General features: G+C 31.6%; 8 protein-coding genes across 12 annotated transcripts; 6 read left to right on the top strand and 2 right to left on the bottom strand.

The window, feature by feature from the left end:
- The first annotated feature begins 34,214 nt into the window (after positions 1-34,214).
- LOC126833655 (protein-L-histidine N-pros-methyltransferase) lies at positions 34,215-104,238 on the top strand. Of its 3 annotated transcripts, none has more exons than XM_050565099.1 (6): positions 34,215-34,399; positions 40,310-40,463; positions 57,744-57,934; positions 103,010-103,219; positions 103,624-103,805; positions 103,900-104,238. In XM_050565099.1, exons 2-6 carry the CDS (start codon positions 40,374-40,376, stop codon positions 104,112-104,114), a joined length of 888 nt encoding a protein of 295 aa, XP_050421056.1. In that variant the 5' UTR covers positions 34,215-34,399; positions 40,310-40,373; the 3' UTR covers positions 104,115-104,238. The 3 variants fall into 3 exon arrangements, with proteins under 3 accessions (XP_050421056.1, XP_050421058.1, XP_050421059.1); XM_050565101.1 differs by having other exon boundaries at positions 40,285-40,463; XM_050565102.1 differs by lacking the exon at positions 40,310-40,463.
- A 9-nt stretch (positions 104,239-104,247) lies between these two features.
- LOC126833654 (uncharacterized) lies at positions 104,248-109,567 on the bottom strand. The gene is made up of 7 exons (XM_050565098.1): positions 109,084-109,567; positions 108,360-108,522; positions 108,033-108,198; positions 107,595-107,939; positions 107,399-107,521; positions 107,083-107,179; positions 104,248-107,009 (listed from the first exon to the last, which is right to left on the bottom strand). The coding sequence occupies exons 1-7, from the start codon at positions 109,293-109,295 to the stop codon at positions 106,913-106,915; spliced, it is 1,203 nt and encodes a 400-aa protein (XP_050421055.1). The 5' UTR covers positions 109,296-109,567; the 3' UTR covers positions 104,248-106,912.
- A 94-nt stretch (positions 109,568-109,661) lies between these two features.
- On the top strand, positions 109,662-111,595 carry LOC126833440 (60S ribosomal protein L35). Its single transcript, XM_050564773.1, has 4 exons — positions 109,662-109,774; positions 109,924-110,060; positions 110,804-110,885; positions 111,398-111,595. Exons 1-4 carry the CDS (start codon positions 109,772-109,774, stop codon positions 111,545-111,547), a joined length of 372 nt encoding a protein of 123 aa, XP_050420730.1. The 5' UTR covers positions 109,662-109,771; the 3' UTR covers positions 111,548-111,595.
- A 1,847-nt stretch (positions 111,596-113,442) lies between these two features.
- Positions 113,443-115,321, bottom strand: LOC126833737 (N-terminal Xaa-Pro-Lys N-methyltransferase 1). Its single transcript, XM_050565243.1, has 4 exons — positions 115,049-115,321; positions 114,611-114,957; positions 114,427-114,538; positions 113,443-114,354 (listed from the first exon to the last, which is right to left on the bottom strand). Exons 2-4 carry the CDS (start codon positions 114,936-114,938, stop codon positions 114,117-114,119), a joined length of 678 nt encoding a protein of 225 aa, XP_050421200.1. The 5' UTR covers positions 114,939-114,957; positions 115,049-115,321; the 3' UTR covers positions 113,443-114,116.
- Positions 115,322-115,346: 25 nt separating this feature from the next.
- Positions 115,347-117,150, top strand: LOC126833738 (ER membrane protein complex subunit 8/9 homolog). Its single transcript, XM_050565244.1, has 4 exons — positions 115,347-115,821; positions 116,024-116,093; positions 116,156-116,244; positions 116,312-117,150. The coding sequence occupies exons 1-4, from the start codon at positions 115,547-115,549 to the stop codon at positions 116,508-116,510; spliced, it is 633 nt and encodes a 210-aa protein (XP_050421201.1). The 5' UTR covers positions 115,347-115,546; the 3' UTR covers positions 116,511-117,150.
- A 1,480-nt stretch (positions 117,151-118,630) lies between these two features.
- LOC126833412 (double-strand break repair protein MRE11) lies at positions 118,631-123,787 on the top strand. Its single transcript, XM_050564736.1, has 9 exons — positions 118,631-118,859; positions 119,710-119,872; positions 120,419-120,558; positions 120,628-121,026; positions 121,909-122,151; positions 122,294-122,511; positions 122,603-122,760; positions 122,849-122,975; positions 123,296-123,787. Exons 1-9 carry the CDS (start codon positions 118,760-118,762, stop codon positions 123,503-123,505), a joined length of 1,758 nt encoding a protein of 585 aa, XP_050420693.1. The 5' UTR covers positions 118,631-118,759; the 3' UTR covers positions 123,506-123,787.
- Positions 123,788-124,853: 1,066 nt separating this feature from the next.
- Positions 124,854-128,702, top strand: LOC126833315 (translocation protein SEC62). 2 transcript variants are annotated; one of them, XM_050564574.1, is made up of 9 exons: positions 124,854-125,047; positions 125,205-125,334; positions 125,406-125,499; positions 125,569-125,785; positions 126,819-127,006; positions 127,147-127,333; positions 127,474-127,688; positions 128,373-128,482; positions 128,555-128,702. In XM_050564574.1, exons 1-8 carry the CDS (start codon positions 125,009-125,011, stop codon positions 128,476-128,478), a joined length of 1,176 nt encoding a protein of 391 aa, XP_050420531.1. In that variant the 5' UTR covers positions 124,854-125,008; the 3' UTR covers positions 128,479-128,482; positions 128,555-128,702. The 2 variants fall into 2 exon arrangements, with proteins under 2 accessions (XP_050420531.1, XP_050420530.1); XM_050564573.1 differs by having other exon boundaries at positions 128,373-128,702.
- A 1,233-nt stretch (positions 128,703-129,935) lies between these two features.
- Positions 129,936-131,624, top strand: LOC126833554 (methyl-CpG-binding domain protein 4-like). Of its 2 annotated transcripts, XM_050564971.1 has the most exons (4): positions 129,939-130,083; positions 130,318-130,502; positions 130,581-130,730; positions 130,815-131,624. In XM_050564971.1, the coding sequence occupies exons 2-4, from the start codon at positions 130,391-130,393 to the stop codon at positions 130,991-130,993; spliced, it is 441 nt and encodes a 146-aa protein (XP_050420928.1). In that variant the 5' UTR covers positions 129,939-130,083; positions 130,318-130,390; the 3' UTR covers positions 130,994-131,624. The 2 variants fall into 2 exon arrangements, with proteins under 2 accessions (XP_050420927.1, XP_050420928.1); XM_050564970.1 differs by having other exon boundaries at positions 129,936-130,502.
- The last annotated feature ends 12,555 nt before the right edge of the window (positions 131,625-144,179 follow it).

Genomic DNA, 144,179 nt, shown 5'->3' with positions numbered 1-144,179 from the left:
TTGTGGACCGAGAGAAATCTATACTCGAACACGGAACATTATATAAACGTTTCCTAATAAAAATTAAGAGAAAAACCTGAGTTTTTATATTATTTTTTAGTATTTTCTTAAGTGAGTGGGGAAAAAGAAACGATATTACGCGATGATAGTAATAATAATATCGTCGACCTGGATTATTTCGCTTTTTTTATTTTTATTAGATATAAAGTATTATATTATTGTATCGCATCCACTAAATTCCCGTAACGCATAGGGAATCGTGAAGTATTTCATTCTTTTTTTTTTCATATTATTATTATGTATTTACAACAATAGCCGAATGTGCGTTGTGTGTGATTAGACAGAGAGTAAAGAAAAAAAAACATGGATGTAAGAAACGGCTGAGCTAAATACTTTCGGTACGAATCAAATACTAACGCAATCGGATATAATATAATATAATATATCTTAGTATTATTATTATGATTATTATGATTACTATTTTTTTTTTTTTTACACCAAATCTAATCCGACCGTTGCATGTGTATGTCTATACATTATATACTATAACTACGTACAACGCTTACATTATAGTCTCATCCCAGACAAACACATACATTATTTCACGTTTTCCTATTATCTTGCCGTTTGTCTTCTTCTCTCTCTTTAACCACAGCATCTCACACCGTGTGTGCAGTTACTATCGTATCATTATATATTATTATTATTTCGGTTCACATTTGATTATTAACGCCACTGTGTACAACAATACGCACCGTTGCTATACTTACATTATATTATTATTATTATTATTATTATATATTATACAGGTATACACCGCGTCATCCGTCCGAATGTCATTAAACCCGAACCGTACAACTATATAGATTTATATATGGCTATTGTCGCATACAGTATGTCCTATACGTTGATGATTTTCCGATGGATTTTCCCGACACGCCAATATAGGTATATAAGCCGTTGATGTGTCTCATATAGGCGACCGACGCTGTACGGTAATAATTAAATTTACCGGGGCCAACGCACCTAATAAAATACATTCATAATCTACATTATAAAATATTATGTATTATATGTCAAACGGTCTTTTGAGGACATCATAACGAATGAATATTTCAACTTTCTAACGCTCCAATACAGCTTCTTGCGGTATTAACCCTTAACGCGTGTAGAATATATTTAACTGTGATGTAATTTTGTAAACTCAGTTTTCAGCATACGGGTGTTATTTGAGATTGGTTTGCTTCAAGCTATTCCAACACACATGTTAAGCTATATTTTTTCATCAAAAACACGTCTCAAGATAAGCGCTTTCCTATTTTTTATACTACCAAATAATTAGAAACTAGCTAAAGGAAATTGCATTCTACTAATTAAATTTTCTTTTTCGAAAATCGCCATTTCACAATACATACCTAAATTTTTGATTTGATGGACTCTAACTAAGTCGCTCTTTCATCTTTTAAAAATAATTTAAATTAACAAGATGTGTGTGTGTGTGTGTACAACAGGAATTGGATATTAGGTTTTTTTCTACATGTATATTTTTTTTTTATAATAAAATCGGACCCTGCGTGTTATACACGGTTATTTTTAAATTAGCTATATTTTACTTCGATAACAATAATAAAATCATTCATGTAAAAAATGTAAATAGCCGTTAAGCCGTAAAATAAACGTGTTTTTAACGTCATTTATTTTGTACCGGATTTCTGTAAAACCTGGTAGCCGTCTGATGATTACATTTATTCACATATTTTTTTGTAATTACTCAGGCTGAAATATTAATAAAACGGTCGAGAAAATAGTAATCGAATTGGTATTATTTGATCTTTGATTTAATCAAAAATCATAATTGTTATTATTTGAAAAAATAATAATAGATTTTTTTTTTTTTTTGACAAACACGGAGGGTCCTCCTCTTTCAGCTCCTCTCGACGTTTCTTATTATTCTTGTATCTTTTGTTAAATAAAAACGGCCGTTCATAGATTCCATCAAGAGCTGCCGGATGATACTATTGTGCGGCCGACGACGGTTTAGGGAAGAGGGGTGGGCAGAGAGTGGTTGATGTAAAGTCTAATGGTCTATGAAATGTTACCAGATACAGAGTAGCCGGCCGTGTGTATTATATTGTGTATGCGTGTAAAATAATAGTATGTGACAAAGAGCGTCGTGTTCGTGTAAAGACAATTCCGGATATTGTACACATCAAACATCGATTCGGGGAGGGGTTTTTTCCCCAAAAAGGGAGCATCCACCGCTCGACCATTGTGTTTTATGTAGTTGAGTTTTAACAATTCGATTTACCGACACAATAATAAAATATTACATCTGCCCATAGTTTAATTGCTCGACTGCATAAATGCATTTTAACGGAGATCTGTTCAAACGATCTTATCGTGCAAATATTACAATAGTACCTCAGGCTTGCAAATTAAAATATAATTATTTCATTGGTACCTAAGTTTTTATGAATTCGCCTTTTCTGAATAATCTCTGGCTATGCTACAGCTATGCCATCAAAGAAGTAAACATAATACAGGTATGCTATACTATCTATTAACTCAAAACGCTTAACCTTTATCTCAGCATTGTATCTCATAAGATACAACCCTTTAACTCAATCTTTCATGACTAGTCGAATATGAATAGTTATTTTTAATATCTTTAAGCTTACCTTTACCGAGTTAACACAAGCTTTCTTAGAAATTTAATTAACAAACTTAAATAACACGTAGTATATAATAATATAGCTTTTAAAATGCTGCAATAGCGCCACGTTTAAGATCTATTTATATGTATATTATATGTACGTAATAATAAACGACAACTAAAAAAATATAATTTTCCCCCCTCACATTGTCGCTCTGGCCGATAGTGAAAATATCTACCTACCTATTTCTGTGCAGCAAATGGGCATATTATACTATTATTATGATAAGAAACAAAAACAATAAAGCACAACTGTGGTGACCTAACACTGCGTATAATGTATATACACGTATTTTAATAATTTATAACATTTTATGCCTTTACTACAATTATGTCGAGCCGAGACACTATTGATGTTTATACGCGTATAAGGTACAAGGTCGTCCGTCGGGGAAACACTGGGGGCAGGGAGAGGAGATGGCGATCGTAGGGTTTGTGGACGTGAGAGGGGGGGAATGAGGGGGGGAGCATCGGGTTTAATTATCATTTGTTGGTGCGCGACCGATGTCGACCACAAATATTTTTCCATTATCGTTTTCCCTGCGCCCGTAAATAATAATTGGCCACGTACACATACACACACAGTGTTGGTGGGTACCCGTAGGAGAATATAAATATATATATATATATATATATACATACATATATAGTAATAATAATAACGGCGAAGGGGAAAAAAGGAAAAGAACGGACCAAAAAAAAAAAAACACCGGTCTTTAATAACGACATCCGACCAACGGAGAAGAATTATTATTATTCTAAAACTTTTCGTCAGTATAATACCTAATACGGTGTTTGTGTGTCGATAAATATCTATATATGTATTGCTCACATATTACTCTAGTGATGATCTCCGCTGCATAATATTATAATAATAATTATTGTTATTACCGTTGGCAGCCGACGAACGCGAATGACCGCAACATCACGATTTAGTAATGATTTTACCCCTCCGGATCCAAACGGTGTGTACGTACAATAATATTATTGTGTTAATAATATGCAACATGAACGTTGTAGGAAAAAAAAATTCAACTTGTTCTCACTCACTAGTGTGAACTTCACATGAAGAAAACCCTCATTTGCCGAGCCCCCAGAGCGAGTGGAGGCGTGTATTATTATACAAATAGGTTCGTGCAAATCGTGAAACTGTATATACCTAACTGGAGGTGCTTTGAAATATTATGTTTCGCCACTGGACATCACATCGCTACCTGAACTCTCAACCCATTTATGATATATATATATATATATATATATATGGTAGTGTAAGACCAGTGCCGTTTATAATCCACCTAGGCGCTACTAAAAAAGCTCGCCTTCGTTATAGTACAGTTTTATTGAAATAGTTATAAATCAATCGTAAAACAAAACATGTCTTTTTTAACTGCTAACAGCTGTTGAAATCAGGTCGTTAACAAATTCCCAATAGTAATGAAACTAATGATGTTAATAAATCTCTATTCAAATTTGATATAAAATAATTAAGGAGTCACTTTTTTGAAAAATGCAACCAGTATTGCACATTGGTACGACGTTTCCAAAAACGTATACTCCGGTATTTTCTTCAGTTTCCAAAATTCCATAAATCGAATCAAGGACCTTCTGCTACAGAATCAGCTCTTCATTTAGTAAGTATGAGATCAAAATATCAATCAAATTTTAAAATGTATTAATTATTTAATATTGTTTATGACATTTATACAAATTATTGGGTTGATCATCAAGTCATCATTTGGATTAACTCAATGTGAATCAATTTGTTTTGAATTTATTAATAATTTTTGTTCTAATATTTTATTTATGCGTTTACTTGCAATTGCATACATTTGGGGGGCTGTGTATGTGCGAATCACCTTCATATTTCTTTTACATTATTGTAATGATTAACGAAGGCTGTATGACATTAATTTCTAGTTGCTACACTATACACCATTGTACACAAAACTTATAGTGTTTGCTTCTGGATTCATAGTACCTTTTATTGACTAATTCGACACTGATCATATTTAACGCGTATTTATAGCAGGTAATAAATTGTCTGCCTATTGTTTAATTTGTTATGCACTTTACACACATCAAGCAGAATGAACTTTTAACAGTAAATTTTACGTGAAAGTAGAAAAAGTCGATTCTAAAAGACAACATATTATGACATATGTATGAACCAGTAGAAAATGTGTACAGAGGAAATAATTAAAACTGATTATATTATGCTTTCTCGCAATCAAATAAAGTGGCAAGATGTTTTTTTTATAGTACTGCAGGTCATCGAAGAATTCAATATTATTCAAACGTGTGTGCATCAATCAAAAATGCAAAGTACTTTTTATGAAACAGAGAGGGAAATGGGTAAGTACAAAGAAGCAAAAACGCATACGCTTAATAAATATTTGAATAAAATACCCTGGACGCCACACGTGGGGGCGTCAAGTGTTTAATCTATATTAAAGCTACACTACTTGGAGCTATGAGCAAATTACCATTACATGTGTAGGTATTTACTTATTATTCGGTTATAAATTATTTAAATTTATATTCATAACTTAAATACTTTTAACGATTAAGTCTACATGTGTACCTGATACACTACTGGTTTTTCGATGATTTTTTTTTTAAATCACACAAATGCATGTTACACTGTAATAGTAATAATAATTATTATCATTGTCGTTGTCAACCTCCGGAAAAATTACCATATTCCAATATATCATCATTATGACTCGATTTCTAACACAAGACTTATGCATTAAAAATACAAATATCATTTTGTTAATATTTAAGGATTACAATATTTTTTTTTTACAATTTTATCGCTGCCACTTGGCTTTGATTAATGTTTTATTTTACATTCAATCGAAACACACACAAACGCGTTATTACTTTTTTTCAGTTTTTTAGTCAATACTGATAGTTTGAACCAAATTGGTATTATATTTATTTATGGGTGGATTTTTTATCTTATAAAATGGTAGCACATAGATAATTTTATGCAAACAAAAAAGTCATCAAAACCCACAAAATCCTAGTATACTTGAAAAAATATTTTTGAAATGTTGTTTGCTGTATGGGCGGTTAATGCAAGCAAATAGCCTAGATCTTTTTGGGTTATTAATAGTCGTGATATAATATTATTTGACATGATACAATACAGCTGGACGTTGGTCCATAACAGTTGTAGGTGTGTTGGATAATGTTATTTTATTACGACCATTTAGCGTGGATAAATATGATTTCCGGTCAATTCGTTGCATTCACTTAGTTCAAATAATATAATATAATAACGCTATTATCTGTTTTTTCACCTTTTTTATTATTATTATTATTTTTTTTTTTCATTATTAGTTTTAGCCGAGTCATCAACCGCAGAAGTATTGAAAACGCACACGATTATTACTGGTATGATTATTCCGTATATTACCTTTTCTAGACGTTCTATCGTCTATCGACCGGCTCGTGTAATTATTTGTTATTATTGAAAAAGAAAAACACCTTATACTTCAATTTAAACGTAATTACATAGGTAAATCTTTCCTGACGTTTCCACCGGCCGACTCAATCAACAAATATTGAATCTATGTGATCGTGCAACCTTGGACTGGCGCGTCGGGTCTATACCCTCGGCCAGGTTTTCTCGCACAAGCACACAATGTAAATGCATACAGTAAAGACATTTTTTATATATGTGCATTTATGTTTAACATAAATGTGAAATTCGATGAAGAGTTTCAAAAACTTCTCATAAAAAATATGAAACTTTTCGAAAAAATGTTATTTAAATTATTATTCAATTTGGTTTGTTAGTCATAACTAACAAAATGTATCAAATAAGTATTACATTTTTATTAATTTCCTGTATACACTAAAACTATGCGAAGCAACGATTTTGAAAGCATCTACATAAATACAAATGTATGTGAAACGTAAGTAATTAAACAAATTCTAACTAAGCAAAATTTGTAATAAATTAATGACAGAAAAAAATATCTGTTTGGCAGGAGAATGAACAAATTGTTTAACTAATAATTAAATAAAAAACAAATATATTACAACGATATGATATGTTCTAATATTAGTAATAAAATATTATTTAGTACATAAACTATCTATTTGTTAATTCAAATGTACCTTTTTATCCTTTAATAAATACCACTTTTCGTTAGCCTTCCGTGGTAATCTATTTTCTTGGTGTTGACAAATTTGTTTCAAAAGTATCGGGAAATAATGTAGTTGGCTAGCTACAATTTTAGATAAAGCAACTATATATTATACATTTAGTTGAGCCAACTATTTATTTAGTTATTCCGACTAGAAATTTATTGTGTCCCTTTATATTAACCATCGTTTTAGTTGGACCAACTATGTACAACTGTGTAGTGGAATTTGTTGTTTTTACATGCAACGACCCATTTGAAATTAGTGCCATATTTTTTGAAAACTGACGGATCTCCGTGCAAACTTAATATCTATACTACAAGGAAATTTAACGTTTTCCACGTACGTGCGGCCTGATAAAACCGAGTCTAGGGAACAGCGCGTAGGTATACTATCCCTCTCTTAAGCGCAATCATTTTTTTTTCTCTCGTTTATTTTTTAAATGACGTAATCTCGTATATGCGTTCTCCGGTGGCGTACAGAGGGTGGATGGTGGACGGACAGGCCCGGGGGGAGGGTAATTTAATAAACGGTATGAGGCTAAGCTAAAAAGCTAATGTAAAAATCAATACGTGTGTTCGGGTATTCCCCGTGCCCCGTGTCCGCGCGTTACCCCACCGGTTTCCCATTCACCCCCCTCGACGCTCTGCCGGGCCCGCTTGTATTTTTAACAGGTCCCGAACTCCGGCCGGACCGCATTATTTTCGGTGTGAAAAACTTCCCGGGTTTTTATTTATCAAAAGTTCGCCCTTCGCCTATCTTGCCATTCCGTCAGCGTATCCCTGGCACCCGGCCCTCACCCCCCGCCCTCTATATACATCTCTTATTTATCAAAGTTCCATTATATGTACACCGGCGCGGCGGCGGAGGGAAGCGTGGCGGGGCATGGAAATGACGTGGAGAGAAAACGCAAATTTTTCCTCTCATTTTCGCTGGAGACACGATCTCCATGGTAACGTGCCCGGGCATTAATAATACAGAGTATATAAAAATAAAAAAAAACCTACGTGTATACGCTCTAACAAAGATTGGGACCGAAAAATGTCCTTTCGAATTTAATGGGGCCACCCTTTTTCCGTCCTTTAGTTATAAATAGGTGTACGTTAGATATCCATTGGTATAAATATATATTTTATATATTAGGGACATTGGTATATTATCCTCGGTGGCACGTATGTGAGCATATATATATACACTCACACAGTCGCACATCACAAACCCTAAAATTTAGGTTTTACTCAACACACTTGCGCAAATCGCTTTCAATTATATTGAAAAATAGTCTATAATAATAAACGAGTTTTCAATGTAATATTTGAATATAGATAAGTATATGAATTTAATTTTTATAATAAAATTCGGTACACTTTTAATAACAAAGAAAATATATTTTGTTAAGGAAGTTTTTGAACACAATATTTGTTTTACTCATTTTATTCTAATTCATACACTAACATATACCGCTTCGGAAAAGTATACTCATATTTCTAAAATATATAGTTATAACTAATAATATTTATAGACAAAATCTATTTTTCCAAATCTATTTTAGTAACATATTTGTTTGATAAGCATTTGTGTATATTATAATTGTTAAATTAAATATATTTAGGAAATATTTATTAATAAGTTGGTATTACAAATGGGTACTTAACTTCTTGCCAAAAAACAAGTTGATGAAAAATGAAGAAAATAAATTTAACAATATTAAAAGTATCGTGAAGATTAATATTTATTATTTTGTTTAGTTTGTTCAATTAAATACAATATAAATAAATTATTGCTGTGGTAGATGATTTTTTAAAGATTATATCATTTTACCTGAAAAATAAGAAATTATAATGTTGTTATTGTTTATGAACGACCATTTGGATACATTCTAATATTATTGTTTTAGTAAACAAAAAAAATATTAACTTTTTAAACAAATTGTTATATATTATGCAACACAAATACACTTTTATTGTATGATTATATCAAATAGTTGTTGTTGTTGTTGTTATTTTGTTTTTAAAAACGACAAAATATATAATATACCTAATGTATATTTCATTTTGGAATAATATTATTGCAACTTTTGAGTTGTAAATATTTGTAAGTCAAAAATGATTGTTTTTAAATTAACTTTTTATTTTATTTATTTAGCTCGGGTTGATAAATCATAAATTTAATAATAATCATTGACGTCAATAAGTACTGTACTTTCTTCGCGTTTATTATGGGTGATGACCGGTCGTCACGAGTCTATGTACTTACTCAACTCCAGTTTAAGTGACAATTCAAATTAATAACAATTCATTCAAAACCTAACTAATTGTTGTACTTACGAAATATGACCGAGAAATAACTCAACTGCAGTAATTAAGTATAATTGATTATAGGTATTTGTTTATCTGTTTTGTAATAAACATAATATTTGTTTTAAGCATTTTGCTTATAAAATTCAATTACCTCGTTCACCAATAATTGTAACAGGTCTGAATATTTCTATACTTTGTTGAAATTGTTGTATAGAAAGATGCATTCCGCGTGTACACTAATAATTTGTATTTAAATTATGCAGATAAAAAAAAACACCATATTTTATTTAGACTACTATTATTCTCCCGCATAATCGAGCAATTCTTTTTTACCTAAGTACTACATAATCATTACATATTATCAAAATAAAACTAGTAACGTTGTGGTGGAAAAATAATGCATATTGGTAGTACATTATGTTTTGTTGAATGACACTAATAGACAAAAATGAGCGTTTCCTGAGTTTTCTCGACGCAGCCGCACCCCTGTGTATGTAATTTGTTCTACACCTCGAACGAATAAATGGACGATATAATATAATATGGTAATTTCCGTTATTATAGTACTTTATACACCTAACTCGACGCGTCCAATCTTAATCTTGTAACAACCGAAAGAAAATATTGCAAACATAAATCACTCACATCCGCGTCGATATCTAAATACGAAGTATACATATACTTGCAGGCACATTAGTTTTATTAAGTGATTAAGTATATGAATATGAATGTATAAAGTCAAATAATCTATAATGCTAATATAGCATGGCGGACAATAAAATTAGATGTGTCTTTTTTTTTATCCGGGATTTATTTTTAATGTAATCAAATATTCAAATGGTCGATGAATAATTTATTCTATTATAATATTTAACGACTTAAACTGCGTCGGGACCGGTTGTTTCGCCGAACTCGCCTTTTGCTTAATCACTTATTTTTGAGTCGTTATATTGTATTAGTGATACGCAATACCTATATGTGTCTAAGTATACAAAAAATCATTAATACATCCGGTTACGTCTAAGCTAACCGTTGGAACGGCTATTATAGTTGCGATCGTCGAAATGGCCATCCCAGGTGGCATGTAGCCATTGAAAAATAAATATTAATAATAAATCCTAATACCGCAAAAAAATTCGTGCATATCTATGAGTGTCCATGACCCAAACAAAACTTGATACTGAATGAGCAAGTATTTCTCATGTAAATTTTAAAATTTTTATATGGCTCATTTCAATTTGCAAAATATTATAATATAATAAAAATTAATACCTTGTTAGAAAATGTTCGATCCGAAAAACCGAATATGTTTTTTTATCTTCAAAAATTAAAATACTCATAACTAGTATCCTGTATTTAGAACGTTAGTTACACAAAATTGTTGCATAAATTTAGGTTCGCATAAAAAAAACTACTACCTAAGAAAATAATTTAACTATAATATACATTATTCTACGCAGGTGCGTTCTCTCGTGGCATGTAGTATAGAAGATATCAGTGTTGTTAAAAAAGCATTAGTTTTCTAAATGTTTTTTTTTTACCTTTTTTCTCAAATTAGTGAACTTATATGGCTGTGTTAAATGTATTGTTTAATGTTCATAGTTTGTAATGTAGTTATAGCAAAAACAGCATAGTGTAAACTAACATAAATGTGATTGAATCACGTCGATCCGAGTTTTTCTCAGATCAAATAATATTTCCTTAAAAACAGCTATTTTATACTACTACAAAAATAATAGTCTATCGATTGATCTGAACTCGCTGATTTTACAGATTTTATCACAGGCATTTTTAAAAATTAAATAACTTCAAGATTAATTATGGAAAACTGGTTAGTGGCTAGTAATTTATTAGTTAACCAATCTATTTTGGTAGTTAATTATACAGGTTACAATTGCTATTTTAAAATCTGCCTCTCTTATGATATTAAAATTTATGAAAATAATATGTATAAGGTCATTTTTAATTAGTATACACTTTTGATTATTATTAAAAATGTTTTCATGTGTATATATGTAGCAAATTTGACTTACGTCACGAACAGTCGTACAAATTACAAATTAATTTACCTCTTATTGCAATTCATTTATCATCCATTCATCATCCACATAAAGCAATATATACATCCATAACTTACATTTAGTAGGAACGTATAAAACGTATTTATTTAGGAACGTCCTTGAAATTTGTATGATAATTTAGCAACTGTGTGTTTATTCCAATGAATAAACAAAATAACAATAATAATATTTACACTATTGATTAAAAATACATCAACCCATTTCCTGGACGACCACTGAGAGTGATCATATAAATGTATTTGTTAATTCATTCTGTCCTAATTAAAAAAAACAGCGCCACAGCATCGTCTCACACAGCAAAAATAAATATAAAAATATTATTAAATCATGTTTTTGACAGATTAAATATTATAATTACATAAATGTTTCAATGACATTTATTAATTAAACGTTCAATATTTTTAAAACATCAACGAATATTACTATTTCCTTGTAATATTATGTTCTATCAAACACAACAAAACTTTTAGAAAAAATTAATATTTTTTAAATTGCTCGTAAATTGCCACGTTATTAAATTGAGTTTAATAACGTATAGTATTAACATATTGTCGTTTAAAAAAAATATTTTTTTTACAAATATAAATAGTTTGTGTAGAAATTTTGCGTTTAACAAACTAGTTTATGTATACTTCCAGTATAAAAATTATAAACGCGTTTTATGTGCATGTACAAAATACCGGACGGATTTTTATTTTTTTCGCTTTTGAAAATTTTCTAAACGCGGTGAACACACTCGTACATTATTATAATATATAGTGCGCCTCTCCGGAGATAATAATATAATAATATGAAAGGGAACTACTCATTTCGTTTTTGCGTTGATTAGTTTGAATATTTATACTTTCATTCGGTCGCCAGTTCTTTGTTCGGCGGTTACTTTCTCTGCGATCTCACGCCAAATTTTGCCGCCGTTCCGAATATTGTTTTATATATTTTTATTTATATATTGTATTTTTGATGTGCGTTCGTGTTTTTCCGGGACACATCGGCGGCGGTGGAGTTTATCACACGACCCGGCGTGATCGCGCACGACGGCCAACTGTTACACACCCGGTTCAGTCTTTACAGCACTTTTGTCCTTTGAAACAATATAATTGAAAAAAAAAAGTAAACGTTTCGCGAGCGTATTGGGTACCTACCTACGCGTATCCAAAAAAGGAGTAAAATAAAACGCGGATAAGTATCAAAGTCTTATATATAGTGCACCACCACTGTCAGCCGTTTCTTCAGCGGTAATCGGAGTATCGCCTCGGCAAAGCGTTAAGAAGTCGTGACCCCTCGACGAATTGTACTCTAGCACACACAAACGTCGCCGTACCGCATAAGATGATCATATCGCACCTCGTTTGTCTTTGGACGTACAACAAAACGGTCGACTTTCATTGGTTCCCAACATCGATTGCATCCATATAATAACGGAAAAAGTCTGTGTGTGACCGCAGTCTCAGTCCCATTTCAAAAGGTCGCGGTCAAGTGCACGACCAAAGCCAATCTTCTAATATACCCGACAAAGTACGCATCGATAATGACACTCGTGGTCTGTAAACGAATTATATTAGTTAAATACACGCGGATATTACGAACAAGGTGTAAAACTATAATCCGTTTGTAATAAACATCAACGCCGCATCTGTCTAATAGTTAACCAATTGTACCGATGACCTATTTGTAGCCGAGCATCGAGCATCGGTCCTGGGCACTTGGCCATTGCGGGCCCTTAGTTTACATAAAATTCCCATTATATAAAAACAATAATCTAGCACGTTTAGCACCAAACGTGTAATTCGTGTTAATTACATTTTAATAAAAAAACACCTCTTACGTAAAAAATTACACACTTATTTATTGAAAATGTATTAATTTAATAAAATATGACGGATGAACGTATGTATGCTCAATTTGTCAAAGCAAGGCCCAATATGCCCTGTAACTATAACCCATGATTTACCTCTATAGAGAGTTGTTAACAAATAAATAGACCCCGAAGGCCCTTAAATTGGGTCTTATTTAACCTTTAGTTAGGGTCGAGTAAATGTGCTCGTGTGCTACGACCAAACACAGTAATATGTGTATTTTTTATCATATATAACATGATTTTTCAAAAATGTATTTAATAATGTATGACTACTGACCATTCGCGTTTTCGGGATAAGGAACTATAACTTTCTCTCGAAAAAACAATACTAATAGACCACATTTTCATTAACTTATAATTAACAGACATGTCTAATTTGGGCATATGGAAAAAAATACATAGTTGGTCTAATTATGTATTTTTTCCTGTGATTATTAAATGGTTTAAAGCATACCAAATTAGCGCTATCTCGTTCGCACAGAAATATCAATCTTAATCAGTATTTTGGTTTTCTTGCAAAGTCCTCTTTTACGAAGTCTATATAAAATGTAAAAGGCTAAATTAACTTGCTCATTTAAGTCACCCGAGTATCAAATAACGATAACGATAATTGTGGTACATTAAATTTTCAATTGAAAATTGTTCTATTTAAAAATAGAAAAGTTAAGGACAATTTAGTTAAAGTAAATTAATTTTCAATGTATTTTCAAATCAGTTTTTACCACAAATTTACTCAACTCTTTATAGAATAATGCAAAAATATACTACAACCCGCAGTTTACAATGTGCAAGTTCATATTAAATTATACTTCGAAAGAGGTTATACATAGTATCTCCTTCGACCTCTGAGTTATCAATTTCGTTTGGTTAACGAAAAACTGAAGAATGGAAACATAGTAAAAAAATTCGCGTTGTTATTATTATTATTTTCATATTATAACCGTCGGCTAAAGTGGCAGCTCTCGCCTACCGGGTAAAATCTTTATACGCCCGTCGTTTGTCATAAGCCGGTTATAATAAAAATCGACTGCACTCACACAGTACTTCTTATACGGTCAAAACGTGTACACGACCATATAGTGGCATATAGTATACACGGATACCTATATTATACCTACAGGGGCGTCGTAACAAGGTAATCGACACCTGCCGCCATCCACCCCATTACCTATACCACCACACCCACGCACCGCTGCAGTCTCCTCCGGTCACGTATATGACACATGCACTAACATTATAAATATTATACCTAACTTGTATGTATATTATAAGCGTATACGTCGATTTACACACTCACACATATAATATTGACAGAGGTGAGGATATGAGCGGTTGGTGGTTACCGTGCGCCTGCTGTCGACCGGTGTGTGTTAGTAGATAACGTCCCGAAGACTTACGGATACGTGCGGTGTCACGCCGGAAGTCCGGCGGGGACATGATGTGATTTCACGCGTTAGTTTTGTGAACACACAAAAACGCGGCACCCCAACCCTACGGGTCCTTATCCTGGAAGATAAAAGCATTGATACGTAGTCGTGGTATATCGTATATATGCATATCCATCGGTTACACCGGTTGGTCCACAATCACACCTTCATGCGGTATGCGTGGGTAATTAAAAAATCTAGCGTGGACAGATATAAGGTTCGTCTGAGCCCAAACGTGTGTCCAGGAAATTTTACCGGGGATGGACTTTCGACTATATTGACACAAAGGCAATTACTTCTTTTTTTTCAACTAATACAATACCATTAAGGATACAACTATACAAAAGAAAATAATAAATAACCGCAATGTTCTAATGATGTGTTTATAGTTGACTATTTTATGTAATCATCACTTTTAACCAAAGGAAAAAAAAAGAGCCGTAACAAAAGTGGTTTACACACTAACGACCGCCCCTGAAGGCTCAAAGAGCTGAAGTGTTTCCTCGACGGTCCAAACCGCTGTGCCTATATTGTTTACATGTGCGCTTTCTGCAATTGCATAAATATGGGACTGGGTATGTGTGTGTCATCTTCGTATGTGTTTTACATTATTTCAAATGGTTTATGTAGGCCGTAGCGCGTTAACGCGACTACACTATACCCGTGTACAGATACATCTTACACGATATTATTATTATAAACTCAAAACGTGATCATCTTAGCCGATGGCCTGTACGTTTATGGTCTTTATGCGTGTTATCATTACTATACGGTACCTATGGTCGCGCTTATTGTTTATGTCGTCCAGGTGTCTCGCACTCAGGTACATATACACATACATACACACACACACATATTATTATATACATACAGTGATCCAGCGGCGGTGCATTCCATTACCATTGTTCCATTCCACACGCAGAGCCGGCGATCCAGTCCCCGGCAGACTCTCCGGCGTTACACCTGTTTGACCGGCACACCACCATGGCCAGCATTGGGCATTCGTCGTTCTTCCACATAGATAATTTCCTCAGCTCGCGTTCACCCCCTGCGGTTTAGGTCAAATGTGTATGAATGTGTTGTGTGTGTGTGTGTATGTGTGTTATGGTTATAAGATTGTGGTGCGCGAGTATATACCTGCCTTCGCCCACACATGAAACCAATTGGCATTCCAGTAATACGCATCGACTGTTTGTGTGTGTGTGTGTGTGTGTGGTGGCGAACACGATGATTATGAAAAATGGTCTCCGAAACACTAGTAGCCGTACGTGCCACGGCCCGAGTTCATCAATACACGTTGATTGGATTTATGCCCGTTCGCCTAGTACTAATAGGTATAGGTAATCTGTATTGCTGTTAAAAAATATAAGACAAAAAAAAAAAAAACACTTACACTTCATGTGTCCGCTTTCACAACATTAGAACCATTGGATTTTCAGCTTCGGCGCGGAGCTGACAAGAACTGTTCAATAGTTGGAGACTTCAATTGTAAGCACTTGTATTGAATTACCTTCAATTGAAACACATATTGTACTATAATTTATTTGATACCCTAGTTTATTATTTTACTTTAGTATTTTTATTTACTTTGTTTGCCTATCATTAAATATTAACATTGATGTTTACACTTTCATTCTACGGGAAAAATAACTTTTGGACCATTGTGCTGTTTGCTTTTCATTCTCAACCCCTAAAATATTTTAAAGTGTATTGCCGCCGGGTAGTATTCAAAAATCGACCAAAAACTAGGTTTCTCTTGGCTGCTTTTCTCTGGAACACATCGCAACTGTTACAAACGGCGAACAACCGAGTTGGTTAATACACTTATTTGTTAACCGATATTTTTGTTGTGTATACTTTTGGTTTTATAGGTATTTTTTAGCTCAATCAAGCATGCTGTTAATGATTTTTTTTCTAACTTTTTAAATCGTATATCAATAATATTATCATGTTCTTGCCGAAGGTGCACGGCGCAATAGGGGTGAACTCTTGACATTGATGCATTAAATTAGACATGCATCGACAGAAGTAAAAAATTACCAAAGATACAGTCCAACAATGTAAATTATTATTATTTTTTCTTTCTTCTGGTTTATTAATGATATGCGTTTATACTTACAGTGAAATGCGGTCTTTATCTAACCCATACCCACGGCGATAATTTATGCATTCGGAGGATAGAAGGATTAAAAATTATACGAGAAGAGGTAAACATAATTAAACATATAGATTGGATATTTAAAAAAAAAACAATTATTTTCGTTTACACGAGTTCTTTTCATGTTCAAAATGAATATACATCAGTACAGCTTCGTTAATTTGCATTTCAAAATGACCCATCTTATTAAATGCGGTTCTTCTTACTTTTTATAATTTATATAACAAGGAAAACGTTTGTGTATGCTGCTGGTTTTGATTTATACAACACCACGGGCCTAATTACAAACGTTGAATATAATCAATATTAAAAATCTATAGGTCTTGATGAGTTAAACAATTTACAGTGTGTCCCAACATTTCCATGATACCAGAATGTATTTATTAGCTGGTAGTGTATTTTTGAAAGTTTTATGTTTTTTAATTACTTCACAGCTAGCAATTTTGACAATACAAACTCATTTTATTGTTAAGATAATTTTCATATTTTTAATGAGTCACTAGACTTCTGGACTAAACCGTGCCATTATTTTCAACGTTTTCAAAATATGCTTACATTGTAACTTAGTAGTAAAACAAATATTAATAACATTTTCTAAATAGTATAAGTGTAATAAAAAGTAATCTATTATTTTCAAAACCTTTAACAAAATTATTTTACTTCGACCATAAAGTACTAAATCTGAAATAAATATTTTCTTTTACAGCGACTGACTGCAAAATGATTAGGTACCAGCTATTTTGTTGGTAATTGATAATAATTTATTTAATGCGAAAAAAAATGTGTTTAGATGTAGGATAGGAAGTAATTTAGACTGTCCAAGTGCATCATTAATGAATAGAGCGTCTTAATAATTAGTCATACGCCTTCAATCAATTCAAATAACATAATATGTGTGGCTTAATGGAGAAAAATATTGACAGCTATGAATAATATTCTACGAAAAACCGAATTGAGTTCGTGGAACCTGTAAATGGTCACCGTGACTTGACAATAGTTTTGTTCAAGAAGTTTCCAAACACGTATTATAAGTTATTTTATAACCAGTTTAAGATTTTTTTATTATTATTAAATAGACAATACATATATTTTTACAGGACGACGGGCGTTAAGTTTGTTTTATCCCAATCCTGTGTTACTTTACATAACCGTAGTTCATCACTAATGTACAAAAACTACTTACAGTTAACATTGGTTTATTGCAAAGGCTGAGAAAATTAGTTATTTATATTAATATAAAAGACACAATAGTATTGATCAAGTTCCAAAATAAATATTATTTTAATTTTCAATTAGGTTATTAAAAGGTAATATTGATTTAACGATAATAATCAACTCGATTTGAAAAAAATAATAGTGCCATCTTTGGGAAACACTATTTTAGGAATAGAATATTATGTTTTTATAATAAACAAGCTGTCCGGACCCGGCGTGGCCCGAGATTTAGTCTGCCAGGGCTGAGTAAAATAATTCCCATTCCTCCATTACAACCCCCATCCCCATCCCCACCTTCATCCCCATCCCTCATCTCTAATCTCCTATCTCTTATCAGATAACAGCGTGACAGCGTTTTTTTGACACTTTTTTCGGTTATTATGTCCTCCTCTTATTCAAGAGTCCCAGTCCCGGTCCCAGATCCGTACAACAGTTAAAAGCTTGCCCAGAATCGTGGTACATAGAATCGGCCTGTTCCTTTAATCATCACTTACCATTTACTTGAGTACCGTGGTTACCATGGTTACAAACAAAAATGTCTTTCCGCAGACAGATGGGTAATTTAATAGGAAGAAAGTCAATCACTGAAACAACTACTGTTATGGTTAATAAAGGCCACAATAAATGTATATCTGGAAGCCAATCTGAAAAATCTGGGGCCTATGTTAATGCAATTTTTTAATAAGGTTTTTTTTTATCAATCTTTTAGGCATATCAATACAATAAAATACACAAAACCATTGTTTTTTTTTTTAAATACCTAAATAAACACCTTGTTATTTATATTTTTTCCCCGTTTGCCTTTGCCGTTTAGGTACACCACACTATTGATAATAACATTTTATGGAACTTGTATACCTACGATCCGTGCGGATGGTGCGTGTGTTGTTTATAAACGGCATTGATCGACCATAGGTTTTATTAAATTTTAAATTGATTAAATTGTACGCCTTAATCAACGTAAGCGGTAATTGCGTCGCCGACAAATTTCGTGGATTCCGGCCGTCGTACCGGTAATGTGTATATACGACCACGTTGCTCGGGGTCTTGGAATAAAAACGCGGTGCACGGCAGCATCGCGTCCAAATCAATCAAATCCGTAAGATAAGACATAAAAATAAAAAAATCCAAACGGACCCCCGACTGACGAACAGACGACGGGACGCGGGAGGTATGCGGCGACGACGGCGGTAAACGGCATTCCGGTCGTGTACATCCATTGGGGCCCCTCGGGTCTCCGAAGTCTTCTTGATCGTCCACCAATGCCGGAGTTTAGCATGATAATTAAACAATTATTTTTCCTCTTCGGTATAATTTTATTTTTTTATCGTATCATCATCGAAGAATGCGCGCCGGGGTAGAATATTATATTATTTTATTATAAACTAGCGGCCCCGTGTGTGTACAGTAATAATACTCGTATATCGTTTTATAAAAGGTCAGGAACGGAATGGGAATCAAATAGGAAAACATATATTATGTACAATATAGTAAAATCACGTGTATTACATATGCGTTATGTGTAATCAATGGTAAAATTAAAAACGCTTGATTTCACGACGCCCGTACAGAAGCCGAACGCCCTCGAGTGGAAATCCGAGAACTACACACACACACACAGTGAAATAGTATTACATCGTCGAATAATCCTATAACCGTATAATATTAATACCGGACGGTAACCGTACTCGGATCCGAATACGGATTTAATAACCGTGGTCGTGCCTAAACCGTTTCAATCGATAATCGACGGGTGCCGTTCAGAGTATATACTTATTATAACCGGGAAGAATACAAAACGGCGGCAGTAATTATAATATCCGATATGGCGTATTTTATGTGCAAGGAGATGATGGTGTACGGGAGACCCCGAGGGATTGGAGGAGATCGGCTCGCATTTATATAATAATATTGCCGGGTAAGTTCCCAATGGTTCCAATGCGGCGATTATATAAATGAACGAGCGCGAGCGGTATCCGTTTTATATTTTAATCGTCGTCGGGGAGGAGGAGGAGGTGGACCGAACGGTGGTAATCGTGAGAATTGGCGTCGATTTTCGAATATAAAAGGACAAAAAAAAAAAAAAACAAAGTCTTAGTAGGAATTACCCGAAGCAGCCTGCCCGAGGACGGTACCCGCGGGCCGGGAAAAAATACCGTAAGAGGATATCGCCGGTTTGTATTCTTATATTGTTTTTTTACACGCTGGCGAATATACTAATTGGCCTGTTCGGAGGCAGCGGATAGAACAATAAAAACACTCGGCCGAACTAATCACTTCCTACGAGGCGGATGGTCGGCGGAGGTGGACTGCGCAGGTGAATCGAGCCGGCGACGACGACGACCGAGTCAAGGTGTATAGGTAATATACATCCGCGAGTTTCCATTGCAAACAACGCGATATATTAAAATAATAATCGTGTTTAATGACTGAAGTCGGTGTAAGACAAAAAACCTGAGGTCGTTTGCCGGGTTACAGACGATTAGAGTTTGTCTCTTCCACAGAAATCCGCCGAAAACAGCCGAGCGCACGCTACACCACCTGTTCCCGTTCTGCAAAGGCACCTAGCGAAACAGTTCAACGACCAATACCGTTGGCACGTTATAAGCTTAAAGCCCGTGCCGGTTTCATCCGTATTGATCGATCGACAAGATTTACAAGGCGAACGGTCTATAACAAGCACTATAGCAGTCTGTTAATAACTGCACTATATATTTAACTTCTATGAGTAAAATTGTCGGCAAAAACAAATGTCCAGTCGAGTTTAAAATTTAAATAAAAAAACACTTTTTTAACAAGCCGTCGATGACCTCCGCTGCTTTTTCGCTAACTAACTTTATTATAAACTAATAGTGTAATTAATAATTATTAATATCAGATTATATATTTTTTAGTACTGACGCCGAGTCGTTAAAAAAGAAACGATATTATAGTTGTATGCCACACTTGAATCTTGATAGCGATTCAGTATTAGGTCCAACAAAGTCTGGAAGCTGTTCGGCTATAAAGTTAGATCGTTGGTCGCTTATCAGTCGCAGGTATGTCTAAAATCGTGGTTGAACCAGACAACAAATTAGAATATTATTCCGTATTAGCGTGGCCCAGAATAACGTTTTAAAAGATTCATTATAGCTACCTATATAAGAATAATAATTATAAATAACCTTTTATTCGCATATCAATCTAGTTGGTTGACGCGGTGTATTCGCCGCAATATGTCTTGAACCGAGAGATTTTTTCTTTTAGAAATATGATCAGTCAAGTACTAGGTATTTTTATTAGGACATTTCTGTAATCCTATTAAAATATATTTAGCCGTTTCCGGTTGAATTAATAATTTATGATTTGGCTTTGCTATAAATTAATTATTCGTGGGTTGTGTGTGAGCGCGCACTAACCGACTTAAGATTTTCATGCAAATGTGAAAGAAGAGGCGTTTGCTTGTGGTACATAACATGGATACACACAATAAAATTACAACAGATTTAAAACTAAATACATATTATAGGTACGTTTACGCCGAATGTTTGGGCCAACTGTAATAAATTCGATTTTCGGGTGATAAATAATACTTTATTTAACGACATACATTTTACTTACAAGTCATTAAGGTGCTATATTATAACGCTGGAAATGTGGACAATTAGGTTGCACTTTCAATAATAAGGATTAAGTCATAAGTTTGTAATTGGAAGAAATACGTTTAGTTGTAAAATACAATACTTTTCAGTAAACGGAATTTGTTATGGTAACGGAAATTGTTTCTTCCGAGGATTATAATATATGCATAGCCATTCCATACTTCTTTGATTATTTTAAAACAAGAATTTTAAATTGATTTAATTTAGTCGAAGTAAACATGACTGCTGAATAACATTTTGTTAAACCTTTTCCCCATACAACAATCGAAAAATGATTACAACAAACGAATAAAAATGTTTTTAAAATATGCCAACATAATATCTTTACAACATTTAAAAAACAGATTTTGTCTCTTGATAAAAATGTTATTTTCAACGTTATTAAAAAACACGGTAATAACAAATTCATTATTACTGTTTTTTTTTTGCCGATTCTCATTAGGTCGATGAACTACGATTTCGAGTCAATTGTTTATTTAACAAAACATTTATAAATATAACCGTGGGTTTATTTGTGGCCCTAACGCGCTCATTGGAAAGGGTATTTGTAACATGTGTGTACTACAGTTCGGGAGGTAGTAAGGGACCGCCTTTTGTGGAAAAGGGACCGGACACGCCGGAAGTATATTATTATCTTGCAGTAAACGTGTGCGCGAAAATCCGGAAACAATATATGGTCAACGGCGTTTCGTGCGGGGAAATTACTTGCCCCGTTTAAACACACAAACAAACACAAACACACCAAGCACCGGACACATGAAGATAACCTTGTTGACACGGATTCGCTTCGGTTTGGCCGCGGAAGCGAAAGCGAACCACCGAATGTGCACAATATTCGTGACAACCGTTTGTTTGCGAGCGGTATTTTGCTTGTTTGTATATATATATATATATATATATACTGTATACTGGTTCATCCAAAAGTCAACTGACTTGGACTTTCTTAAAAAAAAAAAAAAAACGATTTCGACGGCAGTGACCGCCGCCGACGAGAATTTGTCGTTTTCTTTTGGAACTGTCCCAACTTTAAGGTTTATTATGTCCGCCCGCAGTGTAAACGACTTAAAAACTTAGTCCGTTAACCCTTTTGCATGCGTCTCCTTATCTTGTCACGACTCGTGTTTAAATAAAAAAAAAACAACGCCGTTATCGCGTGCAAAATTACTAATAATAATAACGGTACAAACGACCGCTAAGTAGTCGATTTTTATTTTATAAAAATATTATATATTATTTTATTCGACAATGACACATGATTTGGTATCAGTAAATAAGCATACGCCAGTGTAAATACAAACAATGTTTTTGTAAAACAAGATACATAAAATAAAATAAAAATTAACAATGATATACCTAATGTACAGTACTTATATCGAAAATAGAACTCGTTGTACAAATATTTTCTGAAAATGGCGTGTATAACAATACTACCAGAGTATAAAAAATATATACATTTATCATAATAGAACGTATAATGACCAATGCTCTACATTAATATATTATGTATTATAACAATATCAGCTAATGACGAGATCACGAGAGATATTATAATAATTATCCTACCGTGAACCTTGGCACAACAATAATAATTATATATAAATGTGATTTCAACATATTTTTTGGTGTGTTCAATGTTTTTATTGAATTTTGGGTATACGTACAATAATATATTTTTAGCAAACTGGGTATCATTTAGACTGTCAAATAGATTAGTGATTAAGGTCGAGTTTGATGGTGATTCGATTTTTGTAAGAATCGCTGTACATAAGATAATACACTTTGGCTTACAAAATTAATTATGTATAGACTGTATACCAAATTTTATACTGTTTAAATATTTAATTTACCTTATTAAAAATGGGCCATTCAAAAAGGCTTAATATAATACTATAATAATATGTATGTTTATTGTTAGTATCTACAATTATTTTTTTTTTTAATTTGCAAGACACGAACACCCCTTAATAAGTCAATATAATGGTACAGGGTACGAGCTATCTTTTAATTATAATTATTAATTTATTTAATCATACAAATAACTTAAATATTTAAACAATAATTTGTTTTTATGGCAACAAAAAATACACTATTATTCTAAAATCAAACACGAATATGAGATTTGAATGAATTTTTCAAACTAGAGTTAATATTTACTTTTGACTAAACGAAGGTGTATAAACTACAGTAAATTGGCAAGCGTTGAATATTCTATTTAACATTTTTACCGCCATTGACAAAGAAAAAGCGCTGAATCGATACTTTGTAATGAAGTCATAGGTATGCAAATCCATTAATACACTCACCACTTACCTACGGTTTTTATTTTAAACGCTTATGTGCTTGTGTGTTTCTGACAAAACTAGACATCTTACATCGAATCCGTTTATCATTTGAATTGCATTCTGAGCAAGTAAAATTAATTTTCTTAACGCCTTACACATTTTTTCTTTGTTTTTTAATAGTAAATAATATATGATAATTTCTATATCTATGCTTATTTAAATATAATTGCTTAAATTTTAAATCGTATTGCTACGTATCTTTTTTTTTTTACATTAGTTATAAAACCAAATTATTCACAAACGGTAAAAGTAATAAATTTAAGTGCAATACCTTACCCAAACCCGTTGTCGATACGTCAGGCTATCGTTTATTGATTTTTAAAATGTCTATCAATGCCATAGTTGTAGTACACGTGTACGGTGTAATACGTGTACTTACTTTTCGGTGTTAAATTGTTATTGCCGGACTTTCATCAGGACTTAATAAGATTATGCATTTGGCTTTGGACGTAGATGGAAACCAACTAGTGTAACCCAAACTAACCGATATAATTACTGGGAAACCCGAAACCGCTATACCCGAATACAATTGTTCATAATCAAACCGTAACCAATATTAACCCAATTAATTATTTCGGTTAACCAAAACCAGAATACCTAAAATCTAAAAAAAAAAACCAAACCTTAACCATTATGATTGCGTATAATCCGAATAGCTCTGACCCAAATAAATAATTCAGATTCAAAGCCCTGTTTCGTACAGATGAGACTCTCTAATTTTAGATTGTGCATATGTTATGGAATTGTATCTGTATAAGAAACATTTATTCGGTACAATAAACTATAGGTACTATATTTTTCATCTCATAGCCATTTCGTCAAGTTGTCACTTTATATAGATCAGAACATAAGACCAAATGTTAAAAAAAAAAGCCCCGAGAATGACACACTAAAAATTGATAAATTTCCTAAAAATAGCTGTATAGTTTTGACCAATAAACCCAAACACAGTATTGAACATTGTATTGAATCGAGGGGTAATTTGTTTTTATCACTTTCAGTCATAACATTTATGCAGATCTGTAACCTCCCCGACGGCCCCGCCCTGTCTCCACTGCACTGGCTTTTCAATAAAAATGTCATGCTATTATAAAAATTGTCAATGAAAAAGCTTTTGTTTTGTTGTATAATATTATAATATTATTTGTACTTTGAAAGACGCATAATAAAAAACCTCGTTGTTGCACGGATGTAATTTATTATTTTCGTTCGGGCTTGTTGTTATTCAACCGATGAGTCCGAAGGTTTAAATTGTACTGTCTGCCCAAGTATTGCCGCTAGCATGTATAATGTCGTGGAACGGTCCACCGATTTTTATCCCATTCTTTTTATTCTAAACCCCGTTTATTTACGGTGTCCTGCCGACGCACAGTCTTATATATTGGCTGGCAACAATCAGTGCGTTTGGCCCGGATTTTATATTGTTAAAAAAAATACATGGAAACAATTAATGTGCAATTATTCATAATTATCCGGAGGGAAATTTATAATTTTTTTTTTTATTTTATACTTCCACCTGTGTAATTGACATCATCAATTAAATATTATGACCGGGTACACTGTCACCGTCATTTTTTATCGTTACACACCGTAAAATAATTATCGTTATTATATCAATTGACCACTGCAGAATACAGTATACCTATTATGTATATTACGCTGTTCTTTAATATGGTTTAAAAAATAAAATACTAACTACGAAAACTAAATTAAATATTACCTATTTTGTCGAGAAATAATTTCAACGGATAAATAATTTTTCAACGTTTTGTTGAGGTTTGGTATTAAGTATTTAAGATAAAAAATATCATATAAAATAAGTTTCCCGCCCAAAAAAATAACTAGGGAAAATTTAGTTTTTTTATAGATTTATTTATAAATTAAACAAAACATTTCTGAAAAAATATACTCGAAAGGTGAAAAACTTTGTTTGCCTACATTGTAGGTTAGCATAGGCGCAATTAAAATTTTTAACTTTGGGGGGGCTGGAATTTTTTTAAAATTTTATATATATAAGTAAATATATTTTGTATTTTAAAATTGTATGCATAACCTAATTTTTTTGGTGGGGCTATGTCTAGCATTGGGGGGCTAAGCCTACCCTAGCCCCCCGTATTTGCGCCTATGTAGGTTAGTAACATTCGTTCTAGATAAACCAGAAAAATATCATAACACATCCAACCACTAAATAAATCTCAGCATTCAGTCAAATTAAATATAAATCAAATAATTTTCTAAAAAATAATCTATAAAAAAGAAAAGGAGTATATAGACATATATTTCTTTAAGTTTTTCTACGAGTCTCTATTTAAATTCGGTTTTTTTTCTAAAAAAAATTACCTACGGTTTGATCCTTAAAAAAATATTTAAGTATTATAAAATTTGTTCGGTGGTATAAAAATAGTTTATGTAAAATTTATGAATTTGTAATATTTAAGGTATACTATGGTTGTCAGTTATCATGAAATATTATACTTTCTAGTCAAAAGATTTTTAATAATATTTAATTATTGTATGGATTATTCTTTTTTAGTCGAACTTTTAAGATTTTTTTATACATCTTGTGTTTTTCCAACAATTAAAAGACTGTTACCTAACTGGTCCATGTAGTTAAATAATTACTAGATATTTGTTCATGTTATTATGAATTTAAAAGTCACACGGGTTCTCGGAATAACCACATTATATTTACATTAATATATTGGCATATTACATTTTTTTGTAACAACATAATATAACATAATTATGGGTCTTATTAAAAATATAATATACGCTGTTGGTTAAATGGCATGTATATAATGATGTGAAAATCAATATTTCCCGTGTATATTGATTAATATGTCTATGTATATTCATATACATAGACAGTACATATATATATATATATATATATATATGTACCTATATTTAAAGATCTAGATCGATTCGTGCGCCTATAGGCTATAACGGATGGAAATAAGACAATTTAACGCGATGATTTATTCTCATGGCAATGCTGCTTTATAATATAGTAACGTTATGCAGGTAAGTAGTAATTTTACTGATTATACATTCCGAGTTGCAGAGCTTGCGAATAATAATAATAATAATAAAATAATTGTTTTTAAATTCCATTTTCCATAATATTCTCAATCTCATAGTACACCAATGCATAGACATGCAATTAAGAGTTTGTTGAGCTTACAAGGAATTGTACGGTATATAAGTATACTTTTGTTAGTATTTTGTACCAGTTATCTGGTAATGTATATTTTGAAGTGTACTTAATGCAGAACGACTGTATTTTATTAGTTTACCTTTAATTTTATACAAATACCTACATTTCTATTATGACCATTTTTTATTTACCGCAAGTATTTTTTTTGTACTCAGCATTTTAAGGTACTGTACATAAATCTTTCACGCAGTTTAATTTTACTTGATAAGACATGCTTTTGTTGCAGCTAATTTAATATTATATTAGTTGTGACCGGCAACAATATTACACGGTAGGCCATTCAAATTAGTTTTCTGTCCAACTATAAATTATGAAAATACATTAGAAACGATTACAAAATTAGATTTAAAAGTATAATTATTAAAACGTTTCGGGGGCACTAGCTGTCACTTAGGAATATATTATACTGCATTATGTGTAGAGCGTCTGACATTTCTCTTACAACTAGTGTAACAGTTAAAATACCAGTTTGTTTTTTAATTAATTACAAATCGTGATTTGTTTTTTTAAAAAGCTATTAATTATGATGAAATCGTTTGGCAATGTATTAAATATATCTATAATGCATTGAATAATATTTAATGTTTAATTAAATAGGTATTTTTGGATTTTAATAAAACCTAATCAAACGTGTAACACATTTACATAATATCTATGAAAAAAAAAATGTTATCTTAATTATTATCCCTAAAAGCTAACGAAAATCCCTAAAAACTGTTATTAAATTTTGAGTTAAACGATCCACAGGCATTTGTTGACCATCATTTTTTAAAGAAAGTAGACGTTGAAAATATTATACAATTTCCGACCATTTAATCACAATATTGTGTAACATTACCAATAGATTCTTTATTAATTATTTGCTATTAAATCAAACCAAGAATTCTTAAATATCATCCTATTGATATGATAAAAATACTTTATCGATATATTCAGGTAAGAAATAATAATATGGTCAACAATTTTACATTTTATTTTATATTCTATTTATCACTAATTTAAGATTGTATTCTCGATATCTGTGTTAGGTAAGCTATAGTACATAGATAAAAATAAAAATATCGATAAAAGCATTAATGACAATTATTTCCTAAAAATTAATTTTTAGTATTAGGGTTGATCCATAGTTACCCATATATCATAATTAAAAATAAATTATAATGTTGTGTACCTACTCGAATTGAATTTTATGTACAATAAGTACAAAATAGAAAAATATATCTTATGAAAAAAGTCTGATGTAAGTGATCTGTACCTAATATTTATACAATTAAATAGTAGGTAAGAGTAAATTTTGAATTAGCATTGAACTAACCAAGTCGGTTTCAATTTTGGTTCTTAGCATTACTGACAAGTCAAGCAAATGGATGGAGGACGACTACTTATATGTAAATTGTTTAGAAATTCCTTTAATTTTTTTGCCGATTTCAGTTTTGTGCTAGATATATACTTCGAGGCGGTTCATGTTTGCTAATGGCTCTGAAACACCGACTTAAAGTATCTATAGATGTTGTACCTTGTATCTGTACGCTGTATGGGCAAATACTATCTATTTACAACATAAAATTAACGGATAAATGAAATTTCAAATCAATTATCATAGCAACTGACGTTAAGCTTTGAACCGGTATTTTATTTGTTGACTAGCTTCTAAATCGCGTTAAAGGTCGTTGCCGGCACTGAAAGCCGGTAGGTATACTGAAAATTCAATACTTTCAATTATTACCAAAAACTAGTAACTGGTATTTACCGTACATGTCGTACTGGTAATTTGTTTAGCTAAGCAACACATTGTACACCAATGTGAACGAACTGACAGTCGGTACTGTTACTAAGAGTTCGTTAGTTTTATGTTAATCGGTAACTTCTACATTGTGCAAGTGGTTTTGAATCGGCGGCAAAAGCCTAACCCCGTTAGTGGGCCCAAAAGGAAAGATACCTAATAAACTTAAACTCGCTACCTAACATCCAAAATGTTCCCATACCGGTACACAACTGCAGTGCTTGTCTGTTCAACGTGGACCCCGCCGATATGCTCGTGCGGATCTTCTGGCGCACGCTTTCCGCTCGTGGGCATTAACCTACGCCTATGACGTTTAAACACACGCCTAAACCGAACGGTATTAACTGCTATTAACATATATTACCTATTATTATTACTATTTTGACGTCGTCGCGTCGGTCGCGTTCTCCTCTAATGATGATTGCGTCGTAGGTGCAAGTATACAGTATCTAACTAGTATATGTACAAATACCTACACCGGGGCAGCAGCCAGGCACAGTGCATATACGCCAAGGTGGATATACACGCGCGGAGAACGACTTAAGACGAGGTGGTGGCGGTAGCTATAAGCATAGGTACGGCGCGAGCATTGTTCCGCAATTAGACATGGAGCCGCGGGCCGTGGTCCGGCTACTGGAATTGATCTTCACAGCCTGCGGACCAATCGATTTTCATTATTATTATTACACACATTTTTTTCCCAACGACTCTTTTTTTTTCTTTCCACGACCATTCTTTTTATACACACATATACGATACGTCGACGTCGTCGTCTCCGTACTTCGCGGTCGTTATTAATCATTATTATTTTATGGTCGCTAGTGTATAATATAGATACATACATAGGTATATGTATACACACATAAGAGGACAAGCGCTGGACGAGATCGAGACCAATGAAAAACCACAATAATATAATAACTATACAAAAAAATAATGAAAGGAACAAAAATAATATCACATTATATACCTATACTCTGACGCGGATGACCATTGTATGTAATATTATTTATACCTATATATGATATTATATTTATAATTTTTTTTTTTTAAGCAGGGTCTTTGTTCTTCACGGTGGTTTTCTCGTGCGTACCTCATTAACGACACATACTCTAATTATTAATTTTCCTTTCACACGTATTAAAACGCGTGCTCGCGAGCCCACCGCCTACTCCTCGCGGTCCATCGCCTTCTATGTACGTATATCCCTACCTGCGCACCTTACGCGTATAATAATAAACAACAATAATAATGAATAATATGTGTAGATGTGTATGTGTGTGTCTAGAGTGTTTATTACTCGACAACCGACCGGCAATAATTAATAAAAATAATAATAACGGTGGCATTCCACAGCCGCGGACGGTTAACCACGACCACCACCGTACGGCGCGATATGCATTAGTGTACCTATATACCTATATAGTCGTACAGGACCTGAAAACCGTGAAAAACGTTTCCATGTATAGCCCGGAGCTGCTGACAACACTGTATTATAATATTATACAGGCACCTAGGTAAGGCGCGTACCGATATTGGGCGGAGGCCCTGGGAAATTTGTACACAGATGAGTTTTGTGAGCGCAAACGCCCGCGGTCGCGTCCTTAGGTATAGCATTGTGTTATTTGTTATTCCGATAAGTATAAGTAATTAGAAAACTCACTTAAGCCGTCGTTCCAAAACGCAAAGGAGTGCGTGCGAGGCGCGATGGTTTTTATGGATTTTTTTCACTAGATAAACCGAACGCCTACGCAAAATTGAAGCTCGAGCATAATAAGGCCGATAAATTATCATAAACTTGAGTTCGAATGGTATTTTCTTTTGGTATTACTGAACGATACAAAGTATCCAGACTACAGATCTAAGTTTTGACAATGATGTTTTGTAATTATCCATAGTTCATTTATGATTCTTACTTTGTGATAAAAATACTTTTTATATTTTATTTAAAAAGTTGTTAAAGGTGTTGTGTAATATGTTTGTAATTTTTTAGATAATACATTATAATGTTATAGACAACTCAATGGAGACTGTTGGTATAGTTAACCAGCATTAAATGCATTTTTATAGACTCGACGTCGGTTGTACATGTTTTTTTTTTAAGCGAACGATAGATCGACAATAAAGTTTTAAGCTGTTATAAACTCAAATACAATAAATCACAGCCGAACAAAATAGCTGAATAACGTTATAACTTAACTTACTTCAAAAAGGATATAATAATGATATGACAAGTAATATGCTTGAGTTGAACCGTGTATACTACATATTTAAACAAAACGTCAAAATTACAATAAAATAATTGTATATAGACAAACAATATGTCAAATATTATGGCGTTCGAACACGATATTATAGAATAATATACTATTGGGTAAATGACAATACAGTGGATGTCGGCCAAATTATAATCAAGTCTTGGATATGATATAAGATATGTATTGTAGTACAATTATTATTAGTACTGTGCGTCGTTGCTACTCGGTAGAGATGAGGAAAGGGGGAACACATTGGTAATACTTAAACTTCACTGACACAAATATATAGTTCGCCTATCATGAATTATGCAAGTATTAGAATGTAATATAATGATATTCCATAAATAAACAACAAGGCGAGCCATTGTAATGCTCGCAACGTTGTTAAGCGAAAAAAAACACACTATATTAAATCGAAACAAATGTTTGTGTTATTACAACTTAACCTAACCAAAAAAACTACAACATTTTTGTACGAGAATTTTTTTTTTTTTTTTACAAAATTAATTTTTTACGAAAATCGCTATGATAATCATTTATTGTATTATATTATACTTACATATTTTTAAACTTTCCTCCGTTCATTGTTGTCGTTTCACAAATTTATGGGTTGGACAATAACGTGCGTGTCTTAAACATTTAACACACGGTTTACATCAAAAACTATTTTAAAACGACTTGTGTATAATTTTCCAAAAAAAGCAATAAAATATGTTATTATTATTATTATTATTATAATACGTGATTATTATTAGTTTTTATTATAGGTGTGACCGTTTAAGTCCGTGTACCGCTCATAATGTATCCGGTATCCCATATGGTTTTCCTACATAGGTATTATTATTATTAAGTAGCTTTTTTTTTTTTTAAATACCATTTTTGTAGTTATCTAATGAATTCATACGGGGATCGGATATAATTTTATATTAACCGAAGGCATTAAAATTATATTTATATGTATATTTATAAATGTATGTATGTACACGTTTTTAAACCTAACCGGCACGGTAATTTATGTTAATTTCACAATGAGAAGCGTATGATTTCACAATAAATATTTTAATCTCGCTATTAACCAAACATTCACCCAAAATGAATTACACGCAGACACTGTGTATACTTTCTAATGAACATCGTGGCCGCATAATGGGTAATAATAATATTATTAGGCGATATTCTTATATTATCATAGCGCGTTCACCGAATATGATTCGTGTAGGTTACATAGATAGTATTATAGGTTCGTATTTTCCTATTTTGTCGCCGACTTACGGTGGTAATAAAATTTTTTTTTTACTTCTCAATATTCAAAAACGATATCAAAACGTCCGAATCCAACTTATCCGTGCGCATGTTATTATATTACAACACGTTCACACAGTGTCTATGTGTTTGTTTTGTTTTATTATCACACCGGAGAAGTGGTATATATGTATATATTTATACTTAAACACATTATAATATATTAACGTGAGAATAATATTATATTGTATACAACGGTGAACGGGTGTGTGTAATTATTTTGTTCTTTGGCGTAATTACACTTATAATGTACGACACATGTTTACAGCGCGAGTACGTGTGCGCACAGTAATAAAACGCATTTGATAATTATTATATTCTCACCTGCGCACAATATACATATATACAAACCGGAGGTATTCTTTCCAAACCAATACACATAGACGTGTAGCATATAATAATAATAATAACAATTATTATAACATCACGTAGATTTCTGACAGATGGAGTTAACAGATAATCTCTAACGTACATTTATAAGACAGGTCGCATACAAATTAAATTAATGTTGTTGAAATAAGCAAATTAGGTACTTAAGTTATAATTCTCGTTATAGGGTTTGAACACCTCAGCACGAGCAGCACTCACGCTTTCTAGTATTAAGTATTTCATTTTTCAAAATACTTAAATTTTGTATTTTGTGCCTTAACAAATTAATGTTCGAATTAAAGGGGAAAGAGGGCGCAAAGGACTGAGTTGCTGCCTTGCTATTTTTAATGTAGAAACGCGGAGGACGCATGCATATTACACAGGCTAAGCCCTTTAAAATTAAGCTATTAACTATAATATGAGAAAAGCGATCTACATTTTACTCTTTAGTAATTATAAAATAATAATTTTAGCGAAAAGAAATTCCAAATAAGATTTGCATTGTGTTAAATTATTTATTTATTGTTACGAACGTTAAAAAATGTGGGTTATATTATTTATCTATTTTCTCTCAAAAGTGGTCTAATTGGATAATAATTATTGTTACACGCAGTTACAGTTAGTAAATAATTGTAATTTGTAGGTAGAACCTTTTTTATTTTAGTTTGACGTTGACAGTAAAATTACAGCGTGGACGGACATAATATCATATTTAAAGCGCAATTAAATTAATCAGAAGACGGAGCAACCGAGACAGAGAAAATTACCCAATGACGTATATTTTTTTTTTACTTTAAGACAAAACAAAAAAGTGTCATGAAAGAACAGTATACGCGTGTCTTTTGTACCTAATTGTGTTTATTTTCATATATATATAAATATATATGTATATAAAATATAATATTTCAGATTTTTGATTACATTTGGTATTTTTTCTTTCTATTAAAAAATTACAACGTACCTACGTACACGGAGACAAGCGTTTATTAATTGATTATTAAATTAGATGACGGTGAAGCGGAATGATGGAGGAGGAGTTGGAGGGAGGAGGCGTGTCGAATATTGAATTTTTAGACAAAACCCGAGTTAATTATTTTCACGCGGGTTTCATTAATATGTCTATTGTGTGTTACGTGACAAGATTTTGAAATAAATAATACACATAATATTATATTACTACATTGAAAAATTTACACGTGCAATAATAATAATTGATTTAATGAAAAAAAAAAGGTGGTTGTACCGACCACGCGCCGTACGACTATTATGGCGTTCGATTAAAAAAAATTATTGTACCAGAATTACCGTACTCTGGCAACACTGTTGAGGCCCAGCGGCCGCCGAGCAAACAGTGGTCGACGGCTTATCAGTTATCACGGCAGTCGATTGTTATCAAACAAAACAAAAACCACAATAAATGTATGAAAAATATTATATTTTTTTATTGAAAATGACTTAACAAGTCGGCGTTACACGTTTAAAGCATCATTTCGACGACATTCCATTAGAATTGTAGTTATGTGTGCTAAAGAAGTTTCACCGAAGTGACAACCAAATACAGAATACTGTGCTATCGGCATGTAAGTACTCACAATGATAACATTGTAATACATTTTAAACATTATAATATAGCAATACTCGTCGAAAATTATAATATAGTGTTGTTAGTAGTATATAAACGAGTCGGTTGCTTTTCGTTAACGTTTACAAACAACTTTCTTCTCGAAAAATTATCGGTTTTACATAATATCATCAAATATACTTATTTACTATAATGTTATTGTGAGACGTTTTATTTTTAATGAACTAACATATTAATACTCGACTAAAATCACTTACTAAAACTCGTAGTTTAACGTTTGGTCGAATTGTAGATTACAATAATTAAACTAATTTTACATTAAAGTCGAATAGTATAAAATATAATATTATTTTCAAAGAGCTATTGGAAGCACTTCGGTTTTGAATCGTTCCATTTGATAGCCCGTCATGCATCAATCAGTGTGACCACATCAATAAGTATTTTATTTCAATGGCTATAATTTTATCATAAAATGTTTTTTAACAATAATTAATAATTTTTCTAATAGGTATTTACTAGTTGTAGTTATGAATCTAAATTAAAACATTTACTAAAAAGTTAAAAGTTAATGAAAAAATCAATTTTATCAATTTTCACGTTCAGAATTATTTTACTATACTTTTATTTAGATTTGTTATTATTGATATTTTGATTTTTCAAGACTTAAAATTCACTTAAAATTGGTAGCAGCTATTGTTTTATTATTTTTGAAATCTGGACATTAAAAGTCTTACTCCTAATTCAGGTATTCCGTATTTTGTATAGACTTATTTTGAAATTGGATTTCCTTTAATGGGGGTCTTTCAAAGTCTTATTGGCGGTCATGGGAGTGTCCGCCATTTCTGTAATATTTATTAAAAAAACGCTCAAATACATTCTCGAGCAGGAATTTTTCTTACATCCATATCTGCCATTCTCACACCGCTGAGTGATAAGATTATTGTTAATGCCAACTTAAAAACAAACCTTACTTAATATGTATTATTCTAGAACGTTAACTGTACATATGAGCGAAAATTAATGTTCACATATTATTTACGACTTGGAAAGAAAATGGATAATTTTTGTTACGTTTAACGTGCACAGTCATGATTTATGCAAGTATACGATATGGTATGTAATTTGACCCGACATTCATCATTTTTTGTTACATTAACGCCGTACACGGTTGTGTGAGATATCGTACCCATTTTATTGCAAAACGCGCTTGTCCAATTACCCCAAGATTATTTTTAAATTCTGACATGCACTACAATGTATACTTGACTACATTCTCAAATGCAAATCACTAAGTCCACTCGTCTCACTAATTTTAGTTTCTCTAAAAGTTTTCCTTAATAATTAACAACTCTATGTCAAAAAGTTACCATCGTAGAACCACTAAATGATTTTTAATCTGTAAGTGAAAAATGTGCTAGACTCATAGAAGATGTATTATACTGAGAAATTCAGTATTTTTTTAGAGTAGAAATTTATCTATACAAAATTAAATATCAATTCAATACTTTACTACATTTTGGTAAAAATTATTTTTAAAAAAGTATAAAATCTTATAATACTTGGTTTCAAATAATTTTTGTCAAACAAGTCAAAATTTTGATATTTCTATAATTTTATGTTTTTGTATAAAAATAGCTGAACAACTATAGTTCAATATTTATAGACGAATATTAAATATCAATATAGATTTCCTTGCTATGTACGAGTATAGCTATCCTATATCTTATATCCTAACGATTATTTAAATTTAAATTTGTTCTTTCATAATTCAGTTTTGTGTCATCGTTTTTAAGTAGTTTTTTACATGCTCCTACACAAAAGTATAACTCGATATATGTAAAATTAATAAAAAGTCACCAATTTAATTCGTCTACTTCGATAGTACAACCAAAATCCGGATTTTTACATAACAACGTTTTTCTTGTTATTTAGTTGTCTTATAAAATGTATACTTAATATGAATACGATTTCAAAAATTGTTTCCTGATTCCGAACTTACTGAATTTTGAAAGTTCCATCTTTAGTTTTGATGTGTTATATTAATAATAAACTAAATAATTGGAATGTATTCTAATTTTTAATAAAAAAATTATTAATATATATTAAGTTAACTAAAATCGTATGCTTTAATAAAATTAAACTGTTAATATACCATAATACAATATGTTCCATACTTATATCTTTATTCTACGCATCACTTAAGTACAAAAAAAACGTATAGTTATAAAATAGCTCCAAACGGCAAACAGTAGTAGGTACATAACTTCCGCCTTGCATTAATTTAAATTTTGTTCGGTTATTTTTTACTCTGGACACTTTTAAAGTATCTAAATAAAATATTATTTCCGTTTACAACGAATATGACCAATGACCAAATCAAAGGAAGTTGTTAGTATATATTTTTTTTCAGGTCCAAGTTATTACAGTCAAAATAATCGTTTTTCCTTTTTAAATACAATCATTTCAGTTGTTTGATTCGGAGTATTTGTACCCACTTTTGGAGTGCTTCCGTTGCAAGTCATTCCGTGTACTTACCAAATAAAGCTAGACCGTAAACGAACAGAATTGTACATGTGTGTGTGTGTGTAAGTATTGACCTGAACAAACAGCCGGCAACAATGATTTAATCTCATCGGGTACTGAATAAACATACAACATTCAAATTAATAAGTATCCATACACTTTAGGCAAGTGAGGGTGGAAAGGGGGGGGGAGGCGGCGGAGAGGGTAAGGCCGAAGAAAGGGCATAAGTAATTTTTCTCTTAACAATCGTTTGGTTAGTTTTTTATATATTATTTTTTTTGTATACCTTGTGTAAACATCTCTCATACCCCCACTAATGATTTATTATTACTGTTGTGTGGACGGTTTGTTATTATTATTGTATTTGCATTTTTTCATTCCATGTAATGCCATTTGGTTAAAGAAATTAATTTATCGATCCGAAAAAAAGACACACACACTCGTGTCCAATAACGAAGAGTGTACTATATAAGTATATCCTTTCACCCTTACCTATATCCTACTCGGATACAATACAAAACGTGCCTATGTATAAATCAAAATATTATGGAAAAAAAAAATATATATAATAATGTATACAATTTCTTTAATAAAGATTATATCCACTTTGGATTTCGAGATATCCGTATTTTGTTATTATAATATATTTTTTTATATAATAATATGAAGCTGAGAAACTTATATTTATTAGTTTTACAATGAATTGTTTTTTGAAAATATTCCCATGATTGTATATATTTTTTTGGGTTAAGCCCTCTGTGGATAAAGAATCGTTTCTATTCGCAGTAAAAAAATATTATTAAAAAGTCTTTTATAACGATAAAAAAACTTTTACTCATACTTCTTTGTATTGCAATTTGAATTAGTTCCATAATTTTGTTTGATTTTGCCTAATCTTCGACCTTGAAATTAGAAGGAATAAAATGTAATATTTATCGTAAATTATATTTGTCCTATTGTATTGTAATATTATAGTGTTTAAATAATTGCAAAAGTTATATTTAAAACATATGTTTGCTATATTTTACTATGATTTGCGGGTAAGTGTGTATGTAATGGTAATAACAACTCCAATATGGTTATAACTATATGTGATAACTGATTCGTACCATGAAAACAATGTTTTATTAGTAATATATACTATTATTTTTAATGTGATGGTGATTGGCTTTGAGTTAAAAATAAGTAAATAGAGTATTCTTTTACCTTTTTGATTATCAATATATTGTATAATATCTATTGTTTAGATCAACTACTCTTGTATTGAATGTTCGGATTAATTATCATTTTGGTAGTTGAGTTCCCATAAATGATCACAGCGTATGTGTTGTTAATAAATTAATTAACAACACAATATGTCTATTTTATAGCTGTGTATACCTAAGTATCAAGACGTCTAACGTAATCTATGTTTAACACTCTTCTACGGTACCCATTGTGTTCAAGCCCCCTAGCATATTAATAAAAACAATAAGTGAAACAATGATCCCACCATCGATTTTTCTCAGTAGCGACGGTAGCAATTTTCACCCAATGTTCTTCTCTATAGAGTTAACTACATATTGGTTGTACGCTATAGATTGTGTTTTTCATTGTGATATTCTGGACAATAATAATTATGGTGTATAATAACAATAGTACAGCGCGAGTATATCGTGTCAAATATAAGTACTCGTTTATGGGCGCGTTCAAAACCAATCGTCATTTCCATAATATAAATCATATAATATTTGTTTTTTTGTAGAAACACGTGTCTTACAGAGGAGACGTGTTGATTTAATTATATACATGTTTAAACTTTAAAAAATTTGATTAATCAAAAAATGTTTGTTAGTCGTTAGTATGTTGAGCGTAATTTAAAACAAACTCGTTTTATTTAAACCGTGTGATTTAGTCGAATAATTTATTCTCCTCACAACAGAAAGATTTATGAAAACGTTTTTCGTACGTTTGTTTCTCAACCAATAGTGGAGGGTATTCCTCGGATCGTTGTTGGTAGTATTTTTAACATGTCCGTCGTGTATTTAGTAACACGAATATCAGCAGTATATATTATTATACCTATCTTTAATGTTATGTATACATTTATGATATAGTTCTGTACTTGCCGGGTTGTTTAGTATTCTCCTTGATTGTCCATTGTTTTTTTTTTCTTCTTTTCTTTTCCATCATATCGAGTAGTCATAGCACCAAAGATATATCGTCCAGACGTTCGTTACGTGACAGGTAAATGCGTCCAGATTATTATTCCTTGCGTTTTTTTAATTGACATATTTATTACACTGAACGCTGCTGTGGGACATCGCTAAGAATATAATGAGATGATTTTAATTTTTAAATTACAATATTAAACCACCACGAGTTGTCTTGGACTGCAATATATAAATCGGTGCATACTAATACATGCGGCATACTAGGTTTACCATCAGAGTGATGGATGAAATATTACAGCTTTACCGATTTTGTTGTTACTCGACGGCGATATTCCAAACAAAGTAAGTATGTACGCCAATGCATTTGAATTGCAAACACGAATACAACTTAAACGTTCTTATTATACTTCAGCGTAGTTATATGAAAATACAATTTAAATAATATTTTGGCTTATAAAATAACAACAGATATGCGTGAAAACATGTATGATTAACATTGATTTCAATTCTGTAGAACAAAGTATCACTGAGTTCCTCGAATAAATATAATACATAAATTATTATGACTATCGTGCAAGAAACTAAAAATCAATAATCACAATTTATACTAATAGCTATGACTTGAAATGAAAGCGGTCCTATATTTAACACGAAAATATATTACCATAATAATATTTTTTTATTATTATTCAGTATTATATTAGATATTATATTTAGTATATTATTAGATAACTGCTATAATTTCTACGTTTTTATTGCAGTTAAAACCTTTAAATTTGGGTAACGACTACTACATAATTTTCGGCTGTAAACATAATGGTTATAATAGTGGGCTCGCAAGTCAATGTAGACGTTCCGGGCCGCACTAGATCCCAAAACAAAGATTATTGAAAATTTACCAACCAATATTTTGTATTATTAAAACAAACTCCTAGCATTGTCGAATTATGTTCTAATTTTTTTGAAAATTATGAATAAATATATCACAAAGATGGTACCTAGTGCATAGTGCAAGCAGATGTCTCATAAGGGCATAGTTTTTTTATTTTACAATAACTTTTTAAAAATTCATAGTACCATACTTGATAACTTTATTTGTTGTCTATTGATACACACAACTCATTTACCAAAAATATGCACTAATATGACAACTATGCACTAGTAGTCCATCGACATTTTAATAATTAGCTTCTGTATCAACATACAGAAGCTAACGTTGACGTCTGTTACAGATATTCGCATTAGCCACTGTGGTTTTTGCAGTCGATTATTTGGGTGTATCGCATCAAAATCATTATGAATTCGTATACAAGGCGCAACTTGACCAAGGTGATGGCCGAAAAGGCGTTACTCAGCGAGTCCTTGAGGAACTTAAACAAAACTACCGTAAGTGTTTATTTAATTCGTTATAATAGCATATATAATGTGTATGATGCCTAGTTAAATTACATAAGCGTGAGAGCGTATATTATTATAAGTATAATAATAATAATATTCAAATCGACAAATAAGATGAAATATGTGAAGTGTAACGTACCGATCGGTCACCAACCTCTGTTGTTGGTGTAAACGGCGGCAGCGGTGCATAATGACCATAAATAAACATAATACGATTATGATTATTATATTGTACGTTTCTTTCAAACCTTTGGCACTTTATTGCCATGTATATATTACATGCATCCGAACAGTGATTATGTTATTTTTTCAAGACTGAGAGAAGAGAGAGAGACACGCTTTCACGGTCTTAATGCAGAAAAAAAATACACACAATTTTTGGTGAATTCCTTTTGGTCGCCGTTGAGTAATAAATATCAACTGGAACGCATTGTTTTGTAAGCCAATGAAAAATGTATTCGCAAAATAATGGATGAATATATTCGCTATTAGCATACAAAATCGATTTGGGTTATAAAAACAACCTGGTGCGAATAAATCTACGCTCAAGTTCCAACATTAATGTCTAAATGACTGGAAAATTAATCATTAAAAACTTTATGGACATTCATATATACATCGGCTGGCCGATCAAAAAAAAAAAAATGTATTATCCATGTACAATATGCTGCTACTAAGTCAAACCCATTAATTTCGTTTTACTGCCTAATTCCTTTAACGGCCAAGTTGGCTGTATACAAATATAAAAAAAAATATGAGACGTCTCCTCCTTATTTATGCGGATTGATACAACATAGAATTGGTCAATATTTGCGATTGCAAATAGTAATAATATAGTAGACTGCTAAACAAAAAAATAAAAATAATGTGTTAGTGTTACACGTATAATATATTAATAGGATAATCCGATGTCCACGCTAATATTAGTTATTCATTGTTAAATCCATTATTATAATATATGACCACAAATGCAACGCAACGATAATATCTTAAGTGATTGAAATATTTTCAACGATGAATTCTTAGGGAACACCATTATTTTGTCAAGTTCGAAGCTATTTGGGCTCTTTAAAAACATAATATCACAATTATTCAATCAATAACATAATATGTGTAATGTGTATATAAGGAACAACTCGACGTAGCCAACAAAAACAACTTTCTGTCCGACCAATAATTTTCTTGGTAATGTTGTTCTTTACGAACCCAGAGTGTGTTTGAAGGAAATTGATGAAAGAAGGGGCAAAACATATAGTTTATAATTTACAAAGAGCAAAAAACAAACATACTGTGGATACTACTACACAAAACGTTTATTGTTTCAAGTAAATTTCTTAAAAATTGAATATTTTCGGCATTTCCAAATAAACAGAGAAATAGAGGAAAAAAGTCCTTTCCCTCGTGCCTATCGTTAAGTATTTAGTTAAAATAATACACATGGTATTATTTTCAATTCATATAATGAATAGTGTTAGGATAAATATTTTGTTAACGCTATTGGTCATTTTTTATATTATCAGTAGGTATAATTATATTTGTTTGAAATTTTAGGAATCCTTCATGTATAACTTTTTATACGTATGATACTCATGAAGTATTTTTGAAACATTTGCAGTATAAATGTTTGATTTCCTGCTAAAACCTGAAAAATATGTTGACATTTTCAAAAATAATGTGAAAATTATAATAATTATTTTTCTGAATGATTGTAACAATATCTTTATATATTACATAAAGTCAAATTTTTATACTTAATATATATTTAACCAAAAAATAAAAAACATTTAAAAAAAAATGATGTTTCTAATTTGTTTGGACTATTATAATATTATTTTAAAATTGGACGATTTACTTAGTTCAAAGTTTGTTTTTTACAATATAAACTGCAAAGTTCTCCGCTTGCACTACTTTTTTTTTTATTGAAGATTTTAACAATTCAAATTATTACATTAATAAACGTCAATCGGCATGTGCTTATTATTTATCTGTTTCAAAATCATGAAACATGTTTTCTTGATCTACAAATGTCGATTCAATTTAACAAAATAAATTGCGTTTACTCGATGGATTCTAATACATAAAAGGTATGGCGACGAATCAAAATCAATATAATATATATATATATATATATTATATCCAGAAAGTCTCTAATACCCTTGTTCTCTGACCACCGGAAACAAACGGTCAGAAGGAAACCCTCTAGGGTGAAGTTTTGGGTCAATTACACGTGTATCTAATCTCTTGTGCGTTTAACCTATTAAGTTACTGCGACCACATACACAAACACACGGTACTTGACCATTTGATTTTATCATTGGATCTTTTTTTTTTTTGCCCCGCGCTCCCTTACAAAGGAGGGCTTAGTCGTTTTAGGTCTATGAGCTATGACCGGCGACCCCATTGCAGCGGCCACCGCTTCTAATACGGTGCAAACGGGCAATTCTGCGGGGGCGTCGGAGGAAGACATTAACTCTCTCTTAAACACATAACAGATAAAGATTATATACATATAGTGACCAGTACAGGGCGGTGGTCTTTTGACGGACATTAGATTGGAAGTTTAACGGTCACAGATGATCGCTATTCGTTTACGGATTAAGTGGTATTATTATCATTACAATAAAGACATTTTCGTTGTGTTCCACACGTTTTTAAACAATGGGATCTTTGCATGTCAACTGTTGGGCGTACATTTAAAGTCTAGTATCTACATAATATATATACCTATTTATAATATAGTGATATTTTTTCTGTCTTCTGTGTACATGCATGCGCATCCCGCGACGTTCACGGTCTGTGCTTCCAAAATCGATGAGTCTTTGAAGAGCCGACGGACGGTGTATGTGTCTTCAATTGTATTTCTAATGTGGTAAAAAACACTTTTTTCAATCGACACTAATCGATCACTTTTTGACACAACATTATCAGTATTCACACTGACCTATTCCGTTTTTCTTATTGCTCGTGCATTCGAGTTTCTGTGACTTATTATGGAACACTTATAAAAAAAAACACACACAATGAGCTGTCAATGGCCAACTCTATAAATAAATTCACACTGTGCAATCAAACATTAAAAAATCCATAATGCCGGGTTGCACACGATTTTTTTTATCATTTTAACGGTTCATTAAAATTTATTAGACCAGTCACGGGCTACCGTAGCATTTGATTTGATGTTTACAGAACACAAATAATGTCTATAATATATTCTAGCGATTCATTGAACTGTTAATGAACGTTTCACTCAACCTGGCGACAAAGTTGAATTTAGAATTGCATTAATGTTAACAATAGTTGAACGCTGAAAGATGCTTATCGTATATATAATGATAAACGCAGAAATATAATTGAATACAACACATTTTATAAGAAAAACATAATATTTTAAAACTATGATACTATTAATTTACCCCCTTCTTAAATACTACAATTTTATCCACCACATTTACAAGCATTCGTTAATTTGCATTAACTTAAATTCCAAAAGTTAATGTTTTGATTTACAACTACGTTTACACGCAGTAGGTAGTGAATAATTTACTTTTTTTTTTTTTTAAATAAAATAAATTATACTCTGGGATTAAATACTACATGTAAGCCCAAATTCCAACTAGTATTTAATTATTTCGCATTAAGTTAATGGCAACAACAAAATACATGTAAACGATATGCCGTTTCTTTTTATTATTTATTTTATTCTATCTCCTATAAAATAAAATACAAAATCATAAAATTGTATTAATTTCCAATCTGAATAATAAAAAAAAAAAACATTTCAGATGATATGTTATATGTATTACCTCAAATTATTTAACTGTTTTTTTTTTATTTACTTGATTTTATTTACAACCAGACAAGTTTGAGTGCATGCATATAATATTATTAACTGTATAACGATGTACCGATTTGTACTATATAATGTTATTTTGTGTACTCAGTAAATTGATTATAATATTATTCCATGTACAAAATGTAAAGTGTTCATGATTAAACGTTTATTATGCACATTTTTTAATAATAAATCATATATCATTTTGTTGAGTATCGCTTTGAAAATCGTCTAGACTTTCGAATTGCTTTCGATTATCTGTTTTGTAAGGATCTATATGTTTAATTTTAGGCAGTAATTTTAATAATTCTGAAGAGTGATGTTACTATCTACTGGCAATATAAGTTTACTAAAAAAAATTTATATTTTTCTTATTGGTTTTGAATAACTTATTTTGTCATCGTATAAGTAAAAAAGTGTTAACAAAATTAACAAGTAGCTACTTTTTAATTCATTTTATAATTATTATTAAAGTATAACATCTAAGAAAAATTAAGCAAATTTTAGAGTGTAAATACTGTAAAGTTCTCAAGTGAAGGGACAAATATGGAAAAATTATGTGTTAAGTTTTAGTTACATTCCAATCTAAATGTAACGTGTAAATATCAAATGTCAAAATTCAGTTGTTTGTGTGACTGAATAAAATTTAAGGTTTGATTTGTTTTATTTGAAGTGCGTGGCGTGTTGAAGCTATGAATGTTTCTCCTCATTCTTATATTTTATTATCGTTGAGCCGTAATCTCTAAACTTTATTTTCTTTTTAAACGTAATCATAGAAATGTTGATGTCTATGCGTTAATCGGAATTTCCTTACGACACTCAACCGTTCTGCTACTGACGCGACTTACTGAATCTCATCCTAGCCAATCTACATACTATTATTACTACCTCCGACTTTTCGTCAGATCGTCGATTTATGTTATGGATTTAGACGTCGCACATAGAGGGAAGAAAACCGTTTAAATAGACGGCAGCCCACTTGCCTAAAATTGATTTCGTCGTCGTCGTCGTCTCGTCTGGTGTATACACTGCAGGAGATGTCGGTTGTAGTGTCGACGATATGAAGTTATGGGACGCGGCCGGGCCGGGTGAAGGTGGTATAAGAATAATTCAACCGTGGTCGGGTGACTGAGGAATTGAAACGAGATCCCCTCTTTTGAACGTTGGCGGCCGCGCTTTAAGATAGGAAATCAGGTGTAGCAGGAGGGTAGACCGGGAATTTGCGATTGTGCATGTGCGAAATGAGATTTGATATGTGTAGTGGAGAGGTAATATTCGCGCCCCGTCCCCTCACCCCCCCCCATATCCGTGTCTATTCGCTCGGCGACGGCGATGGCGTTCATCAGTGCCGTTGGTTCGTTTTTGCCTTATTTTTCTTTTTATACCCCCCGCACTCTGCCAACCCTTTCCACCCTGTTTCGTCCCTCTCCGTCTTGATACGACTCGTATGTGTGCATGACGTCTGAGCCCCGTTAGAAAATTGCTAAAGAAAAACTCATTTTCGCATTTTCCTTCTTTACACACAATCCTCATACAAACACACGCGCACACACACATGGGTACCTTCCCTCCGCTCGTGTGTATATATATATGTATGTACTCAAATATATATATATATACACACCCGAGTTCTCCGTTCTTTTTTATCCGTAATTCCTTTTCGCCGTTAGAGATCCAATCAGCTCTCGGGTTCCTCGTCCGCCCCTTCCGGGCTTTTTTTAACTTTGAATTCTCCCTACACGGCTATCCCCACACGGCCGTCACCGCCGTCGTATGGGTAGGGTATGTATTCGGGCAACGAGATTTTGGATTTTTCCGCTTCGGGGATCCCGCAATTTCCAAGCCGCGTTCTGAGAGGAGACGGAGTGTGGCGCGAGGGTGGGTGGAAGAATATATGCCAGCATTGAGTGCAAGAAGGGTGGGTGGTAGTTCCATACATGCTTGCTGTGTGTGTGTGTGTGTGTGTGTATGTGTCCTCTTATCCTGCCCGTCGGTTTAAGTCGACTGTTGCATACATTATAAACGTTTCACCGTCCTTTCCCCTATACCGCTCCTTTGCTGCCGTCATTTTGTTTGTTTTTACCGCCATCCGCGGGCGAGTCCTTTTCATCCTCTTCCTCTCCACTATTCTTTTACTCGATCCTCGGTTTTTCCACCCAAAGTCTATCCCATAAAGGATCGATGTGCGCCTTTTAATATCCATCCGCCGCCTTCGCCGCCCAACACACACATACACATTGTTCTCAGAGGCCTTTCGGTGTATACTCCTCCCTATACCGTTTCATCGAATTCCACCTCAACGGCCCACATAAGTATGTGCGCAAATGCGTCGTTTTCATTTAACAATAAACTATGTACAGATATTACTTAACGTTTGTACCTAATTACATTTTATACCAATCTTGTCAGTTGTTCGAGTTATTGTATTTAAATACTTCACTAGTAGGTTTTTAAAATCAATTAATATCCTTTTTTTAATTAAGTTTTTGGATAGTATTTAAAATATATTGTTCTGCGTGTATTTTAAATACTCAAAATTAGCCCTGAATAAATATTGAGTATTATTGTAAATTCATAATGACCGCGGTGATATTAAACTTTTAATATTAGATATCAGCTGATGGCGGATTTAGAGGCGTAGGAGAGGGCGGCGTGACGATTGATACGCCCTACTCTTTAGAATTGGATAACAGACAATACAGTATTAATATTTGTTCTTAATTACTTATTTCAACTTCAAGGTTGTATTTTTCGCCTTTTGCAATTTACTATACTGGTTTATAGGAGTGATATATCATAATTTATACTTCTATTAATTTATATTATACCGTTTAATAACAATTATATTAAATTAACCATTTCGGGAAAATATATTGCACAATTTTGATGAATCTTTTAATTTAAAAACGCACACACATTTTATAACACAATGCTAATTTACATAAATGGAATGTTTCATTTCTTCAGTCTCGTTTTGTTTACCAAACGCAATACCTTTTAACATGGTATACATCTATAAATATATATACACCTGTTTAAGTACGCCGGGGAATATTTTATTGACCATATTGGAGTGAAATAAAAAGGCCATAAACCGGAGACCTTTAAAAAAAAAAAATCAAGAAGCTGATTTTGATTTACCAATCACAGCAGGCCGTAAATCGTTCAATATAAATTTACTCGCGGCAAATAAAAATTGTTTAGCTGCAACGTGACGTTTTCTCGACGGTCGAAAAGGAATGACAGTTGGAAAAAGTTGTGTATATAATTTTCTATATATTGTAGACTGTTTAGTGTTTATAGTGTCTAGTGTCTACAATGTATAATGCATAGCCTCCTCGCTTATGCCTATGAAACGCGGTCATTTAGTTTTATTTTATGGGCGCACTTAGGCGAGTAATCGTGCAAAACGATCGGGTAACCAACGTTTTCCGTCATGTACACTATCCAATGATCACGATTGTGCATCACAGACCTCGTTGGGGGCATCAAGAAACGCCGCGCTTTAATGCCTCGGTCGGTCATGACAGAGAACAGCTTCAATTGTTCCAAACTGACCTTTCCGCGCACAAGAAAGTGCTAGATAATTACTTTAATTATTATTGCTCACCACGACGGTCAGCCACCTCGAAAAATTACATTAAGTGTGTGTGTGTGTATACTATATATATACTTGTACAAATCAGTGTTAACAAAGAAAAAATAATAATCTGTTTCCTTTCCCTTCTTGTTGAGATCGACGTAAGAATCGAAGGACATGATATCAAAACAACATCATACTTATTCCTATTAATTGATGTAAATACATTTTACAATATTTGTATCGGACGTGTATATTTATATCCATTACCGCGATTGTCTATTGAACTATGTAATGCAATGACAAATTAATAAATACCAGTTATCACCATATTCTTGTTTCTATTATTTAATATTACATAATAATAGTTAATGTTTATTGTAAATTCAAGATTAATTATTTTATGATTTAGTTAAACTGTCTATACCAGTCGTATATTATATATTTATATATATCATAAAAACATTTAATAACGCACTGATGCGCACATACTTAAAAGCGACCAGAAAACTTTGACACGGTTTCAAATTATGCGTTAGATTTTGCGTACTGTATAAAATATGAAATATAGATATTACACGGACGGTTAAAATAATCGATGGCGCGCAGAGTGAATGAAGTGCGAGATAATATAATATGTCTGTGTACTTTAGCAAGGTTATGACATAGTGACATTTTGTTTGTTGGTTAGATACACTATATATATTTTTTTCCATATAAATATATTGTGTCGAAAGTCCTGCTAGGTTTTAGTTACAACATGTATGCCTCTTATATTATGACGACCATTAAATTATTATACATTGACGATGGACTATTGTCAGTCGGAAAATTGTAGTTGGCGAAATCGTCTAAAACCGATCACAATGGCTGCGAGTGTGAGTGTGCACCACTTAGTAGAGTTTTTATCTATATTTATGTGTTAATGGTATAGCACTTCAGTAAACTTTTCGCTCCATTATAGAATTTAGATAAATACAGTTATTAACAATAACAACCGTGCACTATGGTATAAAGCGCGTTTGAATTTTTAAATTTACCGTTTTATCGAACTGGTTTTGTGTACGTACAGAGGGTTGGCTCTTCAAAGAGCCCAACTAATTTCCATCAAAATCATGATTGACACAATAATTCTATAGCAATAGAAATAAATTATGTATGTATGTATGTATGTACGGAATTATAGAATTCGTCGAAATTATTATTCGCACGAAAAAAAAGGCACTACCAAACGATTAAGATTTTTTTCTTTTATATGATCGACCGAAGTAAAACGATTATAATATTATTATTGACAAATGTGCACAATCAAAAGTGATATTACTCATTGACCAGACGGCGACGTCCTAAATATTTTTCTTTTCCAATGGCCGTTTTGCCAATAATTGACCGGTCTTTACAATATTATGTGTATTGTATATTGTACCGTGTGTTTTATTGGAATAGTCCACTATCGGTCGGGCGTTCTATACAGCAATTAAGTTTCGAGGTGTACTTACGGTGCACATATTTTATACATTATACAAAACGCAAACAAACACATGGTATAGGTACATACATTTTACACGGAAACGCTGGACGAGTTGGGAAACCAACGAAAAGATTAAACAGCCCGACATCTCGAGGCGTTCTGGGTAATTAAACAATAATAATATTGTATATTATTATGTATGTACACCTACATATTAAAAAGAAACGCCGAAATGGGTTTTTTTTTATTTATCTCCTTTTAATCATTTGCCTTTTGATTGAAAACGCGCTCACGATAATATTCCTCCTTTCAGTCATCAAATAAATAATAATAAAAACTATAACAAATAATAATAATGACTCGTTCGTTAACATTGGTTTGTGCTTATACACAACAATCATATTATTATATATGTACACATAATATATTATGTATAATATAAATACACAACTTGTGTGCGTGTGTATATATATATATTTTTTTTTTATTATTTCCATTCTTTTTACTTCTGTAAATTCGCCCAAGTCATCGTTAATGACACCGAAAAAAAAACAAGATTGGACTAATGAACGGGCCTCGCCCCTCCTCACCCCTTCATCCCTGCGTAACATACGATTATTGTTTACAATACCGCCAAGTCATCGGCGGTGGTATGGCCGAAAAGGTAACACGGGCAACCAAAAAAAAATAATAATAATAATAATAACTCGGAAACAATATTAGACCATATATTATATTCGTTTATTCAGAGCACACAATAACCGTTTGATTATTATTATTATGATTGGCGAATGCCGATTGTAAAAAATTTCATAACCTCGACGGTGTCGGCGATTTTTGTATGTAAAAAAAAAAACGAAAAAAAAACAACGAACAATAAAATAATAATTTACCGCTAATCGAATAAATTCTGTCCGTCGGTCGGTAGGTATGCTGGTTAAATATAATCCAGAGAAGTGTCTGGCTGGCAGTTATAGTGGTGTAATTATTTTCGCGTTACCCCCAGCGAAATTAGACAATTCAGAAACTGAAAATATTTATAAGTCGTCTTGGTAATTATTATTTGATTATTATCGCCCTGCCACCGTTGTGTTGTCCATTCTTCGTCACCGCAAAATATGTGTGTGTGTGTGTGTTGTAAGCAATATTGTTGTCGTCAGCACCCGTTACTCTCTCACCGACACTAGGTACTTATAGTTTTTTTTATGACAGCGAATCACGTTAATTATCGTTTGTTATATTTATTTGCACACGTGTCGCCTGACAAGGATAGAGGAGAGACAAACCAAACCCAACGCACGCAACTCTTTCAGCAATGGCGACGTAGTTTGTTTAATGTACAGCAATAATCTCGCGTTGTGCCCTAAAAAATAAAATCAACCCCAAAATCATAAACAAATAGTGTTTGGTTTAAAATTAATAAAACGAAGACAAAATGAATATGTAAACTCTTATTATTATATGGTTATGTTTTGTTGACAATTATTAGTAGACAAATATTATTATACCTAACTGTAATACTTGTTTGATGTTTTTTAAATAATTCATGAATAATTATTATATTCCTAAATATTTAGGATTAATGTATTTTGTTGAACAACTCGTTATTGTTGTATAGCGAAGTATAAAATTAATACTTAAAAAATATCATGAAACACTTATTTAAATGTCGACAGTGTCTAATACAGATAGTGGGTAGAGCTGCAACCGGTACACACAGCAAGCACATCAGCACCGATTTTGCCTACACTGGTGCCGTAGAATGGCCAATGCTTTGTCAAAATAAATCCCCTACTATATTAACGGTCATTAATTATTTAATTTTGTTCTTCGAAAGTATCCATGTCTTTGATTTATTTCAGAGCGATACTTATCGTTCCACTGCCATACTCTTCTATTATTAAGTTAATAATATTTCAATCAGAATGCTTTAACACATACAAATACATTTATTTGTTTGATTATGCTAATTGAAAAAAAAACTGACAAAAGAGGGTTAGAGCTTATGTAAAAATCTAAAATAAAAAGATGGCAAGGCCTTGGGTCTAAAATGACCAATATCACTTCTATTAGCTATTAGCAAATAAGGTTTTTAAGTGTTTATTTTTCATAAGATTCTTTGTACATCTTTTTTACAAAACTTTAAATAACTTTTTTAATTTTTGTTGTAAGTGTGCCTTTTTTAGACTGTGTATAAAGGCTTTTTAATTTAATAGTCTCATTTAGTTTTGCCAAAAAATTACGTTGGCTTGATGCATTGCACAGATATTCTAACTAATTATTGCATTATTATACTGTATTTTTAAAATTTTAAAATTTATTTACAATAAAACGTTCCTAGCTAGTGCTATCTACATCTAAGGATATACTATATACAGACACTTTTTTCTAATTTTATAACATGATAGTAGTAATACGAGAAAAATAAGATAACAATAAATAATACAAGATAATTAATAGTAGTTATAAATAGTATTTAGACGTATAATAATAAGAGTAATTAATTAATAAGGTCATGTGGACGGCCGCGTCTTAAGCGTCGTTGGACTGGTGGATGTATGTGTAGATTGTAGTAAAGAGAACCGGTTGATTTTTGTAGTGAGCTATGAAAATTTTCCGCCAGAGTGCTTATAAAATCGTGAATGTTTTTAATTTGGAAGTCTTTGTGTATATTTTTGTTGCATTCGAACCAGGGAGCGTTAGCTATTATTCTAAATACCTTATTTTGGAAGGTTTGAATTTTTTCAATGTGTGTAGGTGCACAACTACCCCAAATAGGGCAAGCGTAGGTGAGTAGTGGACGTAGGATTTGCTTGTATATTAATAGTGAACATTTTTTATGTATTGTGGATTTTTTATTTAGTATAGGGAATAACATCGAAAGGCGCTGGTATGCTTGTTGTAGTTTGCTTGATATATTATGTGGCCACCACGTTAGCCTTTTATCCAATGTGACTCCAAGATAATTGACTGAAGGTTGCCAAGGTAAGGGCTCATTACCAAATTGTAGTGGTACCGGAGTACAATAACGACGTAGGCTAAAAATAACTTATACTGTATGATACGGTATAATACAAAATGTAGTTTTTTTTGTGACCTGTATAGTAATGTTATCTGATTGCATTTTATATTATGTATTTTTATTCAGAAGATAAGAGGAAAATGATAATAGTAAAATAACTACGATTTTTATTGAAGTAGTTTTTTAAGTTAATATAATAACCGTGCGGTTTTTGCGAAGGTCATTTTTTTAAAAATGTTTTGTTATTAAATATGTTTTTAATCACCTTTTTTTTTTTACTTAATAACTTTTATATATTATCACAACAATCTAAAAAGAGTATTAATTTTAACATGTAAGTTATGTTAGCGATAGCTTTTATTTAATTTTATAATTATATAATCCGCTGTTTATAATAACTGGTGTATAGCCAACCCTCTCGGTTTAATTTATTTGAATTACTATCATCTATTTTTTTTTTTAATTCGTACATTTTTAATGGCGATTTTCATTTCCCATATTAATAGCGGCGTCTAGACTATACAGCTGGGAATACTATCATTTATTAAAAAAACTAATAATAATTCATCGAAGTCGTGTCGTTAGAGTTTTTTCCTTTAATCCTGAATAAATAATAAACCTTAGCCAATGTACGATTCGCGGCCACCGTCGCATACAATTCCAAAGTTCGATATTTATAATTAAAGCGTCCCTGCGTTCCGCCTAATTACATGTTGCCGCTAACGTTGACTGGTATTGTATGTATGTATATATATATATATATTTAGTTTATATACTGTTTTTCCATTTCCAGGTCAGGTCTCCACTCCGCCATTGACACAATATATAGGGTGATCCATTTAACATAAGTAACTAGTTTTTTTTGAAAATAACTGCAGTTATGTAGTCATGTTACTACTTCTTTATTTTTAATAAACCAAAATATCTATCTCAAGATAAGATAAAATAAGTAAGGACAGTATCGAATTCCCTTAAAACTGCTATAAAATCGGCTTCTCATATACCTATAGACTTATGATTAATGAATAAAATATTATTAAAATTCTTAATTTAGGCTTTTGCCGCCATGCAGTGGTTTTTATTTGTATTGTAATTTAACGTTCACTCCCTCCTAGCTATGACGCCGCCCCCAGTATAAAAAAAATACTTGCTCCCCAATTATATTTTTTCAAATTTTGACATTGAGGTCTTACCAACTACACAGTTACCTATTGGTTGATTGGTCGAAAACATTTTTTTATGAATAATTACTCTTAAAGTTATTTGAAGAGTAGGCGGTAGTAGAGCGATGTTTCCCGTCCTACCAACGTTTTCAAATTCTAAATCTCAAAAAGTGCAAAGTGTTAATCCGACAATAATGCAATTGTTTTCCAAGAAAATAACTAGCTTTAGGCTTACATTAACTGAATCACCCTGTGTTCATATGTATAAATCATTATAAATTATAAACTATTTTATTAGGGCGGGTGGCGCAAAACTATATAGTAAATTCTGCGTGTGTTATGACGTATTATTCAATGTTGTCGAAAAGAAAAACGAGTTAGAAAATTAAAAAAAGAAACTTAATTTCCAGTATGGCCTTCGTGCTCGCACACACACACACACATACCCCAACACCTACACTTGATATTATAGAAACCGTTTTTGGTCGCAAACGTCAAATAATTTATTTTATTGTTAAGTATAAGTATTAAAGTATAATATTATTATATAATAATATATATATATTTACGATATCGACAACGGGCATATTAATAGTGGTCGGACCAACGACACTTGATGGTTTATGGGCGTCGTAAAAATTCTTTGACCTTACGTGCCAACACATCATGATTAACCCTACTTGGGCCGTTTTGAAAATGACATTTAGATCGTCTGCGTATAGTAGTATAATAATAATTGCCGTCGTCTCCGTATGGGTAAAACGTGCGTGCATTTTGGCCGATATAATATATATATATATATATATAATGATGTAAAGGTTATATGCGCAATTTCATATGTACATGATTCATCGCGACGCTGCGCTGTGCGCTTCCCCTTTTGGAAAACGTTTTGGCAAGAAAAAAAGTTTTTCGAAAAGTCATCATCGGACATCGTTTGCACGATGCTATCAATATTATTATTATTATTGTATGTATACAATAAATTATACCAACGTAATCCGATTGTCAACGCAATAACCCCGTATCCCCACCTTTTGTACTTTGTCATCGTTTATTTATGATGAGTGCTTCTCTCGGGGAGCACTCATCAAGCTTAACGGTAAAATCGTTGCGCACAAGAAGACGCTGAAGTAAATATTGGTATGGTTTAATGAATAACATGGCCTAGCCTAAAATATTAATGAAATTGCTTTAATGTCAGCTATAGTTATCGCTTTAGTAAATAAACTTGTAATTAAACTGTTTATTGAAATTTAATAGACTAGTCACGGACACTTTAATGATGCTTAAAGAACGACTTTGTGCCTTATTGGGTCTTGTGAAAATTTGGATTTAATCTTAGTTAAAACCTTCAAATTTAATTATGTACAACTATAATATTTGTCTTTATAATGATGATAGTAAAATATTTATAAACTCGATATCAATAATTCTTTCTTCAAATCGCAATATTGTGAATTTTGTCTGTTTTGGTTGTGTTTTTTTAAAGTACTATAACATTCATAATTCACCACACGGATGGTGGTTGATTTTCAGCGTTGAAGACTTCTTATATTATGCTAGCGTGATGTATCTACTTAAAATTTGTATGATTTTTATCTGTCGATTTGTAAATTAAATTAAATAAATTGGTGTATTTTGGTTATACAGAGTGATCATTTTATCGTGAACCATTTAATATCTCATATAGCGTTTAATAAGAAATTACATTTTTTTTTATATAGCTTTTGTACAATGTTATCTCAGGACTCAGTTTTTCACAATTTTTGTTTGTTTTTCCCTCCTCTTAACTTAGTTTTGTTTTAACTTTTGAAACTTAAATGGTAACGCACACATTTTATAATTATTTTTAATTAAGAATACTGTACTAAAAATGTTGACTGGTCGATAACCAGTTTTGAACAACCGTTTTTAAAGTTCTACGAGTTTAAAAGTTAGTATGGGAGGGGAAGTGTATGCAGATAAAAATAATACTACAAATTAAAAAATTAAAATCTGAAAATAAAATTTCCTATTAAACCTTATGAGATATTGAATGGTACACGATAAAATGGTCACTCTGTTTAATAGTGTAACAGTTGAAATAGTGTAGTAGTGGGATAACATTAATGTTGATAGCTTTTAATTAGAGATTGGTATTGCATGCACGCAAGAGACGCAACACAATAATCATACTTTGTTTCTATTAAACGGGTTTCCATTCATTTTAAACGAGTACTCTTAAGTCTTATAGTCGATAATACTTTGCCAATTAACAACACTGCATCGCAGGTGTATGCGTTTTTGTTTAAATTTAACGTCGCAAGCTTCTGTATTGTGTTATTGTTAGCTATTATTCAAAGAAAAAAATAAGCCATGTATAATTATTTTATGGTTTGCACTTTGCAGGCATTGTTAAAACGTGTAATTAAATATATTAATAATAATCAAAGGGGTATTTATTTTTATTTTTATGGATGATGATTGTATAGAAGACAGGGGTCGTTTTACCGCAAAGAGGTCTTTTGTTTGTCGTACTTTTTTTTTATTATTATTTTTTTTTTTTAGAGTCGTCTGCTAAGTGTTAAACAAAAGGACACCATCACAATAATAACGGCGGCGGTGGAAGGGCGTACACACAATTCTTATTCGCCATATGTGTATGGCCCGTGTATAATAATTACACATGTACCTACTGTCTAATTAGTCATTACCGGGCTGCTGGGGATTATAACAATGAGAACACATAAACAGTCGCGTCGTCCCCTCTACATGCACCTGCGGGTACTTAATAAAAATTAACCATGCCACCGAAGACAACCATGCTCGTGCGCTGTGTTTCTTTGCCTTTAGTTTAGATGTAAATACAATAATAATAACAATTCGTACTCGGTAAGTGCAGCGTATTACAATTGACAGAATTATAGTACAAGAACACGCTAGTCACGACCTTTAATTTGAAAAACTTTACTCTGTATTATATAATATTATTTCACATTAACGTTAATAATTTATGAGGGGTCCATTCTAAAATACGTAAATTCGTATAGTTGATTAATACCATATTATAGTTTTTACATTTTATCATGAGTACACTGTCGTTACGAGGACTCTTCTTTTGTGGAGGCATTGATGGGTCTAAAATGGGCCGTTAAGTTCATAAAATAAATTGTTTAGGCATGTCAAATTTAAAATATGCATAAATGTAGAAAAAATAAACATGAAAAAAAACTGTTTAAATAATAAAATAAAGTTTAAATTTATAACACTTCTATTTAAAAATGCATCAATATATTTTTAATAATAAAGATTAATTTTTATTATATACTGTACTGTTGTCTTTCGTTTAGTGTATGTATCCTTAGTTATATTTTTGTAGTTAATTTAAAAATTACTGTGTAATTTATTTCACTTAAGAAAAATCGTGTAAATTACAATTTGTAAAATAAAAAGGTTGCTCAAATTTGGATACCCTAAATGTCATAAGGCCAACATTCAGAAATAAACAAATATTTACTCCAGAGATATATTATCGTTAACATTATATAACACATAACCAAGATCATAATTTTATTATTTTTTTCAAATTATTGGTCATAACATTGTAGTTTATTTACTTGTGAACCTTTTTACAGTTGTAGCTATATTAAACATGTTGTATTAAATATGTCGCTGTTGCAATAATACCAAAGCTCAAATGTACAGCACCTATTTTGTATATTATGTTTGTACGCGTGTACATATGTATAAACTTTAAAGTAATTCAAAAAGCGTATACTGAGCTGGCTTTAAAGTGTGCTGACTCGTTATATTAACTTTCACACTAAGGTCGAAGTCGTTTTACATGGAATTGATGGAATGTTGGTATTTTCGGCTATATTATTGTCATACATTGAAGTTGCCCCAAAAAAAAGCTACAGTCTAAAAAAATTTAATTTAAAAACAAACGTGCCTTTCCTTTGAAATATAGGACATACCTATACGAATAAAGTTTTAACCGAGGGTGTTGATAAAAGGAATAGTTTCAACTGATAAAAGGCTCAATAGCTAAAAACACATAATTTGAAGCAAAAAAACGCAATCAATTTTAATTCGAAGCGTGCGCATAATATTACTTTGTTGGAGTTGTATTGTATTATATTATAAACCTTCTATCAACTGAACCTTTCTTATAATATAAGGTTCATTTAAATGTCACCTATGTCGTTTTCATTGCAGTGGTACAGGGTGGACAAAGAGGACTTGAAACAAGAAGTGTTTGAGAAGTTCATAGAAATGGCGCCGGACACGGACACCGAACGATTTCTGGTCGATTCGACGGAGCAAAGCGACAGGCTTTTTACTCAGATCTGGCAATCAGCAGTGTCGTCCGTGTTAAACGCGTTCATGACGAAGACTTCGATTAACGGGTAAGTCCGCATTTGGTTTACCATTGGCCCAGCCTCCTTCGGGCGGCCGTCGCCGATTGGACGTTTACTGCTTGGGTACATTTTTTCTTTATCTCTTTGTTTTTTATTTTATATCGTTTTAAGTAATTAAACTTCTTGTCCGCCGACCGGTCGGTATAAGACCGTCTTGGACTGTTGACCATCGTCTCGTCTCTCATGCATATTGCATGTCGCGTATGTCAACCGGCGGTGACGGTCACACACACACACACACACACACACACACAAAAACGCGAATCCGTGGGATTTTTTTTTATTTTTTTGCTCAAGTGCGCGAAAATATTCAGTCCGGTTCTGAGGTTGTCCATTCATGTGGTTGTCATTCCACCGTGGCCGATGCTTCAACTCGAATGTTAATCCGATGTACATTAATTGTCGCCAACTCTATACTGAAGAAACAAAACGAATTCGCCGTTTATCATGACATTCCTTTCATTGAGTTTTGTCAGGTACACTTCAGCTAGCACAAACACAAATAGCCTCAAATGTATGGGGATCTCACCCCCTCCCCTCTTACTTCCCGTTTATCCAACATAGCTAAACTTAGAAGAAAAATTAAATGGAATTACAATATAAAGAATGAATATGTAACAGATAGGAAGTTCAGTTATGGTATCTATTTTTGAGAAGATGATAAAGTTGCTCAATCGATTGAGAAGCCGAAAGGTCGGTAAAGAAAGTGAAGGCCAAGAAAGACAGCGAATGTCTTTATGAAGGATGTGACAGTGTCATGTGTGGCACAAATCGTTTTGACCGGTGTTTATAAGGAATAAGGCTAGGGTGGATGCCCGACCTCAGATAGGTGGGAGAAGAGAAGAAGTAAAAGAAATAGAGACTTGAAAGAAGTATGAAAGCGATCCGAACCTCTCTGCAGTTTGTGCCAATGTATAGTAATGAGTCCAACTTTAAACGAAGGGTTGTACGCGACACTTGTGAATTTTTATATTAAGGGCGATATTCACAAACATGGTATCGCCAAAATTTCGAACACTGATAAAATACATTAATTTCATATTTTATCTATGGCTATAATTGTAACTAGTTTGAAACTTGAAATTGAAAACTTTTTCTTTTTAATACTTATGTTATCAAAATCAGCCATGGAATTTCAGCCATTTCACGTTTTAGAATAAGACAATTGTTAGTCTATTAATAAATTTGACTATTTCCATTTTCTAAGATATATATATAATATTATACTTTTTCTTGACCTAACCATGTATAAGAAAAGCATAATGAAAAGTTAGATGTGTTTCCTATGTAAAAACATGTTTTATAGACTATAGACAACGGCGACACAATACGTGCCATTCAAGTACTGAGTAAATATAATTTATGAAAAAATATATTTTTTTAATGTTATTGCAGAGCATTAGGACTAATTTAAGCGTCGGCTAGACCATGTAGTGCTGTATATATATATATATAGTCATAAAATAAAAATCGAAACGACCGGCGTGTTTGTGAAATTCAACCTTCACTACCACCCCTACCCAAGTACTCACTGTCCCTCCCTCACTCGTCCGCCATACCGCCTTATATACCTGTGTATAGTACATAAGATAGACTCGAGTTACTGTTTCGTCTTTAAAAATTCCGGGGTTAATTACCTGCGCGTGTGCAAACACACAATACTCCTCCCCCTTCCACTGTATAATATTATATTCTGTACAGCGAATAGCCGGCGGGGGGATTGGAGGACGGTTCGGAGAGATAGTCGGGGGGTGTGAGCGGGTTGTGTGAAGGCTCTTAATGCACCCCCGAGGAACCGGCGGAGGTTTAATGTGTCGAGATAATATTGTTGGCATCGATTCCCATTAGCGGCCGGGGGTACATGGAGTATAAATAGAAAAATAACTTAGCCTTCCCCTCTGCGTCTTTCCCCCTCCCCCCCCCGCCTAACCACTTAATTCTTCGCGTTCACTCTCTATACGTCTATAACAGGGCTCGGGGGGTAAGCTTCGGTGGTTTTTCTTTTACAATGCACGAGCGGCGTTTATGGCCGCAAACGGTAAATCCGTGTATTAAAAACGCCGGCACCGCAAAGGGTATAAAATATAATCTCGCTAATGATATTTTGATTACGCCCACGGCCTTACTGCCGTTATGCGGTGTGTGTGTGTGTGTGTGGATAAAAATTCACATTTTCATCACAAAAGACCGGTATGAGTATAAATACATGTGTGCGCACGCACTAGAATAAGAGTAAAAAGGAACAGCTCTATAATATGAGAACGCACCCATATCATCATCTTCAACCGGTGAAAAAGATATGAAAAATGTTAAATAAAAGGAAACGCTATTATTTCCCTCGCACGCGCATCTCTATATTTTTATATTTTTTTTTACCCTTCGGGTCATGCCGCGTTTTATATTTTTTAAGTTTCACCCCGGGCGCATAATGTATATTTTAGTAGTATACTAATCGTATGCATTGTATTGCTGTGATATGGGTGTACATGTGGCGAAAGGTGCGATAACCCAGGTCTTGTGTAATATTTATTCATATTGAGTATTATCACGCAACTTTCGGTCGAACGAAACTAGAGAAATAATAATTATTCATATTATAATGTCACTTGTAGTAAATATAATCTATTTTCTACCCTGTAGGCCAAAAATAAAATCCACGAATAAAGTTTATTTACAGAGATCGGATTTTGACGTTGTAAAATGATGTATATTTTGTTTTAAATTTTAAAGAAATCATGTTTTAAATGGAAAAATTACATTGGAAAAAAATGATCAACAAATTGTATGTGTAATATCATGAACATGGGGTACGTTTTAAATTTGTGTATCCTCTATGAAACGATTAGAAAGTTTTGTATCAAAATGTCATATTTTTACATGACTTTTAAGTATTTGAGAGGATCTAGGCTCCCCAAATACTCCACCTCACTTAATTACGATTGTAATTACAACTAGAACTTGAAATGTATGAAATCTGAAACACGTGCACTCGTTCAATTGATAAGATTAACCTCCAATTATTAACAATTTAATTCATTTTTTATTTAAAATTAAAATGTATTCGTACATACAAATTAATTCACATAAACAACATGATTTTATAGTCGAATTGTACCTATTCGTGTGTATGGTCCGCTATATCAAGTCGGGAACTTACTTTACTTGCAGTACATTAAATACGTTTAAATGTATATTTTTCAACTAGGTCGGTGTAATAATACATATGTATCTATGCTTTTTATTGCTTCATTCGCAATAACAAGTAGAATTATGTATGAATATAAGACGCCCGGTTGCATTTTCAACAATGCGGCTACACTGTCGCTACTGGTGGTTTCTCTTGTACGAGTTCATATCGTTCAGCGGTTAAAGTCTAGTGTAATCTGTTATGTACTATGCCTAGTCTGGCATAATTATGAATTTTCAACAACATTATATTCATAAAAAGGAAAAATATTTTATTCATTTAAAAAATAACATTTTTATGTTGTAACGAATTATACGATTACAATAAAAAGAAATGAGCATTATACGTTTTACAAAATATACAATTTTAGGTTTTTACAAAATCGGGGCTTAAAAAAATGTTATAATTGAAACGTTTAAAACAACAAATATCGTTAAAACATAATTAACGAACACCGAATGTGTCAATTAATAAAATACACGTTGTACCAAATTATGCATTGCTTACAGATGAAATGGAAAAATAAAAAAATATTAAAAATTTTATCGGTACATTGTTTCTTTTTATCAGTAATATTTTGTCATAAAAAACATTGACGTGTGGATGTACAATGTTAAATAATTTTGTAACAACGTTAAACAGTAATTTTTCCTGGGTTTTATTTATCCATTGCAGTAAAACTAACAGGTTTTTATATCCAGACCAATAAATATTATATTGGTCGTTTGTATTGATGTAGATTTTGTCAAATCAAACGCAATTTTTATAGGATTTACCGAGAGATACATTATATACTATTATAATATAAAATAGTTCACAGTTTGTAGTATAAAAATTGCATGTCTCATCCATACCCGGTTAAAGTCTTTCTTGGTATGTGTACAGGCCTATATTGAAGGAGGTGTAAAAAATCCCCAAAGATTTTAGGTGCTCATTGAGTTGACAGTCAAAAGTCATGTTGTAGTTAGTTAACCAAAATTTTAACTTGGAAAAACTAGTTTTATTTGTTTGTTTCTATAAAAAAAAAAAGGATTTTTGCATCATGTTTCTCATGCAAAATTGTTTATATATACTAAACAAGTTAGTGGGATTCAGGCTGGAGTTAATTTTAAAATTTAGTTTAATGCGGTGGTACAAAAGTCTTGCAAAGTTAACGCTTTAACTTTTACCCACTACTCGTCAGAGTAAAATTATTTATCAAGTCAATTTTTGTCGGGGTTGACATCTGCTGTGCTGTGTATAATTCGTCTGGCATAGTACGTATTATAAATACCTATACACATGTGTACAGCCGTAGCGATTGTGTGTAGGTATATGGGATATACTTGTCGGACGTTATTATAGTTGATTAAATTAAAAAAAAAAAAAAAAAGCAACCTAAGAGTTTGGTTGATTAATGATGATGACGCGTTCAGAATCGTCGGCTTCCTGGCCGGTAGCAACGATCTTTATTTTAGTGCGTAGACACGGTAGACCCAAGCATCCGATACGTACACACTCCATTGTCTCTACACAGAATACTATGTAGTATGTACCAAGTCTCTCCGCTGTCTGTGCCGTTCGGTCATTAAACAACCGGAGGCCCGATGATTACTATACAATGCCTTAATTATTTCCTACCAGAAGATCCTGTGTGAATCGAGAGATGCCTCTTTCCCTACCGACCACCTCTCCTTCATAATATAATATATATTTATATAGGATATCTTTTCACCGCGCGTTGTGTATCGCATCGTATCGAAACGATATTTCGTTCATTCATTCATTCATTCATTATTTTATTTTTTTTTTTTTTTCATTATTATCTTGTCCGTCGTCATTATATTATATCATATTATTATTATATAAAAATCCGTGGTCCGGTCGGCGTAAAAAAAAATGTTTATCAACGGACACAAGAAACCTTTCACGGTCCGTGATCCGAGTCCTTGAGAAAAAATAAGCCAACGGCCCTGTACGCGCGCAACTTCTTCGTTTCCCATTATGATTTTTATAATATTATTACTATTATTATAATTCACCTATAACGCACTGTACACGGGAGACGGGCGCGAGTCCGGGCGTATCCGTGACATCAGACATGCGATGGACCGGCCATCGCCCATCTCGTTAGCTCGTCACTCTTTTACATTATATTCATACCTACTATGTCTACACACTAACCCGGCAACGGTTAATTATTGTGATTACACGTCACTGTATCGCAGCTACCGGTTATTTGCCGTCCAACGCGACTATATTGATTGTTTACCTGTAGCAATGTTATTCTAAAACATTGTACGCATAGCATGTAAACTATCGGTAGGGGGTGAAAGGCGGAGGGGAATGAGAAAAGAGAGGAAAAAAATTTAAAGTTTTGTCTCTTCAGTCATAATAGCCAGGAAAAACATAATTTCCACCGGATAGTCGACAGAGTTTACTCACCGGCTGATTTGTGGCTGTACCTAACAATTAATGTGTCTTAATACTTGATTTTGCTTTATTGGCTTTTTACACAAAGAATTGAAAAATGAACAAAATTGTAAGAGAAATTCACTGGGTCATACAGTTTGCCAACCACCCTGTATTTTATAGTATGTTGCGTGGTACGTGTCGAAATCTGTGCGTAATCATTTTTTAGTACTGTGCAAGACCGAGTAATATATTTTCAATTTATTATTAAAAACAGATTAACCCAAAAAATTGTTAAAATGGTAAAGTGCAACTTATAAGTTTGTGGGTTAATGTGTTTTGATTCTATATGGATGTAGCGTGTATGGACCATTACTGTTAGTCAGAACCAGACAAATGTAAGTCACAATATGCCAACTTTTCAGAACTGTTCATCAGTCGGACTAGTGCGGTGGATAAAACCGCTATTTTTGGATTTTCAGCTATCCGCATTGAAGCTAAATAAAATCCATTTACTGTTAATTTAATTGATAAATTAAAAATAATAGGTAACTGTGTCATGACGTGCAAGTCATGAACTGTTAGGTACTGTTGTGCTCATCAAATTACTCGGTTTTGCGGTATAGAAGATTACCACACTTCTTAATCGTATCTCTGAACTCTGAACAATGCATTTGCTGGTGGAAAAAAAACGCGACCAATTAGGTATTTTTAAGTATCGCCTTTACGATGATGGAGTATACCAGCCGCTATTGAACGCCATATATATATATATATATATTCCGCTAGAATTTTTATTGTATTGGTACCATTGTAACCGCAAACGGATCAGAACTGATTGTGTGTATTGTTAGAACAGTGGCTGGGGATACAACACTGTGTATAAGGTACGTTTTTTAGTTAATTATTATAGATTTGTAAAGAAATATAATACGGACTCGGTAGACGATATTGACGATCCGTCGTTAATTCGGTTATTAAACACTGAAACTGAGGAAGATTGAATTTGAGCTGGCTGGTTATTTTTTTTTTTGTTCATTACTTCTAATATTTCGGAAGACGGAACGCAGTGAAACTCTTTTCTATTATAAACATTCAATTTGATTCTATTAGTTGGGATGAGTGACGCTGTGTGACGAAGGAAAAGAACAATAAGGAAAATTGCAATATGTTTAACGTTTGGGTCCTTAACGCGCGTAATAAATATCCGTGAAACAACAAAATAATAATAATATATAACATAATATCATTTTCCAAGAACGAGTTGATGAACGATTGGTTTCCACAAAGAAGAGACGTATGTATAGCAATATATGTATAGGTGTACCGGCAACAGCTGTTGATTGTTTTTTTTTTTTATTATTATTTCTTACCATTATTATATTATTCTTTTGGTGTGTAAAACGTAATGTATTATTGCGCTATTATGTTATAATAGAACATAATAATATTATGGTAGACCCGCGCTGTATAATATTGTGCCTGTATTTAATTTCAAACAAATGCGACGGTGTGTCTTAAACGTTATACGATCTGGTCACCCATTTAAAATCGAACAGCTTTCGCATTCTGTATAATTGGAACCGCCGATATACATTTATCTCTTATTTTTCTATTTCTGTGTGTAACAAAAAGGATACTCACTATAATATTATATTATACCGATCTTGTTCTCATCGTGCGAGGCTCGAATACATGTGTATATATAGATATAATATATGTATGTATGAATATTTATATTATATTAGTATACATGTTATTATTATGATATACCATATGGATATATTATGTACATTATAGGTACAGAACGATGACGATGCGGCCAAAGAAAAGCCACGACAATGTAATGAAATATTTTTTTTTCCGCACTCTCTTATATTATTATTATGTCGCGTTGTTGTGTTATTATTATTTTATTTTAATATATAATATTATATACTTTTTTTCGTCGGATTTACAATTTAGTACGGATAGTTATTATATATATTATTTTCTACTACATATCCACCGCCTCTAAAGCCAAGGCGGAGAGGACGATGACGCTTCGGAATCTCCTCCAAGCAGCAGCTATATATACAGTGTTTTATATTATTATTTATTTCCTCGGTCGACAATGAGAAACCGAAAACATAATAAAAATAATAATAATAACGTTCTAATTGCAGGCCGGCCATCTTGGACGCGTTGATGTTTTTTTTTCTTCAAAAAGACCAATCGACGATTTGTGTATACACAATACCGCCTGTGCGGTTTGTGATTAACGGCGGACAACGGGCGTTATCGTGGCCGGATTAAAAAAATATATATCTAAGTATGTGTCCACGGTATGTCATGGTGCGCTTGTATTGTGTATAGAGCGGTCAGTAAACTTTCCTATTCCGAGCTAGACAAGAGATCCGTCGCCCAAACCAAATACATTTTTACAGTTATTATTTCGGTCCAGGTCATGTACGTAGGTATACTTGTAGAGAGATCTGTTAAAATGTTTATAAAATATCCGTTTGCAGTTTTTCCACAGATCAAACAGCGACTTGTTTTCCTCCTCTAATGCCGGGCTACACAACAAATTAATAAATTCAACAGACCAATCATTTAATAATTATTGTGAAGGGTCACTAAAATGTAACAGTCTTAAGGAACCACTAAATAATTTATCAACCTCGGTTTCTGTTTGGTTGTGTTCATCTTTTTCGTCAATTGTTTGATATTTTCTCAATTATTTTGTTGGAGGAATTAAAATATTTCGGATAACTTTTATGGAGGTATATAACAGGGTGACTGTCAAGGATCCACATGGCTTTATTTCTTCTTTTTAATTATTGTAAACCATGTCAAAATGCACAGTCTAATAGAATAATACATAATTATAAAATAATTTTACAATAAATTAAAAAAGTGTTAGTTTTGTATTTTAAATTTGAACTATTAAAAAATACCATTTAAAGAGCTATCGATTAATTGTGCGAAAAAAATATAACTTTTTGCATCTATTTGGATGTTTTTTGGTTACTTACAGTTGTAAGTCAAATTCCCGGTGTTCTTATTTCCAACGTGATATTTTCTATGTTGGTCGTTAAAAATAAATTAGCAATTCTATTTTCACTTAAGTAACATCTTAGGTACAAGGCACCGATTTACCTCGGTATTGTTGAAACAATAGGCTGTACAAAAAAAAAACCTTTTAAAAAAATACTTCATCTTCGACACTTGGCCTCCATTTCGCATGCTCTACACTAACAAGTTTTTTGTGTACATGTTATGTACACACAAACACACGCCTCGGACGATTGCTGTAGCCATTCACATAGGAAAAAAATACAACTGCAATCTCGAACACGCGATACGTATCTCCTTTAACTTGTATAATAATATATAGTTTATAAAACAATATCGATCTGCTTATATGGATCCGAGGTGGCGTAATCCGCGCGCTCGCTCGTGATACCTTTAAAACGCGTGTAAAATGTTTTTTTCATATTTTTTTTTTAATTCTTCTCTTTTTATACTCAATGATAAGCTCGGCGATTAAACAACCCGTCGATCGTCTGTTGTATAGTATATACATCGGAGAAACACTCATATATATATATAAATATTATAGCCAAAGACGATCCTAATCTCGGCGATGATTTATAAAGTCTACATTGTTGTAGGCGATGGTTTTTGCGCCCGGCAACCGCTTCTGTGCTGACACTGGTGGCCATATAATAATACGGCATATTATGTATATATAATATATAATACTATATGTATAATTTGTACAGTCGGCTTTCCACTGTTGGCCCCGTGGACCACCACAGGCAATAGGTACGACAACAACACATTCAGACAACAATGAATATTGCTTCTTGCTGTTGCTTCCCTTCGCTTAGGTCACCCCGTTCCCGGTTTGTACATTATAATAATATGCGCGCCACTATAACAGCGGTATCGCATGGTTAACGCGCTGTTTACCGGAGAATTTTAATAAGAAGCTGCTACTGTATGTGCACGCGCGCGTTTGCCGCCCGGAGAGGTTTATGCACCCAATATAACAATTGTAAAGACCATTGGAAGAATTGATAGAAAAAATCAAAAAAAAAAATCCGTCTTCTTCGGGACGGCGGCGTGAGAGAATTAACCGCGGATGAATTGATAAAAAAAAAAATCATATACTATATTGTAAATCGAAATAATAGAAAATTAAAATATATATAAGTAGCGGATAATAAGTTATAATACTTCATACTTGTGTGTACTGCTTATAATCCGAGTCGGTGTGTGTGTGTATACCGTGAATAAGTAACGAGGGTGTTATGCTTAAACGCGCGTTTCCAAAACGAATCGACTATCGCGAAGAAGTCTCCCCTGGTCTTATATATATATATCATTAACTGTATGTATATTATGTATAGTCATTATTTTTCTGCCCGACCGGTACGTTTAATCTGGCATATATTCAACGGACGTGCTGTGTGTGTTACTACGGTAATCCATATAATAACGCTTGTCTATCTATTATATATCTATAGATACTTGTATTATTATAATTTCCTCGAGAAATTCCCGACGTACTTCCTCTCTTCAATCGACAGTTATTATTATTATTGTTATTGTTATTAAGAACCGTCGATTGCACGCCGGCAAAGTGTTGTTATTACACATTGTTCGGGGGGTTTTTTTTTTCCAGGAGAAACCATGTATTATTTACACTCGTAAAACTTACTTCCGGATATTTAAATATTCGGTATAAAATCGAAAACGAAATCTATACTGTAACGTTGTTAACGGTTTATATCAGCTACGAGTATATAATGTTATTATTATACGTCATGAAGAGCTACGCGGTTCGTTTCACACTTAAGGGTGTCGGTGTCGAAAAAACATTGTCTTTTGCCAATTCTTAACTTTTAGGTTTATCTGTGATGTGTAATAATTAGTTTAGTAATTAGGACACTATTTTGGCAGTTAATTTATTTTTCGGACTATCACAGTATCCTTGACAGTGATTTAAATGAACAAAAATGCTCTTACAGGAAAAATTCTCACGCCTCGGAAACATGTCGGATTTTTATAATTTTTTTTTTTATTTGAAAGGGGAAAACTTTTTGCAGTTCGGATAGAAGCCCCAATTTTCGTTTAACATTAAATAGGACTAAAAAAATATGTTTAAAAATAACAAATATTTGACATAATTTAAATGCATATTATGGCTTCTATAATAAGAATTTTGAAATTCGGGCATCTATCCGAACTGCAAAAAGTTTTCCCCTTTCAAATAAAATAAAAAACGATTAAAATCCTACTATTCTACAGGACGTGAGAGTTTTTCCTGTGAGACATGTTTTTGGTACTAAAGTTGTACCGGCTCCGACAGCCTTAACAAAACTACGCTTCCTTTCGGGTATGCATTATTATTGCTAGCATAAACGGACTGCGTGTTTGGCTTTACATCTTGGCCACAATTATTGTAAAAATTTAAGACGAAGAAAATAGTGATTGAAGAGATCAAACTACATAGAGTTTTAAATTTTGTTCAGAATTTTCTCAAATTGATCGAATGTTTTTTGTAAGTCATCCATCACCGAGGAAAAGAAGTATGGACTTTATAACGTTTTTTTATGTATGACAAACTTATATTCTCATTGAGAATTCTTTTGTTTCACCATTCGCGCACATTCTTAAAACTCGTTTTCGCTTCATCATGCTTGCCCTCGATTAATTTTACATAAACATTCATGGAACGCTTTTCTGTTTGGTACTGTCTACAAGACCTCTATTGACACCCTGACGTAGAACGCACAGACGAGGTTCAGTTAGGTTAGGTCGTGTCTGCTTACATTTTTAATCAAGCAGGAGAGGTGATTTATTTTTCTTGGGGTATAATAAGTTATTAGTTCCCATACAAATAACATAAGTACAAAAATTGTTTAGTCTTGAAATTTACGGTTAATCACTAAATATTTTCCGCCAGTTCTGAAATTAATAAAAAAAAAAAGTTAGGGGGAAAAAGAATAAAGGATATTCAAAAATTTCATACTTGCCATACTATTGTCTCTTAGGTTGCTTAATGTATAAGTGAGAATTAAAAAGACATGAGTGCAATTTTTTCTACCAAAGATTTTTTTATTATACTTTTCCATGAAACATATAATGTTTAATTGTTGTTAGTTTTATAATTTTTCATTTTTGTTTTAAAGCCCTTCAGTTGTTCCTATTATAATATTTGCTTTTAGCGTCATCCTATATTATATTATACACGTATATATATTGTATTGTATGTTATTCTAAAATCTAAATAAAATACTTGTAAATACTGAAAAACAATGGACTACGTAAACGATGTTGGGTTTCGTTACAAAAATATTGACTCCAAGAAATGTATACGTATATAATATTATGTGTATGTATAAAATATATTTTATAATCAATAAACGTGGTGTCGTGTGAAGTTATATCGGTGTAAATAGCGATAAAAGGCGTTTATAGATATCCAAAGTCGCTTGTGCATTACCTTAATGGATTTTGTGGATACCTCGTTGGCCGTACAATATAATATTATGTAGATACGGTTCGCGAACATGATACATAATATTATTATGCGTAAAACGTGGTGGTGGATGCACGTTAGGCCGCAGCGTCGAGTAGCCGGCCAACTGCCAAGTCGGTGAAACAATCGTATAGTCAGCCAGAGGTACCTGCACTAATAATATATTTATATATATATTTACAGTGTGTAAATTATGATTCTCTGAGTGTCAATAAGAAATTAACTCTGGAAATTATCTTATAGTTAGGTGTACGTTTTGAAGAGTCTATACCTGTATAGTGTATAATATGACGTATCTGCGCGAGATTTCAACAAAATGACCCTTCCACTATTCAGATTCCAACTGTAATTGCTCCTTGGTCGATAGATACAGACAATTGTATAATATTATACGGTCGGCCGCGGCGCGTTCATATTTGAATGGGATAATGAAAATTCTCTGTTATTTATTGCAATGAGTTCGCATCTCAAACAATACCTATATGTATACTATATTATATTATTATTGTGTGTTACCGTACAGTAATAACGCCGAGTTTCTACGTCCAACTATATTATACATAACTATTACCTATGTGTGTATACCTTTAATGGCTTTACACTAGTATAATTCCTTTCTCTTGTGAGTGTATGCAAAACGGCGATCCCGCAAGCCGTCATTTTATACAGCGGAAGTGTTGTATTCAATATTAGATCAAAATCTGCGTATTCAGCTATAACCCGCCTGCGACGTATATTATAACAAGCGGTTTCCGTCTAATTATATTATTTGATATACGACCGCATACTATTGCATGGATTCCTGATTTGTTTTTCGATACTGCGGACGTTTAGTATAAGTAGATTAAATGGCTTGAATCAGCCAAATCCTATGGTATTTATTTACTTAGCCTATCCCAATTAGTGTTATGATTTTCTAACTAGACACTCTGGTCGTAGCCAGACGGGCTATTTAGTCCGCTAAGACTAAGTAAAAACTATAGTTGCGGTACTATGGGAAAATGAACAGATCTGTCAGAACTTTCTGACATCAATGGACCGGATTAACCACTTACAAACGCTCCAAAGTCTTAATTTCAGTAAATTAATGTAAAGATACACAATCATAGACATTATATCAACTTGTGGACGGTTCATAAAAAGTACGAGGACAAAATATGTAACCATCGAATAAGAGAAAAAGAATGATGTAACAACCATGGTCTATGTGGTCATTTACAGTAATTGTTCTTTTTTCCTAAAATCGAATATGGATGACTTTTTTTCAGCTGTTTTTTTTTTAATCAAAATTGTCCTAGATTAATGATTTATTATCTTTCTATAGACCAGCTCTAATCGCGTAAACGTTGTTAGTGTGCTGGTTTCTTTTGTGCATTCCAAAAAATTCTTACAACAGTCATTTTTGCAAATCGTAACATGAAGTACTACCACCAAAAAAAACCCGTTCCCAGTGATATTGAATATTTATAAAACACCAAGTGGAACGCGCTGAGCTATAAAAAAAAAACACTAATTCTGAGACTTACCATATGCAGTGACATTACCTATGCTTGGCAGAACCCAATATTCCGTAATTTGAACTAAGTAGGTACAGAAGCTATTTTTTTTTTTTTTTAACTGGTTAAATTCTGGTTATTTGTCGTGTTAATGTACACGAAAGTGGTAGCATCTAATTTGTTGTATTCGTACATTAGTGCACGTACCCGTAGTACACATGTCATAATTTAAATAATATCCTGGTAACACTGTCATGGCCGTGTTGTGCATACGTTTAATACATTATCCAACGGCTGCCGTTAATTGCGTAACAAGTTTATAAATTGTTACTATAGTACAGGTAGAATTTAAATTCATTTAATTATGATCACATGCGTCTTATAATAATAATTTATCTGTAAAAAAATCAAGGATATTTAACCATATTAAAATTTAGTTTCTGTGCAAAAAAAAAAATAAGAAACCATATCTACGCGACGATGGTCAAGACGCCTAATTTGTCATCCATCTCTATTTAAACAAATTTCTTGCAAGAATTTAATTTTTTTTTTTATTTCCTTTTTTGATAAAAAAAAAACTTTTTGTCCATTGAGGAATATCTCCGCCTTGTCATACACCAGTTTATTCTATCCGATTTCTAGAAAGGTTCAGCTCACATTTTGTTGCTTTCCATTGTATAAAATTCTATTTGCTGTTGCCTGTTTATCATTTTCGTATTTAGAGTATAATACTTTTAAAAACTGTTGCCTTTGGTTTACTCGTAGTGACTTTAACTTGTGACTATAAGTGACAACACTATACCAACTGTTAGCAGTATTCCTTATATAATAGATAATATTGCCAATGATATATTTTGTTTTTCAACATAAAATATATGTATTTTTTTTAAATAGCCCCTTTATTTTTTTTTACGGAAAAGTATAGTATTACATTAATGTACATATTGTGCATGTTAATACAGACATAATTAACGGACGGCGGGTACCCCATTTAAAAAGCTCCATTCATTCCCTTTCCTATACAGTGACAGGCAAATATATCAGGTGTTCGGACCCTGCGACTCGTCAACATCGACCGCCACTGTACCTACATGTTTGCCTGTATAATGTTTACAACCGCGTTCGGACCTTTATTTAATATGCGCGTATAATTGGAAGTTCGATTTGGTTTTACATGTATTATTGGTAAGGTAAAGCGGGGGGGGGGGGGTGAGAGAGTAGAGCAAACATTGTGAAAACAATATGTTTAAAAACCGGATGTGTAATTACTGAATTCATTATTCACCCGATAATTAATTATTCAGTTTTCACGTGGGGTAGTATCGATATTAATTTAGTATTAACAGTGTAGTATACAATATATGTAATGTATATATATAGCATGAACGAGCCGTCTGGAACGAATATCGCGTTTTGGATACCGGATAAACACGACAAAAATTTTTTTTTTTTTTTAATAGACCTCTAGAAATTACTTAAGTCCCTCCTATCGCCGCCAGAACGTAATATAATATTAAATACTGCTGTAATTATATGCACAGTATACATGGGTATAAAAACACCGACAACAAAAGTGTATAATATGGCCGACCGCTATAGTGTACAGTAAAGTTTTTGATACCGTCCATTTTTCATAGATGATTAATATTTAACGACGGCGGTGCCTCAGTTTTGTGTACTATTACTCAGACGATTTAAAAAAGGCCCTTATTAAATGAAAAATATTTTACCGAAAAATGTAATCGGGCGATGACCTAATCAGTGACCTCAACACAAATTGTTTAACTATTTTAATTAGCCGTAACATAATTTATGTGTTAATCAACGCCTATAAATTTACTTTGCAATTGTATGAATCATCAACGATTAAGTAATTTCCTTCAAAAAAAGCAATTATTTAAAAGACCTAATCTGAACCATAACATACTATGTAAAAATAAGTTTGACTCTAGACAACAGGGAGTTTTTGAGTTTTTCTGGGGTGAACACGAGATACGCCCATAGATTGAGAGGCCTTGGTAATTTCTTTGATAACACAAATTTGAGTTTTGGGTACAGTTCGTGTGCATAGAAAAGTCAACGGTCACGACCAAAAAAGTAAAAAAAACAATCCCTGCAAGCCAGTTATTACACCAGAGAATTCACTTGCCTGTATTAACGTGAGTTATGTATACAGTACTCATTTGACTGCACAGTTAAAATTTGTACACACAGGTATAATAGATGAAGTATTTTTACGCATTATCCGCAATTGAAATGTAACGTCAAGTCATTAGCTGTACGCGGTAATATCAACCATGTAAGGCAATATAAGATATTTAAATACTTATACGTCTTATACTAGCTTGTGTTATCTGTACACTGTCGTTTACATCAAAACAACCGTCTGGTTGAAAATTTAACAACAATGGCTAATTTAAAACGTCACATAAATTACCTTTTTCATTAAATATCAACGTGTCGTTTGCAGTTAATTTATAGTCACAATAACAACCTACACATTTAATTATTAAAAAAAATTGAAAATGTCTGACTAGATAGTGTCTTACGCTCCATGCTTGTTTGTGGCGCATACAGTCTTAGACGGGTCATTGCATTTGTAAAGTGTGCAATTTTATATAAATTATAATATTATGTTCACCAAGTAAACTTAATAGAGTGACTTAACGCTTGAGGGGATTGAATATGGTCGGTTTTTTTTTGTTGAAATTTTAGACCAAAAAGCCTGACAAGGTTTCGACTACTTAGGATGATCCAAATTTAATTTATTTAATTACAAGAAACTGAATTGTTTTAATGAAAATCCGTTGTTTTCTACATAACCTAGTAAAGTGGTAAAAATATTTTTACAGAATTCAAATCGGGCCATCCTAAGAAGGTGTAATTTTGTCAGGCTTTTAGGTCTAGAATACCACAAAAATGACGTTTATTCATTGAAAAAATTGTAAAAGGTAAAAATAATACCTTGAAGCTTATACAAATTATTCTGTTAATAAGATGACATGGTCGAAATTTATTAAAACTCTTTTTTTCTTAAATATTGCCTATATAAAACTCCTTAAAACCCGTCCGCTTTCAATCCCCTTAAGTAAACCAAGACCCCACTTGTGAGACCACAAGCATAATATGTACATTGGGTGTTATAAAAACGTATTGTAAATCGCGTTTTCTCACCGGCTGCTCATAAAGAAGTTCTTTTTATGTTATAATAATAATAATAATTTATACAGGTGACCGTGATTTAGTCATTGCGAGAATATTAACATTTGAAAAATGCCCTCACACGAACAGACCAAAAAGATAAAACGAACAATCATAAAAAAAATACCATATACACAATTCCTATTACGGAAATTAAAGCACAAAACGATCACATCATTTATTAATCCTTTTTTATTGCTTTTCTGGTCTTTGTGCTGTTTTTATTTTTATTGTCGCATCGCCGACGGACCGATTTTTTACGATTAATAACAAACACGCGCATTCCGTATAAGAAATTCTCTTAATGACGCATCTCATAATATTTTTAAGTTAGAATATAATTGAAGGAAAAAAATTCGCTCCGCCCACCCGCTGTCCACCGACAGGATGTTTATGGAATTAGAGAATACCTTAGAAAGTACCTTACAGGCACAGTTTTTGATCTGTAGATTTGCTACCAGATCCAATTTTACCAAAAATGCACCTCCAAATCGTATAATGAAAATTCATAATAGTGTACAATATGTATAATGCGTATTAAGGCCACAACATTGCTTTCTTTACTTCTTTAATGTGTATACTTATGTCTTATGTATATACTTTTTTTAGTTAATTTGTGTATTTCAAATCACAAAATCACTTAATTGTCTGTAACACAATTATAAAAAGCCGTTTGGGTAAAGATAAATTCAATAAATAGTATCTATTGCATTGCATTTAATTTTATATCACGCGTTCTTGAACGTGTATGTTGAGAAATTAGTTTACCATAATTGCACACATTGTGTTGTAGGTATTGTATGGGTCGTGTGTATTGCGTATGCGGTTTTTCGGGCACTAGTCAGAAATGTAATATCCATAGTTATTTACAAAATAAAACAACTTTTTTTTTTGCTTGTCGAGCACTCTGTATAAGCGTGAACCAATACAATAATATGCCATGTTATAATATTACCCACGTTACTTTGTCGCGACGTCGTCATTGCCATTTGCCTTCGCGCCTCTCGTCCACCCACAACCAGACATCTATAATATGCAAGTATTATTATTGTGTTTGTGTGTGTGCGTGCTTCGTACACAAAGTCTGGATATTTCATTTTTGAACGGCACATAAATCAGACGTTGGCAAAAGGTATAATAAAGCGCGGCGGCGGCCGGGCCACGCGGTGGTGGAGAGGCAAGGGCGGTGTAATTTCTAATTACCCGACCGTTTATTATACTCGTGCATGTTATTATATTATAGTAGTGATATTATTTGGCGAGTAGTGTTTTTTTTTTTTTTTTTTTTACGACCTACCGACCAGTGTAATAATAATTATTATTCGGGCCTCCGACGCAGGAGACGTGGCGAATCGTCGTCATGCCCCCCTCGCTATTCTTCCTCTCCTCCACCACCACAACCGCAGCTGATCCTTAGACTTCCAGCGAATTCCTCCGACAGGTGGTTTTTTATTTCGCCAACAGGACTTAACGACCGCGGAACGATAAACCTTTACAGCTCATGGCCGTGGCCACCCGGACACAGGATAGACGCGACCTCGCACAGCGCACATTGTCCAAGAATCCCGCACGTCTTGTGCTCTGTCGAAGCGACGGCCAATATATTTTATTTTTTCCCCGTTATTTATTTGTGTTATATTAAATTGACGCCCGCCGTCCAATTGATGTACATACAGGCCTCAAGTGGTAAAGTAAAATAAATATATATTGCCTCCTCGTAGATTTCCTCATGGAGTATATGCAATTGGTTAATTTTCGAAAATTCTATTTTAATTAAAAATATAAAAATAATAAAGCTATGTAATAAAGAATAAATATTAAAACATTTCATCCAATGTGTTTTCTTAAATTGGAATACGATTTATTTTTAATTAAATTATGTTTTTTTTTTTTATCCATTATGCACATTTATTTAATGTATTTACTTAAACATATTTTAACTTTAGGAACTATTAATATTAATAACTTCATAATGACTTTTTAATTTCTTTTTTATAACAACAACATTAATTTTTCGTTTTTATGGATTAAATAACTGCTATCATAATAAAAGTCCATAATTGATAAAATACTAAGTAGAACAATATAATGTACTATCAAATGCATCATGTTAGAACTTGCTTCTTAGACAATTATTGTAATATTATACTTACAACTAGTTATATTTTTATATCGAACCGAAATAGAAGGGGGATGCTCGGCATTAAAGATAAGAGTGTAATAAACAAATAGCCCAAATACCAATTGCCATAGTTTCTAAAAAAACATGTTTTAACGATGACAAAAATAATATATATTATTTTTTTTTAGGTGATTTTAAATTTATGATTTATGGCGTTATTTCCAAAAAAAATATTTAAAACGTACTAGTTTAAAATGTACTTAAAAGTTAATGGGTTTGAATTAACTGCGCGCAACATTAAATACATATATAAACCCGCGTTCCTGTATATTATTATATTGTGTTCTTTTCAACGGAAAAATAATAAAAAAAAAATATCAAGCAATACTTGAGTGCCGTTGTTCTTTTCCCACTGGTATCCCTCGAGGGCTTGCTTCGCTTAATGTGTATAGGCACGCCTGAAGGTTAACTCTTATTGCGGCTAATATTTATGAGATATATATATTTTTTTTCGTGCTACAACAACAATAATAGTATAGTATAATATCTTTGTATATGCATAGGACCTGTCCCTGTCCAATTGTATAAGAGTGTGGATTGTATCCCGTCAATTAAAACACTCGTCAATAAAAATACTCCCGCACAATTGAATGCCAGCGTTTCGTTTAACGTCCGACCACCTTCGTTGTAAAAAGAAAAATAATACTCACTTTTATAACTCAAAATAATACCTATATATATATATATATATATATATATATATATATATATATATTATCCGTGACAAAAATAATATGATGCCGAAGATAGGAATTCTTTTATATTGTACTTGGAAGTATAAAACAGTATATATTTCAATGGGAAATATTTTTTTAAGAACATCAAAATATAAAATAATGATAAGATCATTTATTCGGATATCTTTTGAAGTTTGAACTTAAACAACCAACAAGTTAAGCTATTACCGGTTTTAAAAATTACCGGTATTAGATTATTTTGTTTTAAATATTATTTTCATTACTGTCATATGTTAGCATATTTGATCTGCAAGAATAAGAAATAAAGTGAGATCATCTTTTTTCAACGGTCAGTTATTTTCAAACCCCCACAAATAACATAGTAACAAATATTATATATAGCAAGTTCAGACTTTTATTGACCGTTGGCCATACTATTATATTGAAAAATACAAATAAATATCTGCAACTCGTTTTTGTTATACATTATTCGTTTTTCTATTACAATTAAAAAAAAACAAATTAAAACTGCAAAAGTATTTTTTATAATAATTTAGGTAATTCTGTAAGGATTTTGTGACATTGTTTAACTTTTTAACGTCATAAATGCTTTTTATTTATTTACTGCATTTCGATCCGCGCCCTTTGTAAAAAAAAAAAATACTTAATATACGTTAACATTTTTTTGTTGAAAAACTACACAAACTAAATAATAAGGATTTTTTTTCGTTCTAAAACCAACTAATTAAATATTTATGTACATCTTGTGTTGGACCTTTTCTAGCAGGTCCCTTGTGCTCGCTTACACAACTGCAAACCGGATCGAAGAGTTGCGTTTTATCGCGGCAGAGGGTAAAGAAAAATGTATGAACTATTTATTAAAGAGAGAGTAATAAATTGGAATTCCAAAGAGTTTTCGCCGTCACCGGGTTGGTGAGCCGAAGGACAACCCATAGCGACAACGACAACCACCCGTAATTAAAAAAAAAAGACCCGCATTAATTGCTGCGCCTGCTCGCTGTATTAATTAGTGTGTATAAAAATATATATATATATAACGTATAAACGGAACTGTGCGAGGGTCCTCCACAGTCGCCGCCTACTTTCGCGACACGGTATTCTTTTGTCTCGGCCGCAATGAAAAAATACACTACACGAAAGAAGAAAAAAAAAGGAGAAAATCGATTAGGAAAAATTATCTGGTGGCCCCTCCTCCACATATTTTTTTTTATCATCATGAATATCCAAGTCCAGATAATGGCGTTTGACACATTCACACCGTATTGTGTTGTTACGGATAAAAACTGGACAAGTACAAAAGGATAATTTTTTTTTTTTTCCTTGTTAGCTACCACCTACGTGTCGTTATCCATCGCAACGTCCAAACCGTCAATGTGTCTACGCGAAAACCGATAACCGATTTGCCTCGGGCTTCAGTTTTTCTATTAGCAACTCAATAAGAGCATAGGCTTGTGCACGGTAGCGCAGACGGTAGGTACTTTTGCACTACATCCCGGGGGCACCTATGCACTAATAGGCCCTTCACTTTCAGCTCAATCCCTGCCATCATTTATCATAAAATTCACAAGCTATAGCATTACTAAATTGTAGTACTAGATAACGGTTAAATGTATGTTGTATCCAATTCCAACCTAGCCACCAACTAATATATTAAATCATGAACCACGTTGAACATACCACTTTTCTACTATTACGGCTATCAGTTGAACTGAAACTGAAATTTTATTTTTGTTTAACTACTAGATTTGTGTGTGCCCATTTTTCAAGTACTATTACCTCGACTTGCCCAGAATATCTGTCGTTATCCTTGGGTTCTTAGAATATTAGAGAATAAATAAACATAATAATAATCTAAGTATAGAACATTGGAGAGTCTACCGCTCGTTTGTATTTTATTAAACCAAATAAATAAATAACTCACACAGCTAATGCGGATCTAAAAAATCCATCCACACAATAACTTTATTTTTTCTTCAAAGTTCAAATTACGTTGCTCAAAATTGAAAGCAAAATTTTCTACGGGACACGAGTTTGGCACATTCTGAGCGCATCAAAGTCCTAATGTATTGTTCACTGGACAAGACCGTTTGATTTGTATTTTATAGGATTATAAAGAACGGACGCAGGTTTGTGCTAAGTATATTATGTGATATGGAAGCTGCTGTGCGTTTCACCGGGGTCGGTTTGGCCCGGCTGATTTATTGCTGCTGTGGTATTTCCGTGGACTTCTAATGTCATGCACGACGACCGTTGACAATGGACAATGGGACGCTGCTGCCGTGCAAAAGCCTGAAGATCCTCGTTGACGATCACGACGACGGACAGGGCCTCTCTGATTGACGTCTGTCCCCGGGGCCGGGATGCAAATGACGAAATTAAGCATTGCGATCATGTGCCAGTAGTGGAAACGGTGGCCGTTTAAACACCGTGTATGTGCGGCTGCTGCGCTCATATATAATACATGCACTACGGGTATATGTAATGAGATATTATTAAAGTCGTATATACACTATAGTCCGGATCGAACGCGCTTGGGAACGGGCCCAATCAACGGCCGATGATGATGATAATAATAAGCCGTTCGTTTGCTGCGCGCACAAATGTCCTTCTGCCCCGTGACGGACGACCGCGGCCATAGGAGAGGCGCATCCGGTCGTGTCATTCGGGCGTGGACCCCGACTTAACTTAAAAACTCCTAGCTTGCGGATTACATATTATACAAATATGCATTAATGTATTTTACCTGTACCTGCCTATGTATAGTGGTGGACAATCGCCGTGTATCAACGATTCCGATAAAAATAATAATATCAATAATGAAAGAAAAAATATGTACCAAGTATCGATTAAACAAGTTAATAAATGTATAGTACACGATATTTACTTCATAGGGTTGACGTTGATGCAGGATTCACAATTGCAATACATCCACAATATATAATAATACTCATATATAAGTTACTTCTTGTCCATTGGCGGAAATTTAGTTAGAGATTTGCTGAGATAAAAATAAGTGTAGCACCAATTTTAAGTTTTAAAATCCCAAGCCCCTTCAAATTTCCACCAATGATCTTGACCTGTTTACAGTATGACAATATGTCTTAAATGTTAAAAATAATCGATTCATTTGACGTGATCCATAGTCCTGTCAATTGCTACTTTAACAGTACGTTTGGCCCATCTCCGTTACATCTTGGTAAAACTTGATGTGTTTATAAAATGTACAACGAACATATTATTATAAATAATTAATTTGGACGATCAAACCATCTTATGTATTGCATTTAGGTTTATTGATACTGATTTTATCAATTGATAATAATTGTTGTACCTATATCAGAAAAAAAAAGTATTTCGGCAAAATCGTTAACGCATTTGCATGATCGCCACGACCTTTGGAAAACTAATCGATTAAGAACCGACACGATATTTACCAACCCTAAACTAGCAAAGGTAATAAAAATACATTTATAATAATTAATGTTGCATAGTTGACATTTCCATGGTTGAAAATTAAAAACAAACTTTTGCCTATATTGTAATGAACGCGTAAAGCATGACAAAAACTGGGTTTTAAATACCGAAAATGCGGGAAAACAAGGTGTTAAGTCACTATACTTTGGGAAAACTGAGTTTTATACGATATACATAAAAAGTACATAGGGGGGATGGATTTCTATTTGATTGTGCTATAAGACGGGTCTCAATGCAATTTCAATACCCATTTGTGTTAACTTATTTATGTTTTTATCTAGTTATTATTGGAAGTGAGCCATGAGCAGAAAATATGATAATTATCAAGTTAATTTTGAAAGCTTATTTAATAGAAATTGCAAGTTCGTGCTAAAACGTGCAATAAAAGTATATTTCCTTATTGTGTAGCATTCACAGAGTATTGTCGTCGTACTAAGTATTATTTTACGGTCATCAATCAATCAACGTTCGTCTTTAATTAAAATAAAACGTTTAACTAGGTATAACTATAACCTTCAGACACTATTATACAATTCTACGTAAATTAAAAAATTAAGTATAAGGTCGTGGAAGGGAAAATTTAAAAGATAATTAAAATAATGATTAATTAAATAATCAGTCGTTGATCTTAAACACTTATTTTTGTCTTCAACGAGCAAGATAATTACTTCCACGTCTCATTTATTACAAAATATGTGAAACGTCATTTGCTAGTTGTTTAATTATTTTTGTATAACTACGTTCAGTACTTAGTACTTCACAGTTATTATTTATTTCATGTGAACGCTTAGGTCATTCCAATGACACATTTATATTCATATTTAAAATTTAATTAATAATAACGAAATTAAATTTGTATTTTTAAATTTTACCTTCTTTTTTGAAATCTTGATAAAGAAAATGCAGTAAAATAATAATGAAGTTAACTTTCAAGAACGCAGCACATTTTTACTTATGCACGAAACAAGTTAAAATATGCAAATAGTGCATTTTTTATTAAACCCGAATTAAATACTAATTATTTCGATATTATGTAACCTTTTCACTATTGAGCGACACGATTTACTTTTATTTGAAATAACTAAAAAGGCCATATCCACAATAATACATGTTTATATATTCTTTGAACGTTTTGCAAATTTGTTTTTCATGAAAAAAGTTTTGCAATAAAGAAAATGCATAAATTATACAAAAGTTTTTATTTTTTATTTATATTTTTATTATATTTTCAAAACTTCAATAGTGTTTTTATTATGAATTCAGTTCATTCCCAAATAAACCTCACGGTCTGATCTTCATTTCTCTGCAGGTAAACTATTTGAATAATTTAAATCCATCCTCGATACAAAAGTTTTAACTTTTAAATAAAGACCCTGTATACACAGTGATTTCTAAAATATAAATACCTTTTTTTTTTTGTTGCAAACTATGTTTGTATATTTTTAACCGTTGTAAAACTGCACAATATAATCAAATATATTATTTGTTGTTATAATTATTTGTTACATAATTTGTATTTATATATATCCGTATTTTAATTTGCTTTTAAAAAAAAAATCTAAATCCTCCGGTAAACTTGGGTACTTAGGTTAGGCCTATGATAAATCCATGTGCTCGTTTGCGGTCCATTTGTTCGGGATGACATCAATCCTTCACTTCAGTGGTGTATCGACGTATATCGATTGTGACGCGTCCAAATCTATGGAAAGCCAAAGCCTCCTATGATGAATACAACCCCTTTTTTTGTTCTTCGGTGTTGTGTTACACCCCTTTACCAAAAAACGGATTATACTAACAAACGAGCATTGTCTGCCTTTCTGTTGTGTAAAGTTTCCTTTATTTTTATATTTAATTTAACGCGTTGGTTAGACTCAAAAATAGTAAACTGGCGCGTTGGAAATTGTAACCAATTTTGTAATTTCTTAATAACTGACGCAAAAAGTACCTTAGAATCGGTTAATTTAGCGTATTGATACTGTCATCCAAAAATATAACCCCATATCAAATTGTGTTTTATTATAAAATTAAATTGTTATAGTAGTGATGCACACTTGGAGCATTAATTATTAATTAGATACTTTAAAATAGAATTTAGATACTTTTTTTCAAGTAGTACCTAGTTATGTTTAAAACGATTCCTTATAAACTGTAATCAAATTATATTTTAGTTGACTAGTTAACATAAAACCGCTAAAATTAATTAAACAAATTAACTTTCAATTGAAACTAAGTACGGGTGGCAATAAAAATTCAGCTACAGTTTTATGTTGCAACCTAGCAAACAGTTGATATTAATTGGAAATATGAGTTCTAATGGGCTTATGTATACTCTATTAATCTAATTGGATTTATACTTGATTTTATCCAACCCTAGTTAAATAATTAATCGCTAATCAATATTAAATACATTTTATTTTGATTTAGAAAATAATTATTGGCCGATGCCCAATAAAAGTAACTGATTCAATTGTCGTTCAAACTAGTTTTTTAAAATTATTAATCATGATTGATTTATGATTTTTTAGTCGATTATTTATTCGGTCAACTGTTAATTTAAGAATGTCATCAGAAATAATAGGATTGTATTTTTAAATTTATTTATTTATTCGTATGGCATTTATAATGGGGACCGAGGTCTTAACAGAAAAACAAAAGAAAACGTCATACAAAACAGATAAGAATACACATGGTTATGATTTTTTAAATGTAAATGTTTAACTGTATTTAAAGGTAAATGTTAAAAATATATTATGTTAACTTTGCAAAAATGTTTTTCTCGAACTAGATACATTATTTTAACAAGTATCACTAGACTGCATGTCTACGGATACAATTAGATATCTACCAATATAGCTGATACATAACACAGCTCTATATTACTGTGCACACAGTATGCACACTATATATTATTACTGTCTCAACATATTCGCACTGATAGCCGACCCAGAGAGAAAAAAAAGTCATTGTCTCAGAAAAGCTAAAATGTATCATATTGGTTTAATACGAAAACATGTATGCATAAAAGCACAAGACAACACATTGATATGGCAGAGTACTTATATTATGTAGTCGGGTTGGAGAGAAACAAAAGTGCACACACACATTAGACGCGTTATCCGTATTAACATAATATGTACACGGTTTTTATCGGTTTATGCAAATTTTCCCACACACCAATACGACGGTACGCTAACGACACGCGATCGTTTCCGCTCGGTCTGTGCAATAATATATCTATACATTATATGGTACATAAAAATATACCTATAAGCATATATCTATAAGACACAATATATAATATATCACACATACACAGAAAATGCGACAATGCCATCATCCCTATAATAGTAATTTTCTATGTAATTATTGTCGGCGACCGATGAACCGTGTATAGGTACATAATATTATGTATATAGGCGGAAAAACGGTCACACGTGTTTACATATTTTTTCGTCCCCGGGATAAGGGATGGGGGAGGGGAAAGAGGAGTATATTTTAATGCGTCCTATATCCGTGCGAGGCGCGCGTGCAGAGGTGTTAATAATTATAATCGTTTGTCACCGCGCTATCGTGGCCCGGTCGACTTGGTGCCGATTTATCATGTAGACATTCGCTACGAGCCGGTGCAAAGTGTCAATAATAATTATTGTCAAGGCCGGCGGCGTTTATGAATTTCGGTTGTGCGCGCCGATAATAATCGAAACAATGGGTCACTCTAATGATTACATTAAATTATATGATATTATACGTTAAACGGCCGCCCGGATTTATGGCCCGTGTAAAATCATCGACATATATTGTTGTACAGTCCAAGTCCCTTGGTCCCACCCTGTTCCCGTAGGGGAGGAGGGGTGACGGGAACACCTCTCGGATATACAGCTGCGACGATGACGACACCTATATTATAACCAACCGATAACCCATAGGGTTCCTGTCCGGGTTTACTACCGATAGTGTATTATGCAAAAAACGTGCATAAATAACCGGCTGCTTGAAAGATATTACATGCAATTAGTGAACCCTTATACATGCAAAGGTGTACTGCGTTCGAATCGGGTAGACCGCATAATATAGTTCCGGGACAAACGGCACACGACAACGTCAAGTCGGCAAATTCGACACGTTTGATGATTTTTATTGTGTGGATAGATTTTTTTTAATATTGATCGGGCAATATAAACAATCGGTTCCGAACCCAATGCGGCAGCTGCTGCTGTTTATAATAATTCATACATAGTCTCGGAACTTATCAAACCGTTGTATACGAGTCCGCCTTGTCGCAGCATACTAAAATCGGTTGAATGTAAAAAAACAGATTTTATTTGAACTCCGACTAGTCGTTATTTGCATAGAAAAATATAATAATAATATATATTGAAAATTTTGAAAATTTCTAATATTTTTAAGATTGGGCGTCAACGCTTAATTTAGTTATGCGTTTAACACGTGTCTCAGGAAATGCACTTTTCCAAGGAACTGAGTAATTTTATTAAAAAACTATACAAAGTCAATAACATTTGTAAAATGTCCTCCATCTTGGTCAATTTTTGATTCAGGTTTTAGAAACTAAGGTTGAAATTCAAATAAAGTACCTACCTGATCTTTAGTTATGTGTATAGATGTACTTGTCTGTTAAAAAAAAATGTTCAGTTTCTCAGAAAAGTGTATCTCCTGGGACACGTTTTCGTACACAAATGACTTACCTACGCTATGGTGTAATAGTTGAAAACAAATATTAATTAATAACATGGATTTCTGTGTGTTGTGTTAATATGTATTCCAGCATACTAGTTATAGCTTCATAACAAGTTTCATCGTCAAATTGCTTATACTTTACTCTTTATGACATATTTTTTAATGCCTCCTAACTAACAGCAAACTCGTTTTTTAAAATGCTTAAAGAATCAAGATTTTTAGTTTGATAATACAAAGTTAACATTATTACATGCAAAAACGTGTGTGAATGCTGGGTCTGTAGACTGTATTATAGTTGAATAGTAACACAAAATAAATAATAGTCAAATATTCTAATTCAAAAGACAGTTTATGCATAGTCACTCGCAGATGACTTTTTGTCCATTTAAACTATTCTATGTATCGCTCTGCATGTTATCCAAATCAAACAATTAATACTCAATTTTAAAGCTTAGGGAAAAGTCGTTATACTATACCTGATATATTTGCATAGTATACTTACAAGCTAACTAGCGCTTATAATTTGTTATTTCTATAAATCCGTTGTTTTAATTTAAAAGTATCCCATCGAAGTTAAAATATATTTGTATGGTTTAATGATTTGTTTGAGTACACATTACTTTTAGTGTAATGAACGTTTGCTAATTTTAATGTGTAACTACTGATGAACTATGCGTACATCTACTATTAGCTGAGAAGGTAAATATGATTTACGGAATTTGTAATTAGTTGGCATCAAAGTCCGGCCAAGGTTTCGGCTACATTTTTAAATAAGTTAAAATCAGGTGGCCGATTTGTTCTGGGCATAATATGGCGATTGGAAAAATTCAATCGTCTTAGTACTATGCCTTAGTACAAGTATGAGCGTGAGGCAATGTTCGTGTAAATATGGTGTGAAAACTACCTTAGACCGCTTCCAGTGGTTAATTTAATAAATAACATAATATGTATGTAGGAGGAATTGTACGCTTCGTATAACAAACCAACCCAAGTTGATTACTGTAAACGTTTTTGCAGGTAGCCAAATGTTGTTTTAAATATAAAAAAAAACATTGGACGTAACGTGCTTATAATTTATTTACGAGACCCGCCTTCGAATTGTTTTCTTTTTTATTCCTAATGAATCGTGCCTGTCGATCGTTAATGAGACAATGACGATGGATATCAGTGATGGGCAGCTGCCGGACGGTTTTAATTAACTCAATGCCATCACGCGTGTAAAACACAAAAGCGTTGAATAAAATTTTAAAAAAGCTTCGGCTAAGAAATAAAACCAAGATGGCTTTTACTTTTATTTGTAACTCCTCTTCTTCTATCGATATAACAATAATAATATAATGTATGATTATTATCGATGAAAAATAATATTTTACATTCCAATACAAACAATAAGATAATGAACAATGTTTCGTGAATACAATGCGTATGCCGTTTTAAATATAATTATTAGTTTTTTAATAAACGACTCGATTAGGGTTTCTCTCGTCTATTCGCTATGGCAGCTGAATACTATGTCGATTGATAATAATTACGGTTTTAATTTTAACGGTCAGATATTTTTAGTTTTTATAATAACACATACAACACAGAAACCATTAAGTCAAATTTTAATTTTAATCTCAAACTACGTACCTGGTGTCGTGACCTATTAAATTAAAATATGTATATACCTCTACTTCCCCTTTATTTTGTATTCAATCTCATTATCTCACATTAGCACATTTAAAATAAACTCCTACCCTTAAGTGCCTCCAATGGGTGGCTTCTTATCTCCTGCCTACTCAAGCCATGTCTCCTCCATCACATACGCTTATTGTAAAATAATTACAGATCGTGTATTTAATAATAAATGTTAAATAAAAAAAAAATCTCAAACTGATTTTATAAAAGTCTATGTGCTGATTCGCATTAATTTTGTTTTTTCTCTGTAAAGAAAATGTTTGAAACAATTCAAAGAATTAAATTAATCAATAATTTAATTAATCTTTCGTTACCTATTACAATAACTTACAGAAAATGATCAGATGTATTTTTCGGTTAAAGTACATTTTTTTTATAATATTACTATAGTGTTTGAATACAAAAATAATAGATGTAGTGACTGTAGTCATTTTGAGAAATAAAATACATAGTTTTAATACTAATAGGAAATTGTTCAATTAAGTAATCTATAATGTTGAGTTTGTATTCATTGCACAATAAATGTCCGCATTATTTAGAATTTATATAGAGTATCTTTTATCTTACATGGTGACTTACATTGGTGATGGTCAGAATTTACAGATGTCATAATTTTACATGCAGTCGCTAATGCGCATTATTCGTATTGTAGTTAATGCGAAATAACAACTGCATGTAAATTCGGCGTGTAACATACATCAGTTGCCAATTACTTTGTTTACATGTGTGGTTTAAACCGATTGGCCTTATATGAATTAATTAACTCCTGGAGATAAAAACTTTTTTAAATGTTACCTAATTGAAATTAGGTAGCTAACTCACATTCGAAATTCCGATTAAGATTAGCCAAATTAGGTTATAAAATAATGTATAAAACAAAATATATAATATCTTAATTCGTTTATATAATTTATAATTATTTGTGTACAAACTGTAATGTACAAGCGGTTAGTGTTGAATGCGCATTACGCAAATTCAGTTTGGCATGTAAACAAGGCAATAGTAATTAAAGTGAGTTTCTGCAAAATAAAATAATTGAATTGTTGCTTTAAAATGTTGGGTGGCTCGGTTTGTGAATTTTCACTGAATGATACCAACTATACAATAGTATTTGCGTCAATGGACTCGTTTGTATATATAAAATAATATTATAAAATAAGTGGTTTTAACTCAGTCACACAAGTCTTGACTCTTGCGTAGTTTTTGTCTTTGTCTTGCATAGACTATATTATATTTTACAATGTGTGCTTTTAGTAATTCCTACATATTATATTATATATTAAAAGTATAGAATATACTACCACGTTGGGCGGGCATAATATGATAATAATTATTAGCCGGTCGGTCTAGTAGAGGCGGGACCCCCGAGACTTGCTGCCTCCCTGCAATTTTCGATGTTAAAATTAAAAGAAATGAAAGAAACAAAAGCGTTTAGAACGCGCACAATGGCGGACCACAACACTGTTTATGGAGCGGGCATGACGCCGACTGTTTAAAATCGCCAACAGCACCAGTGGAAGCGTGTGTATGGTCCAGGGTGGGCGGTGGTTTTGGATGGCGGTAATGAGCGTTTGCACCCAATTTAAAATAATATAACAACCACAATACACACGAGTATAATATTATAATATGCTGACCGGCTCGCGCGCGCCACAAAACTACAATACCGCCGCATAATAATAATTTATGTACCTACGTGTAAAAGCCTATAAGTCCGAACGGGTAGGTACAACGATAAAAAATAAAAAAAACGGTCTGTGTATGTGTAATTATAACGTGACTGATTGTGTGCACACCAACACCGGACGGGCTCATAAAAGTCCGTTTGCCGAGCTATTGGTAAAAGAAAAGGAAAAAAAAAACAATGCTTCGGGTTATTATAAACGCGAATATTATCCGCTTGGCCGGCTTGGACTCCTGGAAATGTGCTCGCTCGTCAGACGTGTAATATTTTTTTTTTTTTTATTATCATAATTACACTGTATGTGTATGTGTTTTTTTGCTCCACTCGGTTTTACACCTACCGGTGATGGTAATAATAACAGTGTCTCGGTGCCGGTAAACGTTACAAAGTTTTCGCGCAAAGGACCACCGCCACGAAGCCGGTTCGACCATCAACAATCGCTGTAGTTATTGTCGACCATGGCTCGTGGCCGGTCAGGTCACACAACCGACATGGTTCTAATAACGATTTAGACAAACCGCATTGTTGTTTTCAGTCTACCCGACTCGTCCCGTAATAGCCGCCAGGTTGGGTTGGCGCATCGCGGAGTTAAGTAATACTAGGGAACAAAATGCTATAAAGTGCGCGCGAGACACCTGGACTATAGCAAAAGAAAATAGAACCTGTACAAGCCCTTTGGTACGTGTGGTGCTACTGTGGAATTATGCCTTGGACTTGAAAAGTAACGATTGACTAGTACTAAAAAATGGTCTAAACTGACTGACCTGGAAAACAATTAAAACCAGAAGAGATTAGTATAAACAGTTAGGTGTTGTTTTATACGCCACCAAGTCTGTTGACTACAGTTATTAAAAGCTGTGAAGGAAAATAAATGGAATGGACTAAGGAAATTATTGCTTGACCTTTTTCATTACTCCTAGTGTTTATTAAAATATCATGTTTATTTTATTATCTAATTTGAGAAAAAAAATATTCGCAAAAAATGTTTTGTTTCCTTTTAAAAGTCTTCTAAATAATGATTTTTGATACAACTAAAAGGTAAGTATCTAAATAAAAAAATATTTTCATAAAAAGCTATTATTATTAAACATTTAAAAACTGAAATCGATAAAATAATACGTTTAACAATTTCATTTTTTATTTTATTGATAATCAATGATAATTTTTTTTTAGTAAATTTGTTATAATACTTTTTAAGGCTTAACTACAGCAAGATCTATCGCGTTAACGTAAAACTAGACGGGTTTATTTTATATTTCAACGTTTACCTACGTTTCGCGGTTCAAACCGATTTAACTTAATCTGAATTAGTAGTTAATTCCTAGTGTTAAAATCATGTAAACACTAGTTATAGCTATTACACGGTTTACTGCAAATCAATTATACCTAATTCTAATTAATTAATTCACATTTTAAATTCGGATTAAGACTAACTCCGAGAGTTCAAAATTTCATAATACGAATAACACTGCTATAATAGAAATGGGTTGTATTATAACGTATAGAACATATTAATTCGAATTGTTAATTCATTTTGTACACGTTTACACGCAGTCATTAATTTAAATTATGTAGCTTGAAGCCAAATAAGCGCAATAATCCCAAATTAATTTAATTAATCGCATTGAGCTAGTGCAATTAAAGTTGTGCATGTAAAATTAATGTGAGTTAAAGACTGCATGCAAATGCGTTAAACAGACGATACCAGACTTTATTCAGCTGTAGCTCCAAAACCAAAATCTGTATCTTGTCTACATATTATTCGGACTAAAAGTAATAAAACCATCGTAGACATGTGAAGTTTAGTTTATTGTTCTCACGCCTATTCATCGATTAGATGCTTGAAATTTACCAACGGTCTATTTATATTAATGGTAAAATGCTTATGAATATTAGTTACCTACCTATACAACGTTGAGTGTAGTAAAATGTTAATACAAGTCGACAAGAATTATTACAGTGGATTGGGGGGCTACCTCTTTTCGATTTCCAGTATTTATACATATTATTTTCCCAATGGATCGCTTTTCCGTTTTCGGCCATAATATCAATATGTTATAACAATGGAAAGAGTACCCTCTTTTCAATACATATATGTATGACCACGCATCTTCAAAACACTGATCATGCCGAAGGAAATCAACCTCCGGGAAACACAAAAGCTGAAGCCTAATGATCCGTACCGGTTAAATTACATAATATATATATATATATATATATATAAATGGGAAGATCAGAAATGTACCTAACATCGTTATATATACTCGTATAATAATAATAATATAATATGTATTCGCGGTCCCACGTTTCTCGACTTGGTTATGAAATAATTTACCCGGCGAGGAGAGTTCCTTTACCCAAACACTTCACATTTCTAGGTCAAGTAGAGGTGTATATACAATATCGTAATAATATTATATATCCAGGGCATTCGAGAGGGTGGATATTTTCTTGAGTGTATTCGAAAGCATAATCAACCGAAAACGATATTGTATAAATTTCCGGAGTGGAAAAATACGTTATAATATCAGTTGCGGTGACGTTTATTATACACGTCCGGAGCATTGGAAAATATAATGTTGTGGTAGGTAAACGCGTATTCAACGAAATATTATATCGAATTTAAATTTCCGTTTGCCGATTCTCAATTGAAAACGCCTGTGAAAAAAAAAGATAAGCGGGGGAAGGCAACCCCACCATGCCTCTCGGTTCACATGTTGTGCATCTTCAATCGGCTAGTGCAAAAACGTGTCTATGGTGTGTGTTGTGGCCAAACCCGAATGCTGAACATTTTGTTTTATCGATGTTCTAGAGAGAGACATCTAGATTGCAATCAACTGTTTGAGTTTATAAGCAACATAGTCTTAGCCTAAAGGACTCGGGGTCAATTTTTGTACGGTCTACAGTTTGACAGTTGCTGTTTTTTAATGTAGAATATATTATTGTCTATTACTTTAGAGCAACGTGTTCGGTTGTTACTTGAAGTTCTAAAAAGTCCCAAAATACTAATAATTCTCATAAGATCTCAATATTAACATTGTGCGTATTTTCCGCTTTGTATAATAATGTTATATATTGAATTACTACCAATATTATAATATTGTTTTGTGTTTACTTATTTCCCTTGAAAATGTGTTCTTATTTCTTACCCGCAGTGGAGACGACTTGGAGAGTATAGATAAAAGGTTATAAGAATAAAAGAATATTTTATTTAGGGAGCCGGAATTGTTAAAAAAAATGACGCCAGAGTAGGCAAACAAGATGGGATATTTTTTAATGATTTTGGTTCGAATTCCGCGTCTCCTTTTTTCCCCTCTTCACGGTTAAACTATACAGCAGTTTTGTTACCATGGCGACCGGATAAGTGGTTATTGTGAGTGCAAAGCGGTCTCTCGACTTTTCGCTTTCGGCGTTTCCAGTGTATACTCTTCTTGTGTTAATCTGCATAACTCTTTTATGTGTAATGTGTATATCATATTATGGTAGTGCAATATTATTATTATTGTATCTAGTGAAATTATCAGGACCATTCCTAAAAGTATTTAATTTGTATTACTTACTCATCAATTAATTACCCTATAATCAACCCACTATAATAATAGTTAAAGCAACTATATAGGATGACAATATTAAAATTTATAATTATTGGGTTTTTTTAGTAAATAATGAGGGGAGAGATCCGCATTTTAAATTTCAAACATGGAAAATAGTTTAAACCACTACACGTCATGTTGCTTGTATACAAATTTGTTAGAACATCTCCAAGATTTTTTTTTTTAATATATTAAAATATTATAGTTTGGTCATAAACCCGTTATTAGATTAGACTAAAAACAAAACATAAAGTAGGATTCTTATGGATATAAATTTTATCAATTATTTTTATGGGCAATAATCAATTTTCAAACACAAAATTGCAGTCCTTACAATTTTTTTTAAGTATATAATTTTTAAAAAGAAAAAAAATCGATTTCATTATTTGATTTTAAAATGATCTATTAAAATATTTTCATACGCTTAATACATTACTATAGTTTCTTTTTATATATAATCTTTATACTGTTAGGGTATTTTTTTGGTTCTTGTTACAAGTATAAACATTTTGTTGTTGTTTGATGTGTCAATTGTAAATTTCAGTCAAGCTATACTATATCGTTATGATATTAGGTATATTGCGCATTCAGTCTTAAAAGCACACGCACGCAAGATGTAACGTTAACGGGATATAGGTACGAGGCTGCCGGGAGTGTATATGTAAGATGTGTTTTTTTTTCGCCGCTTTTTTTTTACACCACTACCGTCGTGTGACGTATTGATTTTATCCTCCGTTCTTTTTTTTTAAGAGCCCGGGAAATTCTTTTATCCCCCCCCCCTTCTTCTCTCCAGAAACCTTCTCCCTGTTTCATCCCGTCCACCCTCCTTCCATCGAACGGCTCCTCTCATCGCCACCAAAGCGTAGTCGAATGTCACCGTGGCGGCGGCGGCCCGCCTGTTATGTATATATGTATAAGCATGTCTTAGGCGTTTTTACTCATTTCCGGTGTGCCAGTGGAAATAACAAAAGCTTGTGCATGTGTGTGTGTGTGTGTGTGTGGTTTGTACCGCGTAGACGATTCTGTGAAAGAAAATATAGTAATAATATCATATATTATGTTATGTGACGCCAAATGCCGGGTAGGAGAAAATCGCGGGTCATATATTTATTATATGCGATTATTAAGAAAACAAGACTGTGTGTGTGTTTGTGTGTATGAGAGAGACGGGAAGACAGAGAGAAGGGGAGGTAGGAGAGAAACGGGTAACGATACACGAACCGGGATGTGGAGACGGAAAGGCCGGATAGAGGAAGAAAGCCCTTTTCCGTCAAACCGAGTGTGCCCGTGGGATGTGGAAAGGAAACGGGATGAAGGTCTGGGCCAATGCCGGTTGGACGTGCAAGCGAAAGGGGCGCAAGCGTGAGCCACCCCAATTAACAGGGCCGCTTTTAATTAGTGGACCGTCATGGGAGGGATCTGGCGCGATGGATTATCAACCGTTTGCCGCCTTCCTTTCTCGGTTCCGCCGTTTGACCCGCCACTTCCGACCGTGTGTATTATTTAGCCGCCCTTACCCTTGCCCTTCCTTCGATCGACCTCACCTACCCATTTATTTCCTCTAGGAGTGTATACATATATATATATATATATGATTATCTATCTTTGCTCCACGCAGTTTTCATTTGCCGATTCCCACGTTCTTTTATTTCACGAATACCACTGCAGCCGCTTTTGTTTTAAATTTGGTCAAATGATTAAAAAAAAAAAATACACATAGAAAATATAAATGTATAATGTTATCACATGCGGTTTTTTCATTTATCTTAATTGTATAGGGGGGAAAATATATCAACCCGTACGGCGAATTTTGGCAACGTGTAATTTTTTTAATTTAAAAAATGGTTTTGGCCATAGTTTAAAAGTTTTAAAAATAATATTTATTTAACTACTTTAGGGATATTTTCAAAACTTTTAAAATATAACCAAAAACAATGTTTTTACATATTAAAAAAAACTTTTCTACTACATCTTACTCACATTATCTGTGTGGGAAAGTACCGGGAGACTGTGTCTCGCGCTGACAACTAATATTGTAAAAATGTTTTTAGATCATACAAATATAAATATTTCAATAACAGGTATTTACCAATATAAATAATTTGAAAATTATAATTTTTAAACCATCAAATTAATATTATATTTTCTACCAAATCTTACCAAAAAATCAGTTTAGTTTTTGGAATTCTGATTTTCAGAATCGTATCACTAGACACTAATATTTAGTGATAAAAATAAGAAAATCCTAAAGGATTTCGAGGAAATTCTCAAAGCCGTTTTCAAAATAAAATGTATATAATAATATATAATGATTATAGGATATTCAAAGACTGTACTCGGTTAAAAATGTACTGTCAAGCCAGCTCAATAACTTATATAATATTTGGTTATAATAATTGGTTTGGAATAATTGGTTAAAAAAAGTTAAGAGGACGCCATGTTAAGTATAGAGAATTTGAACGTTAATGCTACCTTTGACATAATCCATTTTATTTGAATTATTGGTAGGTACAACATATGCATTTAGAAGTAATATTAGGTTCATAACGTTTTTTATGGCATGGTGGAAATATAAGTAAAATATTAAATTAAATATTAAAATGTTTTAATCTATAGAAATTATGGGTAGTCTTGTAAAAAAAATATTCATACGGAATGTTATGAGTTGTGTGTGTACGTGTATTGAATTTTCTAATTTTTATCACTTTTAGTTAAAATCCACTAAATCTAATTATATACAAGTTTTTTCCTTCAGTTAAATTGGTAAAATAACTAAATATTATGTGTATCGAATAAAATATTAATGTTCTTATTTAACTAGTTGGGGATTTCAAACAACTTGCCCGTAATACACGGTTGACAAGGGTAGATTTTGTTTTTATGGTCGGTAGTTGAAACTTGAGGCCCTATAAACTTACCAACTCGAGTAAACCGCCCCCGGTTACAACGCAAAAGGTTGTAAAGGTCAACGTTTTACAATCGTTCTATAGTAAGCAACGAAAACATCAAAGACTTCTGTCATATAAATTGTGAAAACGATCCATTAAGTTTACTTAGTCCAAGTTGACTACCTTGGGGGGAATCAATTTTACCTCAATATAAAACATTACATTCATGTTTAGATTTTTTTATGAACTGTTAAATGATAAAGTTTGAATTTTTTACATAAAGTTTTGTAACTCTATATTTTTATTATCTAAAAATAATATCTGAGTGAAATTCATCACAGTTACTACTTAGAAGTACCTAATAAATAATGGTTTATGTCGTTGGTAAACTTTGAAATCTTCAAGCGAAGGTGCAAAATATAAATTTTTTTAATAATATTATTTACTTTATAAAAATAAAAGTTTAACAGTTTCTTCTTGAAATTTGTTATTCATGATTAATCATGTACTAACGGCCTCAACGTTTACAACTATGAATAATATGTTATATTATTATCCTACATTCTCCATTTACAGATAAGTAAATAATTTGATTTCTAAAAAATTATATGTAATATATAAAACTTCTCTGAATAGTGAATAATATAATAAAATGGTTGTAAACTGTTTTTTATAGCTCAGTCATTGCACTAGACGATTTTTTGAATTAACATTATGTGTCAAGCTTTACAGCTTGTGCGTTTGTTTAAGTGTAAACTTGAATTTAACATTATATTATGTTACCTCTTTTTTGTCATAAATATTGTACTAATTCCTAGTTGAAAATACAATTATTTTTAACTAGGTTTTTGGTCCAAGGTTATTTTATTCATCACAATGATATAAAACACATTAAAGAAATTGAAGTAATTACGATTGCTTCATAGCTTACTAAGAAATCTTTTGTTTTAGCTCGACAAATCTCATAAACCTGTACAGGTTCAATTTAGGGTTTGGCCTTTCGGTTATCATAATAGTACTTTTAATGTTTCAATTATAAAAATAGGCACGCTATAATTGTCCAAATAATAGAAAAAAAGATTTTCAATCTTGTTTAGGACATGCTAAACCTAGTACTTGTCATTAACTCGTTTACCAGAAATAGTGGGCTCTATATTTTGTTTTATTTCACCATCATTTAGATTAAGTTTTCCGTTTTTCAAAAGTCTATTGTCGGTCATTTGTTTTGATTGCGGAAATCTCAAATAAACTAGTAATGTTTCTAGTGATTAGTATTTATATTTTCATTTGCTATAGCTTATGGCTTATAAATTATTCGTTTAGAGTGATTTTATCACTTTGAGTCATGGTATAATTATTATACCTACAGAGATATCATCGATTTTTAGCACTCCTTATAGGTGTTGTATTATGTGGTAGATATGTATAGAATTAAACGATCGATCAAATTATTATGTTTGGCGATATCATTTTACCCTGCACTAAGTGTTACCGCATAATAATAGTGTAGCCTGTAGGCTTCACCTTGAGCAATAACCGCAAAATAACAATACTGGACGAGTATATTGAGCGTAGATGGCGTTAATTAATATTTTTTTAAACAAAGCTGTCTCAAATCAAATCGAATACATTGTGAACGTGTTGGTGTTTTTTATTTGTTCATTATTATTATTATTTAGTCCCGACGACGAGGCCGTCGGCCGCTGTCTGCCACCGTTCGCGGTCAATACATTGCGGCTTAAAAAGAGAGAACAAAAATAGCTAAAAATTAATTTTTGCGTCACCGAAAAACCTGGCGTAATGTGTGTACATCACTCGACCTTAGTCTAACCGTCCCTTAACTGGATTACAATAATTAAAGTATATAATATCATACACTCGGAGGTGGGCAGGGGGTACGGGAAAAATATAATGCCATATATTACAATAAGTATCAATGAAAACCATTCAGTGTCGCTATACTCTGTCCCACGAGAGAACGGGCTTGCGCAAAAATCAACCCGGCCTGCGATTGTTTCCCATTTGCGGCACCGATTAAAATATTTTATTTTACGAATGGTACCTATTTGACCCATTTTTGATAAACCGTACCTCTGTGTACAGTCAGCTGTACACGGTAATTATCCTGCTCATTCGTTAGGTACACAATGTGCGTAGACTGTAGACATTTTGTAATTAAAAATGTAAAATCGATAATTAAACCGATCGGTTAACGCCGACGGCCCAAGGCCGATTATCCACCGCCTAGTAGTACCGATTGTGTTAATGATAATAAATAATTTATCAATATTATAATTATTATTACGGCCAGCGATTAACGTTTGTGTGGAAAAATTAATTACTTGTGTTGTGTTTTAACGCCGATCGCGCCGCACTGCCGTGTAAATCTTACATATTTATTATTACCTATACCGCCGTAGGTATTTGCCTCTTGCCAGCCACTTCATATAATATGCGCATCATGTAAAAAAACATAAACCAAATTGCCCTACAATAATCACCAATGGCGTTAAGTACACCGTGGATCGGCGATAACTACCGCGTAGCGCTGGACATATAATTTTTTTTTAGTTTAACGTTATCAAATCAGTAACAGGGAAAAAAAATATCTTGACACCGCACGTGTGACCAGTGCCACCTATACAATATTATCAACTGCCGGTAAAAAACATATACTTAACACGACTCTGTGCCCGGTGAACTACACAGGAAGCTCAGAAAAGAGAGTTTCTATTTCTACAATAATTGCGAATGAATTGGTTTACATGTAACGTCATATCTCTTAAAATATTGCTGTGTATTGTAAATCCGACGAATTGAATTACACAATAATTAACGATTGCCGTTTACCGCCGCGTGTTACCTAACTGTATAATATATATATATATATATACATATTAGATTTAAATAGCGGCAAGATGGTAATCTAGAATAAAAAAACACGTTATTGACATGGTTGGCGGCGACGGTTTTGATTTCTATCGAATAGTAGATTAACAACATACAAATTAAAACACCGCAATAATCGTAATTATACTTCTCTTTTAGGTTCCCCGCGGAGTATTAATTATATATAATAAGTAGGTAAGTATGTGTGTGGCTATAATTTGAAAATGTTTTAATAATATTGTATCAATCTAAAATTATATAATTATACAAAGTGTTAAATGTAGAGAGTTGAAAGAAATATGTTCATTTGTTTTCCACCAAACGTTTGCTGTGTGAGCTAAATTATTATTGGCTATTGTAACATTTCGATAACGGGTAGTTTAAATTGGCAAATTACAGTACACATTATTTGGCCCGCGAGACAGCTCGTTAGAAATTAAACGGACAAGTCATCTTCTAGGACGTCGATTCGAGTGGAAACTTGAGATCGTTATAAAACAAAATAAAAAAAGTCCGGCGATTGCTTCGTTTTTACTGTACGCCGCTTTTCCGGAAATTGAGCAACTATTACTAAGGAGACGTTTCCGTTCTCTATTGATATGTTGTAGAGAGAAATTGTTAAAGAAAAGTTGTTTAACGACGACGTACTTGTTAATTGTAGCGTTTCCTTGAGGTGTGTTTCCGATTGAATATGATCGATTTTAACGCAATAAAACTTTTTAGCTTTTAATATCTGAAACTCGTCTTGATCCCTCAAATACTTACTTAGAAAGACTTTGAAACTAAACATTAAACACAAAGTCCGCTTTATACAGCCCACCCGGGCTTGTAACCTTATAGAATAGAACCCAAACCGATATAAACTGTCAGACTCAAACAAACCGTTGTCTGTTATTTTATTTAACTGCTAAAACCAATTATTTAAATTTACTAAAAAAACGAAAGGGCGTTCCATAGCTGTTTAGCTTAACATGAAAACCTGCCAAGTATAGCGTAGTCTAGCATTGTTAAACTATACTTCATTTTTAAGCTAAATTGGTAAGAACAACCATATGTGTAGGTGTATCAAATTATGTCTACTCAAAATAAATTTATAAATTATTTTAACCCTGATTAGGGTATACCTAAGCGCCTTCTGGGTGTTAAAAACTAACTAATAGACAAAAAAAACAACACATACACACTAAATGTATGCCAATATATTAGGTATACCGCTTATATAGTTATTACTTAGTATATTTTTATACGATCATAGTATACCTAAATCTAGCGGTGTCACGTTTTGGCGTTAAAGTCACATTGTCGCTCTGCGAACGGCCATCGTGATGTGAACGTTTGTCTAAAATATTCACGATTAAAAATGCATATTGTACTTGTAACTTGCGTCTCGTTGAATATATTTAAATTGGATACAAAACATATTAAAATGGCAATGCCAAAATTAAACTAGACGTCTATGTAAATCGCTGCTATCGCCTCGGCCATAATTATATGCGCAATAAGTAGCGGTACCCAGTTCTTAAGACATAATAACCGTCGAATTTGTCCGTTCATTGTTGTCCACTCGAATGTTATTCGCAGAGTACCGATGACATGCTGCACAATCATCTAGTACAACTACAAATGTATTTGTTGTGTATTAGTAATTTGTTAAACAAATGTTAAAATATTATGAAAGCAGAAAGGGTGGAAGGGTATCTAAAACAGTAAAACAGATTTATTAGAAAACGTATATGTATAAACGGCACTACCAACACATATATATATATGTAGAACTGCTAATGAGTGCAATAACAGTACACAGTGTAGTATTTTTTATAAACTAAATGACGAAAAAAACTTATGATTCTGCGGCCATCCGTTCAGGGGGGATACGGTAAATATTGTGTTGATGGGTTTCGGCGTTGGACGCGTGCGACGACTTCGATATTGTCTTAAACGTTGTGAACGACCAAACCCGTGGCTTCTCTTATTTCACAGTACCTATATACGCGGTGTACTTAAATGTATAATAAGTTCGTGTCGGCCGCTAAAGGCATTACACTCGTGTAGGAAAAGTAACGCCGAACAACGTCGGACAATAGCAGCAACACAATGTGCTTGGCGGTGGCGGCATCATCCTCCTGTATAATATTATACAACAACATTGGCTCTATTATTTCACTGTTAATGTCGTGTTTTCTAGATTGTGTATATTACGTTTGAAGCAAAAAATATATATGTATAAACGACAAAAAAAAGTAGGTACGCGGCTTTATGTATAATGGAAAAGAAGATACTACACGCATCGGTTATGCTAATTATTATTGCTGCCGCCACGGTGTGCGCTTAAAACAGGTACACCTCTATTGTGTATAATGTTGTATTATAATATGTGCAGACGTTGATCGCACGCGCGCCGAGGGTAACTTAATTAAGTCGGCGGCGTAAAAAAACCCCCGTCTTTTATGCATTGTAATCAGAGTATATTATTTTATACAAGTATATGTTTAATATGTATGTGCAATAATATACCTATCGACGACCGCATGGGCCGTCGGAAAACACACTCGCACAAAACGGCGGTAGTAGCCTGTTGTACGCTTTGTATGTACTTATATAAGTCCGTATAAGGTTTTAATTACCGTTTAAAAGAGAAACCTATATAATTTCCACGAGGACGGCGATCTCAGAACTAAATGATAAACCTAAATAGAATACAATACAATAATAAACTCCAAGTTTAAAAAAAAAACCAATACCAACTACTAACCAGGCACCAGCAGAGTGTTAAAGGCCGCGTGCCCGTATAAAATGTTTAGTTTTCGGATAGGACTTACTCCCTGTAGACGTTGTTGGAGACAAAAACGTCACTCAAAAACACGGAGATTAATTGGATGTACCAACCGGTTAACGTTGGGCGGCATATTAAAAAAGACAGTTTATTATAGGTGTACTTAATAAAAATGAATCGCGACGGAATGCTAATGAGAAGAACAAAAATAGAATAAAGCACTGTGCAAACGAAAAAAACCCGTTTAAGTATGCTGAGAAAAAAAACCTACACAGCTATATCGAGCCTTTGTCAATCTCGGCTCGGTATATACCGCCTTGATTGGCAATTTGCGGGCCTTTGAACCGTCGCCGTCGCAGGGCGGAGCGCATTCACCGTCGTCCTCCCCGCACTCCCCGCCCCGGCGCCAACACCTCCAGCGCAGAGTCCCCGGGACAGCGTGAAGGGATGACGGGAACGCGAGCGGGACAGACGAGTTCTCCGCGGATAAATGCGAACTTTTTTTTTTCTTCTTCTTCTTTATTTTTCGTTAGCGCCTTTTTGTCTACCCCCGAACGTCTCTCCTTGTCGTCGAAGCGTTTTGCGACAGAGCCGGGGCCGCAAGGGGAGGGTAGCCAGGGACAAAAGCTCGTAATTTATTTCCCTTTTCTCTCGCTCACACACACACACACACACACACTCTAATATGGAAATGCGACGCGAAATAACGAACCCTGGGAGAAGCGAAAAAAAAACATTCACACACACACACACAGCATCGCCAGAAAGAACAATATTATTCTTTTCCGCCGTCGTCCTTCTTATATTCTCATTCTTATTCTTTGTTCCTCTTTTTCCCGTTTCTCTACCTATATTATTATTATTATACACACACACACACACACACACCCAACACCCTTGCGATTTCCTTATTTTTCCACCACCACCACCACCACCTCTGTTATCCTCGTCTCGTTTGCCGGCAGAAGGAAATCCGATCGATCTCTCGTTAGCGAGACTGCGGTAACCATTTCCCCCCCCCTCCCACCTTTCGTCCATCAGTTCTGTGTTGTTGTTTTTTATTTCTCTTCAAAGTCCTCCGTCGACTAATCGGCCGGGTATGGAAATCTGGAAACGACGGGCCACCCAACTATTTCCCATTGCCCGTAGAGGAAAACAACACAAACGCACATATATATATATATAACGCCTAGAACATGCCATGCATATATTATCGTATAGGTGCGCGTTTCCTTAGCTCTTCCCCGAGGGTTATGCCTATCACGTTGGCCACCACGTTACGCCGTTTTTGACATTCACATACATTGCGGCGGATATTGAGTTAGTGGAGACCTTGGGAAAGCTAAATCCTGTCAAATAATAATAATAATAATAATAAAAAATAATCGATTGGAAGCTTACGGTTTCCAATCTCACCGATACAATTTAAAATACTTTTATTTTTACTTATTGCAATTTTATAGATATTGTAAAAATGTAAAATCAAATAATGGGGGTTGCTCGCTAATGGCTTACAATGTAACTTTTTAACTAAATGTTCTTTCCACCTTACTATTTATTATTATAGCTGGGCAAAGTATAGGCTTGGTATTGAACTTTATGTACACACAGATGTACCTATTTTACCGCTAAAAGTGCTCAGCGCATCTCCTGAGACATGACCGCTATAATTATAGTAGAGTATAAATACATTTTTTTTTCAGGTTGCTGAGAAGAGGTTCCATGTTTGTTTTCTCTACAGCTCAAATCAGAAAACTGCTTAATCTCACCTATTTTGCTAGCGGGTCTTCATTAATCGACTTGGGAGCAGGAGACGGCGCTACCACCGACAAGTACATGCCACTGGTCAACCACATTTATGTGACAGAGAAATCAGGACCAATGATTCGAATTTTATCAAAAAAGGGTTTTAGGTATAAATTTAATATATTACTATGTCTTTTTTTTGTTAAGTTATTTTTGAAAACTAATTATCGATATTATTACAAATGAATAATGCGAAGGGAACTAATTCATTTGTTATTTATAAAAAACGTTAACAACCATGTTGTCATTGAGAACAAGGCAAAGTACACACCGAGTCTCTAACCGTGTATAGAAAACAAGCGTTTTTTTTTCAACTTAATAATTTATAACACACAAATATTGTTTACAAGTGACATGAAATAATTGATTTCCAAAACTCCTTATCACGAGACGATTTAACGACGTCTATTGCCTCCATTAAACTGCCGCCTAGAATGATTTTGATTAATTATTACTTAGGATGCTAGTTTTTTTTTATTAAATTCTTTGTAATATGTAAAATGCCGTTTAGATTGTTAGACGCCGACTTGTGGTGGAATCACGAGGAGAAGTTTGACATTGTGTCTTGCCTAAACTTGCTGGACCGTTGCAGCGATCCGATGGATTTACTCGACAACATCAAAAACTCTTTGAAACCCAATGGCAGAGTTGTGATAGCCCTCGTCTTACCATACAAGCCGTTTGACGAATTTAGTGAGTTTTTTTTTTTTTATATTATTATATAAAACTTTATTTTTCTATAATATAATTTATATTAATTACATGTATTACAATTTGCTTCTCACAGAGTCCGTAGTACCCGAAGAAAAACTACCGATCACAGGCGATTCGTTTGAAGAACAAGTAACGTCTACCATCGAGAATGTATTCGAACCGGCCGGCTTTAATGTGCTCTGTTGGACCAAACTACCGTACTTGTGTGAAGGAGATTTGAGTCAAGATTATTACTGGCTTAACGACGCAGTTTTCATATTGTCGGTGCCACAAATAAAAACAACGTAGCAATATAATATAATTATTTTATTTTATATTTAATTTTAAAATATCATCTAAAATATTTTAGGAGTCAATTATTATTACTATTATGAGTATTTATATTTTTACTTAACGTAAACCACAGCAAAATTACAATTTTATTTTTGCAGTGTAAAACTTATGTATAAATTAAAAAAAATAAAACTCATTGTTTATTTATAACAAGTGACTGCATTTTTTTACAAATAGGAATATAATATTAAAAACATTACTTTAAATCAATTTAACTTTTTTTTCTTTATAAAATAAAAAATAAAAAATGAATTAGGTAAGATCACAGATATGTTTTTTTTTTTTAAAGAAAGATGAACTATGATTATTATTTTATTAATAAAATATAATAATTAAGAGGGTGCCACGCTAACCGTATTTCGGCCGTAAAACTTAATGTGTGGGAGACATAGATTTTCAGGTTGTATTCTTGGTACAATTACAAAATGTTTACAGTACATCGTGAAGAACCTTATCTGTGTTACAGCTTTTTATTTTTTTCATTACTTAAGCACAAACCAAATTATTCAGTCATAAAAATTAAATTTTTTTCATTTGTTTATTAAAAGTTAGGGAGTATTTTCATCAAAAAAATAAAAAGCAATGACACAGATTTTCTTTTTTATGTATAGTGGAAATTTGGTAAATATACGATCAATACTGCTCTCATTAGTTGTACCGCTTAAAGCTGTTTTGATGAAAAAAAAGTATTATAATTTTAACTATAGAAATGACTGTGATAGTCTGAAAAAAAATTACAACCAATAAAGTATCCTCATTACTGTGTTATAATAAGTATACACTATAGTTTAAGCTTTAAACTTAGTTTTTGCTAAAAATTGTCATTATTTTACTCCATAATGGCTGGTGTGGCGTCCTCTTAATACACATAACAAATTGATTTCATATAGGTGTATATAATTAATACATAAATATCATTAATTTTAATGTGTTGTTAAGTATAATATAATAGTGACAAGTTCAAAAATGAATAATGGCAAACAAACAGTGGTACAATAACTTATAGAAAATGGTTTATTGCTAATAGTTTTAAACATTAAAGGAATCTAAACAATCACAAAACAATTAAAATAATAATAATCACTAATAGAAAACAAACTGTTACTGCATTTTATATAACATTTTTTAAAAGACTTTGTTTTAAACAGACTAATACAATTTATCCGACTTGTTGTTGAACACAATTTTTTGTGACTTTGAGGTAGTAAAAAAAAAAATTAAATTACACAAAGTTATACACAACAACGTGATTTTTCTTTCAATATTGAGTAATTGAAGTATCCAGAAATATTGTAAAATACAAAAGTTTTTAGTGAAATATTAGGCTACTCAATCTTACATCACTATAATAACTAATTGAATTATTAAAGATCAAACTATTTAAATCACCGATTGGCAATAAATTACATTAAAAAGTTTAAATATTGACTAGCTTAAAATTGAATACAACATTATAATAATAGATTAAATTACTATAGGTGCTATATTGAGTAAACCAATCCGTCTTTGTTATTTGTAAAGCATAAATGTAGAATAGTTAAATAAAATTTACTAAAAATGTTTGTATTATAAAATATTCAACACTTGTATTGCACCACTAGTTTACTAATGAGCATTTAAAAATGAAACACAGTTTCAGTAAAATATGAAACAATGACAATCCATTATATTATGTGACCATACATTTTTCTTCACTCATTATGTTAAAATTAAATTCAATATAATTTATTCTTTTGAGAATTTTCATTTGCTATAATAAATTTACATCGCAACATAATAAATATTAAATAACATCAACAACAAAACCAATGATAATAATAAGTAGTAATATTGTATCGAGTTCTGATAAAGGAAAATGGTATTATTCGAAATCATACAATTTATATTGAACAGCAATATATATATATATATATATATAAATACATTATTAATTTGTTAGCTCACTATCACTAGTTCAACACTTGGTTACAGTTGGTCTCTCTCTTTAGGGACAGGCAACTGTCTAAAGAAAGAGATTACCATCCTTCACCATATCATAGCAGAACCCTATATGGAGTCTTAAAATCTTCCATATAGGAGCAAGACATACGGAAAAAAAAATTATAACTTATCAATATTATTATCATTATTATCATCGTTAATGTTATTGACTATTTCAGGTCTGTTTAAAATCAAATATAATATTAGATGTTTATAATTTTGTTAATAAAAATATCTAAAGAAACACAGGGTACTCAAAACTATTTGAAAGAAGTATATAATATAAATACCTACAGGTATTATAATTTTTTCATAAATTTGTATGGTTTCAACTACATAAATTTCACCATTTTATATGTATTTATTATACATAAACAGGCTTGTGGTTTATGATAGTAATTAAGCACAGTTTTACATTTATATTTTAAGTTGACAAAGTATACTACTCAAATATTAAGTATTTTAACTGTCACAAACAAGGTAATTATAAAAAGATTTTTAAAATTAATAAAAAGAGAAAGAAGCTTTTAACTAGAGGACACTCGCAAAAGATATAAATAAAATGGCCCAAGTATTTTTAAAAACGATCTTGAGATCTTTTCAAAAGAAAGAAGAGGAAATAACCATTATCTTACCGCCTATCAAGAAGGCCAGAGAATTTTGACTAGATACTTATTCCATTAATAAATTGTGTGATTCTTAAGAATACATTTTAAAAAGTCATATTATGTTGATTTAAAGATTTACTTAAAGTGATGATGTCAAGTGGAGCATTAGTTTTGCTTATTGCGAGTTATTGCGTCACAGAGATCTTTGAAATTTGCAGCCGAAACGGTTTGATTTGAGTTATCCAGTACATTTTTTCTCATTCTGGAAATACATATTTTAACATTACTAGCCTATAAATAAAGTATGTGATAAATAATTAATTTATGTAAATTACCCGTGTTTATCCTCATTCTTCCAACTACTAACAGCGATATGAGGCGGTGGAAGAAACGAACGCAGTGATTGCACAAGTTGAATCGTATCAATCAGTGCTAAAAAAAAATATATATAATAATTATTAATAATAATTTTTATTATAAAGACACATGAATAAAAAACAAGGAGGTGGGCACACACAATGTACATGTCATTAGCTCACTACTAAATCACCACACATATATCATACTATACTATACTTAAAAAAACTAATAGTATTAGTAAAAACAATAAACACAACTCATAATTAATTGTATTGACTTTGTAAACATTACTTTTTTGTAATGATTCAGATTGTTTTCCATAAGGCTTACACATAGCTGGTCTAACACAAGCCTTCATTCTACCCATATTTTTCATGATTTCTGAAAAAGCACGGATAATTTTTTCTTGGCCAGCTAAACAGTAAAATTATACTATTGAAAAACACTTTTAATTATTTAAATAATCATTTAACTACGCTGTAATTACCATCCAAATGTCCCTTTCTATTTTCTGATACTTCTGGCCAAGTGGTGTCGTGAGCAGCCAATAAATCCTTATTGTCTAAATTTTCTAAATTTGCCTTCAAAAAATCGGCCAACTTATTGTGTTGTGCTTGACGAACACTAACAGTTTTTGATGTCTGTGGTATATTTATAGGCAACACATTTTGTACATCGCTTTGATGAGACGATCCAGTTAAATCAACCGGTACTGAATGTTGTTGGGATTGAGCATTACTCGGAGCGGTTAAATTATGAGCACTCAATTGCTGGTTTATCATCTGATTCATAGCAACGTTAGGACTCTCTCGACCAACTGGTACATTAACTCCTTTTGTATCAAAAATTAATAATGACATTATGATAAACAATATTAAAAGTCAGTCGTTATTATTATATCAATAAATGAGTTGCAATATATTACCAGAACTTGCAGAATTGATATAATTGGACTGTTTAACATGTTGAGATAAATCTAATTGAGTTTTATAATAACGGCATGCTGGATTTGGACAATTTTGTACAACTTCAATGATGAATTCTTTCTCCATACCAAAGTTGTCACGACCAATCGTGTAAGATTCCATAACCTAAGTAAAGTACAAGAAATTCAACAAATTATTTTTACAGCATTTATATACTTGTTATGTTATTAAGAATTCAAATACAGTTTAATAGGCAACATTAATAAAATTAATTATCATTTCCTTTAAATTAAATTTGTTTAATAAAATTAATTAGTCATTATTACCGCTCGTACAGTTCCTTCAATGCCTAGATGTAATCCATGAGGTCCATTCATATGTTTTAACATTACTGCATTGGCAAAATGTTCATAAGGTAAGATAATTTTACCATTTTCCCTAAGGATCAATCTTGCTTGGCTGTCTAATGATACTCTCGATGCCATCATTCTAAATAAGAGGAAATTTCATTTTTTAAATGCAAAAACTATAATATTGTTGGTCAATTTTAAAGAATATATGCACAAACGATATCCTTTCTTTTTACTAATTGTTAACAGAAATAATTTTTGGGTAAAAATTTACTTTAATATGGATTAAAAATCAGAATTTATTTTGGTTCAAAAGTTATAGGTACTTGAACCAAGACGATTATCGCTGCACAAGTAAGCAAGTATATCGCCAGCGAGTCAGTGGCACAATCCAAGAAAAAATGATTACACTTCTTGATGCAAGCAAGGAAAGTTTAATCACTCTTGATAGTTTTTGATTTAAGTACGTAATTGGATTTATACATAGAATTTCAGAAATAATGAAAACCATTTTATTTAAAATAATTTTATACTTATTGCCCGGTAAAATAGATGTGTTTCACAAATTTTATACATCAATATTTTTAGTGCAAGTCAAGTTAAAGTTATAGTATATACAAATAAATTACAAATGACTTGCAATAGTAATAATTATTATTTTTTAATTTAATACGAGGTATAATTAATTTCAAATACATACTGCAAGTAGGAAGCACTGGGTAATACAGACGAATCTTTCATCTCTGAAAAGATTTTCAATAATTCTATACTGTTCCATCCTTTATTTTGCAAATAGAGCTGCAACAACATGTAAATTTTCTCTGTCACATAACCGCTGTAAGCCGAATTGATGTCGGCCGACAGTCCTTTAGGAACTATATTTTTCATTGCTTCAGTCAGTCCGATATCCATTTGATTAATATTAATATTAAAAATCTTAACTTATGTCGATTGAAATTTACAGTTGAACGTTCGCAAAAATAATTTTGTCGGCTATACGTCAATTGCCCGACACCCAAAAGACAACATTATACGTTTAAAACAGTTACTTCGTTTATTTTAAATTACTATATTGCCCTCATAGTGGTATAAATAAAATGTATTCGCCTAAATTCTTAAAAAGACTAATAAATATTAAATATTTTTTAATATTTACTTACGTCTTACAAAAAAAAATATTGTTATTTATTTTTTTATCAAAAAGATAACAACAAAAATATTACTATTACACAATAATCAATCAATGTTTTTTCTTCCATGATATGATCTTCTTTTTTAAGACACTAGTTTTTAAGGTTAAGTCTAGTTCAATTGATGTAAATACAAAAACACAAATCTAAATTTCTTCCCATTCGTGTTTAAACTTTTGTGTGTTCTAGGCCGGAAAAATGGTAAGTTTTATCCAGTTTAATCCGTTTAATTATATTAAATTTTTTATTTATTTTTAATTTATCATTACAATACCTAAAAACTGTATTGAATTAAAGTTTGATTTGTGTACTAAAATTCGTTTTAATTAAATTATACTTGGTTGTTTTAGACGAAAGTCAAGTGCTCAGAATTGCGCCTTAAGGATAAGGATTCCTTGTTAAAACAGCTCGAAGAGCTAAAACAGGAATTGGCCAACTTGAGGGTTTCTAAAGTCACCGGTGGTACAGCATCAAAACTTTCCCGGATGTAAGTAAATGGATTTCGTAAATATCTCATTTATGTTACCTTTTTCTTTAAGTTTTTTGAGATGTTTTGTTTGTTTGTTTGAAATGCGAGATTCGTTAGTTCCGATTTGTTGTAACTACTCTTATGTAGATTGGTAAAATTTCGACCATATTAATTACTACCTACTAATGACCTGTCGGTTCGGTTATACCAGTTCAGCTTAACAATACCCAAAATTATGGGTTGAAATAAACTTAAATTTTTATGCCAAACCGGCGAGAACAGTCATAATTACTTTTATTAAATGTATAGCTCCAAGGCTTTATTTTTCATTATGGATACAATGATAATAGTGTAAAAAATAACAAGTAAAAATGAGTAATTAATATAATATAACATTTTAAACTTTTAACAGTACTTCCTATTTTAAATCGTCAAATAATTTCTTAATATTTTTTTGGAATTGTAAACATTTTATAATATTGACTACTTTAAAAGTGAAAATATGTAAGACATTTATGTTAACCTTCAAGCGCTCACATGTTTTAAAGTAACACCATCGCTCGTGTGGCGATATTTGCACTGTCTTAATCTATCGCAAAAACAAAAATTATGTTTTGTTATTAAGAAAGACTGAATTTAGGCTTAAGACGTAGCATGTTATTTCAATAAACGAATTGTTATTGTAAAAACGCAATAAAAGTTCATTATTGCTATTAGCCTTAGGAAGTTTTTATTTTAAATGTGTTATTTTTCTGTTTTAGCCGTGTTGTGCGTAAAGCTATTCTACGATGCTATGTTGTTATTCATCAGAAACAAAAGGAAGCATTAAGAAAAATTTTCAAGGTAATAACTAGTTGAATGATGATTATTTAGCTACTATCTTTAGTCTGCTTAATAAATTTCACCAATTTGTTTTATTTTCAACATGTCATTTATTAGAATATACCTACCCTACAAGTATAAATGTTCTATTGGTATAAAGTTTTGTATACCAAATGCAATAAATTATATAATATGTCTATAAATGGTATTGAATTGATATTTGACTATTATATTACAGCAATAATTTTTAAAAAATGTAATTATTTTTGCTGATATTAGATAAAAATACTAAAAATTTGAATTATTCGTCTCGATAATTTACTGTTAGTGCCTTAAAAAGAGTTTTATTGAAATTATCAAAGTATTTTGCAATTACTAGTACTTTGGGTATGATTAAATAGAAAACATTCTTAATCAGTTGGCTAAAATTTCATTAATTGGGAGGTACAGTTATTAAACTTGTCAATTTTTGGTTAATTCAATATAGTATTTTTGTAATAATATTTTATTTTTTATCATTATATTTTTTTCAGAACCGTAAATACAAGCCTTTAGATTTGAGGCCAAAACTTACCAGAGCTAAGAGGCGTGCTTTAAGTAAGAAGGAACGCAGCATTAAAACTCTGAAAGAAATTAAAAAGAAGAATAAGTTCCCCCCAAGGATGTACGCTGTAAAAGCTTAATTTCTGTTAATTTTCTGACTAATAAAATACGGTTTGATAATTTGACAATTTTTTTTTTTTAAATACTTATCTTTTTCAAACAACCTGACTCAAAAACCACTTTTTATTGTGTTTTTAAAAAGATACATTTTTAAATGGTTGTGTATAGAATACTGGCTGTTGATTTCATGGTGTATCCGCCATCAAATGAGAGATAACACTTAAGAAGTACAGGTGGACATCTGCATGTTGTAAATCTGAGCTACATTCAAGTACTCCAGAGACAGATTTGGTAGTATCGGTCCAGTGGGAGAGCTAAAAAATCGCACTATGTGTTGAAAAAGTAATGAAACCATAAAATGCCAAGTTGTTATGATGTAACCAAAAACACTGCCTTATTTTGGTTTTAACCAGGTTACAAAAGATTTATAGAACTTTTTCAAGAAGTTAAGTTTTAACAGTTATTTTGTGACACATAAATATATTTAACTACCTCATTTTATAATACCATGAGTATTTAAAGTAATATACATGAATATAATATTGAGTAATTATACTTAATAATTTATAACAAATTTTGATCATAAACCATCATCGGAATAAAAATTGAATTAAAAAAAAAAAAGTCGACAAAAAATATAAAAGTAAAACACAATTTTTAGATGTTGAATGTTATTTAGAAATTTATTAGTGGAAATTATGTAATAATTTTACACGTAAATAACGTAAGTTTTATTTTTATAGATAATTTGAAATTTAAAATCTACTTGACATCAATGAAAATTGAGTAACTGCAATGTACACATAGATGTTAAAATAATATAACAAAATTGGTATTTGGTACTTGAAAACCCTATTTAAGATAGATCTAATCAAATCTATAAAGAAAAATGGCTTTGAAAATATGTCTATAACAATATTATTTACTTTTATTAGCTATATTAAGATTTATTTAATTTTTAAGTCCTGACACAGCCTGAAAGGGTGCGTTGCTGTATTTGCGTAAGTGCAATCTCTTTTTGAACAGACTTGGCTATTAATAATAATGAAAAATAAACCCCAATTTCTGGTTTATAAATAACTTTTTAATAAAATGATTCAAAACCAATGTGTTAACTCTGACTTTGTTATTTTTTAATCAATTGTTTTTTGATATTATAGTTTTTCAATAATTTATTACTTGTATAGTATAAAAATGTGTTTTCAAAATAATGAATGTCAACAAGTTATTGAGTAAAATGGATACACTATTTGAGGCTATTTAAGAAACATTTGCCACGGGTACGTTTATACTCCAGTTTGACATGGTACAATATGTTTAAGAGTTAAGCACAATTAGCAGATTTCTTTTTTTAACGAACATAGAAAAAATAGCAACAATATTTTTTCTTAGTGTTATGTTTATAAATGGTCGACATAATATTCATGAACGTTAGCAGGTATTGAAACAACTTATCTCATTTTGCCGAGTTCTTATTAGGCTCTATTGTAGGGTAGAGCACTACAAATTCAATGACAGGAGATATAAAAATAATAATGATTCCTTATCTTACATATAAAGCATATTTTACAATGTAATTAAAATTTTCTAAAGATCAGAAAAATATTAAGAAACATATACTATAATAATTTACGGAATATTAAATAAAAATTTTTGAAGTGTGACTAAAAAATTGTACACACAAGTGTACCTAATTTTGTGACACTGCATAAAATTTTATGTTTAAAAAAAAAAATATTGAAAGAAATTGTCTATGGTGGAAAAAATCTTTATAACATTTGTATTCAATTGACAATAAAATGTTTTTAACCATTTTTTTTACAGACTTAATTTTTAATGTTATAATAGATGCCCATTAGATTTAAATATAATTACCTAATAAAGAAAACTAAAACTGTAGTTCTAAAACACAAATTAAGATAAATAACTAATTAGTATTTTTATTCGTGGTCTGACAATTAGACGCATAAATATTAAAATCAACTTCATTCAGATGTAAGTCTCTTGAACCTTTACTTAACTCATCAGCATCATTGAAATTAAAATTATTAGTTAATATAAATCTCGATTTTAAAAAGCAAAAATGATGCTAGAGTTTTTAAAAATTAAATGATTTTTCAAAATTATTATACAAAGAAGTTTAGTCTAAACGCTCTTCATAACTCATGCGCTCATGAAGCTGCACTGCCCGTTCCGTGCTACTGACCTAGTAGACATATTATATTACACGTTCAATTTATGAAATTATGTACCATGTGTAAAAATTATATATTGTACCTAAAAATGCTATTACTTATACTAACTACCGCATAACCCTATAGAAATTTTCAATACTCATCCCAAACCCAACCAACAACTCAGGTTTTTTAAGTATAATGAAATTTAAAACTAACTAGATTTTTCCTATTGTCAAAATAGAATAATCTTTGAATATGGCTATGTGCCAGCTAGATAAGATAGAATATTTTAATTTATGGTATTATTTTATCTACACAAAAGTAAATACACATTTAATTACACAATGTATACATTTTTACTTTAATAGGCCAGCAGACATTTTTTCCCAGGCCTGAAATAAAAACATTTCAGTTAAATTTGTTTTAGATTATCAACAGGCCTAAGTGCAAGCATTTCAACTTTATACAATCCTGTTGGAAAATTTCTTTGTGTTCTTCTTGCAACGCACATCAAATTAGCTTTTTGAAAAATATAACAAAAACATCCAAAACTTCTTGTAACGGAACTATCTTCTGTATCTATTTCTCCTTCTTCGTTTGAAGAAATATTTTCTTTAACAACTATAAGACCATTTTTGTTTAGTGACTTGCTATAATATAAAAACATTAAATAAATATAACATATTATCTATGAAAATATTCTTTACAAATATAATACTTACCAACATTTTTTTAAAAATTCTACTAAATCGTTATCGGTAACGTAACCAAGAACCCACTGAATCCATATAACATCATACTTTATATCATTATCAGGTGAAAAATCTTGTAGACCTGAAAAATAAATACTTATTGGTTTTTCTTCTTGTTGATAATGTCATAGTGTTTATTAAGAAGCATACTTACTAACACAATAAAAGTTTTTGGCATTGGTTCCATCGAGTTTGAGTTTTGCTTCATTAAGGAATTTTTCATCTTGCTCTAATAAGTCAATACATTCAAAATGTTTAGACAATAACTGTTCAGTTATTCTACCAATGCCAGCTCCGCAGTCAAGTGCTCTGTTTTTGGATGGACCGTTTTCAATTTTAAACAATTTCTTGAGAAAAACATTAGAATCATTTACGTCCAATGTAGTCAGACTAGAAAAACCTCCTAACATACCGTTCAACGAAGCAGGTATATTAGACCAGTAATCTTTGCTTTTAACATAATTTATTTCACTTCCGTCCATCTTCAGAGATTGGTTAGCCCTTTAACATATTATTTAGAAATTATGTCAAAAAAATTCATTATTAGGTTATTGAATAAATATAATTTATAATTAAATTTTTCGTTATTTACTTATAAAAAAGTCACAAAACTACCAGTAACACACTACCAGCGATTTAGAATATTTAAATTTGAACTTGTCAAAATAAATAGGTACGTCAGCGGCTTGTGTTATCAATTTTTACAATATGGCTGCCGGTTTTCTCTTGTAAGAAGTATATCATCCTCAGAGAAAAAGGGGAACCATTTTACGGTTATCACAAATTGCTGACTTACCTATTTATTTTGTCACGATTTGAACTATTCGTCACTTATCATAGACCTATAAAGAAACCTTTATAGGTCTACTATGTTACTTATCAATCTTGTCATTAGAGTTTAGCGTTGTCAAGATAGTCAGAGATAAACTCAAACGGAAGAACGATAATCCGTGTTATTACTATCACTTTATGGTTATTACACATAAGTTGATGATAAGTCAAGAGTTAATTCAGAACATTTAATTATTAAAAAAATCAATACTTATACAACGAGTTTTATTCTTATTGTTGTTTCTCAAAAGCAATCGTCATGTCGAAAGTGTCATTTTCAACATTAGCTTATTGCAAGATTGTAGCCCATGCAGCCAAATATCCACATTGTGAAGTGAACGGGCTACTTATTGCAGACGCTCCTGCAAAAGGTGACAAGTTAGTGATCATTGATTCCGTTCCCCTGTTTCATCAATGTCTTCATGTATCACCAATGTCTGAAATCGCACTTATGCAAATCGATCAAATTGCCAACACATGTAATATGTACATTGCTGGTTATTATTTGGCTAACGAAACGTTGGACGATTTGAGGTATGTCTCTTGTTTTACTTACAACACCCTATCAATGCCGAACAAATATAATTGTATGATTTTAATAATCTAAATAATACATTTATACAGTAAATGTTAAACAATGTTTATTGTTTTAAGTTTATATATTATGTTAGACGTGCTTGATAGTTGTAAATTATAAATTATTGTATGATAATATATAAACTTGTTATTTTTATAGTTACGATAAACCAGCCCATAAAATAATGGATAAGATAGCTGAACACGAGACAGATATATGCATGGTTGTGGTAAGTGTTTAGCCCAAAGTTTTGGTTGATAAAATTCTTAATTTAATTAAATTTTTTTCTAGATCAACAATAGATTAATGGAAATAAATCAAAAGGAGAACGCTTTAGTAGTACATAAACATGAAGAAGGAAAATGGAAACGTTGTTCCAGGTATGTTTTTAAAATACAATTTATTATTATTACAATGAGTATTACATAATATTTTATATGTATTCAGTGTGCAAATAGAAAATGGTACTTTGGCAGCGGCATCAGCAATTCTTCAACAGCAGTCATATAAAAGTTTGATAGATTACGACAACCATTTAGACAACTTGTCTTTAGATTGGTTTAATACAGAATTCGCAAATTTAGTTCAAAGAACTTCAGGACAAGATACTGGTCGGATGCTAACAATTAATAAATCAATTTCTTGACAATTGCATTGGGATGAGGAAATGAAACAAATCAAATTTTGATATATTCATTTAGAGTATTAATTTTTTTAGTTAAATTCTTAAACATTTAAATATACACATATAATTGTTTGTTTAAATGTATCGTTTATGTTTCCAATAATTGTTTTATTTAAAATTTTTGTGTATGATTTAATTCTATATAAATTTTAATCTAAGTAAAATTTAAATTTAAGTTAAAAATAAACTTTAATTGAGCTAAGAGCTACTAAGTTTTTGAGATTACACTAATAGACCAACATAATGCAAAGGGCAATATCTTGAAATTGTTTTTATAGTTTTCTCAGTTCATGTCATATGTGATGTATTAAGCGAAAAGAGACTTTTTGTCGGCATTATCCAAAATTGAGTTAGTGCTAATTACTGAATGTTGATTGATTTTTGAACAATTTAAGACTCGGTAAATCTTTGTGGCTAAAAATTGACTTGAGTTATTTCTTTTTGAAGTTGGTAAATAAGAATACTTTGTTATCTTATAACAAATATTTTTCTCAAAATCTAAGTGGCCGACAGAGGTCCCTTTTCGCTTTCTGCTCACATATTTAAATACATTATTTTGCAATTTTTTTTCAATAAATTTTGTATGGGTTTTAAATATTGATTTGTATTTACACTGTGGCTTGTTTGGTTATGGACTTTCTAAAACAACTAAATCCTTCTTCTAAGTTTTGCTGTTACGACGTCATTCAGTGGCGCCGAATTCTATACTAGGGTCTTATATATATATATATATATATAAACGTTCATGCTGAGGCCGCTAAGTTTTGGAATTGCCCGACCACATTTTTAAGATTTCGTCATTGAATACTCTACAAATAAACTATTAAATTTTTAAAGGTAAGGAGCAAATATTTAATATTTAAAATAATACATATTTTAATTCAGAGTTAGTATGATTTTTAAATGTTAATTGATTAAAAAATAAGTCAGTTTCTAATGTAATATAAGAACTGATTCTAAACTAAACAACATTGAATAACCGCATACAGTTATGAAAAACACAACCCTTGTTTTTACGTTTACCAAAATAAATTAAAGGATCTCCCAAAAGTAATGTTTAATTATTTGAAAAATATAGGTAGAATAAAGTAAACTAAATGCTATTTTTTTATGCTGTGATTTATTTTAGTAAACTGCACCCACCCTTATTTCTGGTACGCCAATGATGTCGGAAGAATAAAGAAACCTGACATTTGAAAATATTCCAGGAAGTATTTTTCTTCTTTCGTTCGAAAAGGGCATTTGGCAAGTACATTATTATCTCAAGTCGCTAATAGGCCATGTTGGAATATTATAGACAAAATATTATTAAAAAAAAATCAATAGTGACGTTTTAACTTATTATAGTATTAAAATGAATTTCTACAAAGCTGTGTTGAATTTGTATACTATTTAAAATTTGTTCATGCTAATTTTCTTACAAGGTACAATATAAAAACTACAGAGGATGTTTTAGTTCACACGTTTGGCGATCTAGCTAATGTATTTTAAATATTCACATTATTCCTTTTCTATCCAAATTCCAAGGTACAGATAAAAAAAATTATTACTTAATGATATTGATTTGTTTTTCCCATTAAGAATCATGTAAAGCTCGGGTATTTGTTCTCATTTAGTATGGGTAATGCAATCGGACTTTTCGATAGTCATTTGTTGCTACAAATCTAGTTTCAAAATGCCAAATTTATTTTATTTTTTGAATTATTGGCAAACAATTAACAAGTATATTTCAATGTAAAATACCACGTGCGGTCAGTGGATCGTTACTGATTAAAATTTTTAGTTTTTACTGGAAAACCGAAATGATTAGAAGGGAAACTCATTTCACGTGTCTATTTATTGTTATCATTTATCACACCAAGGCAAAATAAAGAGGTATGTTAGGGGTTTGTGTTATCATTTTTTACAATATGGTTACTGGGTTTCTCTCGTAAGAAAACACGGCGGCCGGAGTAAATCGGCAGCCATTTCACCGTTATCGCAAGTTGCTGATATACCTATTTATTTTTGCGCCTTTTGATTTGCCGGCAAACTGCGAATAACGAAACAAATGCATATGATAACGTATTATTAGAAGTTAAATAGGTCTCCAATTTTGTGTGTAGAAGTTTGATTTTAATTTTAGAAGACTAAATAAGTTACTTTTTTTGTTTTACTATATATATATATATATATACATAACGTACATAATAATAAAAATAACGTATACGATGTCTTCGAATTCATCTGCATTGGATGATTCAGAAAACTTTCGAATACTAATTGCTACAGATATTCATTTGGGATATGAAGAAAAAGATTTAACTAGAGGTAAGGTAATTGATATACTGAATTTATAGAGTTTTGACAGTAGCTAGAGAGGTCTAGTATACAAGAGAAACATTCTTTTTTAAATTTCTATTATATTATCTCATAAATGTTACTTTCTGGACAGATCTAATGAGTGTTTAGAAATGAGAGAATCTCGTTGTGGAAGACCTAAATAGATACTTACGAATTAATCTAGAAAATAGATTATTCAATTAGGGAGATAGCAATGGAGCTAGAGACAACATTATGAAGTTAAACGGAAGTGCTTAATTTGGTACTAGTGAATATATATTTTTAAGAACAGTGCATATTTTAGCTTTGACTACTCACTTAATGGATAATTTTTTGCTAAAAAGAAATAATTCAAATTAATTTAAAGATAATTACTAGTGAAATTGTAGTGGGTCAACGTAGACTTATGGTATAGTTTTTAAAATGAAATTTAGATGGTGCAAATTAGAGAATAAGTAGAGAAAGAATTGGTAAATGAACAAATTATGAATGAACTATAATGTGTCGAAGCGAAAAAAAGAATGGTGCTTGGTAACAGAAGTATCAAAAGTTGTTTTTAGAAGAAAAATTGAGAAAATGAAAAAGATAAAAGTAATTGCAAATTAAGGTATCTTCAAAAATAATTATTTTAAAAGAAACATATAAAATAGAGCGCTCAAGAAATGGTTAGTTCACAAGAAGGTACAGAATAAAGCCAATGTACTGGGGAAAATTAGGAACATAAGAAGGGCTTTAAGAAGCCCTAGATAAGAAATAAAATAAAAACTCTTTAGTCATACAAACTCCATTTGTTTAATAATTAATACTTTTAACTAACACTTTATTATAATTATTATAGCTGATGATTCTTTTAACTCATTTGAAGAAGTTTTGCAATTAGCTGTCAAACATGAAGTCGACTTTCTCTTGTTAGCTGGTGACTTATTTCATGTAAACCAACCATCTACGGCATGCTTGGAAAGATGTATGTCACTGTTGCGAACTTACTGCCTAGGAGATAAGTATGTGTTTAAACTTTTAAAAATTATTTTTGATAAAATTAAAATACAAAGAAGTTATTAAAATATTTTTTTTTTACCAAATCCCTGGGCCGTTAAGAAATTTTTAATGTGTTAGTTGATGTTTACTATTGCCTAATATTTGTATTATTTAGTGATAATTAATTTTTTGGATAGATGACAATCTAAATATTAAATCTTAACCTTTTCTTTGGGCCCTAATTTGTTTTGCTTATAAGCCTGTTGTACTCTCAATCGGTCAAATTATTTACCTTGTCTACCTACCCACTAAAAAAATAGAGAAACCAATAAGAAACAACTTATTTAATTATACTAAAAAATTAACAAAATACAATTTAATTAGGCATTATATAATATTAAACAAATTTAGCTTTAATAATTATATAAGAATGTAAGCTTTTTCTGATTAAAAGTAATTTTCAGAAATAATACATGTTAAATCTTAAATTCTTATTGTTTATAAGTTTTCAATAAAGTATCAGTGGTAAAAAAAATATTGAGTTAACATTGCTTATTATATTTATTTAGGCCCGTTCATATGGAATTTGTGAGTGACCAAGCAGAAATATTTAAACATTGTAACAATCCGATTGTCAATTTTGAGGATCCAAATTTAAATATTTCCATACCAGTTTTTTCAATTCACGGAAACCATGATGATCCGTGTGGTATTGTATTTGATTTTTTCTTGTTTAGATTATTTTTAATCTGATATCTGTAATTTTTTTACTTTTCAGGTTATCGAGAAATATCTTGTCTGGATTTATTGAGTTCAGTGGGATTAGTTAATTATTTTGGAAAACAAACCAACCTCCAGAATATCAATATATCTCCAATACTTTTAAAAAAAGGATCAAATAAAGTTGCTCTTTATGGCTTGAGTCATATTAGAGATGAAAGGCTGATGCGGTTGTTCAAAGATAGAAAAGTTCGAATGTACCGGCCAGAAGAAGACACGGATCAGTGGTTTAATATATTTGTGTGCCATCAAAACCGTGTTAAGCGTCCAGGAACCAAACATTTGTCTGAAGAAGTTATTCCAGAGTTCATAAAATTAACTATTTGGGGACATGAACATGAAAGCTTAATCGATCCTGTTCATAGCAGTTCAGGAAAAGGATTTGTTTGTCAGCCAGGTCAATAAATAATATAATATATAAATATATATATTTGCTCCCTAGCAATCTTGAGAGAGTTGTTTCCTGGACGATTTATCCCCTTGTGGTTTTTTTCTTTGGGGACTTAAGAAGGCAATCACCCAGGCAGTGGCTGCCATTACACCGGAAATGACACAAAGAGCTATGGCCTTTCCCCGAAAGTTAAAAGTGAACGCCGCAAAGTGTGACCTGTGGCACCGTCTTGTTGGAACCAGCTTCTCCCTCATCATGGTTCCTAACAAACTGGTTTAGGTTAGGTCAGAAGAAAATGGCATGTATACAGCTATCGATCGATACCCCCTCCACCGTTTTACCACCGCCACAACTCACACAGTGCCATTTCTAAATAAGGGAGGTTTTTTTGCCGGACCCTATATATATATAACCTACCCTATGTATATTTATAAATTATATTATAGTGTGTTTCACAAAATTCGATAGGACTATTCAACATGGTTGATTTGACATTTATAACTATGTAAAATTTAAAATTTCCCGTGCATTCAGTGAGTTGGGCTGCATTAAAATTCAAATTTTAGGTCGCGCTTCAGTCGAGTCTCAGTTTTTGTGAAGCGCACTGTAGGTACTAATTAAGAATTGAATATTGTTAGTACCTAAATAAAATACTGAAAAAGAAAAAGAAATCAAGATAATCTCGCTAATTGTGTTTTTAGTATTATCATCGATACAATTAGAGTTGATCGTCTTTCCTAATAGTATGTTGCCGTTTTTACCAATAGATAAAAAAAAAACCATTGTAAAAACAACACATTTTCAGCTCTGCATTGAATTTGAAAAAATTTACTAAAATTATCCTTATTAAAATGATACTCTATTGTAATTACTTAATTTTTTTTTTAGGAAGTACTGTAGCAACATCTATGTGTGAGGGGGAAGCGGGAAGTAAATACGTTGGACTACTTACTATTAAAGGCACCGCTTTTAAAATACAACCTCTAGAACTAAAGACAGTTAGGCTGATGCATTTCGAAACAATACATTTATCAGAATTGGAACACGATTTAGAAATTTCCAAACAGGTCGAAAGTTTTATAGAAGAAAAACTTGATCAAATAATTGTATGCCTACAAATGAAACATAGTGGTTAGTTTTTCATACATTTTTGTTAAATTGTTATTTAGTCAAATTTTTTACTTGTTTTTTTCAATAAATGACAAGAGATTTTAGAGTCCAATAATTATCATTTGACCAAAAACGATATTTAAATGTATTACGTATTTTATAGGTCATCCTAAACAGCCCGTGTTGCCATTAATACGTTTAAGAATATTTTACACCAAAGATACTCAATTCTTTAACACTCATCGGTTTGGTCAGCGTTATCATGACCGTGTAGCAAATTCCAACGATATGATTGTATTAAAGATGGAAAAAAAAATCTATGAAAAAAAAAAAAATTGTATTGATAGTGAAACTTTAGAAGAAATAATGGAAAATCAAGAAGTATTTTTGTTTTATTATTATTTTTGATAGAAAAAATAAATAAATCTTTCAATATAACGTATATACTATTGTTGTATTACATTTATTATAGATGGAAAATATTGAAGAAATGATTAATGTATATTTTAAAGAAAAATCAAATGATGAAGATATGAAACAATTGGAACTATTATCAGTCAATGGTATGGCCGAAGGAGTAAGTCGATTCGTAAACAATCAAAATTCAGAAAGCATTAAAACAGTTATAGAGTGAGTGTGAATAAGTTAAGTGTAATAAGTTTTTGTAGATAATTTTTTAGAACAGTTTTAAATGTATAATTTTATAACATTATTTTAGTTATCAAATGGATAAAGTAAAAAAATATGTAACCAATCAAGATGATTTAAATGAAAATAATATTTTAAATTATATAGATCAATTCCGTATTAGTCGTTCACAAAAAGTACGAGAAGAACTTCAAGAAGTAAGTTTTAAATTTTATTTGCCACTATCACGTGTTTTCCTGTAACTATGTCGATTGGTTTTTAGAATTATTTTGTAAAAAATAAAAAGTGCATAAAAGCAGTTTTAATCATTGTGAGATCAGATGATAATAGTTTTCCATTTATAGTTGTGCAAAATTGATTTGAGTAATAAATAAATAAAAAGGTTGTGTTGAAATAATATATATTAATATTTATTAGAATTTTTTCTAGTAAAAATATGAGATTGTTTTTTTTAGTTTAAATATATAAGGTAATATGAAAAAAAAATATTTAAAAAAATATGCTTGTTTTACCATAGATGCAGAGTGTATTAAACTCAGAGCAGAACCTTACTCCTTCGACATCAAGACAGTCAATCATACAGAATCAATCAAGTGATGAATCTGTGAACTCCGATGAAAATCAGCAAAACGCTTCTTCTAGTACTAGAACTCGTGGAAGAGGTGCTCGTAGTGGAAGAGGTTCTAGAGGAACCAGAGGAACTACACGTGGAAGAGGAAAAGGATAAACTTCTCTTTGAGTACCTTTTTTTAATTATATATTTATAAAATTATTATTATTTTTAATTTTGTTAAATGAAAACAATGTATTTATTTATTTATTTGAAATGAACATTATAAAAAAAAAAAAAAACTGTTTTTCTGTTAAATGTTATAAGTTGTCATTTTTATTATTAAAATATTTTTTATGTCATTTTTGGTCGAAAACAACTCATTCTACTACAATTGTACTGTTCCTAAGAGTATTATGACTTAAGTTTTAAAAAAAAATATTTTAATTTTTCATAACATTTCTAAGACATTGATCAATTTCAGGTTTTTTACAATGAAATAATTAATTAACTAAAAATAATTTAAAAATTGTGCCATGATCGGCGCCATGAAAATGTTATGAAGATTGAAAACTTAAATCGGGAGTATTTTTAGGTAAGTTTTGTTAGAAGTAAAAACATATGTTTTTGTACAAAAATAAATCCCATATGCGTTCTAATAGTAAAAATAAATTAAATATCAAAATAGTTCTCTTTTCTATGGTAATATTGATTATAAATAATATATTATAATACTTATAACCAATGGTAATATTATGTACGTTTAAAAATGACGTTAAGTGAAAAATTGCCAATACAATGCGCCTTGATAAATGCTAGTGTAGAGGCCCTTTAATATGCAATAATCCATTATATTTGACTTTTTAAAATAAAAATGTATTTAATTTAGTATTTAAATACTTTATTTTTTACAATGTTTCTATTTGTATATATTAAATTACAAACATAAAATTGTTATTTGTGATTTTGTTCAAATAAATGTACAACTACATTGTATTATACATTCTTTTAGTTTAAAAAAATTATTTTAATTATTTTATTAAAAAAATGTGTTTCAAAAAGTCTGATACACACATTGTTCCTATTTAATTGAATCACGCGAGTGCGAGTAAAAATAAATTAGGTAATAAAATACACATAATTACTAAAAATGCCAACAGGACATATACACGTATTAAATATTGTAGGTTGTAATATTTATTGTAATACGACGTTACATCGCATACGTTTTGAATTTTATTTATTGTAAATCAAATAATATGCAAATTTTTAATAACAATAATTAATATACCGTAACCATTCGCGTTGTTAGTGTGTGGTATAATAATAATAAAAATGCGAGTTTATAATATTATCGTGCGCGCGCGACACGTTAGTCGCGACCGGACGGATAATTACCGTGTATTCACGGTAATTACGGTGAGCGGGCGACCCGGACAGCAGCTGTACACCACTGTTGGTTTCCACACGTGTCGGCACTGTGTCGCGTGGATCGCCGTCGTAGAAACAATAACAAATCTCGGTCAATCAACGGGACTCGAGTCTCGACCCGTCGCGGTTTCGTCAGCCGCTGCTGTTGATAAGTGAAATCATTATTTACTGAGCTGCCCGCGCGTACGTGCTGCAGCTACCAGTGAATGAATTGTTTTACCTGATTAGCGTTTTTAGTGTGCCCCAGAAATGTCAGAGAAAAGAAAAGGCAAGCGACGACGGGACGATGTGAGTATCTCATCTGAACGGCATTGCCGATTGTGGGTGTATAGCGCAGTACTTTAAGTGGCAAGAGGCTCGGCAAGGGTCAACCGCAGATGTGGCCAATTTGTTTTTGTTTTCATACACGTCGGCAAAATCTTAACGAAACTGTTTCTTTGTGCAGGAGTTCAGCTTAGATCCCGAAACCGCGGACAAGCCGACAAAACAGGAATACGCTGTTGCCAAATGGTTGCGCAAAAACGTTCAACACAAAAAGACCAAATTTGCCGGACATAATGTCGAGTATTTCACAGGTAAATTGCACTTTCTGCTCGCATCTCTCGAGAAAACCGTTGCCGATCTTAATTTTATTTCTTTTGTATAGGAAGCAAGGCGGTCGATAGTCTCCTCGACTCGAAATGGACCACCAGCGAGAAATTGTTTTCCACACGACTTGAGATAGAACTTTATTTGGATTCGTGAGTAATAGTAATAGTAATAAGAAACATTTTTTTTCTGCTTTAACTGAAATTAAAACAACTCTTTAGGATGTTGAAACATCAGTTTTTTCATCGTGCTAAAAAAGTACCTATTTCCGATCAAGAACTGAAAGCGATGAAAAATAAAAAATCTAAAAAAGCTGTTGATACCGATAAAGAAGACAAGAAAAAAACAGACAAAAAGAAAAAAGACAAGAAAGACGATGAAAGTGAAGAAACCAGTAAAGACGATAAAAATGAAGAGGAAAAAAATAAAGCCAGTGAAGTAAGTTAATGTTGTAAAGTTTTATTTTTGTCAATAAGAAGATTAGAAACTATTACTTTTAAAGAGTTGAGTTTAATAAATATTTTAATTGCGTGCGGTTGAATTATGAGAGTTTATAGTTGATTTAAAAATGGGTTTGTTTTGCATGCACGCAACATGTGTGATTTGTTACTAATGTTTCTTAGCGCAATGATTTCGACCAAAAAGCTTAACAAATTGTTGACTATTTAGAACAATCCAATTTCAATTCTATAAAAAGATGAGTTTAATACTCTTATGACAATATTTGGTTGGAATCAGGTTTTTCATACAAATAAAATTTGTTATTTGCAATTAATTGAAACAAAATAAAAATTGTCATTACCTATAAAATTAATTTTTTTGTTTAAAAATTGTGTCTTAAAAAAACCAAGTATAAATAAAAAATGTGTTTTTGGCTTATAGAATTAAAATTGAATCAACATTAAAGTAGTTACAGTTTTGTAAAGTTTTTTTTGGCAGAAAACTGACGCTTCCCATTTCTCTTAACTCTTGACTTATGAAATAATACTCAATAGTTTATATTTCATGCATCAATAATAATTCATATTCACATTTGTGAATCACTTGAGTACCTTAACTATAGAATTTACAACACTTTCCAAAATGTATTATTAATGGATTATTAATTATTGTTAGGTTAGATTAGTGAAATAGTAACTGTTGAGTAAATCAAAGAGTATTTTATGCTACTCAAGTTTCAATTACTTTATTTACAACTATAAAAGGAATTAGATGGTGTTGAAAAAACTAAAATGTAGACTAATGAGAAAAATATTAAATTTTTCTTAACAATGTAACACTTTTTTCTTTCTCATTTCTTTTTAAAATTTTACATGTATAGTTTTCGTTTTTAAAGTCCCTAAAATTTTTAATATTTGTAACAGCTTTTGACTACTGTGTACATATTAAACATATAATGCGACGTATAGCAGTGAAGTGAATGACTTGCGACATTAGAATATAGTAATATTTTTTTTTTTGTGTTTTTAAGGGTGAACGTAAAAAGAAAAGCCGCAAAATTCGATTAGAAATGCACATGGAACAAGCTTTTGTTGACAACCTGGATGCTTATGTATGGATTTACGATCCCATTCCCTTTTATTATTGGGTTATCGGAACTTTAATTGTATTTGGCGGGATTGGGATATGTTTGTTTCCACTGTGGCCGCCACAAGTCAGGTATATGGCTTTTGTTATATGTAATATCACTATTATAAAAAGCTTGTCTTTTTGACTTTTTTTGGCATTTTGAGTATTAAATATGTATAATATATATGTTAATAACCAAATTATTATGTTTTTTTTTTTACATTTTATAGGATGGGAGTACAGTACTTAAGCATAGCTGCGGCAGGTTTTCTCATATTCATTATTGTGTTGGCTATCCTCAGATTAGTATTGTTTAGTTTACTTTGGATTTTAACAACGGGCAAGCTACACTTCTGGTTGTTCCCAAATTTAACAGAAGATGTGGGTTTCTTTGCTTCGTTTTGGCCTATTTACACAGTAAGTTTATGTATAAAAAAGATACTTCTTCCCGTTTCCCTTCCATGGGTACCACACACATGTTTAGGTGTGAAACGGGTGTTAAAGTAATGTAATTTTTTTAATTAATAAAATAAACATTAATGAAATACTTCTTACAGTATAGTGTTTATTCTAAGAAAACTCACAAAAAAGGCAAAAAAAAGAAAGAAAAATTATCAGACGACGAGGACGAAGATGATAAAAAATTAGATGATGGTGATGAATTGAAAAAATCATCCGAATCAGAAGCTGACGACAAAGCTTCAGAAACCAAACAATCCGAACCTGAAAACTTAACCTCAGATCCAAAAGCTGATCAGTTGGAGCATCCAAAGTAGAATATTTTGTGTTACATTTGCATGCATTTATTATTTTTATTATTATTCTTCTAACAGCTTATAATTAAAATTAACTAACATATATGTAACACAGTGTAAAAAAAATCATATAAATTCAAATGTTTCATACATTATTACAAAAAGTAATTTTTTAATTTTTACAATCACATAACGAAATTTGTAAGTGTTCATTTCAATTAACTAGATACTACTAATAATCAAATTAATTGTTGAATTGTTAAAAAAAAATTAAATAAACATCAACTAATTAAACTTGAAAAATATCGACTAATTAGTATCTTATTTCCTAGAGATAACACAGAAGTCACATTGGTAACATTTAAACTATTTTTATCATTTAAAGCTGGTTGTTATTTATTAAATATTAACGTTTTAAAAAAAAAATAATGCGTATACTGTTTCTTATGATTGAAATTAATAATACTATTTTATACTATTGCTTAACCCTTAAATGTACTCCAAGCAGAAAGAACTTCGTACTGGATTTTCCCACAATTTTACTTATAATAAGGATTGATGTTAAGCCAAAGTTATAAGAATGGCCATCGGTCTCTTAAAAGTTGATCAAATACAATTATGCTTGTACTAATAATAATAACAAAGTAAAAAGTCTCTGAACTCGATCATTGGTTGATTGATTTTTGGTTTGTTGTTTGTAGATCTTCAGAAGATTCATCTTCTACCGACACAGAATCAAGTAGCCAGCAATCGCATACCGGTAATGATTTTGTGATGGTGGACAAACAAGATGCCCAAGACACGTAATTAAGTAAATGTTTCAAGTGCACCCCCGCTTTTGTTTTTTAAACAAATAATCTGTTGATTTTATTTTTGTTTTCAGATAAAAATAACAAATCCCTTTATTGATGTTTTCCAATAGCATTTGCTATTTATATGCTACCTATATAATTTTAAATTAATATCAATATATGTATTGTTTAACTGTTATCCTATTATAACTTATCTAATAAAGTGCATTATTATTTTTATATTATTTTTCAGTATGTTAGTACAAAATTCCTATTTCAAATGTTTTTAATAAACACTAATTCTATTTGTTAGTTAAGAAAATCTAAAATAAAAAAAATTATATTATCAAAAATTGAATTATCGCTTAAAATGATGAAAAAGTATATTTATCGCAGTTAAATTAGTCTTCTATTTGTTTTTATTTAATTACTTATTTCGTACTTTGTGCATTGATATTATTTTATAATTTTTTGCAAAACGAGATAAATAATGTTAACAACGTAAAATACCGGTTACATTTTTTGTGATAGAAATATAACATTAATGTATTATGTACTGTTATTTATTGAGATTATTTTAGTGTAATTTCGACGTAGAAATCTAATACATAATTTAATTATTGTTATTATTTAAGTTATCTAAAAACATTAAAACTGACACATAAATTTTATCTTTTATTATATATTATTTTCTTGCCAAGCCTTAAAAATGAATAAAATTTTCATTCAATTAATACTTATATATTTTGGTTAAGTATGTTGGAAATCTGAAAGTGCTATAAATTGTTTAAAGTATTTGAAATCGGTCAAGTCTTACGCAAAGTTGTCTAAAGTTATAATTAAAATTTGCTTAAGATAATAAACAAATATTAACAGAACATACCAAACACTGGTTAAGTGAAAAGTGTTTTTTCTTAACACATTAATAATGTATTAATGTGTAATTGTTAATTATACTAGATTTTAATCGATAGCGTGTATCATACGCTGTATTAATTTCGATGCAGACAATTTAAACTTGTAACAATTTAAAAAATTTACTAGCCATCTATGATCTATTATCAGGTTAACTATTAAAATGTAATTTTTTAATCATACACCACAATTTTAATGGAATTATTCGATCAAGTCGCAGATGTAATGACATGCTACAATATAAGTATTACACTATTATCATAGCCATAATATTATATCTGAAGAGCCGCCAGTCGAGTTTCGGGTTCGACTGTGAAGTTCATAACTCGTTGGCCATTGCTATGCGCTATAATACTATGCTATATTTATTTTAACTTTTATTGTTTACTGTTTAGTTAATTCTTATCACGGATTTTTCCTTATTAGCAACGTAATATTTTAGTATTTACCAATGACTTGTTAACAGGTCAATCGTCAACAGTTGTTTAATTTACATTTTACATTCTAAATATTGATAACAATAGTGAATACTGATTACTGCAAAGTTTACTTATTATGTTATTACTTATCTATGTTATTACTCGTCTATGAATAGTGTTTGGAGTTTAAAATACATTAATCATTAATATTAAATCAAGTATATTCTAATGTGAACGTATTTACCGTTCTTATTTTTGACCTGCGCCTTTGTAGATTTATTTGATAGGTAAAACTGTTATTCTCTTAAATTGATATTTAAGAGAATGACGAATGATAAGTGCTTACTATGGAACTTACTGTAATACCTTTTGTATAATTAGCTTAAAACGTGACTTATATTTTTTCGGCTTTATTTTCGAGCTCAGTATCTAATGGAATCGATTGGTTTACAACTAAATAATAAAAAATATGAAAAAAATTACTCTCTTAAGGCTGTGCGTAAAACAAATTATTGTCGTAGGCCTGGTTCAATATACAAGAGTTTAATTGGAAACTCCAACATTGTAAAAACGAGTAAATACTTTGAAAACCCAATGGGAAAACAATGGATACCACCTAGATCTCCTTACGCTCTTATACAAGAGGACCTGTTCCACAATCCTTGGCAATTGTTGATTGCTACGATATTTTTAACTAAAGTTACTGGTAGGTATGAAAATTAGTATTATTATAAGACTAAAATGTATGAATATTTGAATAGCAGTAGGTACAATTGATTTTCAGCAAAATTAGCATTACCAAAAATACACGAGTTTCTTCAAAAGTGGCCTAAACCAGAAAATGTGATGCAAGCCGACTCTGAAGATTTACTTTGCTCTGTCGAAAGTTTAGGATTAGAAAACACTCGAGTAAAGACTATAAAAGGGTTTACAGGTAAACCTTATTTAAAAAAAACACTTGGCACTTCAAAATTAATACTTTTGAATTGTATTTCATGTAAATAATTTTTTGTTTTAGCTGATTTTTTAAACAAAAACTGGACATATCCTATAGAATTATACGGCATCGGAAAATATGGCAATGATTCGTACAGATTGTTTTGTGTTAATGAATGGAAATGTGTACAACCAGATGATATTTTATTGTCCAAGTATAAAGACTGGTTGACACAGAATGAAAAAATTCTTGGATTATAATATTTATAACTGTTATGATTTATTTTTTTTAACTATTAATTTTAAGTCTTTTTGTTTATATTTATTAACATTTACCAAAAACTTTATATTTTTTTAAAACTAAGTTATGTGATGTATTTACTTATATATATATATAAATTAAGTTTATGAAAAAAAGAAATGTTGTCTTTTTAAATAACTTAAAACAGCTGTTATGTATTTGATGTTAGCTCATAAAAATAATTTTTAAATAAAATATTTAAAGTTAAGTAGTTCTAAACTTAGAGTATTAGGTACGAGAACACAGTGTAAATGCATAGATTTTTGGCATTGTGGATCCGTATAACCCACCACGATTTAATATTTAAACATGATTATTATGATACAATAAAATACATTATGATAGTATTAAACTGTATAAAATTTAGTTATAGTTGAGCATATATATTTTTATTGCAAAAAACATAAATATAATAAAACACACGGTTGAATAATATCGAGTATATATAATAATAATAACTATGTTACATCTCGGTAAAAAATGTTGTAGTGTGAAAATGTTCACGCAAATTTTAGATTGACCTCCAGGCTAAAAACATCTATGTTAAAAGGAAATTTAATGTGTTGAGCGCTGTATATGTTATCTTTCTATATAAAATAAAAACAACTAAAAAAGGTTGAAACCAGATTATTTTTTATGTAAGCTCATTTTTTAAAAACCAATACCCAGTACCTCAATAAGTTAGCATACTTCGTTAATACCTGTCTTGCAATAAATATTTATATTTATTGTCTTATTTTAAGTTTGCTAACATCCAGTTTCATCTAAGTATAATGTAAGTATAGGATTTATATATTCCATTAATAGTACCGTGCATATTTTATCGAACCCGGATCTGTAGAATTTGTTGAAAATTAAATTATCTTTATTTATCATTCGAAAGCTTGACATTTCTGCGAGCACACACCTAATAACTTTATGATCCTTAGGTATTTTTATTATGTTGATCATGACATGTCAGACGTTAACCGCATTGCGGCCATCGCGTAATCGCAATAACCATCATAATGATCATTGTTTTTTTTAGAGATTACCATACAGCAAATGTGACGAATTATTTTACCTATTTTTAGTTGAGGAAAAATTGTTTTTTTTTTTTTATTAACCGACTTCGAATTATTTACGACGGTCATTAATGTAAAGTTTGTTTTTATTTTGTTTGCTCCAAAGAGTTATTGGCACGCAGCATGTTATTGTATATTATATTTTATGAATATCTGCGGGGGCGGAATCGATCAGCCTTCGGGTTTACAGATGACGAGATCTACATAGGTGCGAACGTTGCCAGTAATAATAATAATAATAATAATTGTTTTTTAATTTTAATAAAAGAGTTAATAACCAACGCATAGTTTTAATTTATGATCAAACCCCGTTGCAGTTTTGGAGTGCTATAGCTGAGCGCGTGCCGAACGACTTAATTGCCACGAAGGGCGTTCGATGCATATAATAACAATACATAAACCGAACCGACACATTAATCAATATCGTGCGGATCGAATGCACCGGGCGCCTCAGTATGATATGTGCATTAGCCATTTTTTTATTGTATTATGCACCGAACAAATAGTGATGTCGTCATTGAAATCATTCAAATAACCGACCACTGCCGACTGCCTGCAGTCTTGACCGCACGCCAAACCGCTGCACCCAACGCTGATCGTACGGACGGTATTCAAATAATAATATTTAGGTATTGCATTTTTTTCAATTTTTATATTCAATGGACTAAGTGTTCGTTATGGCAAAAGGAAAATGCGTTAACTGGCATGATCGAGTCGTAGGGACTTTGTCTCCCACGCCCCCTAAAGACTATAGTTAACTACGATGAAGTATTTTCATTCGCTAATACTGAAAATAAATATACTTTAATGATTTCTTACCCCACACAAGTCAAAACGTACATATATCCATTTAAATTATGTACGTGTTGCCAGTATCTTTTTCTATAGTTTAAATGTATCAATTTTGGGTAAATTTGTTGAGGGAATTTTTTTGCTGCTAGTCGCTATTCCAAGCGATTCGGTGGAATTTACTATTGCCCGCTTTTATGTGTTCATCTTAGTGGACTTAGGTTTCAGTAAGTTACACAACGTACCCCGATAAGTGTGTAGGAAATTCGTTGAAAATTATTATTATACTCCGATGGTAGATTCTATCAAAACATTCAACAATACTAAATAATGATATTAGTATTAATACTGCATGTCTGACGTTTTGGACGTCATCCAAATACTTGGTAATTATATTCGGTGCATCTAAGCTGACACCCACTGTAAATACCAACTTAGTAATAATAATACTTTTTTGCACTGTTGTGAAAAACTAGTCCTCCTAGGGTGACAAGGTCAACCGCCCACATCTACGAGGCTAGAGTACGTCCAAGTATTTGATAGGTATAATAATAATCTCGGTAGGATTTAAGAAGCGGTAACGGATTCTTTAAATATTTGTCAAGGAACGCGTAGGAGAAAATCAAATACGGCATTATTGTTAATTTTAGATTTATCGTGTAAATATTGTCACATCATTTTGCATCAGCAAAGCACAAACGTGCGACAATTGGCACTAAGTTTAGGTTTTATCCAGTTGATTAATTATCTACAACAGCATCAGTATCAACTGAAACTGTAAGTTGTTCTATGAGTCATCGGTTTTCTCATAAACTCAAGTCTGTACAAAATATACCAAGTACATGGCAGAAACACGATGGCTTGAAACCTAACTAAGAACCTTTTGCTTCGCCTTTTTAATCAGCTATTTAGTATTGGGCATTGGCCACCCTAATGCTCAATACGACCTGTTACATTTACATTACACAAATATTGGCAATTCGTCCTCTTGTTTTCTAACCCAGCCAGGAATAATATAGACTTTGAAAGTTGTTTCGAAACTTCTAAATAGGGTATCATTGTTTTCATTGCTTCATTGCTAGTTTATGATTTTATGAACGAGCCCCAATCATAGGCATAAATTCCAGTGTACATAGTTTTTATTCCTTCTGTAGTTGTTCATCTAGTATTATTAGCATACCATCTGAACAATTACTTAAAATAAACCTCTCGAATCCTGAAAGCCTTATGTATTTACCATATAGGACATGTTTTGTGATTTGTGTAAACAGTCAGTCACAACGACTAATGGAATCTAGTAAATACCGTGCCGAAAAAAAGCCCAACCCATAATGTGTGAATCTTGAGTCTTGACACATAATCTAAACACTAGATATTTCATCAAATTAAATATATTTACTTTTTTCAAACAAGATATAATTCTGAAATAAAAGTTTACTGATTATTACTGGCTAAACTTATCTAACCCTTTTCAAGGAAAGAAAAAAAAGAAGTTTTACATGTATGTATAATGTATATATGTATTTTATATGTTGAATATGATTAAAAAAAATTAGGCCTTAACGGGTATTGGACCTGTAACATATTCTATTCAATAGTTTCTATAATGTTATACTGTTTTAATGAACATATTTATTTTTTAATTACATTATATTAAAATACAAAAAATTATTTATTATTATCGAATAGGAACACTTGGGTCACTCGTCATGATTTAGGTTTAATTTGACATTATCAACGAGTCAACCATGTTAAGTGATTTTAAAATGTGCGGAACAATATAGTTTTTAACATATTAACCGTATAAGGGCGATGTAATTTCTAGTAAAAATAACACAAATCGACAATGTGTAATAAATAATATTTTAATATCGTCGTTTGCGTGTAAATGGACGATGTGATATCTAATGCCACACTTTGATGTAGTTATAGAAAACGGCAATAATACAAAACGGTGTTTTGTTTATTAATCACATAAATCTTATTTAAAACTTTAATTGCACTGTCTTAGTGAATAATTTATTACATTTTTTATGAATAAAAGATATTTTATTTGATTATTTTCATTATTAATGCGTTGAAGTTTTAACTGTACAACTAAAATTATCATAATCTACCCCGACCTTTATCAAAAGATATTTGTTGGAGGAACTTGGAACCACTTGACATATTCAAAAATAGTTCATACGTGTATACTACTAAAAAAAAAAATCTTAAAAATTTAATATTCAACATAGGGTACTAGGTGGACTGCAAACATTTAAAATACATCCTAATGAGTTACTTTTATTTTAGCTTACAATAGTGAAACAAGGTAAATTGTTCAAACAACAGAGAGAGGAGACGAGATGTACTTTTTTATTTTTTTAACGCCTAGTCGTCGATACGTTTTAAGAACTGTCATTTTATGTTTGCAGTATTTAGATAAAGAGTATCTACTTAAACCCAATTTAGTTTCTAGCATATTTTCATAGACCTAAATTAACAGTCGTGTGCGTAATCAGCAGTAATATTTTTATTATCGACTATCGTTTTTGTATTTATATTTTAGTCATTGACGTGAATAAAATTTAGAATGTTGAATTAATCAACTCGAAATGAGTTTAACAATAACGCCACACATATCCGCAAAATTGTTGGCCTGATTTTTAACCATTTAAATTAACATTGCGAATTGATTTTACCAATCATATAGTTTAGTTTTTCTAGTTCTTCCAATCGGCCTGCCAACTCCTTAAATAATTTCAACAGTATTTTGTTTTTAATTTTCTACTATATACGAAGTCATGCGAGCAATTATTATCATTTAAATCTCTTGGTATTGCATTAAAGAGTAGGCGTGGTGTTCTCCTTGAACGCGATTTCTTCATATTTTTAAATAATATCAATAGTCAAATATTTTTATATTTATTATTATATTAATTAAATTATAAAATAATAAACATATTACGTTTTATGTAGATACTACTAGCGCTGTAAGAAAACTATATTTTAAACACATACTCTAAGAAAAAGACATAATGTATTCGAACCTTAAAACCTATCTAAATTCATTTAAGTTTCAATTGTGGGTGTAACGTAACAGCTAGGTATGGGATGATATCAAAACGAATAGATACAAAATAGCATATTGTACATATTCTATCCGACTATTTGAATTTGAATTTAGTTTCTCGAAAAAATGGAAACTTGCCAAAAAAAAACACTAATTCGGTTAGGTTGTTTTGTGTAAATCGTTTAAATAAATCACATGTCAATTAATTACTTACATGATTACTAAGCTGATATGTTGTTGTATGCGTTATAATGTGTTTTATCTGATCTCACTAATTGTATGAGTAAAATATGACTGACACATTCCGTTGTTCATTAATATCTGTCGAACGTATTATTAACTACACAATATTTTATTTCATTTAATATAATATTAATTGTCCTGCTAACTGTGAACCATTATTAGTATGGACTCTTATTGGAACAACAGCTCTTTGCCAACTCTCCCTAACTACATTCCCCCTATCTCCATTATTTTAAGAAAATTGTCGCCCCACTATTGCTGCTCACTATGTCACTTGCCCTTATTTGCCTCACACCAAGCATGGTACTGAATAAAAGCGACATCAAAGATATAAAACTATTATAGTCTGATTTGTAAAAAAATGTTGTTTTTAACTTAACCTAATCGTAGCTAAAAAAATATTTCAGGAGGAAAAGAGGCTCTTTGGTTAGATAATTAATTTGTTTAAAAATGGACTGCAATTGCCAAAATAATCCAAAAATATTAGTAAATACGGTATTTTTTTAACTTAGATGCAGTTTGTTTTTTTTTAATATTAATCAACTAATTTACTCCGTCTTTGTAATAAGATAAAACTATTATGTACCTACCTACTGTTCGTTTTAAACCATGCAAATATTAAAATTATCGCGTGATTAGTTAGTAAATTGTGTTGTCTAGACGAACAAGAATGTTGGATACCTAATAATTATTAGTTACATTTTTTCTTCGTTTTATTTCTTGAAAAAATTGCGATTTTTAAAATGCGTCGGTTATAGGCGTGCCGGAATGTTCATAAACAAAAATTCTAACTTAGGTACACTACGCTAAAATGGTGTGTATTATTATTATACACGAGTAGCGGCTTGTTGCACTTGCCAAAAAATGCGCAATACTTACACAAAAGCGATAAATCAACAAACAAAAAGTATCCGTTATGTATAATATTTTCCTTCCGTCATACATACAACGAGGTCAATGTTATTCTTAATATGTGTAATATTGAATGTGTTTTTAACCGTACTTGATTTACACACTTATCAGTCGACTGTCGAGTATAGTTATTTTTTAAATAGATTAAATATTCTAAAATAACATATGTAAGTTTCAAAAAAACGCTCTTTGCTCATAGTGATTCGTATGGATAATCCGAATGTGCTTGAACGTTTGCAATAGCTTTCAATAATAGTATTCACTTAATAGAAATACTTAAATAGATTCCTATGACAGTATGTTTGTATAATATGGAAAAAAGGCAACGTCTCTTATGACCTTTCGATGACTATTAAATATCTATTAATATTTTAGAATTAGATAATCGATATGGCAAAGGCAAATTGACAATTGATTGAACAGCTGCGAATCAAATAGTGGCATCTAATAATTTTGGAATTGAAAATGATTAGTTTAATTTTAGAGCAATAATTATTGTTTTATTGAGCTATATTTATATTATATTTTTTGGCAATTATCAATATTTTTAATTTACTAATAATGACAGTAATTTTTATAAATTTAATACTTTTTCCAATAGTGTTATTTAAAATTTAAACATAAATATTATATTATGATAACACTAAGAAAAGTTAACGTTTAAACGGAAAAAATCGAAAGTTATTTGATGTAATCCATTTAATTAATAAATAACAAAATATAATAGTACACTGAATGCATACATATTATTATTGTAGATGTGCTCCTCCAATGTTCTATCGATATACATTTTTTTTGTGCCATAAAATTATTACACGTTGCCCGAGGCTTACCATGAATAGCCTGCGGAAAGTAGATATTCCATTGTTGAAATATAATAATATATTTTTGTTTGAGTATAAGTACAAGGCGAAATCATAGTTGAAAAAACACAAAGCTTTAAAAAAAAACATTTCAATTTTCAACAATGGTTTTGGAATTTATTTTTTAAAAAAAATGATGCATATCAAAATTAAAAAAAAACCTGATTTTTTAAGTTTGGAGACTAAGCTCATTTATATTAACTATCTTCTAATTATCTTTTAAAACATAATACTAATAATCAAACGTTTATAGGTTATTAAATGCGTTTACTATTTTAATAATTTATTATTTCTATGCATTGTACATTTTAAGAGTATTGAACACATTTTTTGTTACTATAACGATGTTTTCATAACATTTTTTTTAAAGATTTTTAAAATTTTTAATTAAAAAAAGCTTTAAGTAGTGTCAGCGCTCACCATTATAAGTACCTACTCCGGGACAACCGCTTTTTACCATCCATCTTCAACTATATCTTCCTCTTAATGTTACGAAATTGGCGTTTCCTTAACTTCTTACTCTCACTCTCCTCCCTCTTTAGCACGGCCCTCTCTAGCATTCAGGCAAGTAAAGTAAATTATCTAGTAAAATTGTTCAATAACTGGTTTCAATTAGTACTTTTGTCAGTCATCGACGTCGCTAGATCGATATTATTTTTCCTTTTTTGCATAACTTTTGCGTGCATTGGATTCGAAATCCGGCCAAGAAAAAAAACGCACCTTGTCTCTTTAAGACGTAACTCTACAATACCTTTTAGCAATACGTATGGCGCATTATGACAGAGAAGTCTGAGTGTATTGTCCATGACACGTCATGGAGCGGCCCAACGTTTCCCAAAGGTATACTTCTGTTATTGTTGTATAAATCAACGATAGCCCGTGGTGCTGCATTATAGAGATCATGAATCCCACACCGACGGACCTGACAATACTGGTACGTCTAATCGTTCATTCGTGTTTGTACTTTAATGGTATTGTAGACTCTCTGTCTTGTGCACAACACATATTATATGCACTCGATAATTAGCACACAAGATTGCATGCTAACACGCTAAAAAAAAAAGGTTGAATCGCACCGGTTGATTATTATCATTGGAATCGAGAAAAATTCTACTTTGAGATGAAAATAACGATCCGAGTAATTATACCTTCGGTCTATAGTGGACATGGTCTCCTCTTATTTCTGATCCTTAGCAGATATTTCATTATCTGTGTGCGCGATTCAAGTATATTATATTTTCAAGCCTAACTTCACGTTATCTTGCGTTTATCATTTAAATTAATACATGGGTGAAACACCGTGAAAAATGATGACTACATTGGCCGTCACTAATGCTCTATGGGGACGAGTGACGACTATGCTTTAGCTTGAAGAGAGTCAAACAGAAACTTTTTGTCAAGGTCCGAAGTTAAAATAATATATCATTGGAGTTTATTGCACTCCCGTTATGCTTACTAAAATAAGAAAAAATAAAAAAATAAGACCACGAGAACTCTAAATGTGAACCAGATTAACACGCCATTACGTTCCTATTTGTTTCCAAACTGCAAATAAATAATTTTCTGTCTGTTACTATTTTTTAAAGTTTTTGCAGAATAATTTTTAATGAAATTTTGGAATTGTTCCATGGGGTTCTTATGATGCTTCTAATTAAAGCAATTTAACCCAGAATGATATTTTTAATTGAAAACAATAATTTATACGTCGAAATTTTAAACTTTGTTGACATTTTGAAAACAGTAACTTTTTGAAGATAACATGTGTAGTCTTTATAACTAAAAAAATTCTATTAAAAATAAAATTGGTAAAATTTTGACTGAACACGGATAATGGAAAGATTATTGCAAAATCACCGCAGCAGCTGCCATTTTGGAATTTGGGACATGAACCACACGTGTTAAGTTGAATCGCTATTTTAATTTACAATTGTTCATAATATAATAACATTGTTTGGTATTCATTACATACGACATTCATAGTATGTAATAGAAATTCTTAGATTGTTCACACGTCATGATATACTTAAGAAATTCAAATTGAGTTCAAAATAGTTGTGAAGTTTAAATTACTAATGTAGCTTCAACAATCAAATATTGTTTTAAGTTTTTACACAACTACATAATTTATCCAAAACGATTTGTTGACATAGTATAGGTAGATTTATTAAGATCCGATTTTTTTAAATCCTGAAACGTTGCTTTTATAGCTTGCAATAAATATAACTTCTTTGATCTTTGAGATCACAGAAATCGGATATCTATTTTACAAGCTATGCGCTACATAAATTGCAAACCTTTTTCTAAAAATACCATGAAATCTCATTCTGGAAGTTCGCCGGCAACGTGCTAATTTAATGACTGACGTCGAGATATGAAGTATATAAAGTACTGAAAATTACTTAATGATAATGTACTCAGCTATTACCATAAACCAACATAGCTGTCTCGTTGTCATAACATTGTCATCATACACTTATTTTATTATGCAGTGTACATCAAAGATACCAAAATTAATGGTCAGAGCGTGTCAACATCCCAACGGCCTACTTGATGTGTTACCTCTTATTTCATATTTTTTTTTTAAATTACAATATCTGTTATCTGTATGCTTATGGATACTAAATTAGATGAAAATTGAGGTCGAAAAAAAATGTACAATACTAGATTTTTAGAAATTAATGAACGGGTGATGTTTGAGCAAGTTTTAAAAAAAATGTTCTTAGCCGTTTCTGTAGTAAGCGATTCAATTATATTTTTACAACAATAGACGATTAATATAAAAAAAAATTAAAATATGTTGTTGTATTCGTATCACTCGTACATTCCTGATCAAATCACCTACACTTGAATATCGAGTAACAGATATTGGGCAAGCGGATTAACGGAGCGATATGTCTTCAGTTCGGTGCAAATAAAAAATTAAAAAACAAAACAAAAAGTGCTTAGGTACACCGCTATTATTTGAACCGAATCGATCCGTATTTGATTACCTGATTCGAGATTTAACAGTACAAAACTGAAAACCGGTAACGTATGAAATTACATTCTACTCGCAAGTAATTCTGTTGATACCTTATGTGCATGTATTATTATTTATAGAGAGTTATTAAATGTATTAAAATAAATTATATAATGTATAATATGTACCTGTGAAGATTTTAAAAACCATGTATTACATTCTTTTACCAAACCCTTTTTACATTCTTAAACTAGACGGAGAAATAACCGTTATGTTGATTTAATAGAAAATTTACTTTTGAAAAATGGAAATCGTTGATTTATTTTTTTCTGATTTTGGCTATTGTCAAAGGTGACAAAATAATCGACCTAACTGATCTTGTCCAAATTTAGTAACTTTATGATTAATTTGTTTTTGCCCGGTAAAATGTTGTCATCTTAAATGATCTTGGGTGTTTATTTCTCGGCATTTTAACTAGCGGCATTTTTAAAACCACCAACAGTTGATTCAAAGGTCATTTGCACTCGGCTCCTATCGAGTTTACAATATTAAGAAACAACAACCTGCTGCGTTTGACCTTTTTTTAAAATACAGTATAGGGAACAGTATACCTCAAGGGAAAAACTCTTCTGTGATGATGTTCAATCTTCGGAATCGACCATTTACTTAAGGACACAATTCAGATGACAGCAACTTTTTTTTTCTATGGTAATTTGTTTTGTGCTGTTTAGTTTGAACAAATAATTATTATTATTCTGCACAATGGACGTACTCACACGAGAACAGCGTGTCCTTTCGGTTTTCTCGACTGCTAAAGGGGCCTGGCAATAAAATATTTATTACAATGTTCACACTTCACATTCCAAGATTGCACGGGCTATAATATTTATAGAGTATATAGATTAAGTATATATTTTGTCGAAACGCATGCTTACAATCTTAATGACCGAATTATGCATAATTTAGGAATTTCATTGCGTAACGTTGGCGTGATTCCGTTTGAGTGGTGTACACGGAAAGCTTCGTAAAATTCCTCTACCGTAGCACACAATAGTGCGATTGTATCCAAGTTTATGGTTAACAGCTCTACTGATTCCTGTAGATTTTTTTCACTGTCAATCCTATGTTAACAGTTTTTATTAATAATACTGTCCTGGAATAATACATCCTGGAATACTATTCCAGGATGCCAAAAATGGTTATTGAAAAAAAAAGTATAAAATGACAAATCAATAATTGATGGAAATCCAAAAATAAGGATTCTGCAAATGTTTATCGTTAATAGATAAATTATAAACTGTAAAAATTGTTTGAAACCATTTGTTTTTTTTAACGAAACTGAAAAATAAAACGAGCATTGTGGGGTTCTAAAAAGCCCAGATTTCCCAAAAATTAAATATCTTAGTTCAGTTAGAAAATTAAATGTAATTAAAAAAAACTTGATAAGAAAAATTTAAGGTCAATTAGATTTGTAAAAAACCAAAGTAACAATTTCTATTTTACTGATGTTTTAGTTGTTTTTTTTTTGTTTAAATTTTAAAATAAAATTCTATATTTAGTTTTTGTTAGCAGTTAAGGTTTCTTTTAAACCGTTACCTAAGATAGCCGTAACCCTACTTCGAAAGTAATGAATTGATCAATGTGAAATTTGTATGAAACCAGTGCTGGAAAACGTTTTCACACTATTTGTTATAACCACAACAAACGACAATTACAATTATTGACAGTATGATACATAGCTTAACTGATTTTGAATTTTAAAAAAAAGTTAATCAAAAATATTTTAAAGCTATGTCTTTTGGAACTATACAAACAATTCGTTCCAGGAGCTTTACATCGTTACAAAAGGCATAACATAACTTTAAAATGTTTTTGATTAAATTTTTTTTAAGTTCAAAATCAGTTAAGCGCTAACTGACTATCATACTGTCAATAATTTTAAGCAACGTTTGTTTAGTTATTACAAATAGTGTGAATTTTGGCTTGAAACTTTTTTCTTGACGTAAATTAGCTTTGAAACCAGTATCTATCTGGATAACTAGAAAATCGTAACATTCTAAAAGCATATGGACTTAATAATCACGGTCGTAGAACATTCTTGCAAGCATAGCGTACCTATGACGTATTGTGTGATGCATAGGTATGCTTGTGTATACTTATTTTAGCTGCTATTTGTCTAGACGTGAATAGATTTTTAAGCACCGGTGCATGACAATTTGCATAATTATATTTTTTAATATTTTCGCTCTTACCGTTGGCAGGTTTACAGTGACACAATATTATTCAAAATAATAGTAATAATATACATATATAGCACACAAAATAATATACCTACGATATGTACTAATGTTGTTTAAACGTTTAACTGTACGCCTGTGTGAAGTGAAATGCCTACTGATGATTTCATGGTTCACAATAAACGTCACCAGACCCAAGGACTTTAAAAGTGCGTTTTCAAAATATTCCAATTGACAGTACGGATATTTACTGTGTTCCTGACTCGCTAGCCGGCCAAACAAATGTGAGAACAGAATAAAATTTCAAATTTATTATATAATTTGTCATCGCGATTGTTGGCCGACAAATGTTTGTTTTGTTTCACATTTTTTTTGCAAAGACACTCGTTGAGTGTTAATATTATGCGACTAGCCTTTATTTGTAGCATATCTGCACATATACTGTAGTTATATGTCCCAAAGCTCATAGGATTGAATGTTGAAGAATGCAAGTGGAGAGGAGGCGACGCGACATGAGTTTTGTGTGATAAAAAAATACCAGTTAAGCTTAGTGCGCTAAAGGGAAGTGGGCAGTGGATAAAAAAAAACTGGAGGAAGTGTAGGTATGGCGTTCATTGTGGAGACTAAGAGGATTAATAGTGTCGATGGGCAATGAAAATGAATATAGAAGGAGAGATATAAAGAAAAAAGTAAAAAAATACATGGTTAACTTACAAGGATAGCAAATGTGTGTGTGTGTAGAAGATAGGACAGATTTCCTTTAATCAGGGATTAAATGAAAGGAAATTCTCAAATGACACAGTTATCAAAATTAATTTTAAATATCTGCTAATGAAAAAAAAGTTTGATAAATTTAAATTATTTTAAGTTTAGTGGGATGAATATATATATATATATATATATATATACGTCAATAAACTCATAAAACATTTAGTATTATTTTAAGTGCATGCTAAAAAATATTAAGTTCTATAACTATTACTTGCAACAATGCGGTATTATATCTTGTACGACATGCGATAAT

The sequence above is a fragment of the Adelges cooleyi genome, unplaced genomic scaffold (genome assembly GCF_023614345.1).
Source record: "Adelges cooleyi isolate 19-005CV unplaced genomic scaffold, UGA_ACOO_1.1 ACOO_flye_CR_arks_rails_tigmint_CR_PRNA_2, whole genome shotgun sequence".
NCBI classification, from domain to species: Eukaryota; Metazoa; Arthropoda; class Insecta; order Hemiptera; family Adelgidae; genus Adelges; species Adelges cooleyi.
Note: the sequence above shows the minus strand (reverse complement) of the source record. Positions and strands in the feature narration are given on the sequence as shown.

What these genes read in the sequence shown, in the direction of transcription:
- LOC126833655 (XM_050565099.1), top strand. Translation starts at nt 40,374, where the DNA reads ATGAATTCGTATACAAGGCGCAACTTGACCAAGGTGATGGCCGAAAAG. An exon ending in GGAACTTAAACAAAACTACC is followed by an intron (nt 40,464 to 57,743) that starts GTAAGTGTTTAT and finishes TTTTCATTGCAG; the next exon opens with TGGTACAGGGTGGACAAAGA. An exon ending in CAAGCCGTTTGACGAATTTA is followed by an intron (nt 103,806 to 103,899) that starts GTGAGTTTTTTT and finishes TGCTTCTCACAG; the next exon opens with AGTCCGTAGTACCCGAAGAA.
- LOC126833654 (XM_050565098.1), bottom strand. Translation starts at nt 109,295, where the DNA reads ATGGATATCGGACTGACTGAAGCAATGAAAAATATAGTTCCTAAAGGA. An exon ending in TATCAATTCTGCAAGTTCTG is followed by an intron (nt 107,940 to 108,032) that starts GTAATATATTGC and finishes TTGATACAAAAG; the next exon opens with GAGTTAATGTACCAGTTGGT. An exon ending in AAGAATGAGGATAAACACGG is followed by an intron (nt 107,010 to 107,082) that starts GTAATTTACATA and finishes ATGTATTTCCAG; the next exon opens with AATGAGAAAAAATGTACTGG.
- LOC126833440 (XM_050564773.1), top strand. An exon ending in GCATCAAAACTTTCCCGGAT is followed by an intron (nt 110,061 to 110,803) that starts GTAAGTAAATGG and finishes TTTCTGTTTTAG; the next exon opens with CCGTGTTGTGCGTAAAGCTA. An exon ending in CATTAAGAAAAATTTTCAAG is followed by an intron (nt 110,886 to 111,397) that starts GTAATAACTAGT and finishes TATTTTTTTCAG; the next exon opens with AACCGTAAATACAAGCCTTT.
- LOC126833737 (XM_050565243.1), bottom strand. Translation starts at nt 114,938, where the DNA reads ATGGACGGAAGTGAAATAAATTATGTTAAAAGCAAAGATTACTGGTCT. An exon ending in CAAAAACTTTTATTGTGTTA is followed by an intron (nt 114,539 to 114,610) that starts GTAAGTATGCTT and finishes TTTATTTTTCAG; the next exon opens with GTCTACAAGATTTTTCACCT. An exon ending in GAATTTTTAAAAAAATGTTG is followed by an intron (nt 114,355 to 114,426) that starts GTAAGTATTATA and finishes TTTATATTATAG; the next exon opens with CAAGTCACTAAACAAAAATG.
- LOC126833738 (XM_050565244.1), top strand. Translation starts at nt 115,547, where the DNA reads ATGTCGAAAGTGTCATTTTCAACATTAGCTTATTGCAAGATTGTAGCC. An exon ending in GAAACGTTGGACGATTTGAG is followed by an intron (nt 115,822 to 116,023) that starts GTATGTCTCTTG and finishes TTATTTTTATAG; the next exon opens with TTACGATAAACCAGCCCATA. An exon ending in CAGATATATGCATGGTTGTG is followed by an intron (nt 116,094 to 116,155) that starts GTAAGTGTTTAG and finishes ATTTTTTTCTAG; the next exon opens with ATCAACAATAGATTAATGGA.
- LOC126833412 (XM_050564736.1), top strand. Translation starts at nt 118,760, where the DNA reads ATGTCTTCGAATTCATCTGCATTGGATGATTCAGAAAACTTTCGAATA. An exon ending in AGGATTTGTTTGTCAGCCAG is followed by an intron (nt 121,027 to 121,908) that starts GTCAATAAATAA and finishes TTTTTTTTTTAG; the next exon opens with GAAGTACTGTAGCAACATCT. An exon ending in CCTACAAATGAAACATAGTG is followed by an intron (nt 122,152 to 122,293) that starts GTTAGTTTTTCA and finishes CGTATTTTATAG; the next exon opens with GTCATCCTAAACAGCCCGTG.
- LOC126833315 (XM_050564574.1), top strand. Translation starts at nt 125,009, where the DNA reads ATGTCAGAGAAAAGAAAAGGCAAGCGACGACGGGACGAT. An exon ending in CTGTGGCCGCCACAAGTCAG is followed by an intron (nt 127,007 to 127,146) that starts GTATATGGCTTT and finishes TACATTTTATAG; the next exon opens with GATGGGAGTACAGTACTTAA. An exon ending in CGTTTTGGCCTATTTACACA is followed by an intron (nt 127,334 to 127,473) that starts GTAAGTTTATGT and finishes TACTTCTTACAG; the next exon opens with TATAGTGTTTATTCTAAGAA.
- LOC126833554 (XM_050564970.1), top strand. Translation starts at nt 130,229, where the DNA reads ATGGAATCGATTGGTTTACAACTAAATAATAAAAAATATGAAAAAAAT. An exon ending in ATTTTTAACTAAAGTTACTG is followed by an intron (nt 130,503 to 130,580) that starts GTAGGTATGAAA and finishes ATTGATTTTCAG; the next exon opens with CAAAATTAGCATTACCAAAA. An exon ending in GACTATAAAAGGGTTTACAG is followed by an intron (nt 130,731 to 130,814) that starts GTAAACCTTATT and finishes TTTTTGTTTTAG; the next exon opens with CTGATTTTTTAAACAAAAAC.